Here is a 106,689-nt window from a genome sequence, read left to right as displayed (position 1 = left end):
GCTGACCCAGTGTCCTCTGCTTTTCCACAAACCTGTCAGGGCTGGGAGGAGGAGATGGCACCTAGACATGGAGGACAAGCAGAAGTAGGAACCAGGTAACTGCATTCAGGAGCTTCCTGTTATCTGCCTGCCCTGCTCTGCCCCTGTGACCACCCAGAGGAACCCTGCACCCAGGAGCCCTAAGCAAGTAATTGGTCCCTACTGGCTAGGGTCTCCCCAAGGCCATGGCTGTGCCTCTCACCCACATTATGGAGGTACCCCTCAATGGCTGGTGCGGTGCCTGGTGCTCACAGAGGGAGCTCTGGAAATGTCTGTAGCCTGATAAGTAGCTTAATCTCACTCTGAGCTCTGAGCCATTGCTTCTCAGCAGTCTGCCTGAGCTGACCCCAGAGCAGCTAGAAGTTCTCAGCATGTTTCACTGGGTAGCAGAGAAAGGACCTGGGGGGTATGTCCAGAGCAAGAGGAGGGCTCACCTGCATTTAAAGCCCCCTGCCCTGGAGACCCATCAGAGACATCCTGGGGTCCAAATGAGATGGGGCAGCTGAGCAGGATCTCATTGAAGGACAAAGAGTGAGACCAGCTGCCCCTTTCAGACCTCTTTGGTTTTAAGGGGGCTTGTGGGGGCCCTGTGGTATGATAAGAACAACTCTGGGCCACAGGCAGAATCCTGGGTTCTAGATCCAGGCCTCCCCCCTAAGTTTAGGAGATCCATTTAGTTCATTTGTGTGTTCCTGGGCATCTGTCATAGGGGCAGTAAAACCTCAGTAGTGTCATCTATACAGTAGGATACTAAGCTGCTGTGGAAAAGAATGAGGGGATAGTTATAACAGCCAACCTCTTGAAGGCTTACTATGGGCCAGACTCTTTTTATTTAATTAACTTGTTTCTTTATTTATTTCTGGCTATGCTGGGTCTTCATTGCTGCTAGTGGACTTTCTCTAGTTGCAGTGAGCAGGCCCTACTCTTCATTGTGGTGCACAGGCTTCTCAATATGGTGGCTTCTCTTACTGCTGAGCATGCGCTCTATGATGCACAGGCTTCAGTAGTTGTGGCGTAGGGGCTTAGTTGCTCCGCGGCATGTTGAATCTGTCCAGACCGGGGATCAAACCAGTGTCACCTGCATTGGCAGGCAGATTCCTTATCCACTCCGCCACCAGGGAAGTCCTGGGCCAGACTCTCTTCTGAGAATGCTAGGTATCTTAACTCATTTCAACCTCACAACAACCCTATGGGAGTAGTATTTCTTCCATTTTAAACCTGAGAAAACAGGTACAGAGATTAAATAATTGCCCCAGATCCTCCCCTGACCGCATACATACATCTATTTGACTGTGTGGGGGGGGAAATGGTCTAGAAGGATAGACACCAAACTGTTAATGGTAGTTCACCCCAGAGGAGAGGATTTGAAGGAGGTTTCATGGTGTCTGAGGGGAGGGAAACAGAAGGACTTTCATCATTTTTTTTTAACTGTATAAATATCTCTCTTAGTTAAAAAAGTTTGACCAGTATCATTTTAAAAAGTGAATAAGGATATCACAATTCACTGTAGCTTTCAGAGTCAAATGCAGAAGTGCATGAGCCGTATCATGAACTCCCAAGGCAGAGGACACTCTCCATTCCTAGAAATCCTTCAGCTGCAGCCAATTCCGAGGATCAGACAGAGGAAGGGAGCCACCCAATCTTGGTTACAACCCCACCCCTGACCCCTAGAAGACCCCTGGCAGGCTGGGCAAGGTGATGTGTTACATCATGGGCCCAGGAGTCACTTGTGAAACCTCAGGACCATAGGGTGGAACCACAGGTCTGAGAAGTGAACTGTTTGCCCCCTTGTGTTTTTATCTCTTGGTCTTCTTAAGTAAATCATGTCCTTTATCTGATGACTAAGGGAGTAACTGCTCTTATAAGGGCAATAATTGGCAAGTCTTCCCTCTAGTTCTGCATGCCTGCATCTTTTGGACTTAGCCATGTTTTGTGGACTCCATGACACTGAGTTCTGTTTGTTGGTTTTGTTTTCTCTTTAATTAATTCATTTTTTAAATTGAAACATAATTGCTTTACAGAATTTTGTTGGGTTTTTTGCCATACATCAGCATGTTTGTTTCTTTTTTAATATAGTCTTAAATTTTTTTGGCTTTGCTGGGTCTTCATTGCTGTGCAGTCTTTCTCTAGCTACAGAGAATGTGGGCTACTCTCTAATGCAGCACTGAGGCTTCTCGTTGCAGTGGCTTCTCTTGTTGCAGAGCACAGGCCCTAGGCACTCTGGTTTTAGCAGTGGGACGCATGGGCTTAGTTGTTCCCCAGCACCTGAACCCAGGCCAGGTGAGGCCTGTTTCTTATAAAGTGATCCTTCGTTGGGGTCACTAGCACTGATGAGGTAGCCGTGTCACACTAATGTCAACAGAGCCAAAGGTAAAAGGAATTCACAGATGTTCTTTCCTTCTAAAGATGCCATCTTTAGGGAGGTCTGGTTGTGGAAGGGGCACACAGCTCAAGTCTGGACAAGTAGAATGCGGACTCCAGCCCAGAGATGAGTTTGTATAATTGACCCTTTTCAAGGATTGGTTCCCTCCTCCAGAGACTTTTCCTAAATTCCCTCACAGTTCTACCACTTATCTTGGCGTGTAATCAATTATTTATTGTGTGATATAATCTATGTACCATATAGCCAGAGAGAATCTGTTCTGTGCCTAACACTTTGCTAGGCAGTGGAGAAATGACAGTGAACAGCAGGGGCTCAGGCCCTCCCTTCTAGGAGTTCACAGCATAACAGGAAAGATGGACCTTGAACAAGCACTGTGCTTGCAAGTGTAATGAGTTACTGCACTTTCTCCCCAAAGCTGGACTGATTTTTCACTCCCAGAGGGCTGGGATGTGTCTTGCAGTCCTCTTGAGTCCTGTAGGCTCTAACATGACCTGTCACAGCAATTGGTCAATAAATGCTACTTGAATAATTAACAATGAGAAACAGATTATGAAAATGTTTAACTGTTTCTTTTCTTAATTTAGGTATATAAGTATATATGCTCAGTTGTGTCTTACTCTTTTAGACCCCATGGACTGTAGCCCACCAGGCTCGTCTGTCCATGGAGTTTTCCAGGCAAGAATACTGGAGTGGGTTGGCATTTTCAACTCCAGGGGATCTTGCTAACCATGGAGTTGAACCTGCGTCTCTTGAGTTTTCTTGATTGGCAGGCAGATTCTTTACCACTAGTGCCACCTGAAAACTAATATTTATATTAATTTCAAGTATATAACATAGTGATCCATATTGTGAGACGATAACTACAGTAAGTCTAATTAACATCTGCCACTGTATATAATTACAAATTTTTTTCTTGTAATGAGAACTTTAAAAATCCACTGTCTTAAAGCAACTTTCAAATATGCAATACAGTATCATTAACTATAGTCACCATGCTGTAGTTTGGGTTTTTTTTTTAAATAATTTTATATATTTTTGGCTGTCCTGGGTCTTCATTGCTGCACAGGCTTCTCTCTAGATGCAGCAAGTGGGGGCTACTCTCTCTAGTTGCGGTGTGCAGGTTTCTCGTTGTAGTAGCTTTTCTTGTTGCATAGTGCAGGCTCTAGGGTGTGTGGGCTTCAGTAGTTGCAGCATGTGGACTCAGTAGTTGTGGCACCCAAGCTCTAGAGCACAAGCTCAACAGTTGCGATGCATGGGCTTAGCTGCTTTGAAGCATGTGAGATCTTCCTGGACCAGGGATCAAATCTGTGTCTCCTGCACTGACAGGCTGATTCTTTACCACTGAGCTACCAGGGAAGCCCCTGATTGTTTCTTGATTGCCTTCTCTTTCTATACCATTAGACGCACCAAAATGGAAAAGAGCAGAAATTCTGAGATTTCATGGGACCTGGGTTCAAATTCTGATTTTGCTTGTTCCTTCTTGGATGTTTGTGGGCAATTACTGTCTGAGCCTCAGGTGCCTTCTCTGTAAAATGAGAGCAAAAAATCCTTCTTCAAAGAGTTAATGTGAAGATTAAATGAGGCAATTTGTATAAATATGGTATAGAGTCTAGAACACACACCTTTAAATGTTTGTTTCCTTCTCCTGGCCAGTTGAACCTTGGATGGAAGGTAAAAGAAGGGCTTCTATTTCCTAATACAGGGCTTCTGTTCAGTTAGGATAATGAGCAAAGAGGGAAGTGGTAAACTTTTACATCTGGAAGTGGTCTTAGTCTACTCCCTTCGTTTCCTCAGTGAGGAAATTGAAGCCCAGAGGACTCTGGTGATGTCCCTAAGGTCACACAATGAGTTTAGTAGTAGGGCTAGAAACAGAACCCAGGTGCTGGCCCAGCATCCAGTGCACTTGGGGCAACTTCTCCTACAACTTTATAATTTTATTGCCAGCCTCTCACCCTCAGAAAAGGGAGTGTCTTCATATTACAGTTTATCTGAAGTCTCTGCAGGAAGGAAAATAATTCCTGAGAAGATGGCTGGAGAGATTCCCAGTCCTTTACAACTTCCTGGAGACTGGGCAGGGAGGTTAGCTCTCCTTGTCACATTCCAGGAATTACCAGGAAGGGGTGACTTCCACATGACCTGAAGGCCTGATGTCCCTAGAGGGTAGGGCAGGCCTCCTCCCCATCCCTAGAGAGATGGGAAGGGGAGAGAGCAGTCAGCACGGGACAGATCTGGACTCAGAACGAGTCATTTGGACTTCCCTGGTGGCCTAATGGTTAGGAATCTGCACAAGTTTGATCTTGATCCCTGGTCCAGAAAGATCCCACATGCCACAGGGCAACTAAGCCTGTGGGCCACAACTACTAAACCCGAGCTCTAGAGCCCGTGCTCTGCAGCAAGAGAAGCCAGCATAACGAGAAGCCCCTGCGCTGTACCTAGAGAGTAACCCCGGCAGTTAGAGAAAGCCCACGTGCAGCAAGGAAGACCCACAGCCAAAAATAAATAAGTAAATCTTTTTTTAAAAAAGGACAAGTCACTTAGCATCACTCAAGCCCCACATACTCCAAACTCCTCAGAATATGGAGCTCTGACTCCTAGAGCTTCAACCTTAATAATAACAGTGACAACAACAATAATATTATTAAGTGCCAGGCACAGTTCAAGGCTATCATACATTATCTTTGCCTGAAGGCTTGCAGCCTGCTTTTGAGAGGCAAAATAAAGTGGTAGTTAAGGGCCTGGTCTCTGGTTAAAACTTCCTGTGCTCAAATCCAGATCTCTCACTTACATATAGGGCAATACAGGTAAAGATCAAGTGAGTTAATATGTATAAAGCATTCGTCATAGCACTGGGCACACAGCAAGCTCTGTGTCATTTAATTGTTAAAATCTCGTAGTCACCTCAGGAGCCTTTCCTTAATCATCTTATCTAAAGGGCTCCCTTTAATGATTCACTTTCAGATTATTGTTTTATTATTTTTGAATCTCTTTATCATGATCTAGGATTATCTTTCTGTTGTTTCTTTCCTTGTTTCTTATCCATTTGCTCCCATTAACAGAGAAGTTCCATGGGAGCTGAATCTTGCCTGGGACTAATAAAAGCTCAGCATATGTTTGTTGAATTGAATTGAATTTTATCATTGGATTTTCCCCCTTTTATGAAGAGGCAAAATGCACTGAGAGTTCCTTTGTTTGCTCAAGGTCACCCAGCTGGTGACCCAGTTTGACTCAAAATCCCTCACTCTTAACAACTATGCTAAATTGGCTCCCCTTACTCAAAAATTCTTGGGGCTTCCCAGGTGGTGCTAGTGGTAAAGAACCTGCCTATTAATGCAAGAGACATAAGAGACATGGGTTCAATCACTAGCTTGGGAAGATCGCCTGGAGGAGGGCTTGACAACCCACTCCAGTATTCTTGCCTAGAGAATCTCTTGGACAGAGGAGCCTGACAGGTTACAGCCCATACAGTCACAGAGAGTCAGACACGACTGAAGCAGCTTAGCATGCACACAGGCACTCAGGAATACTTGTAAGTGGATGGAAAGTGGATGGGAAGTTTACCACATCTTATCAACTTTCTCCCCTCTCAAATGGTGCTGGGTCTGGAAATTTGGGGGGAAAGGCAAAGAGCTAGCCTTCATGTCTTTCTCCTAGAGCTCAGCCTCAGCACCTCCCCACACCTTCATGTACTCCTTTGCCACCTGACCCTGAAGCCCTTTCACCCAGTCTCATCCTCATCCTCTCCATCTCCAGCCCCACTTCCCTCCAATCCCACCCTATTCCTTCTCTACGCCTGTTCCATTCCCAACCCCATTCCCATGCCCAAGGCAGGGCTTGGGCTGGGCTCTGTCCTAGGACCTGAGACCTATATCTGTGACCTGAGTAGAAAAGATTTGCTTTCTTTCTCAGATATAAGATATAAACAGGTCTGTTAAATTTTCCTGAGTCATCTTTCCCTAGTCCTCTTTCTCTGGAAGTTTTGGTGGCCTCCTATGTTTACATATTTTCCAGTGTCTAACCTCTCCCCTGCACTCATGGTCCCATTTGTGCAGTCTGTGAGCTCATATCTCAATCCAAAGGTATATTGCCTGCTTGCTGCCTGATCCTGCCTTTCAATTCATTTCCCAAGACTTGGCCTCGAAGTTCCAGGAAGGGTGGGGCCAGTTGAAGTTCTGGTGAATAACCACGCTGAAAACACTTCTATCCTCTCTGCAAGTCCTTGACTTCTCTCACGCAACATGTGGCTTTCTGGAAACTGGGCAAGGTTAGACAGTAGCCGGATCATATGAATACATGCTTCAGTCTGACATCTGGAACTTGGCTAGGGTATGGTGTCAGGACTAGTGCTAGACAGGCTGGGTGTCATCTGAGGCTACCTAAGATCTTGGTGGCACAGATGTCCCCCTGTCGCCCTTCTCTGGATCCTGGGCAAGAGTGATCACAGAGTCTTCAGGAGAACTTCAGTCAGGCCCAAGCATGAGGGAATATAAGGCTGAGTAGAGATTATGGAGAATCATTACAGCCATGTCAACAACATGTGCTAGCCTCGCAAGGATAGGTGAGTTCGGATGAGACAGACAGATATTTTGAATGGTCTTTAGAAAGGAATAAGGAAGGCACCGATGGGCCACATTTGGGAATACAGCTAAGGCTGAGACTTAAGGGGCTGGAGTTTGGAATTAATGACTGGTTGTCTACCCGGCGAGGGGCAGGAGGGCTGGAGGCCTATAGGTCTGATGCTGTTAGGAGATAGGTAGGCTAATAATCATCATCCACTGCAATGTACAATATATTCTCATACATTTCCTCATCTGTATAATTTTCTGGGGCAGTATCACTATCTGTCTTCCTAATATCCACACAGACATTTTAATACACGAGTAAACAAGCTCAGAGAAGTTACGGGATTTTCTTCTGTAGCTACTTATAAGCAGAGTCAGCAGTAGTGTCCAGGTCTCTTGGCCCCTGATCTAGTGTCTTTCCAGTTCTCTCAGAGATTCCTTCAGTACAGAGGGTAGGGGGCTCAAGGCATTTGACCTGTCAGAAGAGGTAGAATAGAACCAACGGAGAGAGAAGCCTGGGGCGGGAAAGTGGAGACGGCCTAAAACTCTCCCTGCCACAAGTCCCGCTGGCTGGTGGACTCTATGACCCAGCAATTCCATTCCAAGATACATACCCTCTTGGGAATGAGTGCAGTATGTACACCAAACAATAATAAGTCGTAAGAAAGTTCATAGTAGTTTTATTCATAATTATCAGAAACAAGAAACAATCTAAATGTCTATCAACAAAAGACTCCATAAACAAACTGTGGTACATCTCTACAATGGAGCTTGACACAGCATGAAAAAAGAACAAACTACTGAGAAACACAATAACATGGGTGAATCACAGAGACATTGTGTTGAGTGAAAGAAGCCAGTTTCCAAAGAATACATTCAATATGAACAAACGAATCTGGGGTGATAAAATGATTCACATCAGTGGTTGCTGCCAAGGGTTGGGGGCAGTGGACTGACAAGGGTATAAGGGAAGTTTCTGGGGTGATGCAGATGTCCTAGATCTTCATCGGGATAGTAGTAGTAACACGTGTTGTGTATGGTAGCTTTAAGATTTGTGCATTTTACTATGTGTAAATTATGCTAAAAAATTTTTTTTTAATTAAAGCTTAGCTTTTGAGGAAGGAGCCACTTGAAGAAGGAAAAGGAAGGGTCTTAAAGAGTATGGAGGGGATGTCCCAGGTTGGCTCCTGTGGAAGGTGACCGACTGTCCTGATTTGCCTGGAACTGAGGGGTTTCCTAGGACAAGAGACTTTCAGTGCTAAGACTGGAAGAGTCCTGGGCAAACTGGGACAGCTGGTCATCCAACTCCTGTGAAGGTGGGGAGCCAAGAGGGGACTCTGGATGATGGGCAGAGAGGCTGGGCTCCCGTGGTACTGGAGCTGAGGGGCTGCTCCAGCAGGAAGAGGTGGGTCTGCCAAGAGGTGAGGGCAGTGGGCGTCACTGGTGGTCCCTCAGCGTTCCTGATCCCCTAGGAGCAGGAAGGGCTTTGGGGTAGAGCTGGAGGGCAAAGCCCTCAGAGACTGAACTGAGACAGTTGGGCTGCCAGGTTTAACACTGCAGCTTCTAAGCTGGGCTCTGAGGAGATTTTCCCTCTCTTCACACCAGGTACCCCCACCCCATCCTCCCTCAAATGCCTAGGCCAAGAAAACACCAACACTATACACTGATTTTGTGGAAGGGAAAAAGACGTGGGGATCTAGCAGAAAAAACGCGGTCGTATCTTCACCTCAGTTATCACAAGGCATAGACTTCCCCACTTTTATCTGCCACAGCCTGCTGTGATGTGAGCTGCAAATGTCTCTGCTAACTTCTCAGAGCCTGGGACAGATGGGGCAATGAGGGCGAGGCCCTTTCAGCTCTCTGGCTGAGGCCTGAGGTGAATTCTGACAGAAACTGTTGGCAGGGCTTGTCCATGGAGGGACCGGGAACCAGGGAAGGTGGGCTCAGAAGTTCTCATAGTGGTGCACGAAGTGGGCCTGGTCCTGCTGGTTGATGAGCTGACAGGCCTTCTCTACATTCTTGGTCATTCCTGGAGGGCCGCAGCTGAACACCCCGATCTTCCGCACCTATCAAGTGTTGGGGGGGAGGGGGCAGTGGTTGCAGAGGAGAGGCCTGTGGCCTTGAGATGCTCACTCCCCAGGAGCGGCTTCCCAAGCCTGACTGGAGTGACCAGGGCATTGACCTCAGGCGCTGAGGAGGAGGAGGCTTGAACTGGGGAGGCAGGGGTGGGATTTAAAGCCCTCCTCCAACCCTGGACCCCATCCTGAGGTCCTCTGCTCAGGACACAGCTGCAGGCTCTTCAAGGGCCAGGAAGTCCTGGCAGGGGCAGGATGGTTGGGGTGTGACTGACCTTTGGGTGGACCTCCTGCAGAGAACAGAAAAAGCGTTCAAAGGGGGGACGGCCAAAGTGGGTGATAGAGCGCAAGCCCGTGAACAGACTCCGGTTCAGCACCTTCTGGAAGTGCCGCTCACAGATGTACTGGGGGAGGGAGCAGAGGAAGAAGGTCACAGCCAGTGCCTTGGCCATCCTGCCTTGCTCGGCCCACCCACACACCCACAGAGTCGCCCCCTGGCCAGCCCTGACGCACCAGCATGGTGGTCCTGAGGTCAAACTTCTCGGCCAGCTGGGTGATGTAGATATGCACGGACACGAGGTCCTGGCAGTCATTCTCCTCCACCTCCCGGATAATGTCAGCCAGCCACTCAAACTGCCGCTGGGTCCGCGTCACCCAGATGAAGTAGATCTGGGGACACATGACTAGGGCTTTGACTCAGCTCAGCTCAAGGAGCCACCGGCTTTTTATCATGCTGCTTTGCTGTGATGTGGGGACACAATCAGGCTGTCTGTCCGTATTTCTTTGAAGAATGGACGAGAGTAAACACTCACCTTTTTACAGAGCATTTGGCTCCCCAAGGATGACTTGAAGACCAGGTCTTTGAGGATAGAGGCAAAGGGGGTGACCCCAATGCCCCCTCCCACTAGCACTGACACCTCAAACTTATGCCACTCCTGATGGCCCTCTCCAAATGGCCCATCGAGGTACAGCTGCCAACAGAAGAAAAAGATGAGATGAGCCTGGCCCTTCCCCAGCTCTAAGATTAGATAATGTGGGGGAAGAGAGACAGGGAGAACCAGTCTCTTTGAGGCACCCCAGCCCTCTCCCAGTCTGGCTTGGGGGTAGCTAAAGCATCTTATCCTGGGGTCAGGAAGGCTGGGGACTTTCTGTCAATGCTAGAGCCCCCAAAAGTGGCCCCAATGATGGGCACCTTTGGATATTTGGCAGAGCTGTCACCCGTTGGAAGTGAGTAGGTCTCCCTGAGGCGGGTGGTCCACGGCCCCACCGCCCGGATGTGCAGGCTAAGCGTCTCTTCATGGGGCGCTGATGTCAGCGTGAAGGGGTGGTACTCATTGGTCCCCAGAGCCAGGCAGGCGATCCGCACCCACTGTCCTGACTTGTACTCAAAGCCTTGGGGCCGCTGGAACTCCAGGTGGGTCACTCCTGAGGGTCGTGGGCAGGGATGGGCAGGGATCAGAGGGCTTGTTCCTGGTACCTGAGAACCAGCAGGTGCCCTGTCCTCGCCACAACCTCAGGCACAGGGAGCAGCCACATGATCTGAGCTAGGGCTTCTGGGTTGGGGGTTGGAGGACCCTTTTCTCTGTTTCTTGGGTAACGTAAGAGCTGGGCTTCTTTGCTCCCCTGTTCTAGCCCCTCCCCTCCTCTTTGCTGCTTCCTCCCACTAAGGGCCCAGGCTGACACCACTGTCCTGGATACCAGTGTCCTAGGCCAGGGGACCTCAGGCTCCCCAAGTACCACCTCAGTGTTTACCAAATTTCCAGCATGTGAACGTTACCTTTGTGGTGGGACTTATGTGCTTATCCTCCCGCATTATCATTGACCTGATGTTTTTCTTTAAATTGACTTATTTTTTCAACTCAGTTTACCTTGAGAAGAACATTTAGGTCACTGAGGCAGGTGGAAAACCAGTGTCATGTGCTCCATCTAGCTCTAGAGGCCAAGCTCTTCACCACCACCTTACACACCTAAGTGTTATGTGCTCTAAATAGAAAGTACCACATTTTATCACGTTTTAGCTGGATCCTGTTTTAGCTGGATCCTGTTTTAGCTGGACCACAGCTGAGCCTCAGGCTTGTTCTTTCATTGTGGAAAAAGGAGATTTGCATGTACTGGCGGGTGCAAAAGGCATGCGAAGACCATGCTGAGACTTTGCTCTTAAGTAATCTTGATTGATATAAAGTTGAATGAGGTTAACTTTCTTACTATGTGAGTTCTGAGGGTCAGCCAGCCCCACAACCCTTAAATATCTTCCACCACCCTCTATGGTGACGTGAATCCCTGCTCTGGCCAGCACTGACTCTCAACAGACCCTTGTGGTCTGGGCCATTTGTCTGTCTCTGAAGAGGGGTTTTTCCGAGTGAAGAAATGGGAGAGGGATGTTCGGTACCCTGCCCTGCTCCCAGGCCACGCACGTACTGGTCTTTGTAGTCCTTAAACCCCTCTGAACACCTTTCAGCTGGCTCTTCTCATAGTCACCTTTCACTGTGTGCAAGTCCTGGAAACTAAGTCCAGACATTCTGGGGGCTGCAGTTCCATCAAGAAAACCTTAGGGCTCCCCAGAGTGTCTCAGAAACAACAATGGGGTGAGGAGGCCTGGGAAGCGGTCTCCCCACATCCCATGAGTTGACCTCCCATGCTCCCCACCCGAGGTCAGGCCAGCTTGGTACCTGAAGGCAGCAGCTGCGCCTTCACCACGCCAATCTCCACCTTCTTCCGGCTCAGGCTCACCAGCTTGTCCCCCATGTAGATAAGCGCTGGGACCAGGAAGTAGATGTGGAAACGGGGCAGCTGGATCAGGGCAAAGCTGCCGTGGATGATGAGCTGAAGACATAGCCAGTTAGTACAGCACAGGCGCAGCCGGCCAGCCCCCTTTCTGTACCCACCTTACCCAGACACTTCCTGCTCGGGCCCTGGGCCTGGGCTGAGGGCACGGAGCTGGCACTGCTCCACAGACTGTGGCCTCAGATCTCAGGGCCTCAATCTAAGCTTTTGAGTCCAATTCAGCGCGCTCCCTCCCCACATCATGATGCTCATCTCTGCCCTGTGGCCTAGCCCTGCCCAGAGAAGTCCCTCACCAGCACATAGAGCAGGATGTAGAGGTGGTGGGTCAACCAGAAGCCCCGGAAGCTGCGGCGTCGGAAGTGGTGGGAAGCAAAGACGTACATGATGGCAAGAACCAGGAGCAGGAGCACCCCTGTCATACCTGGGGGAGGCGGAGACAGGGTCAGACAGTCCTGGTCTCAGGGCCTCAGCCTGGGCTGAGAGTAGCAGAGAGCATGTCTCCATTCTGCTCTCCTCCCTTGGCCTGCTTCATTCCTCCCTGGCTCCCAGAACAGCTTAACCAAAGAAGCTGGAACTAAGGCTTGTCCTGGAGTCTTCAAAGGGAAACTGTCAACACTATAGACAAGTGCGTATTCATGGGAAGATGAAGACAAAATCAGAAGTCCTCAGACAGAACCCCGAGACTCCACATACCATCTACTCTTTACCTGGGACTGTCTGGAAGAACCACCAGTAGAACTTCTGGGGAAGCTTGGACCTGTAGGGCAAAGACACCCAGAACCTCAGGCTGGGGCAGGAAGAGCTCCAGCACTGTTGCAATGTGACTCTGTTCCTGATGGCCTTGAATACGGAGGTTCCTGGGCTTCTACCCAGACGACCAGGGATCCTTCCAAAGAACATGGGCCCCAGCCTCCTGTGTTCTACTCTCTGATCTCAAAGCAGTTCTTCCTGTATAATCTTGAATTGTCCTACTGCAGCTAACCTTTGCTTTCTTGAGTTCATATTCTGTAAGCCTGGTTCACATTCTGTAAGCTCCATGAGGGCAGGGAGCTTACCTCTATGCTCTATCACTATGCTTAAACAATGCCAGGCACAGACGCAGTGTTCAAGAAATACTTGTTGAACGACTGCATGTATCTTGGCATTCTCACTCTCTGGCTCCGGGATGGACACATAGACATGTTCCATAAATATTTGCCCAGTGAATGGACGGCAGGCTGAGAAACCAAGCTGTGTGTCAGGTACACATGGGAAAGAGTATCCAACTTCATCTCCAAAAGTCCTTTCCTGGCCAGTTATGGCCAGCTTCCTTCCTGAGGGCAAAAAAGTCATCTCTCAGCTTCCTCAGGATGCTAATTTCTCACCCTCACTCAGTGAGAGAGTGGAGAGTCTAGGGCCATCTACCTCTTTTCTGTTGTACCCTTAGGCCTGCCCCAGAATTCCCAAGGGGGGCCCTCCCCAGAACTGACCCGTCATTCACAAAGACGCTGGGAAAGATGCAGGCCAGCAGACTGAGGGGGCTGACTGAGAAGATGTAGACATTCACCACGTGGCCAGCACTGTGTAAAACTGAAAGAGACAGATCCTGTTAGAGATGCCTCCCAGGGCCAACCCTAACTCCAGCCCCGAGGAGACAGGAGGCACAGGGAGGAGAAAAGGAAGTACAAGGAGCTCCAGTCTCCCCACTGTCTCCCCCACAGCTAGACCCAGGGGCCTGAAGCCATGGCAAGCATGCCCAGGTGCCACATACTGGCCAGGACCACAGCGGCCATGGCGATCCAGCGATGGAAGTCCACGGCGGCGTCGAAGGGCACGTAGCGGTTGAGGAAGGTCTCTCTCAGGAAGGTGATGAGGTTGCGGCACATGGTGAGCAGGATGTAGGAGAACATGAAGGAGACGCTGGCCGCTGTGCCGCGCGACAGGATGATGCCCACAAAAGTGGTCTGTGCAATGCCCGAGGGTGGCGAGGCAAAGGCGTAGTCTGGGGGTAGAGTTGGGGTGGATCAGCACAGCACAGAGGCCTGAGTCAGAACACCTGCGTCCCCCAGGCCGGATGCTGAGGTTCGGGAAAAACAACCAGAAGGCTCTCACACCTCCCCTTCTGCAACTTGAAACTCTTACAGTAAGCACGCTCCACAAACAGTCCGGCACAGATGGCCGAGAAGACAGCCACGCACACGATGTGCCGCCGGTAGTTCTCCACGAAGCGCTTGTACTGCTGCAGCTTCTGAGCCAGGAAGCCCCGCTGCATCTTCTCCTGCAGCGCCTCCGTGTACAGCCGGGGAGGGGGCACCCCTGCCCTGCAGCAATGGGAGGCAGGTGGCCTGAGGTCAGGGCATCCTGGCCTCCCCTAAGTGCCACCTTATAAAGGAGACCTGGTGCTCTGGCAGAGGTCAGGATGGGCCACAATAGATGAAAGAAAAAGCTTCTGGCGGGTGACTCCCACTCTCCCAAGCTGTTACCACTCACCTTGACTTGCCCTGTCCACCCACTCTTCCATCTCCCCACTACTCCATCTCCACTTTCCCCTATCTGTCCTATCCATCCCTCTTCCTGCTCCCTACCCAGGCCTCACTGCTGTGCCCAAAGCAGCCAGGAGCCAGGGGACCCCTCCCTGCCATCTTGGTGTTGCATCGAGTGCCAGGCCCCTGGCCTGAAGAGTAGGGTGCAGAAGTTGGAAGAGGTTGAAGAGTCATTCGACTCAACAGCCTGCCAGCCAGGTCAGGGACATGTGGAATGAGTCTCAGGATGGTCTCTTGTGGGTAGAAGTGGGCAGACCAGCACTCCAAGACTTCTCCCCGTGTCTTTGTGGATCAAGGTTCTAGAAAGCACTCACTTTTTGCCAAACCTCTTCTTCAGCCCAGGGCCTCCCAACTCCGGGGCTTTCGAGGCAGGGAGCCCCACTCTCTGAGGGCAAGAACTGAGGAAAGAAAAATGGGGCTCATGATCCCTTTGTCTTTGCAGGCAGGAGAAGAACTGCCATGTCAGGATTGAGGGTGGGCTGGGAGAGGGTAGATCCTGGGATTCATTTCTGTCCACAGAACCTGCCCATAAAACTGATCAGAGAGGGGTCCTGATAGAAGGCAGGACTGAAGGAATGGATATGGTCAGGTCATCTGTTCTGTGTGATGATTGCATCCTGGAGGGGCAGAGAGAGCCAGGCTCCTGAACAGTAGTGGGTATGTGGGTATGTGTGTTATGCAGCCGGAATACAGACTCAGAACAACCGTGCGTTAAGAGCTACTTTCAGAGGGCAAATATCTGGCCCAGGAGCTGATCTCACCAGCCCTACTTGCTTTGTTTCTCTGCAGGGGACCCAGTCAGGACACCTCCCCATGCCCCATTCCCGCTCACCGTTCTTCAGAAGTCCGAGCGATGAATGACACTCGAGAGCTGATGTTTGGTTTAAAAATGTCTCCAACACCTGGAGAGGAGAACAAGAAGCTGGACAGGCTTCCCCAAGAGTGTGGGGAGGTGACCATCCTAGGATGGCTGCAGGGCAGTGACTTGGTCACATCCCCATATCCTCTCCAGCCTTGCTCCCCTCACTGCCCACACGGAGCACCCACACAGGGTGGCCACTGCTAGACAATGTGGCAACTTTGTGCAATTAAGAAAAGGGTCCCCCTCCAGGTGGATGCAGCCCTGCAGATTCTTTGTATACAGAAAATGGGGGCTCATCCTCTGGCCAGACTCACCCCAGATCAATGTGCGTGGCTGGTGTGCAGCATGTAGGCTAGATTTCTGCCTGCCCTGACCCCTCCGTGGGCACCTTTGTGTACAAATTGCACAACTGTAGGTGACACCCTTGGTTACATATGCCTGGCTCTGTACTAGGCACCAAGGACTAAGAGAAGTAAGACCTGAGTACTGTGCACCAGGAACTGACATTTTGAAGATGCGCCCATCCCTGACGCCTTCCAAACTCACACACCTCCTCCTCCACCTCTGACACAGAGCTGCGTTCGACGGAGCTCACTGTCGTGGTCCCGCAGCATGAAGTGGAAGTCTTCCCACGTCAGCTCCTGCTTGTCCTGGAAGCCTGACTCCCGGAACATGGACTCCACCACCTCGGCCAGCTGGGTCTTGGTCAGGCAGTTGTTGGAGATCTCAATGAAGGACCTGGGTCGGGGGGTGAGGGGAACCCAAGAAGAAAGCAGCCTGTCACCCGGCCAGGTCAGGTTTAGGCAGGCAGGTGCTGGGTGGGGCGGGTCCCAGACTATCTAGTGTGGTTGCCAGTGACCCAGGAAATGGCACCGAGAAGGTGTTCACCAGCCTGCTGCTGACGCTAAGCTGGGTGGGGTGGCCACGGCCCGAAAGGCAGAACAAAACTGAAAGTGACCTTGACCAGTTAGAGAAAGCAGCCCTCAAACGGGGGGCATCTACAGCTGGGATAAATGTCCACTGTGTGTAGGGACGTGTCCAGGTGTGCCACGGCCCACTCGAGTGGCAGGCTGTCTCGTGTTGATACCTCCCACACCCATGCCGGGCACCCCATTCATGGTTGAGTGGGGGCACAGACAGTTGGGAGCTGAGGGAGGAGATGTAGCCACAATGGCTTCCGCTTCCTTGTGCCAACACCCTGGGGCGCAGGCAGAAGTGTCTCTATACCCAACGTGACAGCACCTACAGTGGCCATACTTTTTTCTTCGGTGCACTTTGGGACACGAGCAAACACACACGCACATTTGTGTTGAGCCCAACAGAAAAAAAAGCTTTGCCTGCATGGCACAGCAAACAACTGCCATCACATTTTTTAAAAATACATCATCCCACTTGCTCAGGGTGAGACTGAGCCAGAGCCACGCTGAGTATAGGACGAGGAGGTGGGAGCTTAGCCCCCAGGGGCAGAAACCCTCTCCCAGAGGGTCCTGCAGCAGCACACCCAGCAAGGGACAACTGCAATCCGCTTCACCCGAGCCCTTTCAGAAGCCCATGTCCAGCTGTTGTATCTGGTCTGCAAAAGAAGTCGCAGTGAAGGAGATCATGGAAAGCAATGAGTAAAGTTTGCAGGGGTAGAAAAGTTAAAAAGATCTGAGCTGTTTTTTGCATTCTGTTGATTCATTTGCTCATTTGTCTCATCTGATACAGTTGCCTATGCATCAAATGCCTGCTATGTGCCAGTCACTGTGTGGAGGAAGTGGATGAGATATGAACCCTGTCCTTGTAGAGCTGCAGGAACCTGGGTTACTGGAGCACTGTCTTCAGGAATTAGATGTCTATGAGCCCAAAACTGGTCTTTATTGGCACACCACAACCAGAAATGGCTTAAGAAGCAGGAAGAGAGAAAGTTTGAAATATAGAACAACATTCTGTTTTTCTCCTCCTGCCTGTCCTGGTGATTAAGATCGGCAGTGACCAAGGGCATCTGTCCTCCAGGATTCATGCTCTCACTGTGTAAAGCACAACCTTAGAAGAATCAGCCAAGACCTGAGTTCCCTGGTGATCCAGTGGATAAGAATCCGCCTGCCAGTGCAGGGGACGCGGGGTCAATCCCTGGTCCAGGAATGCCCCACAAGACTTGGGGCAACTAAAGCCAGTGTGCCACAGCTACTGAGCCCACTTGTCTACAGCCTGCACTCCACAAGAGTGTAGCCCCTGCTTGCCGCAACTAGAGAAAGCCCACATATAGCAACGAAACCCAGCGCAACCAAAATAAGAAAAATTTTTTTAAAAAAGAAGAGTTAGCAAAGACCTGACAGCATCCAAAAGAGGTTGGTTGGCTTTGTTACTGGTCATCTTGATGTTGCTTGTGTTTTTTCAGTTGGGAGAATTTTCTGGCTGGTGTTGACTGAAGAAACAGACCCTTCTGGGCGCAGGGGCCTGGCCAGATAAACTTTGAAGCTGGATGCTCTGGGCATCCAGGATGCAGTGTCTAGGCCGCCTCTCAGTGCAGATGGCCACATAACCTCCTCACCTACCCTCCTCTGACCTAACCTGTTTTCCTGTTTTTAATACCAAGACATCTCAGAACTGGAGGGGCCCACCCCATACCGCATCATGGTGAAGAACTCGTCCTTGGAGAGGAAGCCATTCCCATCAAGGTCATACATGGTGAACATCAGGCGGGACTTGTCCTCCGGGGAGCCTGGGAAGAGACAGGGGCATCCCTGTCACCTCTCTGCTAAAAGATACTTGGCACCTGGGATGGTCCACCCATCCCCTCACCTTTCATGAAGACCACCAGGACGTCCAGGAACTCCCGGAAGGACAGGTAGCCATTGCCATCCTTGTCAGCCAGAGAAAACATGGACTCCACAAACATGTCCTGGGGCTTGAGGCCCAGGGACTCGGCAAACTCGGCCCGGCTCAGCTCACACGTCAGGGCCTCCCGCACCTTTTGCGATGAGTCCAAGAGCAGGGTCCCTGCATCCACCTGGTTGATATCCAGCACCTGTACTTGGACAGCAGCAGAGGGAGGGAGAGGAAGAGTTGAGGCCTGGGCTGGAAGCAGTTCAGTGACCCTTCTCATCTCCCGAAGTCTGGATCAGAAAGGTGAGCCCTGGTGGTTGCTCATGGTCATTAGACAAACTTCTGACTTGGGCTTCTGCTCTCCTGCAGAGGGGCGAATGTAGCAGGGGATGGGGTGGGAGCAAGGAGGGACAGTGTTTAGGAATGCCAAGTGAAAGAGCCTACACCAGTGACAGAAACTGCAGCAGCCATGAATGGAAGGCAGGAAGGGGCTAAAGATATGCTCTTTTGTCAGTTCAGACAGGGTTGCCATGTGCCTGATTTTAAAAGTCACATACATGTAACTTATTGTGGTTTAGTGGCTAAGTCATGTCTAACTCTGTTGTGACCCCATGGACTGTAGCCCACCAGGCTCCTCTGTCCATGGGATTTCCCAGGCAAGAATACTGGAGTGGGTTGTCATTTCCTTCTCCAGGGGATTTGCCTGACCCAGGGATTGAACCTGCATCTCCTGCATTGGCAGGTAGATTCTTTACCATTGAACCACCAAGGAAGCCCATATATGTAACTTCCATGCATTACATGCAATCATGTACCAAGCACTTGGGCTAAACATTGTACATAGAACAGTGTTTATCAAACTTTAGAGTGAATCAGAATCCTCTGGAGGGCTTGTGGGTGCCAGCTTCTTAGTTCCTGATTTCCTAGGTCTGGGGGAAGGGCCTGAGGACTTAAATTTCTAACAAATTCCCAGATGAGGCTGTTACTGTTGGTCCAGGGAGCACACTTTGAAGACCACAAACGTAGACTATCTTCCTGAATCCTCATAACCCAAGGGGATGGATCCTATTTTAATCACTTTTTTATAGACAAGGAAACTGAAAACAGAGCAGAGGCAATGTAATTTGCTTAAGGCGATGCCCTAGTGAGTAGCAAATCCTGGGTTCCAGCGGGGCTGTCTGTTTCCAGCCTGCAGGACAGAAGCTCAGTGCACTCTAGACAGGGTACTGTCCAGGTTTCCTCCTACCCCTGGGCCCTTTCTGCCTCCAAAAGGCCTGGTCACAGCACCTGGGCAAAAAGATGTCTGAAGAAAACCTCCAGGATGCGTTCCCGCTGCTCTTTGGTCACAGCTTTCCTGAACAGCTCATACTCGCTCATGTGAGCCACCTCCAGGCCCAGAGACCAGTTCTCACAGAAGCCCCGCAGATGCTGCACGAAGGCGCCCCGCTCTTCCTGGGAGTTAAACAGCAGCACCTGGCAGAAGGAAGGCCATGCCAATGCTCAAGCTCCTGGCTCAGCCTCCCCTCAGAGGTCCTTAGGTTGGGGGAAGGAAACTAAAAGGCCCCCATTCCAACCCGGCTAGGGCCCAGTGAGCGGCCCAAGGGGGTGAAAGGGAGAGTTGGGTGGGGACCTCGGAAAGCAGTGCCTCCTCCCAGTGTCAGCCCTCACAGACGAACCCCGCAGCTGAGGACAGGGTGACCTGAGAGGACCCGCCGTGAGAAGGGAAATGGGCGAGGGCAGCCCAGGCCAGGGAGGCTGGCTGGGCCATACCAGATCATACTCCTTGGGGATCTTGAGCAGCAGGGCGCGGCATCCGCGGTTGCTGGACAGGATGAGGTTGACCTGTTGTGGGGGCTGCAGCTGGATGGTGCGGAGCACAGAGAGCCGCCGGTCCACAACCTGCAGCCGCCGGTCTGGGAGCAGCTGGATGGTGACTGGATAGCCCCTCTCCCGGGGGCCTGGCCACTCCATTGCTAGGGAAGGGACAACGGGCAGGGCAGAGCATTTCAGCAGAGCTTCCCAGGCTCCAGCCCTCAGGCCAGTTCCAGTCTGAGCCAGCACCCCGAAGCCTGGCTTTCCCTCCACATCTGTAAGCTGGTTCTTTCACAGCACCCCACACCTTCAGTTCTCTTCCCCCTTCCCTCCCCTTGGCCCCATCTCACCTGACACTCCATCACTGGCTGCTTCCTTCTTCACACTCTCTTTGCCTTTCCTTTGGAGCTTCTTGTGCTCTCGGCCCCGGAAATAGGCCACCACCCCAGAGACAAGTAGGCTCACTGAAGGGGGTCAGAAGGAGCCAGTGGGGAGAGGCGCCCCTCACCTGTGGGTTCGCCAAGGCCCTGGCTGCTCCCCCTCCCTTCCCAAGGCATCCTAAGGCTGGCTTCAAATGAACTCAGGACTGAACCCTACAGGTCAGTCAGTAACAAGGGGTGGGGACAGTCCGTGGAGAGGAGGGGAGCTGAGAGAAGAGACATGGGCAAGGCGGCTGAAGGGCTTACCTAGTGGAAGACAGCACAAAGCCACGATGGTGATGCCAAAACCAGGACCACTGCCCTCGAAGTAATGAATCTCGGTCAGGGGCACACAGTGGGGCAGGTCTTCGGTTGTGAGCTGTTGGGGCTGAGGGCAGGGTGCACCTGAGGGAAAGGCACAGAAGGTCTCAAGGCCTGAGCATCCCACTCCTTCGCAGGCATCCTTCCCCTCTTCTCCTGTAAAGGGCCAGGTAGCCACTCCCTCCCAGACCCACCTCCCTGGAACTTGTTCCCCTCAAAAGTTCCTCTTCCACATTCCACCTCTCAGCATCACCCCAACCCGACCACAAGGTGCAGCCTGCAAACCGTCTAGTCTCTACTGGGGGAGGCACCTAATGCAGGCCTCCCAGACCAACACAGAGGGAACTGCCTGGTACCTAGCCCCTGAGACAGCACCAAGTGACCCCACACACACAACCTCTGCCCCTTCTCTGCCACCATTTCTTGTGCTCTCCCAGGCCACCCACCATTCTGCCAAATAAAGACATTGGGCTGCAGGGTGTCAGGGTCCACATTGGTGACAGCCACCAGCACATCCCGAAGAGTGGTGCTTCTAATTTCTGCAATTTCCTCTGGAGAGAAGAGCCTAAGTTGGGGAAAGCCAGGAATTGTTTGGGATGAGAAGGGATCACAGGTCTCCAGCAAACTCGGGCCTGGGGACCCAGATGAGACAAATAGACCCAGAGGATTTGGGGAGGGAGTTGTGGGCCATCTGAGAGTCAAGGGCCCACGGAGGCCATTCACAGGCAGAGGGTCTGGGGTCCAGGCCAAGACAGAGTCTGAGGTGGGAGCCAGGCAGGCCTTACCCATTCCTGCTGTTCTCAAACCAGTAGCGGTCGCCATCCCGCAGTCGCACAAACTGATCAAGGACAATGGTGCTGAAGAGGGGTCCAGGGTCCCCGTGGCTCTCCAGGAGCCCCCCGGGGAGTAGCTCCAGCCGGGACAGGTCCTGGTTGTACAGGGCCGCCGTGGCCTCCAGCACCTGGAGCACCACAGGAGGTGAGGAGTATGTGAGCATACGTGTGTGGTTTTGTGTTAGGAGGGCGGCCACTACTGCCCCATCCCTCAAACATGGGACCCCATCCGTGGCCTGGCTTGCTGCTCAGCCCTGAGGGAGTCTCCTCTTTCTAGGCAGCCCCCTCAGGTGGTGACAAGTCTGGTGGGAGGACCAGTGTGTCACCACCCAGATTGTCTGTCTCCAGTGACCAGCAGCTTCAGGGTCATCCATCCCATGGGGCAAGACCCTGCAGGAATAGGACAATGGCTCCCCAGCCAGGGGTCACTCTGCAGAAATGGTACAGAGTAGCGGTGAGGATAGTCTGGAATCAGATGCCTGAATTTGAATCCTGCCTCCGACATGGACTTAACAATTATGTCATCGGTAAAATGGGGACAATGATGGTGCCTACTCTATAATGTTCTTCACACAGATTTAATGGGTTACACATGTAAAGGACTTAGTATCACCTCAAGAAAGCTTTAGTTGCCATTATTATCATCACTATTTCTGACCTGAGGGTCCACATTGGGGTTGAGGTCACTCCAGTTCCTCGGGATCATCAGCCCCAAGGCCTGCAGGGCTTGGCTATAGCTGGGCAGCCCCATGTCTCGGCCACGTTGGATGCTGCTGGCCACGTAGTCAGTGCGAGAGAACTTGCCAGGGCCAGGCCAGTAATCTAAGGAGGAGAGAGGACCTGGCTCTAGGCTCAGTCCCACTAACCCTTCTTTACCCAACAGCCTTGAATTGGGCTGTTGGCATTACCCATATCCAGCACATGTCAATGTCACCATTTGTGACCAGGGGCAATTTTTCTGGCAAAACTCTTCCCCTAAGACTCAGGATGGTTCTAGTCACCAAATTCCCCATCCCACCTCCTTAACCTCAAGATGGTACTGGACAAAAACCTTTAGAGACCTAAGTGCCAGAAATTGTGCTACCCCCTACATACTCAGATGTAGGTAATTTAGAATACAGTTATTTTCCTCTAATTTTTTCTAATGGCTGTTTGCTGTGTGTGTGTTCTTACATTGTAGGTACCCTAGGCCTACTTGGTGACTAACCCAGAAGGGTTCCCAGGCTCACGGGCCTCTGGGCCCTCATCCCCTCTACTTCCAGTGCTTACCCCTCAGATCTTCCACCACAGTACTGTCCTCCAGCTCTGAGATCTGGGAGGCCATTCCCAGCAGTAGCTGATTCACTGCCTGAGAGCTGTTCAGATTGGGATTCTGGAAAGAAACAGCACACTCAAGGTAGGTCCTTAGGCTCCTCCTCAGTGCGAGGTCCCTCTCACTCAGACCACTGCAGCACCCCAGGACAATGGGCCCTTGGCCAGTCCTAGACCCTGTTGAGCTGCTGTCCCCAGATAATTTTCTGATCACTCTATCTTCATCTCCCACCACCCTGAGGCAGCAACACCTATGAACTAGAATTGTTGCTTTTCCGAGCCTGTGTGACAAGACTGACCTTGACCCACCTTCCCTTGTCCCTGAACCCAGGCTGACCTCCCGAATCCAGTAGCTGTTGCAGACTCTGAGAGCTGGGGAGCTGCCAAAACCCTCGTTCAGGACCATCTGGAAATGACAGCTGGCATTTCTGAAATGGGGAATCAAGGATGCGGTAAAAGAATTCAAGGAAGAGGCTGGGGTGGGGCCGATGTGGGGTGAGGCATTCAGAGGGCATTTGGTGAGTACTAAGGGGTGTCCTCTGAACTTCCTTGACTGCAGCAGGGATTTGGCAATCAGTGTAGACTGGAGGTAGAGGTTGCTCTTTGTCCACGCAGGGTAGGAAGGGAAGGAGGGAAAAGAGTGACACAGCTGCTGGACAAATCCTGCTCTCAGCAGCTGAAGTTCAGCTCTTAGGAGGAAATGGAGAAACCTCCCTGTTAAGACTGGACTCCTACCCAAGGGTTCTGTTTCAGGGGACCAAATTCTGATTCTCTTTCCCCATGAAACTATGGGGGTGGGGTATATGAAAGGTATATGAGTGGCCCCAAGGCCACTGAAACTTCACCTCTGCCAATGTGCTGCTCAGCCAGACCTTCCCTCACCTCATGTAGACGCCAGGGGGCACCATGGTGGAGAAGAACTGCTCAGAGGCAGCCAGGAACTCCGGGGAGATGCTGGGGTCCAGGAAAGGGCGATACTCTGTCCACAGGGGTAATAAGAAAAACAGGCTCCTTACCCTCACATACTCTCATCACAAGAACCCACCAGTCTTCTTTGTCCTATGGATCTTAATCACCCCCCTCCCCGAACCCCCTCAACCCAAGTGTTCCTCACCTGTGTAATTTGGAGGTGTTTGCTGCAGGAAGCTGGGCAGCCACTCATACATGGCGATATTCTGAGGGTCAAGAGAGGGGAAAGGGGAGGCCAGCGCTGGAGCAGCCAGGCCACGGGGGATCTGAGCTCAAGGAAGCCTTAGGTGGGAGATGAGCACCAGGCAGGGGCAGTCACGGGAGAGACTCTCAGACGGGAGAGACTCTCAGACCGGAGAGGTGTGGAGGTTCCTGTTCCCCACAGGCAACCAGGGCAGGTGGGTGGGGAGCGGGCTGAGAAATAATCATCAGAAAACCTCCTGCGTGAGTAGCGCTTTGCCTGCTTATCACCCTCAGGGGCTTGTCCTAGATGGCAGCTCTCTGGGGAGGGAGGTGGTGGTTTCTGGCGGGGTCGTCCAGGACCGAGGGCTCTGGAGTCTCCCGGGGACCGGGCCGTGGGGGACCCACCTGGTAGGTGGCGATGACCCTCTTGCGCGCGTGCTGGAACAGCTCCTCGTCCCCCCAGAGCGGGTACCGGCTGGCCAGCTTCTGCGCCCACAGGTTGTGATAGCGGAACCAGAGCAGACCCAGCGCCTGCAGGAAGGGCTCGCGGTTCCCTCGCTCGGCCCCGAAGGCTGCAGGCGCCGCGGGAACGCAGGGAGGAGATGAGCGCGGGCTGGACCGCGGGGCGCCCCTCGCCGTCCCTCGACCGCGCCCCGCCCGGTCCCCGCCGCCTCACCGTATAGCCCCCGCGGCCCGTGGCGGCCAGTGGCGGGATCTGGCGGCGTCCACATGAGCAGCGGGGCCTGCGCGGCCCGCGGGAAAGCGGGGTCGGGCCCCGACGCCAGTTCCCCCCCGGAGAAGCTCCGCAGCTCGTCGCTCCAGGAGTGCGAGGAGCCATAGATGGCGCTGCCGTCCAGCCAGCCGGTCACCTCGTTGGTCTGCGGGGACGGCGGGAGGCTGAGCCGGGGATCGAGCCGCCAGGTGGGTCTGGGAGGGGTGAGGGCCCACGGGTGCGGTGGGTGCGGCGGGATGGGGTCCTCTCCGCGGTTGCCTCGGGTCCCGCCAACCCCCCACCCCCGCCTGCCGCGCTCACCAGGTCCCGGGGGTTGCTGGGGCTCTGTCCGGTCTCGGGGTCCCAGCGGCTCCTCTGGAAGGGCAGGACCACGTCCCCGCTCTGGTCGCGGTCGAACACCGGGTCTCCGGGCGGGATGTGGATGTTGAGGAACTCGGCTGGGCAGCCAGACTTTTCCACGCTGACCAGGTCCGACAGCACATGGTAGCCTGCGGGCGTGGGGTTCAATCTGGTAAGAATTGCTATTCCCCACCGCCAGGGAGCCTAAAGACAGATGTTCCAATTCAAGCGCCGCTCCACCAGCTCTAAAACTTTCTTCTAATCTGTAAAGTGGGGTTATAGTACCCTCCTCGCCCACCCCCATCAGGTCGTGGTGAGAATCAAAATAATACAATAAGTATAAGGGCTCCCCGGAGCCAGTCCCCATCTCCTAACAGATCGTGCCTCCCCCTCCCTCTCCGGGGGTAAAGAAGTTAATCCTCACAATGTGAGGAGAGGGGCGGCAGGGGACCTAGCTCCAAGGAGCTACAGGGAAGGCTAGTGGCACTCCTGGGTTGGAGTAAGGGGTAAGTGAAAGATTAGGAGAGCAAAATACCGCTGGTCAACACCCTCAAATCCGTCCAAGACGAAGAAAGTCTCCAAGTGTAGCCTGAGGGGATGGATTGGGGGACGGTGAGGACGTGGGTCGAAGTCGTGGATCGGTGTCCTGTGGACTTGCAGGGCGGCCTCAGGGCCCCTCTCCTTAGGCGCTGAGCTAAGCGCCAGGTCAACCCTCACCGAAACTGTTCTCCCATTTGCCCTCACCGAAGAAAACCCCCAGGACCGTGCGATTGCGGCCGGACGGCCTCCCGGAGCTGCCCCGCGTGGCTGCGTTGCTGAGTCTGCGCGGGTTGGGCAGCAGCGGCTCCTCGAGAGCCTGATACACGCCGTCCGCATAGTTGGCCGGTGCAAGGCGCTGCAGTCGGGAGCCTGTGGGAAGCAGGGAGCCGGGCTCTGTCAGAGCACGCCGTTCCCAACAAGCCCTTGAACCTCGCCCTACGCCTCCCTCCAACCCCCACTCCCACGGACGAGACCCCTTTTTCAGTCCTCAGGTGTTTATAGGAACTGGCCGCGCAGGCAGCGGGGCGTCTGGCCGGCGCGCTCCCTCCCCGCCGGCTTCTCCGCGCCGGTTCTCCCGCACCCCTGCCTTCCACTAGCCGTTCCCCACCCCAGGCCGCAGGACGCACCCGCAGCGCCACGCTCGTGGTGCCTCAGGTTGTTGAACCAGCCGTCATAGCGCTGCACTTCCCAGGTCAGTGAGAATGAGTCCTGGCCACCTGTGGGTCAGAGAGTGGTCCGCTCATTGCTAGATTTCCTGCGACCCCTGGGGGACCCGATGGCCTCGGTCCGCGTCTCCAACCAGCCGAGGGCCCCCAACCCGACCCAAGTGGAGATGCTCCCGCGGCCTCTAGGCTGCGCCGGGAAGTTTTCCATCTCGCTGAGCCGCGCAGCGATCTCACCCCATATTCCAGCCGCAGGAAGCCTCTTGCCTGCACCAATCCCTTCCCCAACTCCCAAGGGAACTAGCGCCTGGTACTTACCCGTTGGATCCAGGAGCAGAGACAGCAGAATTCCCAGGAGCACAAGTACCTCTGGCCTTCCGCGGAGCATGTTGACCCTGCGACCAGCGGGGTGGGAGGTGGTACATGAGGAACACAGAGCCAGCCTCTCCCACAGCTGACAGCTGGCGCGAGCTGTGTCCACCCCCATTTCTGGAGCGAAGCTTTTAGAAGTATCGCCAACAACCCACACCGACAGGGCACTTTTTTAAGGGCACAAGCCTCTCATATCCCTCAGTGAATACCTGTCCATGGACACTGAGGGATGGGAAGATCAAGTCCCAAGTACCGGTCCAACCTCTGGCTTAGGGATCCCGTCGGGTCAGAAGTCTTTTTCTGGGAATCTCTGCCTCTCTGCTCTGCTTCCTGCCTCTCCTCACTTCCTCCCTCCCCAGCTCCGCAGATCCTCAGCCACCCCCAGCTTCACTCTCACCCTCCTCTCTGGATCCTCTGAGGCCAGCTGTGCAGGTGTTCCACTTAGGCTAGACCAGCGCCAGATGTGAGCATCTGGACCGGGCCGCTCCCTCTTGCTAGGCGGGTGGGGCTCCTCTCATTTGCATAATGACCTCCGCCTCTTATTTGCATGATCTTTTCCCTCCGGGACCCAGCTGCAAAGTCCCGACAGCGCTCAGCGCTCGGCTCACGCTGCTATAAAAGGGGTTTCAGGTCCCATGCGACTTCCAAACGCAGAGCGAACCCTCAGAGCCCGCTCTCCCACTTGCCTAACTAGGTATCGGCCAATCCAGAGCGCCTGAGAGCAGCTGGCTGCTGGCTTCCTTAAAGGGGAGCGGAGACGCTCAGACTTGACTTTTCCATTGGGTCTAGTGCTCGCACCCAGGGGACAGAGTAAAGGGAAGTGGGACCTGGACTCGAAGGCCAGTGATTGCTCTCCCCGCTGGAACACACCCAGCTCAGCCGGGCTGCAGCATGACTCTGTGGGATGGTGTGCTGCCCTTCTACCCTCAGCCCCGGCATGCCGCCGGCCTCAGTGTCCCTCTACTCATCGTCATTCTCGTGTTCTTGGTCTTGGCTGCCAGCTTCCTGCTCATCTTACCCGGGATTCGTGGCCACTCGGTAAGGGGGTAGTAGAAGCTCTGGTCTGGGGGATGGAGGGCATCTTGGACAGCTTGTCTCTGGAGAACTCAGGACAGGTAGGAGGGCAGCAGGGTCTTTCATGAAGAGTCAGGCTGAAGCACACTGAACCAGGCCAACACAAGGGGAGCACCCCAGTAGTCTGGTCCAGTACGCACCCCTTCCCAAGAATAGGGAGAAAGCCTCTGCAGGACATTCAGAGAGGACCCCCAAGCTGGAACATTCAGGAGGCTGCTGCAGAGAGTGGGTGTCCAGTCTGGTAATCCTGGGGTCAGTTCAAGGCTTCACCTGCTGCAGGGACCCCCTCCTCTCCCCAGGCTGCACCTCCACTCCCTTTCCACCCCCTTCCTGACCTCCGGGTGATGACCTCTGGCTAAGAGGACAGAAAACAGCAATTCAGACTGCTATGTTTCGCCTCTGCACTTTGTTGTCGTGTGCCCCCATCCTAAAGCAACTTCTTCAAAGTTATGGTAAACTGGGCACTTTTTCTTAGATTTCCCCCTCTCCCAGAACCTCAGTTGTCTGTTTCTCAAGGCTCCCCAGGTCTTGTGTTGGTTTTCTGGGAAACTGGCATGCCTAGTAATATCTGAGATGTAGTGTCCCACCTCCTCTACCTGGTGACCAGACCGTGAGGCCTCCCTCTCCTGAGGGAGGTGACCCCTGCCTGCCTAGCACTTCTGGACTCACTGAGCCTCACCATGGCAGTGAGCCGAGCAGGAAGCAGCTTCAGGAGTAGGAACCAATAGCCAGAGAAAAAGGGGGATGGGGGTGGCGGGAGAGCATAAGGTAGAGACAGCCCAGTGGCAGGGTGGACTGGGAAATGGGGCTAGGGAGGTAGAAACACGCAGCCAGAAAACATCAGACATGCCAATGGTTCAGAGGTACTTGCATGACTTGACTTCAGCCTTTAAAGGTCAAGAATGTAACTGGGAAAGGTGGGCAGGAGAGGGAAGTTGCAGAGTCACTCAAGGCCAGGGCAGCATGGGGTCAAGGGAGGTCTGCGGGAATCTGGTCAGGCAGTACCCAGACCTGACCCAGTATGTGCTCCTGCAGCGATGGTTCTGGTTGGTGAGAGTTCTTCTCAGCCTGTTCATAGGAGCAGAAATTGTGGGTGAGTGTGTCATGCAGTGGATGGGGAGAGGACCTGTGGTGAGGAAGGGGGTGGCCAGAGGACACTTGGGCAAGTGGAGAACTTCGGTTGGGTTCCCAATCCCTCTTCCCATTCTCTTTCTAGTACCCAGGCTTCCACCCTTACCGTGTATATGGATTGGGCTCTAGACGCCCCCCTACCCACCCCCCGCCAACTCTGTGCCAGTTCCCACCTCCCATCACCACTCTCCCAATTCCATGTCCCCAATCTTCTCCCTGACCTTTCCCCGCCCCCACCGTGTGCGTCTCCCCACAGCGGCGCACTTCAGCGCAGAATGGTCAGTCGGCAGCGTTAGCACCAAAACATCCTACAAGGCCTTCAGCGTGGAACGCGTCCGAGCCCACGTCGGTCTGCATGTGGGCCTGGAGGGTGTTAATATCACACTCACAGGTGAGGGGGCTGCGGCTATGTGAGCTCCTGGAGTTGGCAGACAGACACCATGGGTCGGGGGAGGATGGCAGGAACAGCTGTGGGACCTGTGAGGACAGATCCCACAAGTTCAAATAACTTCTGGCCCTCACTGATCGGTGTTTTCCTCAACCGCTGCCAAACCCATTTTTCTCGGAGTCTCACTTTCCCAACTGAATCCGCTTAGTCGCCGGGTCCTAGCTGTACGCAGCCTGGTAACCTCGCCGCCATCCGCAGGGACCCCAGTGCAGCAGCTGAACGAGACCATCGACTACAACGAGCAGTTTGTCTGGCGGGTGGGCCAAAACTATGCCGGGGCGTACACGGAGGCCCTGGAGAAGGGGCTGCCGTACCCGGTTCTCTATCTGGCGGAGAAGTTCACTCCGAGCAGCCCCTGCGGGGTTTACCGCCAATACCGCCTGGCGGGACACTACGCCTCGGCCACTCTATGGTGAGAAGACACTCTGCGTCCGTGTGTGTGTGTATGTGGCAGAGGTGGGGGTGGGGGGGGGAAGTGGGGGTGGAGGTGGGGTGGGGGCGCGTGAGCTAGAAGATGTGAGTTCCCGCTGCAGCCTGACGCGCTTGGGGTGAGAATCGCAGCCCCGGGGGCAGATAGTTACGAGGTCGGTACCGGCCGCCGGAATCCGAAGAGAACCAGAAACGGCTGAACGCCGGCTACTCCCCTCCGGTGTTTCCCTGCGCCTCTGCCATCCCAGCCCCGAACTTTGATTCTGGGTTGGGATGTAGAGCCTGCAAGCCCGTGGGAAGCCGGGCGTGCTGGAGGACCAGGCTCACAGCGCCACCGCCTCCTCCCCGCAGGGTGGCCTTCTGCTTCTGGCTCCTCTCCAACATGCTGCTCTCCATGCCGGTTCCGCACTACGGAGGCCTGGCTCTCCTCACCACCGGCGCCTTCGCGCTCTTCTCGGTGTTCGCCTTCGCCTCTATCTCCAGCGTGCCTCTCTGCCAGCTCCGCCTCGGCTCCTCCGAGCTCACCACTCACTATGGCGCAGCCTTTTGGATCACGCTGGCCACTGGTGAGGACCGAGGAACACGCCCCCGGTGGCTGGGAGCGGGGACGGGATTTATACCAGTGTGCGCTTTCCAGTTTGCATAGTGAGTTCACATAAATTATCTGATCTGTCTCGCTCACTAGTTCGTAGACGCTGGCATTATTACACTTACTTTGCAGATGAGGGAGGAGAACGGAGTTCGGAAGGGTTCCTTCGGTATCTTACCCCACTGAGCATGAGAACCCGCGTATCATGTATTCCAAACTAGAGATCTTTCTGCGGGTGTGTGTGTGGGGGGGAGGGCAGGAAATGCAGATACTTCTAACAGATGGAGATGGGGAGGCCGGGCTCTGATGCCCTAACAGCCTCCTTTACCCACCCCCAACCCCGCCCCGACTGCGCTATCGCAGGCGTCCTGTGCCTCCTGCTCGGAGCGGCGGTGTTGAGTCTGCACTACGCTCGGCCCAGCGCTCTTCGCCTCTTCTTGGAAGGAAGTGTCAAGGACCTCGAAAGTCCAGCGAAGGGGAGCTCGCCTCTCGTCCTCAGCAACCCACTGCATAAGCAGTTCAGGGCCTCGGACTTAACCATCAGTACTAACTTGTGAAAGGACTCAACGTCGGACTCCTACTCCGCCTTGGTCCCCGCGCAGGCCGGGGTGCCGGTGCCCGCCGAGCGGAGGAGCTCCGGGAGCGCGGTGGGAGAGGCCGGTGGCCTCGGATGTGACCCCCGCTCCGGAGAAAGAGTCTCCCAGGGTGAGCTGGAAATAAATTCTTTCTCTTTTGTTTTCTAGAAACTCTCCCCATTGTCTTCCCCGGCTTTTTAAGGCTTTCCGGGCATACGAGACTTCCCTAGGTTGGAGATAGTCTAGTACACTCTTTGCGTTGCCACTCACGCCGGGTTCTGTCTGTCTGAAAAATGCAGAGTAACCCGGGAGAGGGTGCCCTCTAGTGAGTCTAGGGAAGAACCAACCAAAGCCAGCATCCTCCTGAGCTGCCCCAAGGACATGGTAGCAGTGACCAGACAGGTCTTCCCAGCTCCCCACCCCTGCCACTGGCCCCCTGGGATCCCTCTCTGCTGAGTGGGCTTGAAAGAAATATTATTTCGGAGTTTATTCACTACTTTAGTTTATTCATCAAAGGAGTGGTGTCTGAGGGCCAAGCTATGTCAGCAAGGCATAAATATGTAAACCCTGGGAATTTTTTAAGGTCCTTGGCAAATCCTACAATCTTATTTGGCAAGTTTAGAACAGAGGCTCAGAGAGAATGTGGCACACTAAGTTAATATTAGATCTAAGACAAGAAGTTTGGTCTCTTCTCCCTTGCAGTACTTTCATTGTATTAATGAAAACACACCAGCTGGGGCAGTAAAAGAAAAACAAAAGGGACCCAGGAAGAAGGAAATCAAAGACATGCAGAAGAATGAGAGGGACCATAGGAGAATCACATTGTAACCCCGCACACACATATGTCATTATGTGGGCGAAGCTGAGTCTCAGTAAATGCCACCTTGAGGCAAAGCACCAGGGGAGAGCAGGGTTGCTAGGCAGAAACAGGTAATCTCTGCTTGGTCTGGTTTATGAGCAGCCTTGATGTCTGCCTTAGAGCTTTTTGTTTTGTTCCACTTTTAACACCAATAGATGGAGCCTCTTTCCCTATTCCACTTTCAGACTGGTGCTGGAAACTGATACAACCCAGCCTGTTGGCAGTTCTGGTGGTTTGAGGGGGTGGGTTCCAGAAAAGTCTGGAGCCATTCTGGAAGTCCAGGTGCCACCAGGGAAAGGAGCGGTTACAGGGCACAGTCAGGCTCCTCGCAGGGGGCCTCGGAGGAAGCCTCTGACAGAGGGATGTCCTGCGGCTCCGGACTCTCAGTGGTGGACCGGTAGCGAGGGCTCAGGAGTCCCCCTTCCTCGGGATTCAACTCCAGCACAGGGTCCTCCCCCACACTCTGGCTGAAGAAAGCCTTCAGCCTGTGGGGCTGCATCCTGTGAGCCACCACCATCGCCAGACCCAGCAGCACACACAGCAGTCCTGGTGATGGAGCAACAAGTATCCCACCTCAGTGATAGGAACACCCTCCCAAGGACACCTTTTCCTAAGAGCATTAGGCCCCTCCTGAGGGAGGCCTGGTGTCCCTGCTTCAGGGCAACTTGTGCTCCAAGAGATGATCAGTATCAGGTCGTATGGCTGTTATGGGTCTGTTGTCCTGAGTGTTTGGACTCTAAACCCAGTGTTCCTTCAGTTATATCTCAGGGTAGAGAGAGAAAACTCTGAAAACCAAGAAGCACTTGGAGGAGGGCAGGACACACAGGAGGAGACACAGGAAATGGCTTAAGGGGGCAGACACAGTAGGACAGGAGAAAAGAAGAAAACTGCCAGGCAATTTAAGACTCTGTGAGGCAAGGACAGAGAAGTGTTCCAGGAATGGGGGACACGGGAAAGTGTTTTGGGGAAGAGGGAGGGGTCATGAGGTCAGAAGATTTTGGGAAGAGCTGGGTGAAGAGAGAGTTAGGGAATAAGGGATATGACAAAGACAGATACATACAAATACAAGGAAGTGAAGCCCGGGGATAAGGAATCTAAGAGGGAGGGGGCTCTAAAGAGGGGAAAGGCATCCTTGGTCCCCAGAGGCAGACCCTCAACCCCATGGGCCTTCTGGGCCCTGGCCCTGAGCCCCCCACTGCCTGTCCCAGGGCCTCACCTGTGGTCAACGTGATCCAATAGGCAGGCCCACGGTGAGTGTGCAGCGTGGCGGCACCCAGGCGCAAGGGACAGGGCGGGGTGAGGGATGTGGCCGTGGAGAAGAAGAGCAGTCCCAACAGCTGGAAGAGACCTGTGGCCAGCAACATGTGGCCACCGTAGACCAGCACAGGCATGGACAGCATCACGTTGGCCAGCAGCCAGCAGAGGAATGCCACCCTGGAGAGCCAGGACCTGGTGAAGGCTGGTACCTCTGCCTCATTTGGGGCGAACTTCTACCTGGAGGGGCTGAGGTGGAGGCTCAGGGACCCAAGGACACCTCAAAGAGGTGAGGTGGGGATTCCTGCCTGTAGGCTTCCCAACCAAGTACTGTGGTCACCGGCACCAGACTGTCTCACTAGGGATCTCCACATGAGTGTAGGAGAGATGGGTGGAAGCCCCATTCCTGAGTCTAGGCCAGCAGGGCCTCCGGCCACGCTCACCACAGCATAGCCGAGGTGTAGTGTCCCGCTAGGCGGTACTGGCCATGCAGGCCACAGGGGCTGTGTGGGGTGAACTTCTCGGCCAGGTAGAGCACGGGGTCTGGCAGCCCCTTCTCCAGTGCGTTGGCATACTCCTCCGCGTAGTTCTCCCCCAGATGCCAGGTGAACTCCTCGTTGTAATCAATGGTCTCATTCAGCTGCTGTACTGGGGTGCCTGGGGAAGAGGGCAGCTGTGCTCAGCAGAGACCCAAGGGCCAGAGTGGAGATGTACCTGGGCAGCGTTTTATCACGCTGGACAGAGGGCCAGGCTCTGGTCTCCAGTGAAAGAAGGCCATTTCCAAGGTCTGAGAGTTTCCCTTCCTACCACCCCACATCCTGCTCTTTAGACCACTCTGAGCATAGCTCCCAAAGACACAGAGCCACGCCTTGCCCTCCCTCACAGGTAAGAGCCCTCCCTCACCTGTGAGCGTGATGTTGATGCCTCCCAGCCCAATCTGCAGCCCAACGTTGGCGCTGATCCACTGGGAACTGAAGGCCTTGTAGGACGTGTTGGTGCTCACCTGGCCCACAGACCACTCAGAACTGAAATTCACGGCTGGGTTGGGGAGTTGGATACACAAGAACTCAGGGAGGCCTGGGCATTGCTGGGTTAGAGCCAGGGGGAAAGCACCAAGGGGGCCAACCATGGCTGTTTTGCTCATAATTGTGTATCCATTAACCAGCATAAGGCCTGGGTCATAGTAATTTTGCCAGCGACATGTATGAGATGAATAAATGGGGGTGGGGTGGGATTTCTCTGGTGGCACAGTGGTAAAGAAGCTCCTGCCAATGCAGGAGATACAAGTTCAATCCCTGGTCCAGGAAGATCCCACGTGCCTCAGAGCAGCTAAGCCCATGCGCCACAACTATGAGCCTATGCTACAGAGCCTGTGCTCCGCAACGAGAAGCCGCTGCAGTAAGAAGCCCACGCACTGCAACTAGAGAGGAGCCCCTGCTCGCCGCAACTAAAGCAAAAGTCTGTGCAGCAATGAAGACCCACACAGCCCCAAATAAAATTTTTTAAAAATGAATAAATGGGTCAGAATCCAATATCTCCCTCCCCTGGTTATACCCCTCTTACCCCTCCCCTCTCTTCCCCCATTTAGGGAGCGCTACTCAACCAGCTGGGGGAGGAAACACTAACATAATAAATGGTTCTAGGCAAACACAGGGAGCTTCAACACAGAGACTTTCTGTGTTTCCTATTGCCTAATCCCCAAAGCGAAGCCAGCCCTCCACCATTCTTTCCCTCCAGTCTCCAGAGACCTTCTCCCCACAGGCATTCATTTGACCTGCTTTCCACTGAATAAAAATGTTCAGAAGGTTGGAGAGACACATGGAGGAGTCTTGCACCTCTCAGGGAAAGGGTAGACATGAGGGAATAAGTCCAGGGTGAGGGAGATGTGGGAAGGGAGGTCTAGAAGTCCACCCTGAAGCAAAGGCTGCTGTGGGGACACCCCGATGGGAGAGACAGGATGGAGGAGCTGCCCAAGTCAGCTGCCCTTCACACTCACCGAGGATCACAGCTCCAATGAATAAGCTGGTCACTACCCGCAGCATCCAGAACAGCCTCTGTGTCACAGGGTGGGAGTGGTGGCTCACGATGTCTCACCCTCCTTCCAAATCCACCCCTTCTCTTTCCAGACTTGGGGAGGGTGTTTACTCTAAAGCTGAGGTCACTCAGTCAACTGAGATCAAAGTTCCTGGCCCAGAACAGATACTCAGTAATTATCTGTCAGGGTGTGGGGAGCTCTCTGCTGGGAGGGTGGCTGATGTTTTCTCAGGACTAGACTCTCTCTCCTGAATCTGACTGTAACCAGAGAGTCTGGACCCCTCCTTCCAAGGTCAAGGTCTCTCTGGGGCTGGGGTCTGCAGGGTTTGTTTTGTTTCTCACCATCTTGCCCCGAATGCCTGGCAGGATGATGATGAAGGTGGCCAGTGAAGTCAGAAAGATGGCGACGATGACGGCCAATGTGGTGTCCGTTGGGAAGGTCGGCTTGGGCCCAGCATAGAAGGGGAATGTGTGTCCAAAAGCAGCCATTTTGGGTTGTTCAGGGGAGGCAGAGGCTCTGCAACAACAATAGGTGTTCACTGAGTACCCTCTCTGTGCCAGGCACTGTTCCTGGTGCTGGAGATGCAGCAGAGAGTACACCAGACCCCTCTTCTCTGGAGCTCACCAGACCGGAGGGCCAGTCCAGATCTGGGAATCAGCCCTCTGGTGAGGTAGCTGGATTACATACACTTAGCAGAGCTCTCTGGCCTTTGTTCCTTTGGGGACTGAGGAGGAAAGCCAACCTTTTTGTAATCTATACCATCTTTCAGCCTAATGCCTATTACCACCATTCCACTATCCTTCAGCCATCCTTAGCTGTGAGAAAATAAAGGTCTTGGCAATAAGTCTCTGTCACCCCATGCTTCCTTCGTAATCCCCAGGTCCCCTAAATCAGTGCCACCGCTACCCTCAAGGCTTCTCTGCTTCCTCTGGGACTGTCTTAGGAAATATAATTCTCTTTTATCTCCCTCAGGCCTCCAGCACAAGCAGATCACAGAACATAAAAAGAGCTGTATTTACTGTCAAGGTAAGGCATAAGGCTGAAAGATGGTACAGATTACAAAAAGGTTGGCTTTCCTCCTCAGTCCCCAAAGGAACAAAGGCCAGAGAGCTCTGCTAAGTGTACGTAATCCAGCTACAGCACCAGAGGGCTGATTCCCAGACCCTCCCCCTCCTGTCTGACCAGCTCTCTGGAGCACCCTGGCTCCTGCGCTGGTAACTGGAGAACAACTGAGCTGAACTAGCGCACCTCAGTGAGCACTGAAGGAGCCCGCCCTTCACTAGGAACAGTGCTGGGACCAGACGTCCTTCCACCCACACATCATCAACAGCGGCTCTTCTCCTTGATTTAAATTCCCAGGCTTCCTTTCAGCTCAAGCCCTGGCTCAGCTCTCCTCTCTGTTCCCTGATCTCAAAGCTATTTGGCTCTAGTTTGTCCATTTGCAGACAAAATACTGGGAAAATGGTACCTGAATCAACAGTGTCTTGTGAAATCCAGATGGAATGGAGGCTGTTATTTTATGTATCACAAAGAAAGAAAGAGAAAAAAAATCCCTGCCAATTAAGTCATGACAGCCAGGACATCCCTGGTTAAGTGGTTAAGACTCTGTGCTTGCATTGCAGGGGGCACAGGTTCAGTCCCTGGTTGGGGAACTAAGATCCTGTATGCTATGCAGTGCAGCAAAACAAACAAACAAATAAACTATAATAGCCATTGTTGGTAAGATATATCTCAATTTTAGACATGTCAAATGTGAAAAAAAAAAAATTCCTCTTATGATCATGGAACCCAGCTCTGCCCATTTCCCTGTGTATGATTTGTACTGGGGTCTTGGTAGCCAGGAAGCGCCATAATTTATAGTTTGACCAGGCAGTGTCTTGTTAAGTGATACAATGGAAGGATAAGTTTAGGAGTTTAGAAGCTCTGTATTTTAATTCTGCCTTTGCCTCTTGCAAGTTACTTGACCTCAAAAGAGACTTGATGTTATTTTTAAAATTGGGATGATGATAATGTTAACTTCATAGGGTCATTGTGAATATGAAACTAGATTGTGTCTATAAAGTGTTAAGAATAGTACCTGGAACAGAATAATACTAATAAATAAAAGCTAGTAGATTGGGAAGGAGGGGGGCATTTCACTACTCCCCGTTTATCTCTTTCGACAATCCTTACAGGGAACCCTGGGCTGGAATCAGTTCTGGGTCTAGTTCCAGTTCTTTACTGACTGATTTTATAACTAGACAGACAAATGAGAACCTCCTCTGTTTCTTAGCTTCCTCATCTGCAATTGGGTATGGTGATCTCCATGACCCATTCTAGTTCTAAATTTTGTGGCTCCCAGACTCTCCCTCTCCTTCTAGGCTGGCCACCTCCTGGTGCTATCTTTGGGAGGAAGCATGGTATCAGGCAAAGAGACAATTTAAACATTCAGTCCTCTCTTTGGGGCAAGTCGAATAACCTCTGCCTCAGTTTTAACATGAAGTTTTGCTTTTTCTCTTAACTCTTCAACTCTCCCATCCTAGAGCAATGGAATCTTTTCTTCTTAGGCTCTGACCCCAATCCTGCCCACCTTCACCACCACCTATCTCATCAGTTATCCCCCTTTCTCTTGGTGATTTTGCAGCTCCTCTTTCTCTGCTAGCTCTTTCTATCAAGAACATGCTTTAATTTCTCCCATTTTAAGAACACAAAGAGAAGGAGCTCTTTCCGTTGAACTTTTGGGTCCCTTCCAGCTGCTACCTTGTCCCATGTTCTCCCTTTCACAGCCAGGCTTTTGGGAAGAACAGTCTCCGTGTGTGTCCACTACCTTATCTCCTCAGTCCAGTGAATCTGGCTTCTCTCTAACCCCAGCTTCTCCACTAGGTTGTGTGCATGTGTGCTCAGAGCTCAGACACTCAGTCATGTCTGACTCTTTGTGACCCAATGGACTGTAGCCCACCAGGTTCCTCTGCCCATGGAATTTCCCAGGCAAGAATACTGAAGCAGGTTGTCATCCCCTTCTCCAGGGGATCTTCCCTACCCAGGGATTGAACCCAAGTCTTCTGTGTCTCCTGCACTGGCAGGTGTATTCTTTACCACTGAGCCACCTGGGAATCCTTCCCCATTAGGTCACCAAGTGCTAAATTTAAAGGGAAACTTTCACTTTTCATCCTTCTTGCCCTCCCGATGGTAATTTCTCTTTCTTCTAACTTCCTCCCTGGGCCTCCGTGACACCATGTTCTCCTAGGTCTCCTGCCTCTGGCCATCCCTTTCGTGGCCCCTTTGCTAGTTCTTTCTCCCCTCTTAAACAGTCATGCTTCCCAGGATTCTGCCTTGGCTTTCTTCTTCTAGTAACTCTTCATGATTTTCTAGGCAAGTTCATCCCTTCATGGCTGATGCTTCTCAGATCTGTCTCCCCACAGACGTCCTACTTGGGCTTGAAACACGTAAGGGCCAGCTATCCTGTGTATGTTTTCACTTGGCTGTTCCATGGATGCCTCAGATTTAACAGGTCCCAAACTGAATTCAGTGTCTCCACTCTGCTTTTTATTCTGTTTTGTCTCTTCAGTGGCATCACCATCTCATCAATCAAATAAGCCAGAGACCTGGACCATTTTACCTCTTAACTATTTCTTGAAACCATCCATGTATTTCCTTCCCTACTACTGCCTCTGCCCTAATTCTGTCTCATCCTATCTGGCCTGGTGCCAGGACAATTTTTCTAACAAGCAAGTATAATCATTTTATTTCTTTGCTCTGTGTTAAATCTAATCTTCTCACCATCATATGCAAAGTCCTTTTTGATCCAGTCCCACCTATACTTCCTTCTCCATCTTTTACGCAGCCTAATCTCTAGCTATTGTAAACTACTGGCATCTCTCTGAATCTGACATGCTCTTTCAAGCCTTCATGCCTTTGTACATACTATTTCCTATGTCTGGAATGCTCTTGCTCTCTTGGCAAACTCTTCTTCACTTTTCATGTCTCAGCTCGTGTTACCTCCTCTGTGAAGTTTCCTGACATCATCAGGCCAGTGTAGATGTTCCCAGCCCTAATGTTCTGATGGCATTTTGAACATACCTCCACAATCACAGTAATTACACTGCACTCTGTTTGAACATCTAGAACCCATTAGCTTCTAATCTCCTAAAGGGCAAGGGCTTTGTCTTTCCATCTTTGCATCAAGGGATAAACTTACTAATGCAGCATGTACTAGCTAATCAGTCTGTGGATGGAATGAATGAATGTATGAATGTATCCTCTCCCTGCAGGTGGGATCTTCTGTTTCACACACAAGAGGGAGCTATGCTTCCTCACTGTCCTCTACTGTACTCAGTCAACAGTATCACCTACATTGAGGCTAAAGATTGGACAGAAATGGATTTGACCCATGCTGTCAATTTTTAGTGCTTCACAAAATTTTTAGAAAGCCTCTTCCAATAGTTGGAGTCTCCAAAGCATGAATTTTCATGTTTAGTTGAATCTGAAACATACATTTCAACTCCAGCTAAAGATAAGTAAGAGTTTTAGGATTAAATTATTTTGTAAAATACGTGATGCTGATACTTTATTATATTTTATAACAGATATTTATTGGTCTAAGACTTTTTTAACTTATTGACACCTAGACTGAAGCTGTTACAGTTTTGATGGAAGACTATACTTTTAAGGAAATGGTATAAAATGTAGACTATCTTGGTTAACAAGATAGGAAGATAAACCAAGTTTGAATACATAGTAGTCAAATAAGAGTACATGTTATATGCCGGAATTTCAAAACCAAATATTTGCAGTATAAAGAAATAATGATGATGCAATGTATTTTGATTAGGGTCATGTATTAGCATTATTCCTGCATTTATTTCAAAGTGAAGTGAAAGTGAAGTTGCTCAGTCGTGTCTGACTCTTTGCGACCCCATGGATTGTAGCCAGACAGGCTTCTCCATCCATGGGATTTTCCAGGCAAGAGTCCTGGAGTGGGTTGCCATTTCCTTCTCCAATTTATTTCAAAGGGAGGTTATAAAATATTTTATAAGAATGGCTCATCCCTATTAACATTGTGCTTCAAAAAAACACTAACAAAAGGGTTTCTGGGTCAAGTATAGAAGAACAACACTAATTTATATCCAATTCTCCAAAATATTTATTAAAGATGACTAAAACAAAAAGACAGTTGGTGAATAAAACTTGCCTTGTTTAGTTCCTTCTAGTTCAATTTAGTGAATAGGTCTTCTTTAATCTACATCACCCAATTTAAAGTTAATTTTTGATAACCCTGATCCTAATTTGGCTTTAATCATTAACTTAATAGGCCTCCTGCAGGAAAAAGTCAGACTGAAAATGAAAAGTCCTCACACCCAACAATCCTGCTTTTTCCACGAAGTTTGTGGCTTCCTTTGGGGACATCTTCCTTCCTGGCTTGCCAAGGAGGATCTGACAGTAGAATTTTTTCTAGAAAAATCTCATGTCAATCTTTAATCCACCACTTCTCCCTTAGCCGACTACCAGATTGTTATACTGATATAAATATACATTAATATAAATAAGCACAAGAAAGATACAGATATAAATATATATTAATATAAACAAGCACAAGAAAGATACAGTCAAATATAGGCTTTCCACGTGGCTCAGTGGTAAAGAATCTGCCTGCCAACTCAAGAGACACGGGAGACTCAGTTTCCATCTCTGGGTCGGGAAGATCCCCTGGAGGAGAAAATGACAACCCACTCTAGTATTCTTGCCTGGAAAATTTCATGGACAGAGGAGCCTAGCGGGCTACAGTCCACTGGGTCACAAAGAGTCGAACTTGACTGAGCAACTGAGCATGCATGCATGCATGGTCAGATATACACACGTACAGGTTCATATAAATAGAAATATAGACAAAACAAGGAAGGAGTTCTCAGTACCATAAACATCTAGACACAAAAATCCTGCATCAGAGGCCCCTGTGACAAAGCTGAGGTGTTTTCTCACTGGGTGGGCCAATTTCCACATTCTGGGGTCGTCCTTTTCTCCTTTGCCACATGGCCTGAGAGGTAAGGGACACCTTTCCTCTTAAAATACTAAAGTATTTCTCATGCTCAGTTGCAATTCAGATACAGATTACCCCCATTCCTTACCTACCACAGGATACAGTGGGGTTCCTTTTTGTGTGTATTAGGGGTGGCCAAGAAATAAAGCTGCAGTCTTCAAGGAAATACAGCCTAGCACAAGCTCCAGACTTCTGCATTCAGCATTCTTCTGTACATTCTTAATGTTCCGTGGCCTCTCAGGGATTTCTTCCTGAAGTCTTTGATTGCCTCCTGCTTCTTCTGGAACCGGGAAAGATGACCAATTCTCTACAAAGGGAGTGTGGGTGACTTGCCTGGAGTTGTCAAGAACTCTGACTAGTGATACCAGTTGCTAGAATGTGATGGTTTATTTCTCTGTTTGGGGTGGACCCCACTCAAAGTTCACAGCTCTGGATGGCTGAAAGGACCCTGTCCAGAATTCCTGTCCCGGTCTCTTTTCTTCAAGAAGGTGTGTGGTCACGTGTACGTGTGCTTTTGCACCAAAGAAGGCCATTAGGTGGAGAAATAGAACAAGATCTGAAAAGTGGATTGGGGCAGGAATCCTTAACAAGGGCTGAGGTGGTTAAGGAGCCTCGGGGTGCTGAATCTTGCCAGCCGAATTACCTAGACTCCAGTTAAGCCGAGGTAAGGATTCTACATCTGTATACCTCGTGGCCTTCGTAAGTTTTTGTTGTTTTGTTTGTTCTTTGCCTCTTCTCAGTTTCTCACAATACTTTGAACTCCCACTTGATCTGAACCTGGGCGGATGTGGGAAGTGCGCCTCTAGGGGCCGGGGCGGGGACAGCACTTCAAGGCCCTCTGACACCCACCCGGACTGCGCAGACCGCAGCAGTATACCCGCCGCTTAAACACGGACTGCTGTTTCCTACCTTTGCCTCTTCCAAACAGTGCGTGCCTGGCAGCCGGCGCCGCTCGCCTCTTCGTGATGGAACCTCACACGAAGCGCTCCCAGGGATGGGATAAAGAAGAAATCAGGTCCGGACGCCCTGTCACCAAAAGCGCACGCCCTTTCTCTTGGCGGGGCTCTCTTGCAAGCCCTACTCTTCTCCTACTGCACTTAAGTAGACTATGACCGGACAAACCAGGTCTGGGATGCTGTCCCGCCCTCCCGCCCCTCCGCCGCCCCGCTCCAAGTAGCTCTCAATCTTCTCAGACCGCACCCAAGTCTCTGCGGCGCTGCGCCCGCCCCCACCCAGCCTGGGACGGAAAAGGGACGGGTGCGCGAGAACGGTCCACTCCGCAGCCAGCCCTCCGACTCCTCCTTCCCCTCGCCCCTGGCGCACAACCCCGGGCAGTTCTAGCACAAACCTAGCGATGCAATCCGGGGTCCAGAGGGGCGCGGACGGGGCTCGACGGCAGTGAGACCCCCGAAATCTCACGACGAAGTCCGGGTGGTGGATGTTACCACGGACTCTTAAAAGGTCTTAGGACGGATGCCTTGCTCGAACGCCTAGCCTGGTTCTGCGGGCGTTCACCGGTCCTCTCGGTCTTAGAGCACATATCCGCCCGCGTGGAGAGGATTGGGCAGCGTCTCCCCTGTCCCTTTGCACCCTGTCCCCTCTTCGACCCTCTCCCATCCCTAGCAGACCTTTTAGAAGCCGACTCGCTCTTTTCTCCGCTCACGTGGCTTCGCCACTGACCGGACGTCTACTCCATCTGAGCTGGGCGAGCCCGTGCAGTCTCACCTTGCGCGCCCGGGTCTCCGCGGAGCACCTCGGCGGGTCCTGGCACTCCACCCCGCCCCGCCCCGCCTTAGAACTGGGACGCGCAGTCCCCTCTTCACCCCCCAGCCTGCTCGTCCCCGCGCAGAGAGGGAGAAGGCGCCGGACTCAGCGGGCGTCGCCAGCCCAGCAGCGAGCCCGGCGGGAGCCAAGCAGCAGTTCAGCGCTCGAGAGACGCCGCGGCCGCAGGTCAGACCCAGGAGGGCTCGCGCGTGCACGGGCGCTCAGGGGAAGGTGACTGCGGTGACACCGCCACGCTTTTCTGAGGGAAGGGGGAATTCCAGCTTTGGGGCCGCTGCGCCTCCATTCTTAACCCGAGGCTAAAATTAGCCTGTGAAGACCTACACTCCACGGCTTGGGAAGACCGGGTTTTTCGGGAAATGGGAATGTTGGGTGGCCTAGTTCGCTTGGACTTAGGGGCTGTCTTTGGAGCGCCCCTTGCTGCCACTGCATCGTGTCAGGGAGGGAACTTTGGGCTTTTAGAGGCCAGGCTTTCCCCTTTGGCTCACCCTTGGGACCAAGATGGAATACCTATGGCCTTGACTCATCTTTCCCCTACCCCAGGGAACTCACCGCTCTGGTACTTTGGGTCTGAAAAGCAGCCATGTGGGGAAAGAACTAGGCACCTGCGTTCTTTCCAGGTTCTACCACTGCCTGGGGCTTCACTGCCCTGTCATGAGGCTCTGCTTTCCTTTCAAGGTTGTTGGGAAGTAAGTGGTTGCGGCTACCCACCCAGAAGGAGTGGGTATGAAGCATGTCCACTTTGCCCTTCAGGTGTTTCCCTTGCCTGGCCTGAAAGCTCACTGCATGCTTTTTTTCACTGGTTGAGTGGCACACTGGTGACTGAGGGAAAGGGACAAGGCATCCTAGATCAGGGAAGGGGCACTGTGGCCACTTCAGCGGGTCCAGCCTTTTAGTTTTAACTATTCAAAGCCCTTCACTGGGGATGGAGAGAGTGGCATGCTGAGCTTTTGAATTATGACTGGGCCTAGGTTTTGTTTGTTTAATCTCCAGATTGCCTTTAGGAGGTCTTCACTGGCCTTGCACTTCTCAAGAGACTCAGCAGCCTGAGTCCCCCTGCTGCCTCAGTTTCCCCATCATTCCCGGGTGATGTGCTGGCCTGAGAGAGAGAGAGAGCAGCACCAAACACATAAGCACCTGGGGCTACATCCCTTCTGAGTCTGCCAAGAGAAGTCAAGCTCCAGCCTACCCTCTCTATATCATATTTACATAACACTTGTCAATTTTCTTGCCTTGAATTCAACCTCATTCTCCCATTTGATTTTGGTGACCAGGCTAGGAGGTAGACAGTTTAGGCTGGTATATTCTCATAGCCAGAAGAGAAAACCAAGGTCCAGAGCAGATAAGTGACCTGTCTAAGATCACACTACTGGACTGACTGCTGCACAGCATCCTGACCTCAACCCAGTGTTCTGGCCGACAAGCAAAACTGTGTCAGGGAACACATACTGTGGGAAGATGAGTCAAAGCAAGGTTTCCCAGGACTTCCCAGGTGGTCCAGTGGTTAAGACTCTGTACTTTCACTGCAAGGGGCATCAGTTCAATCCCTGGTCAGGAAGCTAGAATTCCGAGTGCTGTGTGGCATGGACAAAAAAAAAAAAAAAAGGCAAGGTTTCCAATTAATTTTACTTTAAAGTCCTGGAAGGCAGAGGTTTCTGTCTGCTATATCACTTAATCTCCAGTGCCTAAGTCAGTGCCCACCATGTAGTGGGTGCTTATCACATGTTCACTGAATGAATGAAAGATTCTTGGGAGAGAGTGAGTCTCCTGCCATTTGCTATATACCCTAGCCTTGGCCCACTCCCATGCCTTGATTTCAAAGGGCTTCCAGAGACCCCGACTCTCCTGAACTGCTAGAGCTCATTTTCTCCATCCTTTCTCTTTTTTCTAGGGTCTCTGTTTTAGGGTGTTCTAACACCTGAGCCCTATTAACATTTTCATCATGAGCTTCCACTTTGCTCTGGTATGGACACTCCTGGTTGGACCATGGATGCCCGTGGGTGAGTACAGACTAGAGAAGCCTGGCTAGGAGCAGAGGAACCCAGGATTCTCCAGGATCCTCCAAGGACAGAAGCTGTGTCATTTTCAAGCTGTGTCACTTTGTATCCCTAGTCCCTAGCTAACACAGCACCCTGCACACGGTGAGTGCTCATTTCAAACCTCTTGATTAGATGAATGGTAATGGAATGAAAAATTTCCCCAAACACACAGAACTAGAGAGCCTTCAATTGTGTCAGTACTTCCTATTGTATTCCTTACAGTCTGGGGGCCCTTTCTCTCTCCTCTATCTTCTCTTGTTCTTCATAAAGTCACCTCATAGAGGAAATGGCTGATTAGACGCACAAAACAAAAAAGAATCTTGGATTCAGATTGGACCCAAAGCTGAAGCGAAGTCACCAGTGTCTTAAAACAATATGATAAAAACAAAACCCATTAAGATCTGGGAATTCCTTGGTGGCCTAGTGGTCAGGATTCCTGGCTTTCACTGCCATGGCCTGGGTTCAGTCCCTGGTCAGGAAATTGAGATCCTGCAAGTTTTGGTGTGCAGCCAAAAAAAAAAAAGACAAAACAAAACAGAAAAAAACACCAGCCCAATAAGTTCCATGAGAATTTCAGCTTTGGACAGCCTCTTACTAGAATCTGAGGCCATTCTCTGTAGTCTGTGTTTCTGCAGAGAAAAGTGGCCTTAAGGTGCCACAAATTAGGTGTAAAAGAGCAAGTCCCTGATCATCAGGGGTAGGAGATGCAAGAAGAGAAAGTCTGTGGAATGATGGGTCTTGGCTGGAGGCCATAGGATGGTGAGACAGCCCCTGCAGCTTCTCCCTTGCCAAAGCTGCTCACAGTCCCATTCCTCCCAGTCCTCTCCTTCCCTGGGCCTTGCATTTTCCATTTTTCCCCCCAGCTCTTGCCTCTCATTCCCAGAGGCATTCTCCCCCATGCCCTACCCTTGTTCTGCCATTGGCTCATCATATTTTAGAAATCACATGTGTGTGGCCGCCCTAATTCCTGCCCCAAGTCCTGGATCCTTAGTTGAATTCTTTGCTCAAACATCACAGCCTGAGTCATCTTCCATCTCAGATCCCCTGCTGAGTTTATGTGTCTGCAGTCATGGGGCAGGAAGGTAGCCCTGAGATCCTGTCCTTGGTCTGAGTGGAATGACATTCTCTCTGGATGATGAGAGTCCTTTTCTTTACTCTGTTCTCTGAAGTGAGCAGAGAGGGAGCCTAAACCCTCTAACCTCCTAGTCTAAGGAAAGGAATCTGGCTGGTCATCTGATCTACTGACCAGAAGCATCCTTGCTCCACATCTACACTCTTCCTTCTGCCCCCATTGCCTGAGTTCTTCCCTCAACAGCTGAGTGCTTCCTCCTAGATCCTAGTTTTTGGAGAATAAAATAGAATCAGTAGGAGGAATTATGTGGGGAACATAATGCCCCAGAAGAGGAGGCAACAAGGTTATCCACACGACCAGTCAGTCCCTGATCCCACCCAAGAAACTGGAGAAAAGACCTGAGTAGCAACAGGCCCCAAAGCCACAGCCCCATGGCTCACACCCTTGCTCTGAGCTCTGCCCAACGGGACAGGGCCAAGCCCCTCTCCATTCTGCCCCTGTCCACAGGTGAGTCACAGAATGACGTTCTTCCCTGGGTGGAAGAGTGGCTGACTCTTGCACTGTGTGATGTTTTAGGGCTGGGAAGAGTTTCTGTCCCCAGGGAGCTGAGGTGTGAGGGCAGTAGAAGATTCCTGCCTCCCTTGCCCCATCGCCACTGCTGTCCTCCACCCTCCTCTTCCTCTCTGAGGCCATTTATCAGTAGACACCAGTTACACAACTTTAGTGCTCCCTGCCATATTTTCCCACTGAGCAGCTTAAAGATTGGGCTTGAATTTGGACATCACTTTGCTCTGGGTGATTTCCCTCTGTACCCTTCCTCCTGCACTGTACTGGTGTCCACTTTCTGCTGCTCCAAGTGCCAGGCTCCCTGGACCCATACCCAGCCTGTCCTCTCGTGCACTGACTTGCTCAGCTGCCCCTTCCCTCTGTTCTCACACAGCATCTCAGAACTCCATTTCATGGGAGGTGCAGCGATTCGATGGGTGGTACAACAACCTCATGGAGCACAGATGGGGCAGCAAAGGTAGGTGAGAGCCAAGTGGAAACCAGAGCTGCAGGGTCAGGATAGTAGTCACCACTAAAGGGCAAGGGCTGGCTGGTACCTGGAAAAGCTTCATTCCTAAGGTTTTAGAATCTGTGGTTTGGAGAGGAGCCTGGGAGAGGGGCCTGGGAGCCCCCTGAGAATTCATCGTTGTGCTTCCCTCTCCTCCACTAGGCTCTCGGCTACAGCGTCTGGTCCCAGCTAGCTATGCAGATGGTGTGTACCAGCCCCTGGGAGAGCCTCACCTGCCTAACCCCCGGGCCCTGAGCAACACCGCCATGAGGGGCCCTGCAGGGCTGGCCTCGCTGCAAAACCGCACAGTGTTGGGGGTCTTCTTCGGTGAGGGCCTCAACCTCTGGGGAAGGGAGGTCTGCGGGGTCAGCTGGACACCTCTGTGTCATCAGAGAGTGACAGAGAGAAGTGACGGAAGGTCTGAGAGAGGGGTGTGAGAGATGGAAGAGGAGTCAATGGGGTGGTGGGGTAGGCATGGGAGCAGGGGGAGAAGAGAGAGGCATAAATCTGCACCACCTTAAGCTATTGATGGGAGTGGGAAGAGAGGACCATGGGCATAATCCTGAAGGGCTCATGATGGGACTCTGTTTCACTCTGCCCCTGTGGCTCCTAGGACAGCTTCAGGGCAGGGTGCTGATTCTGGTACGACAGCTGAGGATGAGGGTGCTAGGTGGGCCTGACCCTGCTGACTGGGGGTTGTTGGCTCTGAGCAGGAGTGCTCAGCTCCTGTTGGCCATCCCTGGTGCCCATACTTGCTTTCCAGTGTGCAGCATCCCACTGAGGCTGGCAGGCCCTCTGGGCAGGCTGCTCCCAGCTGCATGTCACAGCCAGTGCTGCCAACCCTGCTGCCTAGGCACAGTCATGGGCACCTCCCAGTTACCAAGGAGAAGCCCAAACTTGACAATGAAAACAGTTTGGACAAAGGGTTTGTAAGGGGTGGGGATGTCAAGGCTTAGACTTGCCTGTAATGGCTTCTGAGTGTTTTAAAGCTTGAAGGGAAGGAGATGGGGGTCTACATACAAGGCCCAAGGGGCCCTCTGCTGGCCCTACCAAGCCCTCCCCAATTGCTGGCAGGCTACCACGTGCTGTCGGACCTCGTCAGCGTGGAAAAGTCTGGCTGCCCAGCCGAGTTCCTCAACATCCACATCCCGCCCGGAGACCCGGTGTTCGACCGCGACCAGAGCGGGCACGTGGTCCTGCCCTTCCAGAGGAGCCGCTGGGACCCCGAGACCGGACAGAGCCCCAGCAACCCCCGGGACCTGGTGAGCGCGGCAGGCGGGGGTGGGGGGTTGGCGGGACCCGAGGCAACCGCGGAGAGGACCCCATCCCGCCGCACCCACCGCACCCGTGGGCCCTCACCCTTCCCAGACCCACCTGGCGGCTCGATCCCCGGCTCAGCCTCCCGCCGTCCCCGCAGACCAACGAGGTGACCGGCTGGCTGGACGGCAGCGCCATCTATGGCTCCTCGCACTCCTGGAGCGACGAGCTGCGGAGCTTCTCCGGGGGGGAACTGGCGTCGGGGCCCGACCCCGCTTTCCCGCGGGCCGCGCAGGCCCCGCTGCTCATGTGGACGCCGCCAGATCCCGCCACTGGCCGCCGCGGGCCGCGGGGGCTATACGGTGAGGCGGCGGGGACCGGGCGGGGCGCGGTCGAGGGACGGCGAGGGGCGCCCCGCGGTCCAGCCCGCGCTCATCTCCTCCCTGCGTTCCCGCGGCGCGTGCAGCCTTCGGGGCCGAGCGAGGGAACCGCGAGCCCTTCCTGCAGGCGCTGGGTCTGCTCTGGTTCCGCTATCACAACCTGTGGGCGCAGAAGCTGGCCAGCCGGTACCCGCTCTGGGGGGACGAGGAGCTGTTCCAGCACGCGCGCAAGAGGGTCATCGCCACCTACCAGGTGGGTCCCCCACGGCCCGGTCCCCGGGAGACTCCAGAGCCCTCGGTCCTGGACGACCCCGCCAGAAACCACCACCTCCCTCCCCAGAGAGCTGCCATCTAGGACAAGCCCCTGAGGGTGATAAGCAGGCAAAGCGCTACTCACGCAGGAGGTTTTCTGATGATTATTTCTCAGCCCGCTCCCCACCCACCTGCCCTGGTTGCCTGTGGGGAACAGGAACCTCCACACCTCTCCTGTCTGAGAGTCTCTCCCGTGACTGCCCCTGCCTGGTCCTCATCTCCTTCCTAAGCCTTCCTTGAACTCAGATCCCCCGTGGCCTGGCTGCTCCAGCGCTGGCCTCCACTTTCCCCTCTCTTGACCCTCAGAACATCGCCATGTATGAGTGGCTGCCCAGCTTCCTGCGAAAAATGCCCCCTGAATATGCAGGTGAGGGGATGGGGAGGAAGGAAGGGAGAGCTTGCTGGAACTTTTTTTGGTGGGGGCGGGGGAAGTTGGGTGATTTAAGGGCTAAATCTTACCAATGCTATCTCCTCTTCGCTCCGGCCAGGATACCGCCCTTTCCTGGACCCCAGCATCTCTCCGGAATTCCTGGCTGCCTCTGAGCAGTTCTTCTCCACCATGGTGCCCCCTGGCGTCTACATGAGGTGAGAGAGGGGCTCAGGTGTTTGTGTGTGGAGGGCTGGGGGTACATATTGAGAAAAATCTGCCCTCAGGACAGGCTTATCAATCTGAAGTATGCCCATTCCCCAGAGAACAGTGACTAGGGAAGGAAAGAAGGACAATTGTTTTAAAAAATACATCACTGTGCGTGTGTGTGTGTTTAATATTCATTTATTTATTTGGCCGACCCAGGTCTTAGTTGCGGCAGGTGGGATCTTCAGTCGTCATTGCAGCATACAGGATATTTCAGTTGCAGCACGTGGGATCTAGTTCCCAGACCAGAGCTCAAACCCGAGTCCCCTGCATTATGAGCAGAGTCTTAGCCACTGGACCACCAGGGAAGTCCCCTTCAGCGGTTTTTAAGCACCTTAATGTCCACTTTTTTGCAACCGGTGTAGATATTAATCCCCCCAATTAAAGACCAGTTAATTGAAGTTCAGAGGGTGAATCACAAAGCCCCCAGGTCTGCACCTCAGGTGTTGACACTACCCTGGGGGCATTTTTAGCTATAAGAACAGAGCATGGGGCTTATAAGCCTTTGGAGGGCATTACAATAAAAATGTATGAGAGCTGAAGAAAAGTGTTGGCTCCAAAATAACGAGAGGGAAACTTTAAAAACATACATATTAAGTTAAAAATATATAAAACAAAGCATGGCAGTCTATTTTTTTTCCAGCTGCATTATAATTGAAAACAATTCATGGATTAGATTTTTTTACTCTAAAACAATTTCTGGATATGGCTGATGGTGGCTAAGAAATTGTAGTACTTGAGTTATCCATAGACAAGTATTTTCAAAAAAATTATTAATAATCCCTTTTATATGTTTTAATTTACATACATAAATATACATATATATATAAAGAATGTTGCCCACCATCCAGTTCCACAAGGAACCGCTTGTGGAATTGACCACTGCAGCTATCTTCCAACAGTATACCCTGAAAAAGAATTTGGGAGAAAAAAAAAAGAATAAGGCACTCTGTGCTTTGGAAAAACAGACTCATTAGATAGATAGAGATATCTCAGAAAAAAGTTTTTAATGAACCCATATTCTTTTATCTCCCCATACATAGAAAAACACAAAAACCATTAACCAAGATAACTGATCCTCATGACTAGCAGTAACCTTCTACAGAGATGAGTGTTTGCACCCATTCTCTAGCCAAGATCATACAGATACACTAGCTTCTCTCCCAGCCTTTTAGGAGCAGTCCTCTCAGAGCTACTCAGAGACTCTTTCCTGGACTATAGTCCTCATTAAGTTCCCTGAATAAAACTGGAACTCACAACTCTTATGTTGTGCATTTTTTTTCTGTTGACAGTTTATCTATAACTGTATCTATATCTATATCCATATCCATATCTTTATCTGTCAAGAGAGAGTGAGAGACAATGAAACATGGCAAAATATGGGATACAGTTTTAGAAATTTGGTCTAATGTGGAGAGAGGGACCTTCCAAAAATCAGATTGTTCAGGACCTGACCACACACCACCTTAGGGAAGCAATGACCTGGGTCCTTGGCTCTAGCTTTGGAGACCAGAGCTGATGCGTGCCTGACATTAGGACTTCATAGCCTCAGTCACCACTAACCTGCTCCTTTCATTTCAGAAATGCCAGCTGCCACTTCCAGGGGGTCATCAATAGGAACTCAAGTGTCCCCAGAGCTCTCCGGGTCTGCAACAGCTACTGGAGCCGAGAGGTCAGGATTGAGGGTGTGTGTGTGTGTGTGTTTCTGAGGGTGTGTGGTAAAGGTGGGCAGTGGACTGAGGCAGCCAGCTGGGATGGGCCGGGGTGGAGGAGGCAGCCCAGGGCACCTCAGCCTTCTCCCCTACCAATGTCTGAGATGGCCAGGTAGCTGTGCACCTCAAACTTCAGTCCTCCTCCCCCACCTCAGGGCAGTGTGAGAGGCTGTGCAGATGTGGCTTTATATGCGTCACTTCTTCCTAGGTTTTCCTCCCCCACTGTAGGCACTGGAGTACTCCAGCCATCCCTTCCCCCAAGGAAACTTCCCAGTTAGACACACCCGGGCAGCGTGTGAATGTGCATGTGTGAGGAGGGCAAGGTGGAGGGAGGAATTCTGAGAGATTAACAGGAATCATCTATCCAGGCCACTAGGGGTGAGGAGCATTAACCATTTGTTTAAAGCAACATCAGATACTCCATGTAGTATGTTCATAGAGGGCAGGTAAGAGGAAAGAGGGAAGAGGAAAGCAAAGTCATAGATCTGGGCTGAAAGAGACGTCAGTGTCCTGCTAATATCTTTGTATTATTTTACTTATTTTATTTTATTAATAAGGCCCTTTTCTTAAGGGCAGGACGCTGAGTTCAGAGAGGTCCTGTCACACAACTGGTTGCTAACAGAGCAAGGGCCAAGACCTTGACCTAGTGCCTTTGGCAACCATACCATCACGTTTCCTAAGACAGAAGTAATGTTTTAGGTCCCTTGTGCTTGTGGAGACCTGTGTCCTAGGAGCATGCACTCTGGATGGATGGGGACATTGTTCATCCTGAGTAGGGTATCAAGCTGTAGAGGAGGAATGACCCTCCAGTTTGGGAGCAAACAGCAGGACTGGGTGGGCCCAGGACCCAAAGCGTGGGGTTGAGGGAGCCTGACTGCCCAACATCTGGCTCCTTTAGCCACACCTCTCCCCTGTCCCCACCCCTAAAGCACCCCAGCCTACAGAGAGCTGAAGATGTGGATGCACTACTGCTGGGCATGGCCTCCCAGATTGCTGAGCGAGAAGACCATGTGGTGGTGGAGGACGTGCGAGGTGAGGCTGAGGCTGTCCCTGCAGGCTGTGCAGCCCTGGCCCCTGGGAAGAAGTTCAGTGGGACCTCCAGAACCTGGCAGGGAGGCATGCCGGGTCGGGGGGACGGGGGGGTGGGAAACCTGCAGTCTCTCATTGCTGACGGAGCTTCTGACCTGCAGACCACAGCTCCCTCTGTGTGGGTATGGCTGGGGTCCCAGGGCTGGTGGAAACCTGGACATGAGGTCCAGGAGCTCCTTCAGACTTTTCGGTATCTCATCCCCAGATTTCTGGCCTGGGCCCCTGAAGTTTTCCCGCACAGACCACCTGGCCAGTTGCCTGCTCCGGGGCCGAGATCTGGGCCTGCCCTCTTACACCAAGGCCAGGGCAACCTTGGGCCTGCCTCCAGTTACCAGATGGCAGGACATCAACCCAGCCCTCTCCGGGAGTGATGGCACTGTGAGGAGGGGTTGGGCCCCTGGTGGTGGGGCCAGGGGGGAGGTCCAGGGCACACTGAGTTGAGATACAGAAGACAGACAGCAAGACACAGGCACCAGAGACAAGCACCTGGTGAGAGGGGCAGAGCTCACCCAGGTCGCTTTTCCCAGGATCACACACCAGGATGGCAGTTACCAGACCAGCAGGATCAGGTTTAGACTCTGTGATTGTGCAGATCCAGCAAATGTTTAGAGAACATCTATTGCACTTGATAGGGTTAATCTCATTTACTCTTCCCAACAACTCCCTGAATGAGCTTGCTGCTGCTGCTGCTGCTAAGTCACTTCAGTCATGTCTGACTCTGTGCGACAGCAAAGACGGCAGCCCACCAGGCTCCCCCATCCCTGGGATTGTCAAGGCAAGAACACTGGAGTGGGTTGCCATTTCCTTCTCCAGTGCATGAAAGTGAAAAGTGAAAGTGAAGTTGCTCAGTCGTGTCTGACTCTTAGCGACCCCATGGACTACAGCCTACCAGGCTCCTTCGTCCATGGGATTTTCCAGGAAGAGTACTGGAGTGGGGTGCCATTGCCTAGCAGGTCCTTAATTCAGAAACAAACTGTACTTTCATACGCCAATATTCAAGCTGCTTTTGGAGAGTCAGCTATCACACTCTGAGCTATCACCTGGGCAAACAGTGTGGCCTGCCAGCCAGCAGACCAGTTCTGGCTGCCTTACCTTTTGGGCACAGCATTGCTTCTACAGTTGTGCTCAGTCACTTCAGTCGTGTCTGACTCTGCAACCCCATGGACCGTAGCCAGTCAGGCTCCTCTGTCCATGAGGTTTTTCCAATAAGAATACTGGAGTGGGTTTCCATATCTCTTCCAGGGGATCTTCCTGACCCAGAGATTGAATCCTCATCTCCTGCCTCTCCTGCATTGGAAGTGGATTCTTTACCTCTGAGCCACTGGGGAAGCTAGCAATAAATAATTATTTTATTGCTTTTGCCCTCACTAGTTTATAAAATTATTGGAAAGTAGAGAATTGAAAGGTTATAAAGAAGTGATATGTCCATGAAGCTTGAAACCTTTATAAAATCAACATGTAGATAGGAATCACCAGCTATGCCAAAGGCAGCAAATCCTTAACTTGAGTTGTGCCTCATTGGAATTAAGCTGGTCCAGTGCTCAGATGGTAAAGAATCTGTTTGCAATGCAGGATACCTGGGTTCAATCCCAGGGTTGGGAAGACCCCCCTGTAAGAGAGCATGGCAGCCCACTTTAGTATTCTTGCCTGGAGAATCCCATGGACAGAGAAGCCTGGCGGGTCACAGTCCATGGGGTCTCAAAGGGTCAGACCCGACTGAGAGACTAAGCACAGCACAGCACACAGTGCTTATTTACATTGTGGAGAAAAGAACGACAGTAAAAGTCGGGGGCACGACATTGTTCGTATACTGTCTCTAAAAGGCAATGGATATGAAGGGATTTGATTTTCCAAACTTTTTTTAACCTGTAAAGATTAGAACCTTTTTCTGACTCATCATTCAACCATTCAACTTTTGTGCTGATTTTGACCCTTCAACTGTCATACCTTTTCAAGAACAAGTCACCTAGGGGACTGCCTGCCTGTTTTAACTTGATAAAATAAGCAGCTGAGTCTGTGAGAGAATTCTCGTAAATGAGTCAACTTATAGAAAGCATTCAGAGCAGTGCCCAGGGCATAATGAGTGAGTTATTGTCACTGTCACCTTTTTATGGTGATCCCTGGGGCTGATCTCTGGGAGCCAGCTCTTGGCTGGAGGGCAGGTACTCGATCTTAGCACCTCTCCCTTCTTGGCTCCAGGTGCTGGAGGCCACGGCGGCCCTGTACAACCAGGACCTGTCCCGGCTGGAGCTACTCCCCGGGGGGCTCCTGGAGAGCCACGGAGACCCTGGACCCCTCTTCAGCACCATCGTCCTTGATCAGTTTGTGCGACTGCGGGATGGTGACCGCTACTGGTTTGAGAACAGCAGGAATGGGTAAGGCCTGCCTGGATCCTGCCTCAGACTCTACCTCAGCCTGGGTCCCAGACCCTCTGCCCATGAATGCCCTCATGGGCCCTTGACTCCCAGCTAACCCACCACTCCCACCACAACATTCTGTTGTCTTTTCCTTCATCTGGGTTCCTGGGCCTAGGGGCCTGCCTCTCTCACCCATCTCAACAGCTCTCCACCTCTCCCACTCCCAGGCTGTTCTCTGAAAGAGAGATTGCAGAGATCAGAAACACTTCCCTACGGGATGTCCTAGTAGCTGTCACCAAGGTGGACCCTGGTGCCCTGCAGCCCAGTGTCTTCTTCTGGCATGCTGGTGAGTGGCCCGGGGCACTTGGTGGGGTTTGGGATCTGGTGCCTCAGCCCTCCCGAGCTGGGGACTTGGTTCAGGGTGGCTGGGTAGTAGGCTTCGTGTGGGAGTGACCCTGATTCTGCCCCCAAAGACTTGGGTTCTGGGGCCCCAGGTGGCCACATACAGCCATGTAGGGTCCCTTCTGCAAAACCCCAGCAGGTACCCAAGCGAGGGTAGTACTGAGATGCAGAGAGACCTGATGAGGAGGCTCACATTTGGCCAGGATGGTTATAGCATAGTAGGGGCCAAGCTATCCTTTGTTGTTGTTGTTGTTGTTGCATTGCTAAGTTGTGTCCAACTCTTTGCAACCCCATGGAGACTACAACATACCAGGCTCCTCTGTCCTTCATTACCTGCTGGAGTTTGCTCAAATTCATGTCCATTGAGTCAGTGATGCCATCCAAGCATCTCATCCTCTGCCACCCCTTTCTCTTTTTGCCTTCAATCTTTCCCAGCATCAGGGTCTTTTCCAATGAGTTGGCTCTTCGCATCAGGTGGCCAAGGATATCCTAATCCCACTGCAGTGATGAGGGAAGGGCTCTATGTATGTGTGGGTGTGTATTATGTGCATGTTGGGGAGAGACAGGTTGAGGTTCATTTTTTATCCCACATGTTACCCAAGTAGGCAGATGCCACATTCTTGGTACAATGGCAGGGGTAAGAAGCCCCCTCTCCTCTGCTCCCCAAAACTCTTTCTGCCACCCTAACCTCCTCAGTGATCCTGTCCTGAGCTTGTGGCCCAGCACCCCCAGGCCTGTACATTCATTTGTCTCCCCAGGAGACCCCTGCCCACAGCCAGGACAGCTCAGCACTGAAGACCTGCCAGCCTGTGCTCCCCCCATCATGCGGGACTATTTTGAAGGCAGTGGATTTGGCTTCGGGGTCACCATCGGGACTCTGTGCTGCTTCCCCTTGGGTAAAAGTGATGGGCACGGTGGGGCTGGGTGAGAGGTGTCAGCTGGGGGTGGGGTCAGCTGCATCTATGACAACCAACCAATGCAGAGTACTGTTCCTCCGAGGAGATGAAAACATCAGAGCAGGCGGGACGTGAGAAGTATTAAAGCTACACATAAGTCAGCTCCAGGGGGAATTGTCTTCCTGTTCTTCTGGGGTCCATTGCAGGGCCTAGATTGGTTCAGGAGCCATGGGCAACCCACAATCCACAGCAATTTGCAGGAGCCTGGGCATGGGAAACTGTCAGAAGCAAATGCCTGCCTGAGGAGCAGGTCTGGGATGTAGCTGCTGGGGCAATGGCTTGGGACTTATCTTTGACTAAGTGTGTGGATCGATCAGCAGCCTGGTAGAGTGGGTCCAGTCTCTGGCACAAAGACCAGTTTCTAGCTGGGAAGGGACCCGAGTGGTAGAAGCAGACAAGCGTAGGCAGGCACCTTAGATGCTCCACAAAGCTTCCTGTGGGATGCAGAGCACCTCCCTCCCAGGGCACTTCATAATTTGAGACAACTGAATAGGAGGTGAGGACAGCAAAGGTTCTTCCCAAGGAAAGAAGCCACTGATCTCCCCAGACCTCTACCTTCCTCTGAGCATCCTACTGCCTCTGCCTCTCAGTGAGCCTGCTCAGTGCCTGGATCGTTGCCCAGCTCCGGAGGAGAAATTTAAAGAGACTCCAGGGCCAAAACCGCCAGAGCATCATGTGTGAGAAGCTCGTGGGGGGCATAAAAGGTAGGCCCGGGGCTGGCCAGGGTCGGGGAGGGGAGATCATGACTCCAGGCTACAGCCCCTGCATCCCTCAACAGCCTAGAGCAAAGGCTTTCCTTTTCTAGGCCTCTGGACAGGCTGGGTCAGGCGGGAAGAGTCACTGGGGCATCAGGAGGAGTCAGACCAGGAGTCCTCCATCCTCCTTAGCTCCTCCCGATGGTCCCCCCAAAAAACAGAATGTGATAGACTCACAAGGAGGAGTCACGGGACCCTGCCTACATTTCACAGGCTCATTGTGATGCACAAATTCCCAAGAACTGCTGCTTTGCAGTGTCTCACACTGAAATTTCAGGCAACAGGAAGTCATTAAAGAAGGTCTAGAGTCACATTCACTGAGGATTGGAATCTTGGTTCCACCCCTATGGGCTATTGGACTTCAGGCAAATTTTAATCTGTCTCAACCTATTTTTTTCTCATCTGTAACATGATAATAGCAATAGCACTAACCTCATAGATTTGTGAAGATTAAATAAAGTAGTTCATGCAAAGCACTCAGTACAGTGTTGGACACATAGTCAATACTTGGGACATGGTAGTTATGCTGCTTATGGACTAGAGGCGCGACTGTCGGCAGGGGATGACTGCCAGTACCCAGGACAGGACATGGAGCTCAGAGGCCTTGATCTAACTCCAGCCCCGAGCCAGCCCTCTTCCTCCCGGAGGCGGCGGAGAGGTGGGGGGTGAGGAGGAAACCCCCAGTTGATCCAGCCTCATCTCTCTCCAGCAATAGAATGGCAGGGCCACAAGGAGCCCTGCCGGCCTGTGCTGGTGCACCTGCAGCCCGGGCAGATCCACGTGGTGGACGGCAGGCTCTCCGTGCTCCGCACCATCCAGCTGCGACCCCCACAGCAGGTCAACCTCATCCTGTCCAGCAACCACGGACGCCGTGCCCTGCTGCTCAAGATCCCCAAGGAGTATGACCTGGTATGGCCCAGCCAGCCCCTGGCTCTTTGTCTGCAGCCACTGCCGTGGGGGCAGCCAGGTGGAGGGGAGGGACCCCGGGCCAGGCAGGGTTTATGGCTCCTAGTCCCTGGGTGGAGTGCTGGATAGTGAGATAAACTGGAATGTGTCTGTGCTGCTGAGTCTGCTGGATACCACAGTCTGAACTGTCCCTTTTGCTCCTGCAGACTCAGTCTGCCCCCTTCCTTTCTACGAATGCCGTGGCAGGCCCAAGTTGAGTGTCCTTAGAAGAAGCTGGGCCCTCTTTCCTGTCCCTGGCTGCAGGATCTGGTGAATTAGAGATTTGGAGGGGAGCTCAGTCAGATGCTGGTCTTTGACTCTGACTCCGTCGACCTCCAGGGCCTCTCCATCCTCTGCCCTTCCCGCCTTCCCCTCCCTTCTCCAGTATGGAGTAGAGAGGAAGAATAGCTTTGCACACGTGCCTTTGCGTGCTACCTCTGCACCTACAAGCAAGCCACCTAACTCCATGGAGCCCAGAAGTAACAATATCTCTTTGGCCGGGGTGCTTTTTCCAGTGCCCCCTGCCCGCTCCCCCCACCCCGCCAAAAAAAAAAAAAAAACAAGATTCACGTGAACCTTCTGGCCTTACAAGGCCTTGACACGTGGTTGTTCTCCTGATGGCTCCTCCATAGGTGCTGCTATTTGACCTGGAGGAAGAACGGCAGGTGATGGTGGAGAGCCTGCGGGGCGCTCTGAAGGAGAGTGGGCTGAGCTTCCAGGACTGGGAGCTGCGAGAGCAGGAGTTGATGAGGGGCGCAGTGACACGGGAGCAGAGGAGCCACCTCCTGGAGACCTTTTTCAGGCACCTTTTCTCCCAGGTGTGTATGTGGGATCGGTTCTGTCCACGTGGGTCTGCCTGTAGTGGTGTACCTGTGTGAGGTCAGGGGCTGACACCAGGGAAGGTTAGAAGCCCTGAGTTCTTAGTTAACAATCAACTCTGCTGTGATTTTGGGCAAGTTACCTGACCTTGCTTTAGGAGATGTTCCTGCCCCCTTCCCACGCCCACCCTCATCTGTAAGACTCCAGGGAGGCAATGCCCAGGAAGAGGGTTATCTGAATGTGTCACTTCTTATTTCACTCCTCACAGCTAACCACTTTGCTGCCCTCATGCAGCTCATCCTGCCCCTATGGCTGCAGGAACTTAGGATGAGATGAGCAGTATGGGGGCCCTTGGCCACGTGTCCTTGGGGAAGCACAGCTGTCAGAGGCCTCGATGGGACATTAGTGTCCACCTTGCAGATTTTTGAGTCTATTGGGAGGATGTGGGTAAACAAGATAGGAAGAGAATTGCAAGGACTTGAGTCCCTATCTGGTACGGAAATGCAGGCAGCCTGGGAGCAGAATAGTGGAGAGGAGAAGCTTGGGAGATGAAGGATAAATAGAGCATGGGCCCCCACCAGTGGAGTTTATCATCCCACCAGGAAGATGGTGTGAGCACAGGAAGAAAGATAACTGGGAAGAATGACAGCTACAAAAGAGATCCAGGAAGTAAATGGTCTAAGAGTTTAGAAAAGGTAGCAAGGCTTCAGGCCTATGTAAGGTAGTCTTGGTGGAGGTGAGATTTGGTAAGCACTCAAAAAAAGTTGGAAAAATTTTGTCTCAGAAGAAAGCAGCATGAAGGGCTGAGCAGAGATGCCTAGTAGAGGGGAAAAAAAAGAATGTTTGAGGTGAAGGAGCAGGGCTGGCTGACTGGGGAAAGGATTTATGAAGGAAGGTACTATTTCATGGTCATTCATTACATGCCAGGCACATGCCATGTCATTCACTCCTCCAACAAGCTGAACCTGAGTGTGCAGAAGAGTGGAGGGACCCCCACTGGGGTGACTCATTGCCAGGACCTGGGCACCTCCTCTCAGCTTAGGACCCAAAGTGCTCTGGGAACTCCCTGTGCTGGGAACTGTCAAAGGTGTGTTACTGTATTCTGCGGGTAGCAGCCAACCCTTTCTATCTGCTCAGTGCTTTCAAAACATTTTCCACACAACCTCTCATTGATTCTCACAATAACCCTGTGATATAAGAAAGACAGATGAGGAAATGAATGCCAGACAGCTGAATAGACTTACCTGAGGTCATGCAGTGTGAGTGGGTGGCAGAGTTGGGACATGAACCCCGATCTCTTGCCTCCAGCCCCAGGCTCTTTCTACCACAGCACCTTGCTTGAAGCAATGAGGTTTAGCTCATGAAATCACAGCCGGCCCTGGACCTGGAGGCCCCCAGTTGACAGGCAGGGAGGACAGGTGCAGTAGCCTGCTTCCCTCACTGTCTGTCTTTATGATCGGGCAGCCCCTGGGCGGGTGGGCTGAAGATGACCTGCCATGAGAATTCCCCTTGCCCCAGCCCAACGTGTTCTCAGCCCAGCTGAGGATGTTCTCAGTCAAAACTCCTTTGGAGATAAGAGACACCTGCTCAAGCTAGCACTGACAAAGGGTCAGTGACTCTGAGGACATAGTGGTGTCTCAGGAAGTCCAAAGGGAAGACTGTGATCTGGCCAGAAAGGCACCAGGAAAGGGAAAGCTGTCATCAAACAAGGCCTCTTTTGTCTCAGTCTGCCTCCATTTTCTCCATGCCCCTGCTTCCTTTTATTTATTTATTTGGCTGTGCCAGGTCTTAGTTGAGGCATGCTAGAACTTTACTTGTGGCATATGGGATCTAATTCCCTGACCAGGGATCGAACCCAGGCCCCCTGCACAGAGTCTTAGCCACTGAACCACCATGCAAGTCCAACCCCCTGTCCCCCACTTCCTCCTGTCTCTGTGTCTCTGAGCACATGAAGGAGCAGTGTGGTTGTTTTCTTACACTCAGGTCAAGACTGTCCTGGGACCTCCCAGTCTCAATTTCAGACCTTCTTCTTGGGTCAAGTGTGCATCCCTGGTCCAATCAGCTAATACAGAGGCCCAGGGACCACCCACAGGGCTGATGGGCTAGTGCTTAGCGGTGGGGCTGCTGAGCAGTCACCTTAAAAGGTGGCACCAAAAGCCTGCACTGGCCTTCAAGTCAAGGAAGCCTTGTCTTTTTCTCTCCCCCCTCTGCTGCTGCCCAAGTACAGGTGCTGGACATCGACCAGGCAGATGCAGGGGCCCTGCCCCTGGACTCATCGCAGAAGGTGCAGGAGGCCCTGACGTGTGAGCTGAGCCGGGCCGAGTTTGCCGAGTCCCTGGGCCTCAAGCCCCAGGACATGTTTGTGGAGTCCATGTTTTCTCTGGCCGACAAAGACGGCAATGGCTACCTGTCCTTCCGGGAGTTCCTCGATATCCTGGTGGTCTTCATGAAAGGTGAGGGAGGAGGGAGTGATTACCTAGACAGGAAGAGATGAGAAGAGCTGGAGACTGAGGCTGGAGTACAGCTGACCTGTTAAGACACAGGGAAGTACTGGGGCCGGGTCTCCAGTCGTGGCAGACACCTGGGAATGCCCCGGTAGGGGTCAGGAAGCAGAGCAAACCCTGGCTGCGTCCCGCAGCGGGTCGATCCAGTGTGACACTCCTCCTGGCCAGCCTGGGGTGTAGGCATGTGGGCCGAGGCTCTCACAGGGTCCTTCTTCTCCCAGGCTCCCCCGAGGAGAAGTCTCGCCTTATGTTCCGCATGTATGATTCTGATGGGAATGGCCTCATTTCCAAGGATGAGTTCATCAGAATGCTGAGGTTGGTGCTGCAGGAGAGCTGGGAGAGTGGGCCAGAGCAGGAACTGTGGGGAAGAGAGGGGGGCCATGAAGGAGGGAGCAGGAGGTAAACAGCAGATATAGAGTCCATATAGCCAGAGACTGCTGTAGCTAGGAGGGGGCTTGGGGTTTAGTCAGTCAGGACCCTTCCATGCTGGCTCAGCTCTGAAGGCCTGTTGGCATGGCCTTGCATCTAAGCTGCAGGCTGCTTATTGGGGCCTGAAGGCTTCCCTCCCCCTGGCCCCAGGTCCTTCATCGAGATCTCCAACAACTGCCTGACCAAGACCCAGCTGGCCGAGGTGGTGGAGTCCATGTTCCGGGAGTCAGGCTTCCAGGACAAGCAGGAGCTAACGTGGGAGGACTTCCACTTCATGCTGCGGGACCACGACAGCGAGCTCCGCTTCACGCAGCTCTGTGTCAAAGGTGGGGCAGCCGGCTGGGCACAGCTGACTCAGTTAGTAGGCACAGCATTTACCTGCCTAGGGTCCACATGCTTTGAGGTGCCATGGAAATGTTTATATATTTTTTACAGTCAGAAGAGTTAATATAATAATGGTGATAAATATGTTATGTATCCAGCCTGGATTATATTCTTCTTTATACCAACATAATTATTAAAATATATTTTTTTAATGCAGAAAGGCAGTAGTGCCCATGGCCCAGAAAAGTCATAGTGCAGCCCTGCTGGTGGGGTGGGCAGGGTCAGGATAGGGTGGGGGATTGCAGCTGGAATTCTGCTTTCCTGTCAAAGGCCCCACTGCCTGGTGCACACTTCAGGAGGGAAGACGTGTCTCCTTGTATCTGGCCATACCCATCTCAGCTGGGGTGTCTGATGGTGGCAGTGGGCTGCTGGTTTTGTTTCCCACCTTACCCCTTGGAGGAGTGCTCGTTAAATGTTTGCTGAGTATATGGAGTCCCATTCTATTTTTTTTCCCTCCCCCTGACTACCTGCCCCACCTATGTCTGACTCAGGTGAGTAGGGGCTAGAGTCAGGCTGAGGAGGGGCCAGGTAGCAGGCAGAGGGACTGCCTGTGGCCTCCTCTGGGCTGTTACAGAGTCTTCATAGCCTGGAATTCTCACTGGGACATGTTGAGACCAAACCCAGTCCCTCCCAGTATTATGAGAATTTGGGGTCTGAGCAGCCCAGATGGGGTGAGGGGTGAATTGTATAAGACACAGCTGGGCCTCTGGTCAGGGCTTCTGGTCCCCAGGGTGAGAGGGGGGTTGGTAGAGCACAGACCCAGAACTCCTGATTCTTCAATTTCCCACCTTTCCCAGACAGGCACCTGGGCCTCAGGGGAAAGCAGGGACAGGTGCCAAGAAGTGAGCCTAGACCAGAATCCTGGGGACATCCAGGACCAGGCTTGAGGATTAAGTCGAGTGTTAGCATTGAGCACTATTCTGCTTGGTTTTTAATAGTTGTTGTGCTTTGCTGTTTCCTCTGTATTTCACTTGGAAACATAATGAACCTGCAGGAAAGGGGTAAGAATGGTACAAGGAGCATCCCTTTGCCCTTCACCTACATTCCCCATTTGTTACCATTTTCCCACATCTGTTGTTTGCTGAACCATTTGAGAGGACAGACATCTATACTTTGTTTTAAAACACTCATTTCATTAAATTCAGTTTAGTCACTTTGGCCTCTGGGCTGTAGACCAGGGTAATCTTCAAGGCTGGTTTTGCACTTGAAAGTGACCTGGATGTTCCCAGGCCTCCTGTGAGAACCTGGATTTGCAGCTCAGTGCTGCCCTGCCCCTTAGCGCTGGCAGCTTCTGGGAGGGTTCCTCCCAACCCCTAACATTTTATTACAAGCACTTTCAAACACAGAAAAGAGGAAAGAATTTTATAGTCATCTCCCATACATGTACTACCTAGAGTCTACACTTAACTCTAGGGAGTTTTTAAGCCAGAGGGTCTTTAGCAGGGTTCTGTGGCTAAGTAGTCTTAGCAGGCAGGTTGTGTACAGTTCCTGAACCCTAGCCCACAAGCCTGATACCAGTCTCAGGTGTGGGACTGAAACTGGACACATACTCAAGGGAGCCTGCCTGGCCACCTTGGTTTCAAACCCTCTCCCTTAACCCCTCATGGCTGAGTCCAGCTACCACTGGGATCACAGACTGAGACTGGCTCACCCAGAGGCAGTGTACTGGCCAGGGGCCCTCTACAGTGTCCGGACATGGGTGAGTGGTGTGCATTTGAGATAGGTCCTCCTGGGCCCTGGACCCTGAGCTTCTAGCTAGCCTGGCTCTGCATTGCAGGGGTGGAGGTACCTGAAGTCATCAAGGACCTCTGCCGGCGAGCCTCCTACATCAGCCAGGAGAAGCTCTGGTAAGCCCTCATCTGGGGATGTTGGAGGGAGAGCTGGGGTCAGGGAGGTGCTTTTTATTTCTCCAGAATGTCTGGGATCAGGACCTTCACTAGCCCAAGTAGTGCTTTCATACAAATTAGAAAAGGGCAGAGAAAACCCTGTGGGAGGGGCAACAGAGAATCTGGTGGCTAAGGTGGCCAAGGTCCCATCTTAATCTGCATTCCTGTCCTAGTCCCTCTCTCAGAGTGAGTGCTCGCTGTTCCCGAAAGCATGCTGACATCGAGGTGGAACTGACACCACGGAGACTGCAGTGCCCCAGCGACACAGACCCTCCCCAGGAGATTCGCCGGAGGTTTGGCAAGAAGTACGCTTGCTCCTTCCCTTTAGCCCAAGCAGTTCACCCATCCCTGTGGCATGCACACATTGATTATTTAACGCCAGGCACTGTGCTGGCATTGGGGGTATGGGCAAGATGAACAGTCCTTGCCCAAGAATGTCACAGTCTGCTGAGATAGTCTGGTACAGTGATAGTTACAGTGTCCCACTGATGAATGCTATAATAGTGGTAAGAACAGGAGGCTTCAGAGCTCAAGGAAGTAGTCACCTATGCCTGGGAGGTAGGGAAGGCTTCCTGGAGGAAGAGTCCATTGGGCCTCCAGTAAGGGATGAGAATGGAGCTGGTGGGAATTGAAAGCTACGAACTGGAAAAAGAGTGACCGAGTGACCATTTGCAAGGGCGTCCCCTCACTGACAGCCCGCTTAAGGAGGGTGGTATTAAGGAGCCTTTGAGGTCTACACAGATCCAACCAGTCCATTCTGAAGATCAGCCATGGGATTTCTTTGGAAGGAATGATGCTAAAGCTGAAACTCCAGTACTTTGGCCACCTCATGCAAAGAGTTGACTCATTGGAAAAGACTCTGATGCTGGAAGGGATTGGGGGCAGGAGGAGAAGGGGACGACCGAGGATGAGATGGCTGGATGGCATCACTGACTCGATGGACGTGAGTCTAAGTGAACTCCAGGAGTTGGTGATGGACAGGAAGGCCTGGTGTGCTGCGATTCATGGGGTCGCAAAGAGTCCGACACGACTGAGCGACTGAACTGAACTGAGGTCTACACCCTACTTTGTCTTAAATAACTTGATGCTTCTTTCTCCCCTCTGGAGAACGGGTCCATATTAGCATCGGGTCCTTAGCAGAAAACCAAGACTTCTTGTCTTCCAGGGTGACATCGTTCCAGCCCCTGCTGTTCACCGAGGCTCACCGAGAGAAGTTTCAGCGCAGCCGTCGTCACCAGACGGTGCAGCAGTTCAAGCGCTTCGTTGAGAACTACCGGCGCCACATCGGCTGCCTGGCGGTGTTCTACGCGATTGCGGGGGGCCTCTTCCTGGAGAGAGCCTACTGTGAGTGACAGCCGTGGAGGGACGGGGCTTACAATAAGCCACTGCCCTGGGAGTGCGGCCTAAGCGAGTGACGGACAGCCCCGGGGCGGGGCGGCAATGAGTGACAGCCCTGGGGGCGGGGCCTCGGGGGAGCGAAGTGCCCGCTAGACTAGAGCTTGCGGGAGGCTTGCTGTGGCCAGCAGTTGTTGCCGCGGGCCAGGCCCGCGCTGAGCTCACCCGCCGGGTCCCTCTGCAGACTACGCCTTTGCGGCTCATCACAAGGGCATCACGGACACCACTCGTGTGGGCATCATCCTGTCGCGCGGCACGGCGGCCAGCATCTCCTTCATGTTCTCCTACATCCTGCTCACCATGTGCCGCAACCTCATCACCTTCCTGAGAGAGACCTTCCTCAACCGCTACGTGCCCTTCGACGCCGCCGTGGACTTCCATCGCCTCATTGCCTCTACTGCCATCGTCCTCACAGGCAGGGCCTGGGAGTCTCAGGGATCCTCTCCACCTCCTTCGTCCCTTGCAGCCTCCCCCTCCTCTGAGAGCCCCTCTCTTCTCCACCCGCGTGCAATGTGACCGTCTTAGAAGTCCTTCTCTTAGGATGACGGTGGCTCCCGTGGTGGTGTGAAGTAAGCCCAGGAGCCCCTCACTGCCCCAGGCTGTCAAGTCCACTTCACCCTTCCCAATGACAAATTACTCACACCCCAAAATGAGTGCATATAATAGTGTGTGATCTCCCCCAGCTTTTATGTTTTAAAGATAATTCTGCGAGAGAAACCAAAGGAATGAATTTCTAATAGTACAATTTCAGACCTGTGGGGTTTTCACGGATAATGTGTACGTGAGGCAGGGGAGGAACAGGAGGCTGATTAGAAAACAGAAATCTAGATCCCCAGACTGCTTCTTCAGGCTCCCAACTCTGGCTGGCTGGAGTCCTCCTGCTGGGGTTGAATGCATTGAGCACCCGCAGTGGGTGGCCCCAGGCTCATCCCTACCCTATCTGGTCTTCCTCAGTATTACACAGTGCAGGCCATGTGGTGAACGTGTACCTCTTCTCCATCAGCCCGCTCAGCGTCCTCTCCTGCCTCTTTCCCGGCCTCTTCCATGACAATGGGTGAGAGAGAGAGAGAGAGAGAGAGAGAGAGAGAGAGAGAGTGTGTGTGTGTGTGTGTGTGTGTGGCCTGGCCTGGGGGTGAAGAGGGTGAAATTCTTTGCAGAAATTCTCTTGGCTCAAAAAAAAGAAATTTTCTTTGGCTCAGGAGTGGGTCCCCCTCCAGGATAGAGCACAATGATCATCCTGAGCCCCGAATCCCAAGTTGCAGAAAGGGAGACTGGTGGCTGGTTTGGGGTGCCTCCTCTAGAGGGTCCTTTCTGGAAGTCCTAGACATCCCCTCACTTGCTTTCCCTTCCCCACAGATCTGAGTTCCCCCAGAAGTATTACTGGTGGTTCTTCCAGACTGTGCCAGGTGAGAGCCCTCTCTGCTGCGTGTGTTTCTGGGCCTGGCTCTGATTGCCAGGCTCTGGGTTCTGCCTGCCACAGGCAGCCCAATCACTCTGGCTTGGTGCTCCTGGCCTTGACCGTGAGCCAGGCTCTGCCCTTGCCCAGAGCGCTTTCCTGGGCTGTAGGGGACTGCATTCCAGGCCTTCTCTCAAGAGCTTTGCTGGGCTCCTCCCCCAGTTCTGAGCTAGTTACTCCCTCTGAGGAACAGCAGTGTATCCCCTCCACCCAAACACACATGCCTACCATGACAGTGACTTTGAGGAATGCTGTCCCCCAGCAACGTGGGGGAGGGGCTGGGCTCTTCATGGAGCCTGGCAAATACCCCTTCCCCCTCCTGGCAAATACCCTTCCCCCTCCGTTCTGTAGTCTTGACAAGAGCCGTTTAGGGCATATTCCCCACTCCCCATAATCACCCATTTTAGAGCTATTAGCTGTGAATCTATTCAAATGCTTCTTGAAGCTATTTTTATTTTAAGTCTGTTCCCTCCTTGGGGTAACACATCTTCTACATTCCTTTCTGTAAAGCACAGCATGTTGTTTTTTTTATTTTTCTTTAAACCCTAAAACGATCTGCTTTGAACTTCAGAGAGTGCTTGCTGATCCTGCACACTGGGGTTTAGTGGATCAAGCCGTGTTTACGCTCTCCTCTCCATTCAGGACTTTTAGGCTTTGGCTAGATCCCTTCTTAATCTCTGCTTTTCCACACTACAGGGCTCTAATCTTCCTCGCTTCTGCCTCCTCCTCCTTGATCACTTGAGGGACCATTCTCTGGGATGGCTCTAGTGTTGCCTAGGATTCTCTGTGAGAGGAGGGGTCTCCCACCAGGTCTGGGTGGGTGGAACTCAGGGGGGCTCTGGTGATGAGCAGTGATGGTGTGGTCCCACTCATTCACTGTGTCAGTGTTCATGCTCTGTGATGTGGCTGCCAGGCAGAGTACTACCTGGACCCTCACCAAGCCTCGACTCCCCAAGGGTAGGGCCTACAACATCCGGAGTTCTACTCAGAGGACTCAGAGTAGCTGCCCTGTCCATTCATAAACTCAGCACACATTTTCCTAAGGCCCATGGTGTGCCAGGCCTTACACTAGGCACCCGAGTGCAGCGGTGAACTAGCCTAGCCCTGTTCTTGTGGACCTGAGAGTCGAGAAAGTGACAGATATGAAACAAATAATGACGCGGGTGCTTGAGACATAACAATCGTGACAGGGTCTATGAAGGACAAGCAGGGTCGGGTGAAGTGAAAGGCGCCTGTTATCAGTGGTGTCAGGCAGAGGAAGAGGGAAGGATGGTGGATTTCTATCGCCTAGAGCTGTGGAGTGGAGAGGGGACCCTGGGAGCCTCAGAACAGCCGGTTCTGTGAGGCCCTGCTCCCCTGCCCTCACCCCATGTTAATTTTGCAGGTCTCACGGGAGTCATGCTGCTCCTGATTCTCGCCATCATGTACGTCTTCGCCTCCCGCCACTTCCGGCGCTGCAGCTTCCGGGGCTTCTGGCTGACCCATCACCTCTACATCCTGCTCTATGTGCTGGTGAGGGGTTTTGGATATGAACCAGGCCAGCAGAGTCTGGGTGGATGTTCCCAGGGAGGCAGCGATGGCCGAGACATCCACCTTAAAAGATGGAGATTATAGTATGGGGCACTCAGGTAGACTGACCCAACATGCAGCACTCAGAAGGCTGACTCCCTGGCATGTGTTTTGCAGTAGCAGCCTTACCAGGCTGATCTACATTCCTTCCAGACACCCCCACATCACTTCTGCCCAGCCAGTCTTTCCCCTCTTTGGGTGGTGGTTTGGGCTCTTGGGTGAACTCACTCAAGGGAGCATTATCTTTTTAAAGAGAAACTCACCCTTAAGTAGGTTCTGCCATTTTGTTTCTGGTGTTAGCTACCCCATCCAGGTAGCTAAGTGCCACTTGTAATGTCAATGAACTTGCTCAAAGTGTCTTCTTTGGATTATTGATAAAATGGATTTTGAGACTCCACCTCTCCCCTTTCCTTCTTATCCTGGACTCCTGCCTCCCTTCCTTCAGATTCCCTGCCTCTCTCCTTCCTGTTCCCTTTCCCTCTTCCCCTGGGTTTGCTCTCTGTTACTTCAGTGGCTGTTTCCAGAGATGACTCTGATCTGTACTGCTGTGGCATGGGTCTGCTAGGCCTGCCTTCCTCACAGACACAGGCACTTCCCCAAAGGGCACCCTGAGGGCCTTGCTGAGAAGGTAAACCAAGTCCTAAAGCTCTGACGTCCCCACTGGTGATAGCCTGGCTGCCAGGATTCAAGACATGCAGAGCTCACACACGGCTGCCCTGTAGGTCACCTGGCTCCAGATACAACTGCACACAGGGGTCTTCTTTGTCCTAAGACAAAGGGAGAAAGGTCTTCATTGCCTGGGTCCGGATGGCACTGGTTGTCCGCCCTGCCCCCTCCCAGGTGCAGCTCTGTCTTCACTGGGAGGTAAGAATGTCTGGTTCCATCTTGCCTGAGGCTCAGCACTTCATGGTTCTGGAGATAACTACCGAGCCTCAGCTTAGATGTTTCCAGGAACTCATGAGTTTGTTTCTTTGGAAGCTGTTGCTAATGTATGCCTCCCTCACCAATTTCTTGATAATGGGTAGAGCCCTAGAATCTGGGTTCCTGTTACTGTTAGGGGTGAAGATGATAGTTTTGTTCCTGCTGATAAAGCAGCTTTTTTAAAAAACTAGATCCAGAAGAGTGGCCAGCCTTGTTCTCTGAGAGCAAGACTGGTTTCTGATTTATCCCTGGGTTCTGGGGATCACTGGGGATGCCAACAGGGAAGTCAGCAGCTAAGCAAGGTGCAGGACCCTCAGCTGGGAAGTCCTAGCACTGGCAGCCTGGGAGCATCGAAGGGGTTCCCCAGGTGGCACTAGTGGTAAAGAATCTGCCTGCCAACTCAGGAGACACAAGAGACCTGGGTTTGATCCCTGGGTCATGGAAGATCCCCTGGAGGAGGGCATGGCAACTCATTCCAGTATTCTTGCCTGGAGAATCCCACGGACAGAGAAGCCTGGTGGGCTATGGTCCATAGGGTCCAAAGAGTTGGACGCAACTGAAGCAACTTAGCATGCAGGTACAAAACACCAGCTGCCTTTCCATTTATCTCAGATGTGGCCACTTGCCCTCAGACAGAAAGTTACAGGTAAATGATTCCAGTGTGGAGCAGACCCTGGGCAAAGGTGTTTAGGCTCCCTATTCAGGCTGTAGAGGCTGGAGCTAGTGCAGCAGAAGCTGAGCTGGCAGGCTGTTCCCCATGGCTGATCAACCATGACTCTGTAGCAGCTTTGCGGTTTCAAGGTAGAGCCAACACCAAGCAAGGTGTATAAACAGAGGAGTATGAAGTCATCCAGACATTGTTCTCAGCCAGTAGATGCTCAGAAAGCCTCAAGGTTGGGCGTGGGCTCTGTAATGAAAGAGGATCTTGGGAAAACTGGAGCCAATTCACAGCCCAAAAAGGTTCAAGTTAGCTCTGTGGGGAGAGGTTGAAGAATTGGGGAACACTCAGCTGGAGGAGTGAAGAGCTGAATGAGGGACTGAGTTCATTTGAACAGTTATCTGTTGAGGGCCTAGGATATATTTGCTCCGTAAACAGTCTGCCTGCAATGCAGAAGACCTGGGTTCGATCCCTGAGTCAGGAAGATCCCCTGGAAAAGGAAATGGCAACCCACTTTGTTATTCTTGCCTTGAGAATTCCATGGACAGAGGAGCCTGGCGGGCTACAGTCCATGGGGTCGAAAGAGTCAGACTCGACTGAGTGACTAACATACACACAGGCCCAGCAGAGGAAGAGGAGACTCTAAGCTCTGCCCTCAGAAACTGAGGATTAGCTTCAGAGATTAGTGCCATGCACGTGCGGTGATCATAATGACCAGATAATATGGGATTAATTGCTGAGCTGAATGTTCCAGTCAGTCAGTTACAAGAGCCCATTGAAGGGAGCCTCATTTGGGCCAAACTGGTTAGGAAAGATTTCACAGAGAAGACGGAACTTGGGCTAAGCCTGAAGGAGAGATAAGCTAAGGTTTAACAGGGCAGAGTGGGAACTGAGCATTCTAGGTGGAAGGAAGGGCACCTATGAGGAAATGCCCTAGCAGTCCAGGGCTTAGGACTCTGCACTTTCACTGCCAAGGGTCTGAGGTCTGGCTTCAATCCCTGATCAAGAAAAGAAAAAGAAGAAGAAAGGCTGGAGCACTGGTGGAGAGGTGCGAATGACAATAGAATATTCGAGGCTGAAGGGCTGTGGCTCAGCTGAGAGGCCCCACTGTGTGGGAGATTGTAGGAGAGCAGAGAGTGAAGAAATCGGGCTTGGGCAACACATGGGATTAGGAGTTAGGAGGAGCAGAGCCAGTGCAGGAGATAGAAAGTGAACAGACAGAGAGGGAAAGAGGGAAAACCAGCAGGGCATTGTTGCCAAAGAGGCAAGGCAGGGATGCTCACTAGAGCCATACATAGGCTGTGGAGGGTGGGAGTGAATGCTATCTAAAGGGAGACCTCGGGGACTGACCACTGTGAGTCTGCTGTGAACAGGTCCTGAGAAGAGGTGGAGGCGGGAGCCAGACTGACTAGACTCAAACAAGCAAGGGGAGAAAATGGGGCAAGTCGTGTCTGACCATGTTAGACCAGCTGGTTGGGGAAAGAATCAGAGTTGGACAATACCTGTTAGTTACTTCATGGAAAAAGAGGACTGATTAGGTGTCTTAGTCTCCAAAGGAATTGGGTAAATTGGGGAAACCCCTTCCACTGACTCACTAGTTATTGAGTACCTACCATGTGCCAGGCAGAAACTGCTGGGAGCTGAGAGTGTTGTGGAAAATGGATGTAGTCCCTACTTCTCCAGTCCAGTGAGGAGAACAACAGTAAACATATCCATGGATGAAGGAACACAAATATCGCAGATGACGACAGTGAATGGAGTTAACAAGAAGACGGGATAGAGAGTGTGCTGGGGGAAGGGAGAAGGCCTGAGGAGGTGGCCTTTCTGCTGAGACCTGAAAAATGAGGTGGTGGGAGGAACTAGGGGAAAGGCCTTCCCACCAGAGGGAGCAACAGGTGGAAAGTCCAGAAATAGAAAGGACTTGTGTCTGAAAAACAGGGAGCGGGGAATGCTGCCAGGCAGAAAACAGAGCATCACAAGCCCTTGTGGTGAAGTGGGAAATCCTCTAAGGCTTTCTGAGCTGGGATGACATGATAAAAGGAACTTTAAAAAGTCATACTGACTGTCTTGGAAAGAACACATCACAGTAGGGCAGCCTGCAGACAGTTAGGAGGCTACCGCATGAGTGCAGGTGGCTTAGTCTAGGATGGTATCAGGGAGATGCAGATGGATGCTATGGAGGATGGGTTGGGAGTGGTTAGGTTTTGGAGCCTGGAAGGAGCATTGCACTTGATGAGGTGGGGATTGGATAGGCCAGTTGAGGAAGGATGCCGGGGTCAGACCCTGTTGTGGGTGTGGCTTTGATCTCAGCTGTACTCTTTGCTCTCTCCAGCTCATCATCCATGGCAGCTTTGCCCTGATCCAGCTACCCCGTTTCCACATCTTCTTCCTGGTCCCAGCACTTATCTATGTGGGGGACAAGCTGGTGAGCTTGAGCCGGAAGAAGGTGGAGATCAGCGTGGTGAAGGCGGAGCTGCTGCCTTCAGGTACCAGCCTAGAGGCTGTCGGGGGAGCAGGCTGGTGGTTCTGTGGATGCTGACAGGGCAGGACAAAGCCCGGCCCAGTGGAGTTAGCAGGGCCCTTGAGGTGGTAGGGATGAGGGAGTGAGTACAAAAGGCTCTTTGCCAGGGGACCTAAGCTGCTCTCACACCACAGAGAGGAGGAGCCTGGGCCAGGCCACTCCTTGTCCTGCTGCCCACCAGCCCCAGTGCTGCCCAAACCCTGCTCAGGGTAGACATGGCCTGGGGGTGTTGTTACTTCTGATGAGGGGATGCCTCCTTTGTCATATTCTAAAAGCAGAGCTGAGGTTGCAGGTGGGGAAACTCTCGGGGGGCCCCACTGTTGCCGGATTCAGAACAGTGGGCTACTGCCCACCTCCCCTCCTCAGGAGTGACCCACCTGGAGTTCCAGCGGCCCCAAGGCTTTGAGTACAAGTCAGGACAGTGGGTGCGGATCGCCTGCCTGGCTCTGGGGACCACCGAGTACCACCCCTTCACGCTGACATCAGCACCCCACGAGGAGACGCTTAGCCTGCATATCCGGGCAGCGGGGCCCTGGACGACCCACCTCAGGGAGATCTACTCACCTCCAACGGGTGACAGCTGTGCCAAATATCCAAAGGTGCCCAGACCCAGGCTAGGCGTACCACACGCTCCTGCATCCCCTTAGCAGGCATTGGTCCTGTGGCTCCAGACTCCCCACTGTGTTCCTCCTTGAGAGACTGATTCTCCCAGATGATGCTTCAAGGCTCCCACTGCTCCCTCACTCCGTAAACCTGCCTGCATTTCCTTGCCTCCCATTTCTGGCTTCAGAACTGTGGTGGTAGCGGAACTCAACCCTAACCCACTCCCTTTCCTGCAGCTGTACCTCGATGGGCCATTTGGAGAGGGCCACCAAGAGTGGCATAAGTTTGAGGTGTCAGTGCTGGTGGGAGGGGGCATTGGGGTCACCCCCTTTGCCTCCATCCTCAAAGACCTGGTCTTCAAGTCATCAGTCAGCTGCCAAGTGTTCTGTAAGAAGGTGAGTGTCCCCTCCTCTCACCAGCTGTGGTCCCCTGTCCCCTGTCACTGTGTCCATCTGCGCCTGTCCCGTCTCTGTTCTTGGCCTCCCTGTACTAGGCAAGGCTGAGCTGGCCAGAACCAAGGGAGTCAGAATATTTTTGTTGTTCAGTAGCTCAGTCGTGTCCGACTCTTTGTGACCCCATGGACCACAGCACACAGCACAGTCAGACTATTCCTGGACCCTAAAGGACAGGGTGGTTTTGCTGATGCCTGCAGGCTCTTCCCTCAGTTATGGGGTGCCCCACATAGAATCTGCTTCTGAGAGTCCCTCCAACCAGGGTTGGAGAGGGGGCCCACCCCTCAAGCACTGTTGGGTGGGGAGAGGGAAGGGAGCACTTGGGGTGGGGCACTGGTAAAACCGGCCCTGCTCTCAAGAGGAAGAGGAGGAGATGCTGCAAGGCAGGGCTGGTGGGCCTGGTCGGCTCCAGGAACACAGCCCAGGCCCTCAGGCCCCTCCACACCAGGCCCCTTCACCTGAGCCTAGCACTGGTGGCGGGCCCCTGCTTGTCTCTCTCAGCCCGGCAGGTGAGTCAGGGGTGCAAGAATGCAGCGGGCAGAGGCCCAGCCCGTATGCTGTCAGGACTCGGAGGGTGACAGACAGCTACCTGGCTCCCCGACAGCTACCTGGCTCCCCTGTTTGTGCCAGCTCTGTCTCTGCTCCTTAACTCATACAGCTCCATTTCTCCCCATCAGAAGCTGGAGATGGGTCCCCCATGGACCCATTTATTTATTTGGCTACACCAGGTCTTAGTTGCAGCTTGAGAACTCAGTTGCAGCATGTGAGAGCCAGTTCCCTGATCAGCGATCAAGCCAGGCCCCCTGTATTAGGAGCATGGAGTCTTAGCCACCAGACCACCAGGAAGTCCTCCCTGGTCTCTCTTCCAGCCCATACCCATCCACTCCAGGCAGCCAACTCAGTCTTTCCAGAGGCCGTTGTGTGACACACCCTTTATCTGGTCCCTCTCCCCTCGGGCAGCCTGTAAGTTGGGAGCCTAGTAGCTTGAACAGGGCCCACTGGACTGAGTGGAAGGGCAGGCTGCCTCCCACCCCACCAGACCTTCAGCTCACTTGACAGGGTTCCTTTCTCATGGCTCCAGGCTATTGCTTACTTCCACTTCAGGCTCTGGGGCCTCAGAGCATGGCCCCATACACTCACCTCCCCTGGCTGCCTGGGGAGACCGCACAAGCTGCTCTGAGACCAGAAGGAGTGGCGATTCCTGGGAGGTAGGGACTCTGAGACAAGCTGGGTCCCAAGCTCCAGCCGTGTCCCCAGATCTACTTCATCTGGGTGACGAGGACCCAGCGGCAGTTTGAGTGGCTGGCTGACATCATCCGGGAGGTGGAGGAGAATGACCGCCAGGACCTCGTGTCCGTGCACATCTACATCACCCAGCTGGCTGAGAAGTTCGACCTCAGGACCACCATGCTGGTATGTCAGGGCCGGCCAGGGGGCGACTCTGTGGGTGGGCAGGGCAAACCAGGATGGCCAAGGCGGGTGGGCGGACCAGCCTCTGGATGAGAAGCTGACCCTGAGTCTGCTGGCCGTGACCTTCCTCCTCTGCTCCCTCCCCCAGTACATCTGTGAGCGGCACTTCCAGAAGGTGCTGAACCGGAGTCTGTTCACGGGCTTGCGCTCCATCACCCACTTTGGCCGCCCCCCCTTCGAGGCATTCTTCAACTCTCTGCAGAAGGTCCATCCACAGGTCAGTTCCCACCCCATGTTCAGGTTTTCTTCACCTTTATCATTTGAGGCCTGAGCAAAGCTCCCAAACCTGCTCCATAAAGGGAGGAGGACCCATCCCTGAGGAGCCTGGTGGGGTGATGGAATGGAAAAGGAGAGGTGAGGGTCACTTAAGTCCCGAAGGAAAGGCTCAGTGGTGGAGCTGGTCCTCACCATAAACTCAGAGCTACCCTTACCATTATACTATCCAGACAAACACTGGGCTTACACTTGAAGCTAGCAAATGCCTGGGAAAAGAGTCAAGGCTGGCCCCACAGAGAACAAGCCTTCCAAACTCAGCGAGATTTATAAACCCTGAGCCAGCCCTCACCATGCACAGTATGGAGTAAACCTTCACAGGATCATGGAATGAGTCCTCACCAAGGACTCCTGCTGGTCTTTCACATGAGCATGGAGTTAGACACTGAGCTGGACAGTGACACTGAGCTAGACACTCCCTCTAAATGCTGAGCTGGCCTTCACTTCTTTCTCCAACAGGTCCGGAAGATTGGGGTGTTCAGCTGCGGCCCCCCTGGCATGACCAAGAATGTAGAAAAGGCTTGTCAGCTTATCAACAGGCAGGATAGGACTCATTTCTCCCACCATTATGAGAACTTCTAGGCTTCCTGCCCAGGGGCTCTGGCCACTGTCTAGCTGAGCAGAGGTTCGGCCTAATACCTCACCTCCAGACTTCCTGTTTCTGGCTTCCTCAGCCACCTCCCCATTTCTACCTCCCAACCTTGGTCCAGGTGGCCATGGTCAGTCACCCCATGTGGGTTCAGGGACTCCCAGGTCCAGAATGTCTCAGCCCAGAGAAATGCAAGGCACTGTGTAGGGACTAAAAGTTGGGAGCTAGGAGATCTATTATTGTTTTGCGGCAAAGTGACACCTCTTCTTCCAAAATAAGGAACAAAATCAAAAGGCTTGAGCAGACAAATTGTGTGTGTGTGTGTGTGTGTGTAGGGGGCTGTGAGCTTAGGGATGAAGTGGGAGCACAGATAGATTCTGGCATCCTAAAACCCCTCACCACCACCCCAAAACTTCCTCTCCTCTGAGCTCTCCACTGTCAAAGGGATAGCAAATGCCTTAGAGAGGGTAGAGCCACAGAGAGCAATTTACAGGAATGCCCCCCTGAGGACCCCATTCCAACAGTACAACTGATCTTTTCCCCAAGTTTTTAAACATGTACTGTCATCAGAACCTGGCCCAACATGTCTGGGTGCTCCTCCGCTCTCCTCCCCTCTTCCTGCTCTAATAGTCTCTTTTATAAATAAACCACTTTTCTGCCATAAGGGTTTCTTTATTCTGCTCCAGGATGGGGTAGGTACTGGCAGAAGAGCCACTCATGCGGCTAGTTCACCATGGCTGGTCCAGACATTGTCTCTGAGCTTGCCAGCACCCATTGAATAAAGGAACCCCTACAAGGCCACCTGCCGCAGCTAGAGACCCCTTTCCCTGCTCAGCGGCACCTTTCCTGACAGAAGGCCTCTCAGGGCCAGGTGGTGTGGGGCTTCTGAGCCTGGTCAGGAGAGACAGGGGGAGGCGTGGGGGCTTCTAGAGAAGGTGGGCTGGGCACAAAGTGGTAAGCAGTGTAGCAGGACACTGCAGGAATCTGCAGGGAGCCAGAGGTCACCTGACTTGCTCCAAGACCTGTTACTCCCAGCTCTTCTCTGAGCAGTGGAAGGGTTGAGCCACCTGTGCCCACGTGAGTCTCCTATGGAGTGAGATGGCAGTGAGGAGATATGCGCTCATCACCTAACGTCTTTGTGCCTGTTTTCTAATCTGCAAAATGACTGCATGCCCTCCCAAGTCTACTTCAGGATAGGGCAACCTCTCAGAGAGTTTCTGAAGCAGGACTCAATTTCAAGTCATCCTTTCCGCTGTCCCCACAGAATTCTTGAATTTGATCACAGATCCTCGGTTTTGATAAATGCAACCACTGGGTTAGAAAATCCAAATTCCCCTGCTTCACACCGCGCTTGGGAGCTGCAGGTTTCGGTGGCGGGTGGGGGTGGGCGGCGGACCTCAGGCTGCCCCCTCAGGGCAGCCGTCCCCAGGGTGTTATTTCCGCCTGTCCTCAGGAGTTTCTGCCCAGCTGGCCCATGGGAGCGGGAGGGCGGGCCTGCAGTGGTTTGACAGCAGCTCCGCCTGGCGGCCCAGTGGTATCCCGGGGTGGGTTGCCGCTGCGGGGCCACCAGGGACGTGGAAGGTTTGGCCCGGCTCGTGGAGGTGCGGCCAGCAGGCGGCGCGCGCGGGCGACCCCGCCGGGCGCCGCAGCCGCGACGAAAATCGCGCCCGGGACCGGCCGCCTGCGGGTCTCGGGACCCGACCCAGCGACCCGGGGCCGGGTGAGGCGCGGCAGGCCCTCGCTTCCTCTGGAAAGGAAACGCGGTCGGCCGCGCCAGCTTTCCCGCCTCCGCCGGCGCGCGGCTTCCGCGTGGCAGGGCCGCCCCGCTCCCTCCCGCCTGGCGCGCTGCCTCTTTGTCTCTCCGCGGCTCCCCTCCTCCCAGACAAATGGCTGTTGGCAGGAAATTAGACGCGCTCTCAGGGAGCCGCGCTCGTCCGGGCGGCGGGGAGGGGGCGCCGCCCGGCCGCCCGGATCCGGGTGCCCCCCCAACGCGAGCCGGGGCGGGGGTGGGGGCCCCGGGGGATGTTTTGACATCTCGTCAAAGGAAGGAACTTGATGCTTCGAAACTGCTTTTCACAGACGCCCCGTGCCTGCTGCTCCAGAGCTGATTTATAAACAGAATCTGTGCTCGCTCCGCTCCCTCCCCCGTCGGCCCGGAGGGCGGCGGCGGCGCAGGAGGCGCGGACGCGGCTGTGCCTGGCAGGACGGAGTTTATTTATTGCCTCTGGCCCAGAGCCGGGGCGGCCCGGGGCCTGCACAAGTTCTCTGCAGCCGAGCCCTTCCCCTCCTTCCCCACCCCCAATGCCGTCTCCATCCCAGGGGTCAGTCTACCCGAAGCGCTGCACCAGACTCTGGGTGAATCCCCGCCGGTCGTTTGGGAGTGGAGGCGGAGAGATGGCCAGGGCGCCCCGTTGGCCCGCGTCCAGCTCCATCCAGCTCCATCCCTCATTCACCTTTCCACACCAGGGGGAAGAGGATGGCGGGGAAAGCGGTCGCCACCTCTGCCCGAGGGGAAGAAAGGGGCTGGAGCTGTCGATTTAAACCCCTCGGAAGACCAGTGATTCTGAAGTCTCCTTCCTCCAGGGGCTATCCTTTCTCCCCAGGGAGTCTTCAATCCTCAACTCCCGACCACCTCTAATTCCAAGGTCCCTGTAGCCCTTCCCCTTTAGAATAAATTAAGGAATATCACAGCTTCCACTGATTTCTGGAAGAGGGGAAGAAAGGTGGGAGAAGTTGCCCAGGGCTGGGTCCAGATCTGTCACAAGGCCCAGGCTTCACCCCTACAGAGTCCGGATGGCCACGGGGTAGAGCAGGGACATGTGCTCCGCGCCCTTGATGGGCAGCTTGCGGCTGGCGTAGTGGTGCACGATCTCTGGGACGCTGCTGAAAGGCGGGCTGTTCTGGCCCAGCACGAACTTGTGTTCCTTGGTCCGGGACAGCTTCATATGCATGAAACCCTGACTGCTCCTGGGAAGAGGAGGGGAGACCCTGCTGAGCCAGGGCCCTCTCCAGTCCCTGCACCCACCCGTCCCACCCCCGCGACCCCCACCCCCCACCCTGGCAGTGGTTCTTCCAAGGCCGCTGAGATGGAGGGCAGGCAGGAGGCGATGTAGGGGATTTTGTGAGTAGGCGGCAGCAGGCATTGACTTTGTGGTGAGGGCACTGGGTGTGCCAAGAATGTGTGTGTGGTGAGTGTACAGGGTGTGTGCAGGTGGAAACAAGCTATCAGCACCACCCCCCAACCCTGGGATCCAGTCTCTCCCGGGCCCTAGCTAGGGCCAGTTTATCCTCCCCCTCCCTGAGCTGTGGGGGAGAACACCCGTGTAGGGGGAGATCCTGTTGGCTCAGTAACAGACACCCTTGGCAGGACAGTGGGTGGCCAGATGCGACAACCAAGTGAATCTTGGTTGGGATTCTCTCTTGCAATGATTTGGGGAGGGGGTGAGCTGCTCTGGACATCCCTCCAAATCTGGGAACACCCAACTGCCTGGTCCTGAGGACATCCCTTCACCCTCCTGCTAAACAGGCCTTGGGCCAATCTCCCAACACCCCCCTCATCTATCCAGCTCTTCTGCCTGAGATGACATCATTACTAGGCTGCCTCTTCATTCCCTCCCTCAGAGAGGACATGCTCCACTGCCTCTCCCATCTCCCCACCACAATCCAGGAAATCAGCATTAGTGCCCAGCCCTGCCCACAAGACGAAGACCATGCTGCTGAGCTCTGGCCAGCTCCCAGCAAGAACGTCTGTTCAAACTACCACCAGCCTGCTTGGCCGGGCCCCAGCTCTAAAATGCACACACAAGCAACAGAGAAACAATCCTTGGAAGAGCCCTGAAGCCTGAGGACTTGCTTCTGCTGGTCTGAGCCCCTGGAGGGACACGGGCAGGGCTCAGAAGCTGGTGAGAGGCAGGGCTGGCAAGGGGGCTGCTCTTCGTGAGGCCCCACCCTTAAGTTGAGGCTGGCAAACCACTTGTTTCCCATCTGCATACAAAGAAGGCTCTGCCTGGACGGATTGCACTAGGCCTACAGTGAGAAAGCACGGAGAATGGGGAAACTAGAGAAAAAAGGGATGGGAAGAAAAAGACAGGCCCTTAAATCCATCCTTCCCTTCCTGCTTAGGGTGGGGTGCCCTCAAGCCTGGGTGTGTGTCAGGGTGTGGGGCCATCTTTCATCTGCAGGTGTGAGATAAGGCTGAATGGACAGCATGCAGGCCTGGGAGAATAGAGCAAAGGGCCTAAGAAAAGTTACAGTCCCTGGGGCAATGGAGAGCAGAAGCAGTGAGTAGTCAACCTCCCCTGTCCTTCCTGTGCCCAAAGCCCAGCCCATGGCTGTGGGCAGCAGGTGGGCCCTGTGCTCTCACTGTTAGGGGACAGCCCCCTCCCCACAGTGCACTTGGGGGGATTACCTCTCCTGAAAACTGTCCTTATATCTTCTCCTTGAGGGACAGGTCTGGCCAAAAAGAGCAACAAGTTGTCAAAGAACTGAGTTGGCAGCTGAGAGCTCTACCTCCGTGTGGGTAACTGACCTCCTGGGACAAAGTCCCAAGCATCCATTAGGACACAGCAGAGCCTTTGCCTGACCCTCTGGGAACCAGGGTGGGACTTGCTGGCCCACAGCGTGAGGGCTGGCAGGCTTTTGGAGGAAGCTGTTTAATTACCAGTGAAAGCCCTTCCATTACAGAGACAAGAGAAACTATAATTGTATTTCAGAGAAGCCATTTATATGCAAACGAGACTCTGGCAGACAGATGCTGGCAGGCCCAGATCAGCCTGGGCTGGAGCAGTGTCCAGGCCGGCCCCCTCCTTCACTCCTTGGGATAAGGCAGGGCCCAGACTCTGCTCTGTTTGGGAGCCAGACCCTGATGTCTTTCCGTGCTTTGGACCATACCAGCCTTGACGGGGATGGAACTGTGTAATGGAACAGTGAGGTTCGTGGGGTCAGCCTAAGGGGGGTTCAGAGCCCGCTTTGGGCACTTTATTTGCTGTTTGCCTTGAGCAAACCACATACCTCTTTGAATCTGTTTTCTTTCTATAAAAAAAGAGATTGATCTTGCAGATCACAGTTGGTTTGGAGATGGTGTATATGCTGCTCGGCACCTAGTAGATGCTCTAGGAATCATGACTACGATTTTAAAAGCAATACACATTTCCGAAGTTATATAGATCAAATTTTTGACAAAAGAATTTTTCCTGAATGTTCCTTTGTTTTCATAACTTACAGACCCCCTGAGCATAAAAGCTGGAAGAAACCTAAGAGATAGCCATTGGACATATTTTGCAAATGTAGAAAGTCCAGAGAGGTTAAGTGATTTGCCTAAGGTCACACAGGTAGTTTTACTAAAAACCAAAAATGAAACTCAGGTTATCTGACTTTAGTTTGGCAAAAGATATTTAGTTTGGCATTTTTTCCCATTATCTTTTAGTGAAGTTGAATAATTATCCTCAAATGTGTGTGTTCAATACTCCCAAATTTCCATATATTGGATATTTGAAGTGGGGTATACCTGTACTCTAATGCCCCCTAGGAAATATGGTAGGAAGTGGTATAGGTGGCCCAGTAACAATCGGAGATGTAAATGGACACAGCGCTCTGACAGGCTGCCATGTGGGGTTCTACTAGACAGAACTCCTGGGCGCCAAGGAGACTAGCCACCCTGCCAGTAGAACCTGGGAGGCAGATGCTGGTCTATGTAAAATATCTGTGCCCAGAGTGGAAGGCTGAGGAGGAAGAGGTGCCCTGAGTCCCCTGCCTCTTTCAGGACCCTTTAAAGCTCAGTTGTCAGCCACCAGCCCCCAGACCTTCTGCCTACCTCCTCAGAGTGAACAAGAACAGCTCTGTGTCCAACACTCCACTTTCTTCCCAGGACTCAGCCTCCATCTCACCCTGTTGAGTTCCACAGGCAAAGTTCCTATCTCTTCCCCTGTACTTCTAGAACATCTTGGACTTTCATTAATAATGACGACACTGATAATTTATTAAGCACTCAGCACTATGCTAAGTGATTATTTCATTTAATCCTTCCCTATAAGGCAGATACATTATTGCCCCTGAGGCCCAGAGAGGTTAAGGGTCTCCAGGTCACAGAGCTAGCAAGGGACAGAACACTTCTAAGCTGGATTCAATACCTTAACTGTTTTCCCCAATGGACTCCGAGCTCCTCGAGAGCAGAGGCTAAGCCTCAGTCAAACCTCAGGTGCCCGGGCTTGGCCCAGAGTCAGCACGTGTTCACAGGGGATGAAGTTCTCTCCAGCCTGGCTGGGCACAGGAGAGAGAATGCAGACTCCTCCCGTCCTGCCGGTAGTCCTTGCACTCTTTCCCCTTGGACTCATCCTGACAGGCTCATCTTGTCTAGAGCCCCCAGCCAGCAGGCCCCACTCACTTGAGGGACAGGGAGAAGTCGTTCTTGCTGGTCTCACTGTTGCGCACCAGATAGCTGGCCTCTTTGCACAGCCGGAGCAGGTTCTCGGCATCTGTTCGGCTGATGGCCCCGTGATACCAGCTGAGGACAAGAGAAAGAAAGGGGGGCATCGCTGCTGGGTCCCTGGCTGTCCAGGCCCACCCATTCTTAGTGTTCCCTGCAGGCAAGTCAGTGCCAGGAAGGGAAGGGAGGAGAGGGTCCCCAGCTGGACACAGACACTCACACCTGGTTTTCCAGAGGCAGTGCTGGGTCTGTCCACTCCCCCAAGGGGCTGCTGGGCTCCACGCTTAGGGGCTTGGCTGATTTGGGGTTCCCTGCAGAGAGTCGGGGAGGGAGGCGCCCCTTCTCCTCCCGGCCAGGTGACAGACAGCTCTTCTCAGATCCTTCAAACTGGGCTGTGGGGAACATACCAGTCACAGACTCTGAGGACCCTAGAGGTAGAGCCCTATAGACTACCCAATGCTCCATCCCCATTTCCACCCAAAAGGGAACAAAGGAATGTTCTGCAAGGGTGGGGCTTGCTCATGAGCCTGACTAGCTCCAGGGACAGTATCCGGGGTCTGTTCCTCGGTGGGGGTGGGGCTCAGCTCTCTCGTGCACACAGGGCCTTTTGGTCCCCATTCTGTGGCAGGAGAGGGGAGAGAAATGACATGAGAAACCACTTAAGCCTCTCCCTCTGGAGGAGATGACTGCCTTCCCTCATCCCATCCCCCTCAGGGTGGTTTCAGCGCTGATAATATTGTTTCTTTCTCCTCCTCAGAGTTCATTACGGTTCTCCAAATCACCCTGCCAAGCCATTCTGTAGAAATGACTTATCGATCCCAGAACAATTATCTGATTTCCCTTGGTGCCATCCTGACAGGCTAACCCTGCCAAAAGCCCAAAGCCACCAGCCTGCCCCCGCCCCCAAGGTCGCTGCCCACAGGCTCCCCCGCGCCACCCCCCGCCCCCGACAGAAGCCCAGCAGAGGCAGCAGTGCCCTTCCAGACCCCAGAGCCCTTCCAAGACCCTGGGCACCCTACCCAGGGAAGGCTGAAGCCGGCGGCCCACACAGGTAAAGCCAGCATGCACAGGTGACAAGAGTCCCTCCCTCAGCCTGTATTTACAAAATGCCCACTCACACACAGGCACGAATATACAAACAAGTGCTCATGCCTGTGTATGTATGCAGAGCCGCAAGCCCACCCCTGGCTGCCCATTGTACGTAAAACTGAACATAGATGAAGGGTTCCGTGTCTTCTTTCTCCCCATTTGGGCTCTTTTTCTCTCTGAGTAGCACTTTCAAGGCCTCCAGTCACCAGGTGCAAATCAGATCTCCCCTTTAAGGAGTCAGGTCCTTCCTGTGCTAGTATCACCTAGCCTCAGGGTTATTTGTGCTGCTGAAGGATCCAGTCAGGCAGAGCTGTGCCCCAAAAGGTGAATTTAGAAGAGTGGATTTACCTGGCTTGGTGGGAAAGATATCTGGAAGGGGCCCCTCTCAGGACTTTGGGGAGGAAGGACTGTGTCCTTTGTCCCTTTCGTCTCCCTCCAGGGCCAGAGGCATTCCTCCTGGGCTCTCTGAACTCCACCCCACCTCTCAGCTCCTCCCACCCAATCCCACGGGGCCTACGGGCTGGCCCTCTGCCAGAAGCCCCCACGGGACCCACCGCTGCCATCCTCCTGGCTGGGCTCGGGGACGGGGGAGGCTGGACCGGAGATGTCCCTGTCCCCGGTGGGCAGGGAGGGGCTGCTGTCCAGCTGTCCCACGGGCGGAGGCCAAGGTAGGTCTTTGATGACCTTAATGTCAACTGGAGCCAGGAGCAGCCGGGAGAAGAGAGACAGACAGAGACAGAGACAGAGAGAGGCAGAGATTGAGACACCGAAACCAGAGCCAGGACATAGGACAGCCTGGAAAGGAAAGGGAGCAGAGGCAGGGGCAGCTTCTGGGGGAAGAAGAGGACTCTCAGGGGACTGGACGGAGCCACACTGACCGCTCCAGTGGGAGGCTCCAGTGACAACAGCAGAATACAGGGCCTTGCTCTGCCAGCCCCACAGGTCCCTTTTGACATCTCTCGAGCCTCCAGGGCCCAAAGGGACTGGGCAGGAAGGAAAAGTGGGACAAAGGGCTGTCCACACCACCCAGCACCATACCCAGGCACCCCCACAGCCTCTTGGCACCTCCTACCTTGCCTCTCTTCTCCCTTTCACCTGAAGCCTGGGAACTCATGGGCAGCAAGACCCAGACAGTCTGGCCGCAGGGTGTCAGGAAAGCTCAGACACGGGGGCAGATGTTTTATTGAAATTTACCCCCCACACTCTCAATCCTGAGCCTTGACAATTAGCAGAGCCATGCCACTGGCGGCTGCAGGACTGCTAACGAGGTTTCCTAATGACGAGCATAGATTTTCCCATTAAGCAATCCAAACAGTATTGATTCTCCAAGGAGACTCCTGGAGATAAATGGCCCATCCTCAGTGGTGCATGCTTTACAGGAAACAAATGAGAAAGCTGTGGTTTCTCAGTCTGACTGCCAGGGTTGGGGGGACAGAGCAGAGAGCCGAGTGCAGCTCCAGGATGAGCCCCTTGCCCAGGGAGGGTTGAGGACACAGAAGCAGGAATGAGGTCTACCGGCACTAAGTCCTTGATGTTCTCATTGAATCAAGGATCCAGGCTCGTGCATCACCCACACACACACTCTGTGTTTTGTTTTGTTAAAGGTAAGTCTTTAACACAGGCCACACGTTTGAGCATTTTGTTTGGAATTTCTTTACTTTTAAGTCTATCCTGCCTCCTAAAAGATGGGGGCCTGAGAGGTGGTGATACAGGGACATATTCGCAGTGCCCAACTCATCACTTCCATCCCCAGGACCCAGTCCTCCCATTCCCCTGAGCCTGGAAAGCTGCTCCGAGGCCCCAGCAGAGCTGCTCTCTCCACCCAGGACTCACCTGCAAAGGCTTTGGAAATCCGCTCCTTCTTCCATTCCCAGGGCTGGTCATACTCCTCGGGGGGCCTCTCATCATCCTCTGGCAGGCGGGACTCCCGGGGCCAGGGGGCTCCCTCACCCTCTGGGGTGGCCCCCTCCTCCTCTGGCTCATAGGGTGTGTCATACAGAGGCAGGGGCTGAGCTGCTGTCTCCTTGGAGCCCCGGATCTCTGCCAGGGCAAGGCAGGAGGGGAGGTGTGAGCAGTCCTGGGTGCCTGGCTTAGCTCCCCTGGCAGGTAGCACCTTCCAGCTACAAGACTTCAGAGGGGAGGCTGCTGACTCTGCGGGGAGACCAGAGGCCCCTCAAAACACCCCTGGAGTTCCAACAGCATGGGACCCCACGGAGGCAGGGGCAGAGAAGCACCAAAAGGAAAGACTGAAAAGAGATCCTGTAATGACCAGCAAGGAGTGGGTTGCTGAGGCTTACTCGTTTGGGAAACTGAGGCAGAGTCCATTTCCTCCTTGCTACCCAGATCCATTTATTTCTTTGTGCCCCAAGTTTTGTCATCTCACAGTCAGAAAATCCTTCTTTGTAGTTCAGGTACTGCTGACCTCCTCCTCCTTGAAACTGTCCCCTTGGATGAGTCAATTTCACTGCTTTCTTCCAAAGTTCTAGTCTGTTCTGTGATCCTCTTTTAGGGATCACTGACCCCAATGAAAATTTGATAAAAATTATGGAGCTACTCCCCAAGAAAAATGTGCAAATTTTCTCATACAATTCCAGGGCACTCCTAGACCTCCCAGGTATCCACACCCCCCGATCTAAATACAGTAGCCACCCTCTCGTTTTCTTCATTGCTGGCAATTACACTGCTCTCCTTGGTCCTGGCCCCTCTTCATTCTCTGAATCCCACATGTTTAGTGCCAACACCTTCTGACTCTCCCCTCTCAACTCTCCACGACCCCTTTCCCTCTGACACTTATCTTGACCTCCATTTCACAGGGCCAGGTCTCCTCACCTAGATTACGGCTAGGGTGAACCTCCATTCTACAGGCTCATGTTTCATGGTCTCCATGGAATAACATTCCCCACTTCTCTCTGCCCCTGCACCCACCTCACCAGGGAGGGAGAGCAGCTTATCTGATTGGACAGTGGATGCTTCCTTTCTTTCCCACATCTGTCTGCTTACAGAGAGAGAATATTCTGGTTCTTTCTCCTCCTGCCCCCGCGCAGGGGCCTACAGCTGTCCTGTGTTGCCCAAGCCTGAGTGGGCAAGTTTAATTCTGTGGTGAAGTACTAAGAAGCCCATTGTAGTGACATAGCTAAGTAATGTTCTCCAATCAACTTTATCAGTAATAAAGCTGACATTGCTATCTCCATCTGTCTGTTTCCTTAATCCTATTTCTCAGTTATTTCCAAGCCCAGAGGGGAAGAAAGAGGTGTTAATTATTGGTCTCTTAAAGCCTCAACAATTTCCACAATAGCCTAATAACTCATCTTCCTGATGCCCAGTTCTTCTAGCCTGTTCTGTACACCAAAGCCTCAGTAATCCTCTTAAAATGCCATATTCATCCTGTTTCTTTTTTGCTCAAGAATACATAATGGCTCCCCTCCCCACTTTGGAGCAAGTTCAAATGCCTCGTTTGAGCCTTTGCAATCCTTTACTGCCCCTCTTAGCTCTTAGCTAGGCTTAGCTGTATGCCTAGCACTAAGATTATTTGCCCCTGAACAAACCTTCCTTTCACCCTGTCCTGGGGCCTTGGCTTACACTGATTCACCACATCCTCCCGTTGGTCCCTTTTCCTGTATGCTTTCTCGACCTCTGTTCCCCAGGGCCAGGTCTTATTCATTTCTCCCTGCCCTCACTCCTTGAACTATGTACCCACTTCTCCTGTGCGCTGCATCTGCATGTCTAGTTATGTGTTTCCAGTTGCCACAAAGGTGTTCACTTCAGCACCCCATCATTTTGACTCCATCACCTTCCCTAAAGCTAGTGATTCTCTTCTTGGGATCAGTGACCCCCAGCCCAGCCCATACCACTAGCCTGCCCTTCCTGACTATCCCAAATGCTTCTACTGTCTGACCTTTGGTTGTATGACCTTCTCCAGTGCCTTAGGTCTTAGGCTCCGTAAGTCCCAGCTCCTCCAAAATGACTATATTGAAGGCAAAGGCCACCACCCTCCCTAAGGACCCAGCAAGGCTTTCTCCCTATTTTCTTGGGACCAAGAAATCAGTCCTTACACTTGTGGGTCCCAGAGCCTGTTCTGCGAATACTCAGGCCTCAGGGAGTGTCCCCCACCCTGCTCCCAACCCCAACTCCATCACTTACCGGCCATCATCTTTTGTGCCTCATAGGGTTCCATGTAGCCGTCATTTTCAGGGACCTTCTCTGGGGCTCCTGAAGCACCTATTGGGCCTTCGCCAGTCTCCTGAACATCAAAAGGGTCCGCATAGTCTTCTAGAATTGCTAACTGTGGGAAGAGAGTGAGGGGAGCAGGCTTCAGACATCTGAGAGACAGCTCTGCCTCTCCCCGGTTGCTCTGTCCATGGGAGCAAGAGTCCTGGCTGCCCAGGAGCTTGGATGGGGACAAGCTCTGGCTCTTCCTTTCCGGGGTCCCCCACTAGGCTGCCCACAGAATGGGCCATCTTCCTTTTCTCTTAATTGTGTGCCTCTGGGCCATCCCCTAGGCAAGATGGCCGGGATAAGGCTCTGGGCCTTAAGGTTTGCCTCAGAGTCCAGGCAGGACCAGATGACCTAACAGAGGGAATTAACTCAGAGACCTGCTTATAAAGGTGTTGGGAGTGTCCTAAGAATAAGTAGGGAACAGCAGGCAACGAGGAGATTAGCTTGGTTCATGTCTACCATTGCACTCCCAGATGCTGAAAATATTTGCTGAACATCAAGGAAGGAAGGGCTGAGCACTGACTTTACGTCACAGTTTGCTGGTTTATCCTCACAACACCCTTCACAATGCCATATGGGATCCCCATTTTTAGGAAATGGAGGCTCAGGACAGGTAGGGAACACACCCAAGTCTGTTTCAGGTAAGTGGAGGAACCAGGATTGATTGGAGCCTGTGCCCTTTGTGCAAAATCATGCTGCCAACCTGCTACCACGGACATCTTGGCTGTTCTGGGAGAGAGACCACCTTAGGACAGCTCTGAGAAAACCATGATTTGGGCTTTGCGGAACCCCTCTGGGCTCTTGGAGGGCAGGGATAGGACAGCCCTGGCCTTGGCCCTCCGTACTTAGGCTGCCCCCTTTCTCTCACTCAAGCGGCTCATGGCCACCCCTCTGTTCCTGCCTCCAGTCAAGGCAGAGTGAACTGCAAACCTCACACCCTGTGGAAGAGCTTAAGGTGCTGGGGCGGGGCTCATTGAGGACAATAGAGCCTTTCTCCAAGCTGGGCACAGGCTGGGGCGGGGGGGATCCGCTGAGGCAGACACAGAGCCCAGTTGGCCCTGTGACAACAGCCCCGGGGGAGCACTGCACACCCAGCCCTGGGGGAGCACTGCACACCGGGATGCCAGGCATTGACAAAAGGTAGCTGTGAGGCCTGCGGCCTAGGGGAGGGGCTGCTCCTGCCTCTCCCCCATTCTTCTAGACTTTCCTTCTGGTACAGATCAGAACTCTGGGAGTCGGCTGGGCAGGGGGGCTGTGGGGATGACCACCCTGGCCTGGGTAATAGGACCTGAGACCCCAGCAAGGCGGAATGAAGAAAGAAAACTTCCCACTTCAAACACCCCTTTCTGCAGGTTCCTGCCTCTAAGGGGTCACACAGAGTCGGACACGACTGAAGTGACTTAGCAGCAGCAGCAGCAGCAGCAGCACTCCCATGGGCCCCTCCAGGGGTCTCTGACATGCATCCCAACAGCTCCTAGCTGAACTCTCATCCTTCAGTTCTTCAGCTCCCACTTGTTTCACCTCGTTCCAGTCAAGACCCCCAGCTCCTTTATCTCCATTGTATCTCTGCATGCCCGTAAGGCCCACAACTCAGATCATCCTATCACTTCCACCAGCTCATCCTGTAACCTGAGCTCTTTGTCATTTTTCTCTCTCCAGCTCCAATAAGCACCTGGTCCACAGTAGGCACTAGAAAAATGTTTCTTCTAGGGACTCCCCTGGTGGTCCAGTGTTTAAGACTCTGCGCTTCCAATGCAGGGGGCACAAGTTCGATCTCTGGTTGGGGAGCTAAGATCCTGCAAAGCACATGGTGTGGCCAAAAACACAACAAGTGTTTCTTCTATTTCACTGCCTAGCTCCCCTCAGAGCCTCTACTCCTAGTCCTCCTTCCTCCAACAAGTTGAGAAAAGACATCCACTCCCACCCCAAGCTGCTTCATCCCAGGCCAATAGGCACCCACAGTCCCACCCACTCAACCAAGGGGCTCTGAGGCCAGCCCATTGGGTACCCACCCGAGCTGGCACCTAGCCTCATGTTCACACGTGGCAGCTACTCAACAGTAAGTGAATCAACAAACCTTGCAATGGCTCTCCAGTACCAAAAATAAAAGTCCAAAGTTAAAGAAATGTAAAGATTCCACTTCCCTCTATGGGTTCTCTCTCCCTCCCTGAAGTTTCAGGTCACTTCCTTACCTGAAAGCTCTATAGTGAAGTGAGTGAGTGAAGTCGCTCAGTCCTGTCTGACTCTTTGTGACCCCATGGACTGTAGCCTACCAGGCTCCTCCCTCCATGGGATTCTCCAGGCAAGAGTACTGGAGTGGGTTGCCATTTCCTTCTCCAGGGGATCTTCCCGACCCAGGGATCGAACCCCAGTCTCCTGCATTCCAGGCAGACACTTAAACATCTGAGCCACCAGGGAAGTCCTGAAAGCTCTATAATCTCGCCTTCCAGTCAGTCTCCCCCCAGGTCTGGTTAGGGGCTCTTGGCTGGGCTATCATCACATTGTCTAGTACAGACTTGTCCTCTCATCTGTCTTCTTGCTGACTGTGAACTTCCTGAGGGCAGGAATCATGTTTACTGCTAAATTCCCAATGTCTAAAGTGCTCAGTAATTTATGTGTTGAAACAGTTCATATAAACAGGAAGGAAGAAAGGACAAAGGAAGCACTTTTCCTTGTTCATTCAGAAGAGGAAGCAGGAGTCTGGGTGAGGAGTCAGTCAGAAGGTATGAGTCCCCAAAAGCTGCTCTGGGAGCAGGAGCACCTGGCCCAAACCCAGGCCCCTCTTCCCCAACTCCACGGAGCCCCCCATGCCCTGGCTTTCCAAGATCAGTCAGAGTTGCAGGCTGGCCCTTCCCACCAGAGCCTGGGCCAGGTGCTGTGACCCCTCCCAGGCTGGCGTGGGCCTCCACAGCACCAGCCCGCAGGGCCCACGGGCACCCAGGTGGCAGCTTTGTGGGCAGCTCAATGGCTCCTCTGTTCCATTCCTGGCTCTACACCTGTTCCAGGAAGCGCCGGCCCTCACCCTAGGCGGAGGTGCCCAGAAAAGCCACCCACAGGGCCAGGATCAGGAACAGCAGCAGAGATGCCTGCTGGGAGGTTGGCAGGACAAGCACCTACCCGGAACATGGGGGACCCCCACCAGAGACCAGACCTGCTTTCCCAGTGGCTTCCAGGTCACGTGAGGAGGCAAACCATTCAGGTGCGGAAAAGCTGCCTCTGCCGGCTTCTGACACCTTTGCTCCACCACGACTTACGTTATGGGCCCTCTACCAGACTCTGATTAGTCCGTTTAGTCAAGGCTATAGTTTTTCCAGTAGTCATGTATGGATGCGAGAGTTGGGCTGTGAAGAAAGCTGAGCGCTGAAGAACAGATGCTTTTGAACTGTGGTGTTGGAGAAGACTCTTGAGGGTCCCTTGGACTGCAAGGAGATTCAACCAGTCCATCCTGAAGGAGATCAGCCCTGGGATTTCTCTGGAAGGAATGATGCTGAAACTGAAACTCCAGTACTTTGGCCACCTCAAGCAAAGGGTTGACTCATTGGAAAAGACTTTGATGCTGGGAGGGATTGGGGACAGGAGGAGACGGGGACGACCGAGGATGAGATGGCTAGGTGGCATCACTGACTCGATGGACATGAATCTGAGTGAACTCTGGGAGTTGGTGATGGACAGGGAGGCCTGGCGTGCTGCGATTCATGGGGTCGCAAAGAGCTGGACACAACTGAGCGCCTGAACTGCACTGAACCCGACTCTGATGTACTCTCTGTGGCTTGTGGTATCGGCCTGGTACACAGTAACTGCTCAGTGCACATTCTGGATGCTCAAAAGGTCTCCTGCTCCCCAGACTCCATCTTTTGGAGAGACACCAAGTCTCAGTCCCCCATTCATCCTAACTGACTGACCAGCAGGGGCTGCTGTGGGAGCAGCCAGTCAGGAGAATGGATATTTGATGGGGATCAAAGCTTTTGGCTCAAGGACAGAGGGAAGGAACGGACAGGGAAGGCACCTAAAACAGGGCTGATATTTAGGCAAACTCTCTGGTAGTTGGAACGCTGCTGAAATGCTGAAATATTTCCAAACTAATAGATGAGTAGCTGCTGCCCAGAGGGCCCCCTGCCAACCAGGTCTCCTTCCCCTCCTGCCATCTGGCAGGGTGGCTCTAAGACCCTGCTCTTGCGCCTGTTCAGTTGGGCAGTGTCCCTCCCAAAGTAGCTGTCTGGCTCTGCCTTTCCTTCCTGCCCAGGCCTCTCCTGAGGGAGCTGGCAGGCCCACCATCTGGTTCCACCCTCCCACTCTGCAGCTGGACCCTGCTAGGAGTTCCTGAGCCAATCCACGGGGTTCTTAAGGCCAGGGGAGCAAGGGGGAACATATGTCACAGGATTTGGGCTGTGTAATGTCTCCAAAGTCTACCACTGTCCCTTTCCTCTATTTCTTTCATTTACATTTAATGTCTGGAAGCCTCTGGTCTTTTCATCTGTGGAATGGGGATGGTATTAGTATCTGTCTCACAGGATTGGGTAGAGGACAATGAATACAAAAAGTCTTTGGCCCAGAGGCTGGCATGGAGTCCAGTGCTCCATCAGTCTTAGCCCTGATGATAATCTCTTGTACAGAGGCATTGGGGCCCCAGAGTCCAGGCTTGTCCAAGGAGCACAGTTTGCAGCAGTGGAGACAAGAGAGTCAGAGACCCAGGTCTCCTGACTCTCAGTGCCTTGCCATAGATTTTCCTGAAGAATTGGGAAATGTAGCATCTTCCCTCCTCTACTTGTAGATGTAAAATACACCTTAGCATGTTAAAGGCTATGAGAAGTCCTACAGTCAAAAGAATAAACTAATTTTGTCTAATTCAGCATTTCTCCAAACTATTTTAACCATGAAATCCTTTTACCACTGAAAATCTGTCAGTTTCGGAAATGGTGTACTATTGATATTTACCTTCCTAAAGATCAAACTTTTTGCACTTTCTGTTCCCACTTACCGGAATGCCCTTCCTAATATTATCTGCCAGGGAAATGCCTTCACATGAAGCAAATTTGTTATTATCCTTTTCTAACCACAAAGCAATGCCATGCCAGTAAAACATTCAAATATCACAGACATGTACTAACTAACCCTTGCTACTAACCTTTGTAAGACAAAGGTCTGTCTGAGACCACTTTGGGATTCAGGGGCAAGTGCTGGCCTTCAGCATTCAGGAAATTGTGAACTCAGCATAGAATGCAATCCTCATTCCTTCTTTAAGAGTCTCCTTCCCCTTGTTCATTAGCAAATGCTTAGTGACACTTCCTCTCTCTGCAGGGTTCCTTGAAGCAGGTGCAAAGGTTCCATGCAAGATGCTGGCAGTCAGTCTGAAATTAGGCTGCCCCAGTGGGAACCTGAGCTTTCCTAACTAGCTGTGAAACCAAGTGAGTGTGACTCAACATTCCTGGTCTCCCTATTTGTAATGCTGGAATAATAACAGACCAGACTTGTCCTTATAGGGCTGTTGTGAGGATCAACTGTCTAATATACGTGAGCTGCTTCAAACAGCGCTAGATACAAGATAGAGGCTCAGTAAACGTCCATGATTACATTGTTAGATACGAAAAGAACAAATTTCGGGATCCTTCAGGAGCTCACAGTGACACACACAAAAAACAGGCTCCAAAAGAGACAGGCGCCTTGAAGCGTTATGAAGCTACACCGCTGGGCCCCAGGCTCTGGAAGCATGACAGGCTCACTGTATGCAGCGTCTGGGCCCCTTCTCCGCTCTCCTATCATACCACACTGGTTCTCCAGGGCAGCTGGTGTTGGCTCCAGGTACCCCTCCAAGCCCGGGACCCCAGCCAGCTGCTCCCATTCTGGTCACAGGCTCCTGCCTGTTCCTGGCTCCCAAAGGGAAAGCACCAGGGCTGTGGTGTCACTGAGTCACTGGCCAACAAGCCACAGGTGTCTTCCAAAGGAGGGAGTGTCGCAGCGTGAGGAGGCGGTAGTGAAGAGAGTGGACAGGCCTGTCACACCATCCCACAGTCACCGTGGGCCTCGGCCCTCCTCGACGCACCAACGGCAGGGGGACCAACAGCAGCACAGATGACCCAGCCCGGGCCGCAGCAGGTTCAGAGGTCTAACCAGTCCACAGAGGTCCCTTGACCCGGACCTTTCTCTTTTCCTCCATCACGGGGGACATGAGGACAGGTGTAAGATAAACAGATCAGACCTCCAGATTCTGTGCAAGTCATAAGAAGGAAAATTAAAGCAAACAAATCCAAAAAAGGCAAACCTCAGCCTCCCAGGCGGTGCTTGGGCCAGTGTCATTTAATGATACTCAAACACTCCATAAACACCGGCCAAGGGAGGGCCCCTACCTGCCCTCCTAACCCCAGGGTAGGCATAGCTTGTTCATCTTCTGGCACCCAGAATGTATCCTTCACTTCCTTCCTCCTGCCTATCGTTCACTCTTTTCCAAATTGGGCCTGGAGGGGATCGAAGTCCACATGAAAACCATCTATGAGGTATAGCATCTGTTTTTCAAAGTTCTTAATACTTTGGGCCCTGTGAACACCAATGAGAATCCAAGAGCTGTGAGCCTTTTCGCAGAAAAATGCTCACCCAAATATCTGCACACTATTTCTGGAGGTTCGTGAACCCTAGAGGCCCCTCTTTGAGCTAGGAACAAGAACTTTAGTTTCAGTTCACACAAGGTGCCTGTCTTATTGCTCACATCACCTCTCTCTGCTTTGCTCTCACACTCACTCATTCTCTATCTCTGTCCGTCTCTCTCACATGTATCTTGGCACGATGGAGGCAAAGGACACACTGTGCAGATGGTCAGAGGCAACTCAAAGCTTCATCTAATCAGGGCCCCTCTCCCATCCCCAGCCCCCTTTGCTAATTAGATCAGGTTTTTCCTGTTGCAAGTCTGAGAAAAGGGAGCAAAGCAAGGGAAGGTATAGTTCTCTAGCCCCTCTGCCAGAGCACAGCCTGATGGCCAGACAGGGCCCAGCACCAAGAGGGAGCCTTCCTGCAGCCAGATGGTGAGGCCCCGCCTGCCTGGTGCAGGGTGCGGCTCCTGCTGCTCCCACACCTGCCCTGCCAGGCCTGCCCAGATGGCCACCTGCACACCCCTGCCAACTGCAGCCATGGGTCTCAGGGTGGGCCAGCAGCCAGAGCCCTGCATGGGGAGAAGGCTAATGGTCTTGAGCCCCCAGGCCTCTCAGGGTCCTGTCTGAAGGCCTATTCTCTCCTGCCCCCACATCCACTGGGCTCATTCCTCTTCAATCTCTCTGGCTCATCACAGAAGCATTTCCACCCATTTCATCAAACCTCATGATCCAGCCTCTCTCAGAGGGTTCTGACCCACCCAGCACCAGCTGCTGGGCTGCAGGAGAGAAATGAGCCAGCCCAAGGCAAAACCTGGGGCCCAGCTTTGTCGCACCTCAGGAAGTAACCCAAAACAACAAGCCAAGGGGATCTGCAGGGGTAAGGGGGGGTGGGGGTGGGGACAGAGACTAAGGAGAAAGCAGCCACATGGAAGAGAAACACTGGCTGAGCAGGGGCTCAGGGGGTCAGGCTGGCTCACTATCTAGAAGCCACAACTCTGTGCAAGCTCTGCAAGGATGGGCCGACACCTGGGTTTAGGGTAAGGGGCTCAGGTGTGCAGCCTGGGCTCTTCCTAAGAAGATCCAAACTCTGTTCCTGAGGGAGTGGAGCTGCTCTCTCTGAAAAGCGCGCGGAGGGGGGGCACCCCCAGGTCAGCATCCCTGCCCTGGGGCCAGCTCAGATAGCTTCCTAGGTCTTTCTCACACATTCACTAAACCACTGAGTGCTCCATTTCATTTCTGTCCCCAACTGACAAAGGAGTCAGACACCGCTTAGCCCACAAGGTCTGAACAGCCCACAGATCACAGAGCCGACTAGGGGAAGGATGGATGCCCTTGGTGAGAAGAGGCTGTGGGTTTCCACATGGTTGTGTGGGCACAGCCCCTTCTTGGGGTCTCTGTGAGAATATGGACATGAGGAGCTTTAGTTAGGGGAACTGCTCACCCTCAGGTCACTATGGCAATGGACAGTCACCACTCAGGACTTATTTATGCCCCACCCCTCTTTATCCCAAATTCTGTGTCAGGCACTTGTGAGACATAATATGAGGACATGGTCCTCGTCCTGGAGGAGCCCATGGCTTGGCGGGCAGCCTGTTATGCCATTCCAAGAGGATGCAGAGAGGAAGAGGGCCAGGGACAGTCTAGGCCCACATGCCCATAGGCAATGGTCAGGGAGGAGGAGACTAACTGGCCAATAGTAAGAACAAAGCCACTGCTGCCACCACCACCATCAACAGGGAAAATTAGGAAGAAGAGGAACCTAAGGACACGTGGGGACAGCACAGCCGCCTTCTGCAGGCGAAGGGTCTGCAGAATGGGCAGGATGGGCAGCCGTGCCCCATGGCAGGAACTCAGGGAAAAATAACTCACATTCCTGAGGCTTCTCTCTGACCCCGACACATCTCTCTTACCCAGGAAATTGGGCAGAACAGCATCACACTTTCAGCTGAAAACCTCAATACTGGAGCCATTGGATTCAGACAGTAACTTTGCTCTCCAATCAAAAACAGTGTTCTCTGCTGAGGAGAGGGGAGTAAGCCCCAGAACAAGCTCCCAGAGGTCAGTGAAGAGGGACAACAGAGCCAGGGCCACCCACAGAGTCACCTTCCTAGAATTTAGGGCCACAGGGGGCCTGAGGATAGCTTTCAGCTCTCAGGCCACACTGGGGTTGGGCTCTACCTAGGGCTTTGAGCCACAATGCATGTTCTTGAGAATGGTAAGAACCCTAAGCTTGAAGATCCATGAAAAGCTCTAGCCATCCTTAGAATGGACACCAGGAGGATGAGGCCAAGAAGAGAGAAGGAGTAGGCTCAGTTGCTTACTTAGTCCCTTCTGAGCAACAGGTTCTGAGCACTGACTGTCCCCACGCTGTTGTTTAGCTGCTAAGTCGTGTCTGACTATGACCCCATGGACTGCAGCCCACCAGGCTCCTCTGTCCATGGGATTTCCCAGGCAAGAATACTGGAGTAGATTGCCATTTCCTTCTCCAGGGGATGTTCCCGACCCAGGGATCAAACTTGCGCCTCCTGCATTAGTAGATGGATTCTTTACCACTGAGCCACCAGGAAAGCCCGACTGTCCCCATACCTGAGGAAACAGGGAAGGAGAGCAGGAGTGGCCCTGCCTGTACCTCAGTGGTCAGCATCCTTGGTGAAGAGATGCATACTGCTGGTTCTGGCTTGCTAAGAACAACAGTCTACCCTGCTCAACAGACCACTCATCTCCAGCACCACGGGTTAAGGCAAAAGCCAGCTCTTGCTGTGTCCGGGAGAAAACCAGCCTTCACCTCCTTCCTGGCGCTTTAGCACCTGCAAAGATGCTAACAGAAGGTGGGAAGGAGCTTTGTGCTCACTCTGCCCTGGGGTGGGGGTGGGGGGTCAGGGGGAGGGGTCAGAGATCAAAGGGCAGTGAGCTGCTGCTCCCGGAGGGTTGAAAGGCCATAAACTGGGGAGAAGCGGGGCTCAAATCCCGTTAGAAAAAGGCTCCCTGATTAGGCTCCGGGGGCTGAGATGAGGAGAGCAGAATCTGGGAGGGGGAGGGTCACTAGTTCCGGGGCGATTATAAGGGAAAGCAGCAGACTTTGGGGCGCACGTCCCAAATTAGAAGGTCGAGAATCTGAACAAAGGTGGATGAAGCCTCCGAGCCCCGGGGTCACAGACTAAGATCGTGTCCTCCAGGAACCGTGACACTGAGGGGCCCGGCCCCGGTCAGGCCATCTTTGTCCCTCTCGTAAGCCTCAGACCTCCGACCACCTCTCCTTCTGGCCGCCCCCTGCCCGGCGTGGCACTCACCCTGTCGCTGCTGGCGGGGTGTCCAGAGATTCGTTCCTCAGGCGGAGGAGCCGGGGGGCCAGGGGTCTCGACCCGAATAAGGCGGTGGGGGGGCGAGCCGTGGCGCGGGGGCGGCGTGGGGCCGGGGGCGGAGGGGGTGGCTAGGGCAGTGGTGCCGGACGGCCCCCCGGAGTAGGGGTCTTCGAAGTCACGCTCCCTCTGCAGCCGGTAGGCAGCCAAAATGTCCGGGGGAGGTGCGGGGGGCGCCGCCGGGGAAGGTGCGGGGGGCCGGTAGTCCGGCTCAGGGGGCGCCGGCTTGCCCCCACCTCCGCCGCCGCCGCCGCCGCCCCCCCCGCGGAAGCCCAGATGCTCCCGGAGCCACTTGGCCACTCCGCCGCTGCCGCCCCCTCCTGGGCCCGCTCCTGCACCCCCGGCGCCGCGGCGCGATCCTGCCGGGCCGCCCCCAGCGCTCCCCTGCGCCCGCGGCCCCGGGCCGGAGCCGGCCGGAGGAGCTCCGCTCAGTAACATGGGGCCGGCCAGACTGAGCTAGGGGAGAGTGGTGGCCGGGCGGGGGGCGGGGAGGGGGCGGAGCTCCGCCGGGCGGCGAGAGGGGGCGGGGCTCGTCGGTAACAAGGGAGAGGCGGGGTTCCGCTACCTAAAGGGGTCTACCTCCCACCCCGCCCCACGGAGAGGAGGGGGACGGGCTTCCAGCCTGTGTGCTCCCCGAAGACGCGAAGTGGCGACCCCAGGGCAGGGCATCCGACTCCTGAGGATGGACTGAGGATAAATCCTCCACGTGTCTCCACGCCTGTCCCTGCAGGGGCTCACCTGCCCACGTCTGTTCCCCGCCCCGCCCCCCCCCACCTCCCACCTAGCGCGACCCCGAGAGGGGAGTCCTTAGACTCCTGGATTCCTGTCCCTCCGGCGCCTTCTGCCCCTCCCCAAGGCCTCCCAACTGGGGAATATTATCCTAGGAGGAAAAGCTGGGGTTGGGGGCAGGCAGCGGGAAGGCCGAGATGGGGGGTGCTCGGTAGGACCAGTCTGTAACTACCGGGTTTCGGCGTGCTGCTATGGGAGCCCCACCTACCTCCCATCCAACCGCTTTCACTGCACATACTCTAACCCACTCCAGGCGGACATCTCACATCACAATCAGCTCCCTAGAGGCACCCACTTCTCCCAAGTGGCTTCCACACACGCCCTCCTCACAGGCAAACAGCCCTTGCACAAACGCCTCCCACCCCTGAGCTCACCCACTCTGAGCAGGTCGACCCGGCCCTGATGGCAGAGAGCGCAAACACGCAGAAATCCTTTCATGTCCCGGCTTTCCTTGTCCATCAGATTAGTGACAGAATAGAAACAGACAAGTCAATAAATCAAGTCAAGAAACAGTTCCAGTGTTGTCTGTCACAAACCCCTTAATCCCCAGAGGCTCGGATGCTGAAGCGATAGGCATTTTTGTCTTAGAAATAAAGCCAATTTCTCCCCAGAAATATTGTAGCCCTGAGGCCCGACTCCAACACTTGCTTTTGACTGTTGGAAAGACAGCCGCTTCACTTCATCAGCATCCATCCCTCTGACACCACCTCAACGTCTCCCTGGCTCTTAGGCTCATATCTGCTTTGTGAGGGAGCAAAGAGCCACCTGAGGCCCCAAAGGGAAGGAAGCTCAAAACTGGAGTAGAGTAAGATGTGATGGCAAAACTGAGAATCTCCTAGGATTCCCAGGGCCCCAGGTCTCAAAATATTTGCTGAGTTTCTGTTTTGTGCTTCTCAGGACGGTGCTTCTCAAACTATAAAATGAACACAAATCTCCTGGGGAATTTGTTAAACTGAAGTTTCTGTGGTCTAGCTGGGATGGAATTTCGGTGGAATCTAACTGGCTTCCAAGTGATACAAATGCAGCTGGTCCTCCACTCTTTGAGGGGCAGGACTGTAGGAGATACTGAAATGTCTGATATTGTGTATGGTTTCATGAGGTATAATAGAGAAAATATCATGCACATCATAAAAATATGCAGCTTCAAATATGACTAATGGACTTCCCAGGTGGTCCAGGGGCTAAGACTGTGCTCCCAAAGCAGAGAGTCTGGGTTCCATCCCTGGTCAGGACTAGATCCCTCATGCCACAATTAAAGATTCCACATGGAACAATTAAAGATTCCATATGCTGCAGCTGAAAGATCCTGCATGTCCCAATGAAGATTGAAGATTCTGCAACTAAGACTCAGTGCAACCTAATAAATAAGTAGATATTTGTTTAAAATTGACTAACAAAGCAAAGATATAAATAAATATCTTTATTTATTATAAAGATAATAAATTCTAGAAGGATGATCCAGTAGATTCATATTGGAGGGTCTCCTCAATCACCAGGTGTTTAACAGTAATTGTGGGCTCCAGACACATCTCAGGATCAAAGGCAAGACCCTCCTCTTGCCACTGATTCTTCCCTTCCTCACATCTGCGAAGGGCATGATGACTGCTGTGTGAGGATTAAGGGAAATCATGGACATGGAATGATGGAAATGATGGAACAGGCGTTGAAAACTGTAAAGTGCTTACAATGGTAGGTGTCAAATGAAGCCACCTATGTTTAAGAAATACAGAGCTAAGCTGCTGACAGCGCAGAGGAATGGAATCAAATAAGGTCTGCACAAAAGTTGTCAGGCTTCACGCAGGGGGTAGACCTGAACTGGGTAGGGTGTGGACAGATGAAGTAAAGGAGTAAATGGTTATTCCAAGCCAAGAGGTCAGCATGGGTTGAGTGAACCAGCATATCATTAGAAGTGAAGTTGCTCAGTCATGTCTGACTCTTTGCGACCTCATGGGCTCTAACCTACCAGGCTCCTTCGTCCATGGGATTTTCCAGGCAAGAGTAGTGGAGTGGGTTGTCATTTCCTTTTCCAAGGGATCTTCCCAACTCAGGGATCAAACCGAGGCATTGCAGGCAGAAGCTTTACCATCTGAGCCACCAGGGAAGCCAGCATATCATTAAGAAGGGGTGAATTCATAGTGAGGAAGATTAGGAAGTAAAGTCACATGAGGATGGGGGAGGATGTCATAAGGATAGTTTAAATGATAATTAGAGAGCTCTAATACTTTATGTACACTGTGAACTTACTTTTGTCTTAAACTTCTGTTAATGCACTTTCAGAATCAGGCATTTTTGAGCACCTCATGGGGCCAGGTAGCTTGCTAGGAACCAAGGATACAGATGTGAGGCCCTCAAGACTTGGGTGGAGTTTGCCAGATCCAAAGTCTTGTACTTAAGCCTGTTAAGCATTGCACCATAGACTCAGGATTCTGAAGGTGATCTGGGTGTTCCCATCATTCAGTGCAAAGCCTGTCATGTGGCAAGAGCTTAACAAATGTTGAAATGAATAAAGATCATTTCTCTTGTTATTTTTATATAGCTATAATTGTGGTATACACAATTTTGTATCCTTATTTTTTTCACTGAACATTGCATAATTTCCCCATTTTTATTATTCTTCCAGTTTTTTTTTTTTTTTAATTTCAAACTTACAGAAGAATTCAAAGAAAGTACAGGGGAAATCTGTATACCCTTCACCTAGATTCACTACTTTTTAACATTTTGCCACATTTGTTCTACCCCTTCAGCATTTTTCCCCCCTTAAGGATCTGATGCAAGTTTCAGTTGTCATGATGCTTCAGCTCTAAATACTTCAGCAGCCATTCCCTAAGAATAAGGAATTCTTCTATGGGACCACAAACCATTATCATTAATAGCATTGTCTATTATACAGTCCATATTAATTTTTTTCCATCCCTCCCCCCAAATGTCATTTACTTGGGTTACCCAGGTGGCTCAGTGGTAAAGAATCAGTCTGTCATTGCAGGAGATGCAAGAGATGTGGGTTTGATGCCTGGGTCAGGAAGATCCTCTGGAGGAGAATAGGGCAAGCACTCCAGCACTGTTGCCTGGAGAATCCCACGGACAGAGGAGCCTGGCAGGCTACAGTCAGTCTATAGGATCACAAAGAGTCAGACTTGATTGAGCGACTGTGCACATACATACATATATATATATGGGATTTTTTCCGTCCTGATTCAGGAGTTACTAAGGTTTCCCTGTTGCACTGTTTCTTTACTCTCTTTAAAATCTTGAAATATTTCCCTTTTTTTCTTGCTAGTTTGTTCTTCATGACATTGCTCATTTTGAAATGTCCAGGGCAGTTGTCATGCAGAATGTCGCACATTTTGGATTTTTCCATGGTTTCCTCATGATTAGATTCAGGCTTGACATTTTTTTTTTTTTAAAAAGACCACTACATTTGAGATGATGTGGACTTTCCAGTGTGTTACACTGGCAGGCCAGTCAATAGTGCTCATTGTCTTTTATTGGCGATGCTAGACTTGATCACTTGGTTAAGCTGGAGTCCATCAGATCTCTCCATTTCACATTTTAGGGTAAGTTGTGGTGTGATGACCTAAGACTATTAGCTCCCATCATGTTTTACCCAGTGGTCTTAGCTTCCATTGATGATCTATGCTTACATTTGTTATTACACTGGGGATTGCAAAAGGTGACTCTAATTCTGTCATTCTGCATTTGTTATCTGGCATTCTTCTGTAAAGAGAGAGTTTCTCCTCCCCACACCCCTCTGTCCAATGCCTGTGGTCTCAAAAATTATTTTTAAAAAATTTAATATGTATAATCCCTTACCATCAATTTTTTTAATGCTCAAAACTGTCCTAAATTGGGCCAGTAAGAGCCCTTTCAAGAGGCTTCTGGATTCTGTTGACTTGGTCTTGCCAGTCTTTAAACACTTACTTGCTTTCTCACATAAGATATTCCAGACACAAATTGTACTTACAGGTCTGTGGTGCTGGTACTTGTAATCAGTTTCTTTAAAGGGGTTTTACTCCCTTTAGTTGGAAATGGTAGTTAAAAGTTGACTTTGTACTTTAAAAATGGCTATTTAATATCTCATCAAATGAACATACCTTAATTTATCACTTTATTTGTTGAGCATTTAGGCTATTTCTATTCTCCTCCCTTCTAAATAACTGTAACAAACATCTTTATGTGGATAACTTTTCCAAGTTTAGGATTATTTCCTTTGGCAAGATTCCCAAAAGTGGAGTTACTGGGGCAAGAGTGTATATTTTTTTCTGACTCTTGTTACACGTTATCTGTTTGCTCTCACAGAAGGTTTTAAAAGTCAAGGACTTTTATGTGTTAAGACCAGTGATTTCTCATTTCTCTTTCTCCTTTCTCCTGTCTGCTGACCTCCTCTATGCTTAAAACCCTCTTTTCCCAAACTTTTCTTGAAATGACACTGTTCTCTTTTCTCTCAAGACAAATCCTCTCTTCCTCCCCTACCTGCTAAATTTGCACATGTCCCAAAGCCTAGTACTTAGTGCTCACTTCTCTTGCTGGGTACTGCGTGGGATGTCCTTACTTCTATTTGCTTGCCTTTGAATGCCCAGTCCCATTCTGAGTTCTCATTCCTTCTGCTTTTGTCTTCTTCTAAGTCTGGCTCTTGCCTTTGGTTTCCAGCCTTGCCTTGTTTTCATCTCTGTCCACAACCTTGAGAAAACAAACATATCCCAAATATATGAATTCTGTTCTTAGATATTCTGCATGTAGATGGAGCTTCATTTGAGTCATGTTTTCTATTCGTTTGGTATAAAAATAACATAGTTCTGTGTTGGAAGAATACAACTTAAAATGCAGCCATACAGCAAACTGGGCCACGTATCTCATTTATGGACTCCATAAGATATCTCTGTTCAGGTATTTATGGGGAGGCTGTATTCTTGGAACACAAACATAGGAGGATTCAGTTCTACCTTCACTGAACTTGAATTTTCTAACTTGAGTGGTTTGTGATTTAAGTTGGATTCTGACAATAAGATAAGGAAGAAATGGAAGTCCAGTTCATTTCAGTCACACAGTTGTGTCTGACTCTGTGACCCCACGGACTGCAGCATGCCAGTCTTCCTTGTTCATCACCAACTCCCCGAGCTTGCTCAAACTCATGTCCATCCAATCGGTAATGCCATCCAACCGCTCCTCCTCCTGCCTTCAGAGGGTCTCCAAACGAATTCTGACCTTCCAATCTGACCTTCCAACCTGAAATCAAAAGAGGGCCAATTCCCAGCAGAGCCCAGGCTCCCATCCAAATGTTTTTTTATGGGCAAGGTAAGGAATTCCTTTCCCTTATCTTATCAACCCAGAGTTCCACCCTCCCCAACCAGGAGCCTGTGCCTGGAGAGAAAAAGGACTGAATCAGGTGGGTGGAGATTCCCCCTGGGGTATGTATACTCATCCTGAAGAGGGAGATAGGCTACCAACGCAAATCTAAGACTTCAAGTTTAGTATGATTTCTGGGGGTGAGGAGGAAGAAGAGAAGATGTAACCTGTATTATGCAAGAAGCAAACGGGAATATATGTGCATACATGTATCAGATGACCCTAAGTGGTAAAGAACCCGCCTGCCAATGCAGGAGACATAAAAGAGGTTTCAACCCCTGGGTCCGGAGGATCCCCTGGCGGGGGGCGTGGCAGCCCACTTCAGTATTCTTGTCTGGAGAATCCCGTGAACAGAGGAGCTGGAGGGCTACAGTCCATACAGTCGTAAAGAGTCGGACACGACTGAGCGACTTAGGACTCACACGCATACATATACAAAGATTTATTTATACAAAGACTGCCACAGAAAAATACATTGGAAACTGACGACGATTGCTAGATAGGGTGAAGAATGAGAGGGAGACAGTTTTCACTGGGCTTGTGCTTTGTATTCTCTATTTGAAAATGAACACTTTTTTTTTTAATGCATGAAAAGGAAAGAAATCACGAGGCCACAGGGTCGCTGTTTTGTTGGTGTAGAAGAATGATTTTGACACTGATTTTCAATTTTTTTTCAGGAGGGAAAGGGTTACAATTTGTTTGCTCTAATGCTGCATTCAGAGGATTAAATGAGAATTACTGAAGGTGGCGATCAGAGGTGGCCCAGTTCTCAAAGTAGAGAGATGCAGCGTTTCGTTTCAAAAAAGTGAGTTATGATTTATATAAAGCGTCGTAGACTAGGGTGGGAAAAGGAATTTAAAAGTAGAGGCCCCTTGCCGTGCCATTGTCGCCACAATGCCGTGACTCGGATTCGAACCGAGGTTGCTGCGGCCACAACGCAGAGTACTAACCACTATACGATCACGGCGAGCTACCGGAGACCTGCCAAGCGAACTTTCGGATTGTCTTCTTCAACAGTTATAGGCCTTCCCATTCTGCACGTCACCAAAGGGTCCACCTATGGGGCGGGTTCAGGCCTAAGGCCGAATCTGAGAATGCGCAGGCGCATTGCTCTTTTGCTAGATGCTCCGGTTCCCTCCAGTTTGGGTCCATTAGCTACCCGAGATAGTGATGATGCAGTAGGAAAGAGTGAGTTCCATGTAAGGGAGGTGGGAGTTTAGGGGGTACCACTTGGGCATCCAGGGACGGGACTGGCCGGAACGCAGAATGTTCGTAAGCTGTGTAACTCGCCTTCCTTGGAGGAATCCCATCTCCTGTGCCCTCGAGACCCTTCCAGCACTGCAGAGGGGAGCTCCTCAGGGCTTCTCCTTGTTGATTCTCCGAGTGACCGAACGCTGCCTCTGAAGGAGAACACCCACAGAATTGGACTGGCCACTTAGAAGGGACTCCATTAATGTATCTCAACCTGCTGTTCCCCTTATCGGCAGCACTCCCTTCCTTGCTTCCCTTGCTCCCCCGACGGCATTGACTCGTCCGCTCACCCGTGCTTCCGCCGGAGGCGGTGCCATCCTCTGTTGTGTCCCTGGGAGCAGCAGGGAGGGAGCCCGGTTTTCCTTATGGCTACATCGGAGTTCTCGTCCGCAAGGCGCCTAGAACCAGGCTGAGTCCACAATAGGCACTGCCTTTTTGCTAAACTGAGAACGTGCCACTGGTTCTAATGAGTGAATCCAGAGAGACCACCCGTCTTTCTCCATTGTCGTCTGCTCTAAGCACTACCCCGCTTCCCCCCCTGCAGAGCAGTCGGAAGGATCCTGCTAAACCCGAATGGAATCTCACTCCTCTACCTTCTCTTCTCAACACCCCTCGAACGCGGAGCCTTTAACAGCTCATCTTGTGGACTTTGCTCAGTGTTGTTTCCCATTTCTTAGTTACTTGCTTTCAACAGGTCCTTGAGAAGCGCTTAATACTGCCTTTCCGACCAGGGCCTGTAAGCGTCGTGCGGATGAGATAAAGAGAAGACCTGCAAAGAGGAATTTTCTTCGTTGCATTTCAAGACCTTAGTTCACGAGATTATCCTGGCTGCTTGCTGCTTGACAAATTCCCTTTCTGCCTGTAAAGAGTTACTTCCAAGGTCACTTCTTCTGCGAAAGACTTCTATTACCGGAAGCCCATTTCCAGTGCTGCTATGGAAATTTGTACATGTCAATTTTAGCGCTTTGCCTCTTGAGTGTTCTGTGCTTTGTTTGGGTTGTGCCGGATAACGTGCGTAGCCCAGGGTAAGCGGAAGCCTATATTCTTCCAAAATCCAGTGTAGCCAGACCTGGCGTAAATATCGTTTCTGTCACAAGGGGATTGGGATCCATTTTCGAGGAAATTGTCACAAACTGAAGATAAAAAAAATGGAGGAGAACGCTAAAATGCAGCCCCCTTGCCGTGCCACTGCTTTCGCAATGCCGTGACTCGGATTCGAACCGAGGTTGCTGCGGCCACAACGCAGAGTACTAACCACTATACGATCACGGCGAGCTACTGGGGACCTGTGTTTCTCGCTTCTCTCCTGAGCTCTTCTCTGTTTAAAGTCCCGCCCCCTGGCTGTGACATTGCTGGTTCCCGCCCATCTCAAACCTCGCCGCTCTGCCGGTGCGTACGCAGGCGCACTGTCTTCCAGCTGTGTCAATATCGGTCCGCACTCGCCTGCGGGTCAAATCTTTCCGCTTCACTACCGCGATGCGAGGTATTTTGGAGTTATTTTACTCCGCATCTCGAAGAAAGTTGTGCTGTGGGACCGAACTGATTTTCCTTCTTGTGAGAGTTAAGAAACAGTCCCATTCCCCGCCTGTTCAGACAGCACGAGCGCCAGGGCCCAATGGGCGTGAGAGGAGCCTGGCGCCGCCATTCGGGCGACCCGCTTTCGCAGGCCTCACATCCCCTCCAGGATGCGTGAGAGTCCGATTCGCAGGCCCGGCGTCCCAGGGGTCCTTTAGTTTGCAAAGTACTTTAACTGTCCAGGCGGACGACCAACAGAGACTTCGGCCCGGAGTCTACGGCTTCTCAGCTCCGCTTCAGGCTTTATGCCAGAACCGGAGGGGCTAATAATGAGCGACTTGAGCAGGCGAGAGCCGCAGCCATCTAGACGAGGACGACACTGGGTGACGCGTTACTCGCGGCGTCCCAGTAGCTCGCCGTGATCGTATAGTGGTTAGTACTCTGCGTTGTGGCCGCAGCAACCTCGGTTCGAATCCGAGTCACGGCATTGTGGCAACAATGGCACGGCAGGG

The 106,689-nt window shown here is 52.7% G+C and overlaps 5 protein-coding genes and 3 non-coding genes across 20 annotated transcripts; 3 read left to right on the top strand and 5 right to left on the bottom strand.

Moving 5' to 3' along the window:
* Positions 1 to 7,645: 7,645 nt before the first annotated feature.
* Positions 7,646 to 26,542, bottom strand: DUOX2 (dual oxidase 2). Its single transcript, XM_069597920.1, has 33 exons — positions 26,473 to 26,542; positions 26,119 to 26,208; positions 25,697 to 25,861; positions 24,914 to 25,101; positions 24,557 to 24,758; positions 24,286 to 24,452; positions 23,843 to 23,903; positions 23,611 to 23,707; positions 23,066 to 23,156; positions 22,687 to 22,789; positions 22,076 to 22,239; positions 21,370 to 21,545; positions 21,031 to 21,149; positions 20,531 to 20,668; positions 20,195 to 20,308; positions 19,803 to 20,005; positions 19,320 to 19,505; positions 18,009 to 18,234; positions 17,835 to 17,928; positions 15,771 to 15,962; positions 15,195 to 15,284; positions 14,677 to 14,760; positions 13,962 to 14,140; positions 13,591 to 13,821; positions 13,310 to 13,409; positions 12,548 to 12,597; positions 12,134 to 12,261; positions 11,726 to 11,879; positions 10,249 to 10,481; positions 9,869 to 10,027; positions 9,570 to 9,725; positions 9,332 to 9,460; positions 7,646 to 9,047 (listed from the first exon to the last, which is right to left on the bottom strand). The coding sequence occupies exons 1-33, from the start codon at positions 26,540 to 26,542 to the stop codon at positions 8,925 to 8,927; spliced, it is 4,662 nt and encodes a 1,553-aa protein (XP_069454021.1). The 3' UTR covers positions 7,646 to 8,924.
* On the top strand, positions 15,152 to 30,943 carry DUOXA2 (dual oxidase maturation factor 2). Of its 2 annotated transcripts, XM_069597915.1 has the most exons (10): positions 15,152 to 15,929; positions 16,932 to 18,335; positions 22,598 to 22,813; positions 23,060 to 24,801; positions 27,316 to 27,564; positions 28,636 to 28,693; positions 28,988 to 29,122; positions 29,378 to 29,591; positions 29,960 to 30,174; positions 30,561 to 30,943. In XM_069597915.1, the coding sequence occupies exons 4-10, from the start codon at positions 24,721 to 24,723 to the stop codon at positions 30,752 to 30,754; spliced, it is 1,146 nt and encodes a 381-aa protein (XP_069454016.1). In that variant the 5' UTR covers positions 15,152 to 15,929; positions 16,932 to 18,335; positions 22,598 to 22,813; positions 23,060 to 24,720; the 3' UTR covers positions 30,755 to 30,943. The 2 variants fall into 2 exon arrangements, with proteins under 2 accessions (XP_069454016.1, XP_069454017.1); XM_069597916.1 differs by lacking the exons at positions 15,152 to 15,929; positions 16,932 to 18,335; positions 22,598 to 22,813; positions 23,060 to 24,801 and adding an exon at positions 25,415 to 26,183.
* Positions 30,944 to 31,257: 314 nt separating this feature from the next.
* Positions 31,258 to 35,431, bottom strand: DUOXA1 (dual oxidase maturation factor 1). Of its 2 annotated transcripts, XM_069597918.1 has the most exons (6): positions 35,262 to 35,431; positions 34,882 to 34,939; positions 33,789 to 33,923; positions 33,329 to 33,542; positions 32,848 to 33,065; positions 31,258 to 32,177 (listed from the first exon to the last, which is right to left on the bottom strand). In XM_069597918.1, the coding sequence occupies exons 1-6, from the start codon at positions 35,406 to 35,408 to the stop codon at positions 31,936 to 31,938; spliced, it is 1,014 nt and encodes a 337-aa protein (XP_069454019.1). In that variant the 5' UTR covers positions 35,409 to 35,431; the 3' UTR covers positions 31,258 to 31,935. The 2 variants fall into 2 exon arrangements, with proteins under 2 accessions (XP_069454019.1, XP_069454020.1); XM_069597919.1 differs by lacking the exon at positions 33,789 to 33,923.
* A 9,229-nt stretch (positions 35,432 to 44,660) lies between these two features.
* On the top strand, positions 44,661 to 76,272 carry DUOX1 (dual oxidase 1). Its single transcript, XM_069597492.1, has 33 exons — positions 44,661 to 44,718; positions 46,770 to 46,853; positions 47,046 to 47,210; positions 47,958 to 48,145; positions 48,301 to 48,502; positions 48,607 to 48,773; positions 49,139 to 49,199; positions 49,321 to 49,417; positions 51,048 to 51,138; positions 52,108 to 52,210; positions 52,473 to 52,645; positions 54,467 to 54,642; positions 54,852 to 54,970; positions 55,785 to 55,922; positions 56,573 to 56,686; positions 57,447 to 57,646; positions 58,315 to 58,500; positions 60,729 to 60,954; positions 61,227 to 61,320; positions 61,585 to 61,760; positions 63,596 to 63,665; positions 63,878 to 64,009; positions 64,870 to 65,048; positions 65,284 to 65,514; positions 66,054 to 66,153; positions 66,456 to 66,505; positions 67,940 to 68,067; positions 72,036 to 72,189; positions 72,591 to 72,823; positions 73,064 to 73,222; positions 74,537 to 74,692; positions 74,838 to 74,966; positions 75,482 to 76,272. Exons 1-33 carry the CDS (start codon positions 44,661 to 44,663, stop codon positions 75,602 to 75,604), a joined length of 4,662 nt encoding a protein of 1,553 aa, XP_069453593.1. The 3' UTR covers positions 75,605 to 76,272.
* Positions 76,273 to 77,804: 1,532 nt separating this feature from the next.
* SHF (Src homology 2 domain containing F) lies at positions 77,805 to 97,754 on the bottom strand. Of its 11 annotated transcripts, none has more exons than XR_011258458.1 (8): positions 97,211 to 97,753; positions 87,265 to 87,406; positions 84,958 to 85,164; positions 83,679 to 83,819; positions 82,258 to 82,427; positions 81,994 to 82,113; positions 80,020 to 80,063; positions 77,805 to 78,578 (listed from the first exon to the last, which is right to left on the bottom strand). XR_011258458.1 is itself a non-coding variant. In XM_069597906.1 (8 exons), the coding sequence occupies exons 1-8, from the start codon at positions 97,715 to 97,717 to the stop codon at positions 78,553 to 78,555; spliced, it is 1,470 nt and encodes a 489-aa protein (XP_069454007.1). In that variant the 5' UTR covers positions 97,718 to 97,754; the 3' UTR covers positions 77,805 to 78,552. The 11 variants fall into 11 exon arrangements, 10 of the variants coding, with proteins under 10 accessions (XP_069454007.1, XP_069454005.1, XP_069454011.1 ...); XM_069597906.1 differs by having other exon boundaries at positions 82,256 to 82,427; positions 84,958 to 85,275; positions 97,211 to 97,754; XM_069597904.1 differs by lacking the exon at positions 80,020 to 80,063 and having other exon boundaries at positions 82,256 to 82,427; positions 84,958 to 85,275; positions 97,211 to 97,754.
* Positions 97,755 to 104,306: 6,552 nt separating this feature from the next.
* TRNAH-GUG (transfer RNA histidin (anticodon GUG)) lies at positions 104,307 to 104,378 on the bottom strand. Its single transcript has one exon. It is a non-coding gene; the product is annotated as a tRNA-His (tRNA).
* A 1,484-nt stretch (positions 104,379 to 105,862) lies between these two features.
* Positions 105,863 to 105,934, bottom strand: TRNAH-GUG (transfer RNA histidin (anticodon GUG)). The gene has a single exon. It is a non-coding gene; the product is annotated as a tRNA-His (tRNA).
* A 658-nt stretch (positions 105,935 to 106,592) lies between these two features.
* On the top strand, positions 106,593 to 106,664 carry TRNAH-GUG (transfer RNA histidin (anticodon GUG)). Its single transcript has one exon. It is a non-coding gene; the product is annotated as a tRNA-His (tRNA).
* The last annotated feature ends 25 nt before the right edge of the window (positions 106,665 to 106,689 follow it).

Source organism: Ovis canadensis, chromosome 7, assembly GCF_042477335.2.
Source record: "Ovis canadensis isolate MfBH-ARS-UI-01 breed Bighorn chromosome 7, ARS-UI_OviCan_v2, whole genome shotgun sequence".
Taxonomy (NCBI): domain Eukaryota; kingdom Metazoa; phylum Chordata; class Mammalia; order Artiodactyla; family Bovidae; genus Ovis; species Ovis canadensis.
Note: the sequence above shows the minus strand (reverse complement) of the source record. Positions and strands in the feature narration are given on the sequence as shown.

Coding starts and splice junctions, on each gene's coding strand:
- DUOXA1 (XM_069597918.1), bottom strand. CDS start 35,408: ATGGCTGCTTTTGGACACACATTCCCCTTCTATGCTGGGCCCAAGCCG. Junction 33,924..34,881: donor CATTGGAGCTGTGATCCTCG/GTGAGTGTGAAG, acceptor TCCCCAACCCAG/CCGTGAATTTCAGTTCTGAG. Junction 32,178..32,847: donor TTGGATCACGTTGACCACAG/GTGAGGCCCTGG, acceptor CTCCATCACCAG/GACTGCTGTGTGTGCTGCTG.
- DUOXA2 (XM_069597915.1), top strand. CDS start 24,721: ATGGCGCTGCCGTCCAGCCAGCCGGTCACCTCGTTGGTCTGCGGGGAC. Junction 29,123..29,377: donor TGTTAATATCACACTCACAG/GTGAGGGGGCTG, acceptor CGCCATCCGCAG/GGACCCCAGTGCAGCAGCTG. Junction 30,175..30,560: donor TTGGATCACGCTGGCCACTG/GTGAGGACCGAG, acceptor GCGCTATCGCAG/GCGTCCTGTGCCTCCTGCTC.
- SHF (XM_069597904.1), bottom strand. CDS start 97,717: ATGTTACTGAGCGGAGCTCCTCCGGCCGGCTCCGGCCCGGGGCCGCGG. Junction 83,820..84,957: donor GATTTCCAAAGCCTTTGCAG/GTGAGTCCTGGG, acceptor TCCTGGCTCCAG/TTGACATTAAGGTCATCAAA. Junction 78,579..81,993: donor GACTTCTCCCTGTCCCTCAA/GTGAGTGGGGCC, acceptor TCCTCTTCCCAG/GAGCAGTCAGGGTTTCATGC.
- DUOX1 (XM_069597492.1), top strand. CDS start 44,661: ATGAGCTTCCACTTTGCTCTGGTATGGACACTCCTGGTTGGACCATGG. Junction 54,971..55,784: donor TGTCTTCTTCTGGCATGCTG/GTGAGTGGCCCG, acceptor TTGTCTCCCCAG/GAGACCCCTGCCCACAGCCA. Junction 58,501..60,728: donor TCAGGCACCTTTTCTCCCAG/GTGTGTATGTGG, acceptor GCCCAAGTACAG/GTGCTGGACATCGACCAGGC.
- DUOX2 (XM_069597920.1), bottom strand. CDS start 26,542: ATGCTCCGCGGAAGGCCAGAGGTACTTGTGCTCCTGGGAATTCTGCTG. Junction 10,482..11,725: donor GGCGCAGCTGCTGCCTTCAG/GTACCAAGCTGG, acceptor CACGACCCTCAG/GAGTGACCCACCTGGAGTTC. Junction 9,461..9,569: donor ACCTCAGGACCACCATGCTG/GTGCGTCAGGGC, acceptor TCCCTCCCCCAG/TACATCTGTGAGCGGCACTT.